Source organism: Aquarana catesbeiana, linkage group LG12 (genome assembly GCF_042186555.1).
Source record: "Aquarana catesbeiana isolate 2022-GZ linkage group LG12, ASM4218655v1, whole genome shotgun sequence".
Classification (NCBI taxonomy): domain Eukaryota; kingdom Metazoa; phylum Chordata; class Amphibia; order Anura; family Ranidae; genus Aquarana; species Aquarana catesbeiana.
The window spans coordinates 206,570,320-206,714,498 of NC_133335.1; the positions used below are offsets into that span (position 1 = coordinate 206,570,320).

A 144,179-nucleotide genomic window follows, 5' to 3' on the forward strand; every position below is an offset into this window, starting at 1 on the left:
CAAGTAAAATTACCATGATGCCGGTCATACAGCGCTTGACTGCTTTGAAACTGAGAATTGGGGTTTTCCAGGCTCTCACTATGGTAAGTTTGGTTGCTGCAAAAAGATGCAACGCTAGTTGCCGCTCTGGTGGGAGAAACTTCTCAATAGGCTTACAAAGGAAGCCTTTGTACGGATTTCTTTTGATGTCTGAATGGAAGCGTGTGCGTAGGAGCGCATAAACCGGAACCCATAGTCTGCACACCTTTGGACATGACCACTATATGTGTGCCAATGTCCCAGGTTGGAAACAACCATGGAAGCAGGTCAATGAATAAGATAGAATAAAACGACCCAAACGAGCCAAGGTATAATACCATGGCTATAGCCAAGGTCATAATCTGCCAATCTACTGGATCCAACTCCATCCCTAACTCACTCTCCCATTGATGAAGAAAAGACCACACTGGAAGTTTTTTAGAAGATACAATAGAGGGGTATATCAGGGCGATAAGGCCTTTGGAATGTGGGCGTGCTCTACAGATACTATCAAACAGTGTTAGCGCATAAGGGGGGACTGGGAGCGAAGGAGTTGTGAGACAAAATCATGAATTTGCATATAGCGGTAGTGTTCCCGCAAAGGAATCTCATGGGACAACCTGAGTGTGTCAAACGTCAGTATTCTAGTGGGAGTGAGAAGAGAATGGATGTCAGTAAACCCATGTTCAGTCCACCAGGCAAACTGTCCAGGTTTCTTGAGCCCTGGCGGGAACAGTGGACATTGCAGACCCGCTGAATATTTAACCGCATCCCAAAGTCGAAGGGTGTGAAGCAGGATTGGCCCCAGGGTCGATAGACTGGATGCATGAGGGAGCGAGGGCAAAGAAGATAAAGGTGTAGGGTAGAAATCAACTAAGTCCATAGTGGCTCAAAGCAGTAGATGATGCGACTCGTGGCGGTGAGACAGAGGAGCAATGTTGGCTGCAAAATAATATGCCTGAAGATTGAGGGCTGAGAGGCCACCATTGATCTTGCGGGTAAATAACCTCTGTTTTGTGATTCTAGGCCTTGAAGATGCTCTGTTAGGTTTCTAATACTGTCCATGGTTTCCTGTTCTGGTGACACCTGCTTTCCCTCACATATTATCGTGACGTCAGAAGGAGAGAAATCTTTACTAGGCTATGGAAATTTGTAATTGTTTTCTGTCTCCCTAATGGGAATATTTGCCTTTGTTCCCTGTCTCAGAGACTCCACAGAAAGACAGAGTAATCCCAAAGTAAAGGGAAATCCTATCTTTGACTGTTGTAGTTGGAATTTTGTCGTTCTGGTAACAGTAAAGTTTTAATCTCCTCTATTACCCCTCATCTCTGGTCCAGTAACAGAGAAAATTTCCCCAGTGGGGACAAAGACAGCTTACCAAACAAAGGTGGTAAAGTCCTAATCCAGACAATTATTTATTTATTTATATTTTTTTTTACGTTACTCTAAAGCTTAAAAGCAGGATGTGAAGCAGGACTGACTAAACAGGTGTACTAGCAGATGCAGGAGCCGTGTGACTGCAAGAATCGCAGGATCTAAGGAGCTGCCTGGTCTTCACCAGGGCCACTGGAGGTGTGGATGTTGTGCTACGAGGCAGCCCCCAGGTTGCGGCTCTCTAACACATACGTGTAGTCACAGTGCCAGCAAATAGCACACTGGAAGGATTCAGGGTACACACAGGATACAAGGTACCAAGGAAGACTACTGCAGCAACCTAAGAAGGGACACTAGGGGGAGGACGCAGGGAACAAGTGTGAAACACAAAAGAGTGGGGGAAGCTGGGAATAGCAGAGAGAGAGATAGACACAGCAATCTGTAATGAGGGGCAGGAGGCACAATGTCAAGAAACAGTGCTGTGGAGAACACTAAGAACAACAACAATACAGAACAACACACAGAAAAAAGGAATACAAACTGGTGTGGTAAGTTGAGCAAAGACTCCACCCTACTAGTTTCAACACAACTGACATCATCAGGTGTGTGGAGTCTATGCCAGGAACCACGCTTAATATAGGGCCCTAGACCCTATATTGAGTGTGGTTCCTGGCATAGATTCCATACCCCCGATGATGTCATTTATGATGAAACTAGTAGGGTGGAGTCTATGCTCATCTTACCACACCAGTTTGTGATCTGCAGAATCTTTTAACCCAGAACATTTTTTTACTCTTGTTGGACTTGTGGACTCATTCAATAAATACCACGGTTTTACACTATGTGGCGATCCCTCTCTTCTTTTATATCATCTGCATGAGAGAAAAAGGAAAAGGAAAAACCAGCAAGGCTGGTTTCAATGCCATCTTTGTCTGCTTTCCATGGATGGATCCTTAATGGGGTGTGTGAATCCATGCTTTGCTAGGCTCCTATAACGTGGAGTCTATCTATCCGGCACACCTTTTATACTTCACAGTGGAAGGTTCACTTTGGGTGTCTCTGTTATCCTTCATTCCAGGAATCATGAGAAACGTTTGGACACATATATGGACACTTTTTTGGATTTATTATCCAGTTTTTTTAGACACTAGCGTGGCAATCGTTTGTTGTTTTTAAACGCTTAATAATACCTAGGTTCAGGGTGGATTGACAGGAACCCAGAGCAATTCGGACAGGCGGCATAACCCAGCTCCGGATCGATGTACACAGAAACATCACATGAGTGAAGACAGGCTTTGAGTGCAGGACACCCTGAGGGGGCATCACCATGGCAAAAAGTGTTTGGTCATACATAGTATAGTAGTTCTAATAAGTGAGTAATATATCATCATTACACAGCTGGACACAGGGCTTAGTCCTTTTTGTTTTCCTATAAAACAACAGAAAACCTTTAGTTTCATTAAAGAGAACATTACATTATACAAGGATTAAACAAACACACACTACCACCAGGGCCATCTTTAAGGCAGGGCAAAAGGGGCAGCTGCCCTGGGACCTGTAAAGCATTGTTGCATTGTTGTGGGGCCCAAAGCAGCTGCCTCATACTTCCCAACTATAACGGTTTAAATTCCCTTGAGGTTTTAGTCCTGTGCTGTGTCCTGATTTCTCAGTGTGAAGTGCTGCTACTAATGCTGCCCAGCTCTGCCCTATTGTTGTGTACAGATGACTCATCTGCAGACCCTGTGTTTACATGTAAATAACCAGCATTAATATGTAAATAGCGGCTGCATTCTTATGTAGAGGCGGCATTCATATGTATATCATGCCCCCCTGAGGTTATATCCCCCATTACCGATACTGAATGCTGCCCACTGGGGAGATAAAGGGGCATGCTTGAAAGTCGTCCTGCCTGCAACTGTGGTTATTCAGCCTGTTCTGCAAAGGTAAGCAAATTGGGGGGGGGGGGTAGTGTGGGGTGTGAAGAGGTAGACAGAGAAGGAATTACAGTTTGGGTGCACAGGTGAGCAAGGAGGGGATGTATGAAGGTAAGGAAGGTGGGTGCAAAGATGAGCAGAGGAGGCAGGTAGAGTTAAAGGGGTGGAAGGTTGGAGTGGAGAGGATGGGGGAGGGTTGGGGTGCAGAGCTTAGCAGGGGTTTTAGGATGCAAAGGTGTACTGATAGTGGGGATAAAGATGTAGGTCACGTGTAGGGCAGCCCAATTATTTCAGTGGGCTGCTCTTTGCGCTAGAAAAGCGGAAGAAAGTCCCTAATGCTTTTTCAAAATCGCACGGTTGCACAGCACGTCAGCAGATGCGTGAGGGTGTCATTAACAATTAATGGCGCTGCTGTGTATCTGCTAAAGGGCAGCACGTTTCTGTGGTGTCAAGCGATTTTGCATGCATTCCCGACACACACAAATGTGAACGCAGACTAAATGTCTCAGCTACATCGGTGGTCAGTGTAAATCTTCTCATTACATTGAGGCTTGGTGTAGAATCTTTTCTTTCACACTAGTGGCCAATGTGAAGGTCCCCCTTACATTGGTGGTCAGTGTAAATGCTTCTATTACATTAGTGGTCAGTGTAAATCCCCTTCACATTGGTGGTCAGTGTAAATTTTCTCATTACATCGGGACTTGGTGTACAATCCTTTTATTCACACTAGTGGCTATTGTGAAGGTCCCCCTCCTTACATTGGTGGTTACTGTTATATTAGTGATCAGTGTAAACCCCTATTACATTGATGGCCAGTGTTGAAACTCCTCTTTATATTGGTAGTCAGGGAAAAAATTAGCAGTCCCAACAATATTAAAGACGGCCCAGACTACCACCTAATGCAGGGGTGGGCAATTAATTTTTCCAGGGGGTCATATGAGAAATTGGGATTGTTTTGGAGGGCCAGACTAGGCTGAACTTAATTCTGCTCAGTATTAATTGTATTGCTTTAAAAAAAGGAGTACAATATGCGTATAGGCCTTGATTAGCTGCTACTGGAAAGGATAAATGTTATGATAAGGCTATGAAAATGTGAAGTAGGCTAAATATGGCAGTGAAAAATTGTAAAAATGCCAATCATTATATCACACTTTCATTTTTTTATTATTTTTTTTTTAATACCATACTTTTCACCTTCCCAAAACAATATTGAAAATGTGTATGTTTTGCAGTATATTAAAGACCAGCAATAAAAGCTTTTGATGTTTTTCAGTTCTTTGTTCTAGTTCAGTGAGAAAAATGCAGCCTCATTTGCGCTTCAACAAGTGCATTGAAGTCTGGTTTAATATCTGAGGTGGATATGCTATTCAGCAAATTATATCATGGGTGTGTGGGACTAATGGCACCAAATACAGTGCAAAAACTATAGTTTAACTAGAGGATCATCGATCTCTAGAAAATACATAAATAAATAAATCTCAACAGCTACAAATACTGTAGCTGCCTATTTTTAATAAAAGGACACTTACCTGACCAGGGATCCAGTGCCGTCCTCACCCGGGCTGGTTGTTTACTGGTCTTCGGGTCCCGGCATTGACATGTTTAGCGTGGGAAGCCGGCTTTGACTTCATGTAACTTCACAGCCGGTATTCCACGTGAGTAGCACTGTGCTTTGTGATAGTCTGTATAGTCTGTATATGCAGTAAAGCATGCTTGTTATACTCACTGTGGAACCTAATGCCGCGTACACGCGATCGGACTTTACGGCATGCTTGGTCCGGCGTACCGTATTTCGTCGGACAATTCGATCGTGTGTGGGCTCCAGTGGACTTTGTTTTCTCAAAAGTTTGACGGACTTAGATTTGAAACATGTTTCAAATCTATCCGACGGACTCGAGTCCGGTCGAAAAGTCCGCTCGTCTGTATGCTAGTCCGACGGACAAAAACCGACGCTAGAGCAGCTATTGGCTACTGGCTATGAACTTCCTTGTTTTAGTCCAGTCATACGTCATCATGTACGAATCTGTCGGACTTTGGTTGATCATGTGTAGGCAAGCCCGTACATTCGGAAAGTCCGTCGTAAAGTCCATCGAAAAGTCCGCCGGGCAAAGTATGCCGTAAAGTCCGGTCGTGTGTACGCGGCATTAGGGTTTAGCCCTCTGCATTGTGTAAAAAAGCTGTTTGATCCTGTCTTCTCTGTTCCTCCTCTTCTTGCATTGTCTCCAAAACATGCCTGGATAAGACAGAGATAGTGGAGTCAGTCTGCACATGTTCAGTTTGGTGTGTATTGCTAGAGTTTTTTATAACCACACAAGGACCGGAAGGACTTGCCCCCTTAATGACCAGAGCACCTTTTACAATTTGGCACTGCGCTGCTTTAACTGGTAATTGCGTGGTTATGCAATGCTTTACCCAAACAAAACTTGCGTCCTTTTTTTCCCACAAATAGAGCTTTCTTTTGGTGGTATTTGATCACCTCTGTGATTTTTATTTTTTGCGATATAAACGAAAAAAGACTGCAAATTTTGAAAAAAAAAAGATTTTTCTATTTTTTGTTATAAAATAAATCCAATAAACTCAATTTTAGCCATACTTTTAGGCCAAAATGTATTCAGCCACATGTCTTGGGTAAAAAATATTAAAATAAGTGTATATTTATTGGTTTGCACAAAAGTTATCGTGTCTACAAACTAGGGTACATTTTCTGGAATTTACGCAGCTTTTAGTTTATGACTGCCTGTCATTTCTTGAGGTGCTAAAATGGCAGGACAGGACACCATAAGGAAATTGCTGAGAGGCATGTTGAGCCCATTGAATATTTTATTTTTTTGTTACAAGTGATTGAAAAATGACAAAAAAAAAAATTGCACAAAATTGTCACTGAAATTATATATTGCTCACACATACCATGGGTATATGTGGAATTACACCCTAATATACATTCTGCTGTTTCTCCTGAGTACGGAGATACCACATGTGTGAGATTTTTTGGGAGCCTAGCCGCGTACGGGACCCCGAAAACCAAGCACCGCCTTCAGGTTTTCTAAGGGGCGTAAATGTTTGATTTCACTACCTATCACAGTTTTGGAGGCCATGAAATGTCCAGAAAGCACAAACTCCCCCAAATTACCCCATTTTGGAAAGTAGACACCCCAAGCTATTTGCTGAGAGGTATGGTGAGTATTTTGCAGATCTTGCTTTTTGTCACAAAGTTTTGAAAATTGAAAAAAGAAAAAAAAATACATTTTCCTTTTCTTTCTTCATTTTCTAAAACAAATGAGAGCTGCAAAATACTCACCATGCCTCTTAACAAATACCTTCGGGTGTCTACTTTCCAAAATGGGGTCATTTGGGAGGGGGGGGTTGTGCTATGTGGACATTTCAGGGCCTCTGAAACTGTGATAGGTAGTGAGGATTCAAATCACCATTTTACGCCCTTAGAAAGCCCGAAGGCGGTGATTGGTTTTCAGGGTCCTGAATGCGGCTAGGCTCCCAAAAAGCCTCACACATGTGGTATCCCCGTACTCAGGAGAAACCGCAGAATGTATTTTGGGGTGCAATTCCACATATGCCCATGGCATGTTTGAGCAATATATCATTTAGTGACAAATTTGTGTAAAAAAAAATATTTATATTTTAATATTCCCGAAACTTGTGGCAAAATATAAAATATTACATGGACTCAACATGCCTATCAGCAAAAAGCTTGGGGTGTCCACTTTCCAAAAAGGGGTCATTTGGGGGGTTTTGAACCCCCCCAAGCTTATGCCACACATTACCCACTCTTCTAACCACTTGAAGACAAAGCCCTTTCTGAAACTTTTTCTTTACATAAAATTTTTTTAATTTTTTGCTATAAAATTACTTTGAACCCCCAAAAATTATATATATATATATATATATATATATATATATATATATATTTTTTTTTTTTTTTTTTAAGCAAAGGCTGACAGATTAAAACAGTGGGTGTTGCAATTTTTTCTTCACACAGTATTTGCGCAGCGATTTTTCAAATGCACTTTTTTGGGAAAAGACACTTTTTTGAATTTTAATGCACTAAAATACACTATATTGCCCAAAAGTTTGGTAAAATATAAAAGATGATCTCATGCCTAGTACATATAGACCAAACACGTCATGCTTTAAAATTATGCACAACCGTGCAGCGGCGACAAATACATACATTTTTAAAAGTCTTTACAGGTTACCACTTTAGATTTACAGAGGAGATCTACTGCTAGAAATCCTGCCGTCGATCTAACATTTGCAGTGATACTTCACATGCATGGTGCAATTGCTGTTTACATATGACACGAGACCGACGCTTGCGTTCGCCTTTGTGCGCGAACACGGGGGGATAGGGGTGCTTTAATTTTTTTGGGGTTTTTTTTTCTTTTTTTAATTTGTACACTGTTCCTTTTCATTTTTTTTTTTTTTTTTTATCATTCTTATTGTTATCACAGGGAATGTAAATATTGATAGCAATATGTAGTGACAGGTACTCTTTTTTGAAAATTTTGGGGTCTATTAGACTCTAGATCTCACTTCTGCCCTCAAAGCATCTGACCACACTAAGATCGATGTGATAGGATGCTTTCCAAATCTCCCAATAGAGCTGTTTATATCCGGCGAAACTGAAGTCATGAAATGCTTGTAGCTTCCCGTTTCTTAGGCCATAGGGATGATTAGAGCCATTCTGGTCTACGATCAGCTCTATGGTCAGCTGTCTGAACCACCAGCTGCATTCTTGGGTTCCATGAAAGATGGCGGGGGGGGCATTCCCTCCCACTGCTTGTAAAAGCAGTCTAGCTGCTAATTAGCTTCCAGGATTGCTTTTACTTGAAAGCCGACTGCCGGCTGAAAAAGACGATACCAAGATGATACCTAAAGCTGCAGGCATCATTCTGGTATGACCACTCAAAGACCAGCAACATACCAGTACGTCCTTGGTCCTTGTTGGGCATATATTGTAATGTTCTTTTCTTTCATGCAGCCTGTAGGCTAAATGAAAAAAGAGAACCTGAGGAAAGAAAAAAATCCTGGATGGCCGCACACCATAGAAGGCATCTTTATTGATATGAAGAAATAAAATCCAAATGCAGTCACCTCATGTACAGGGAGGAACAGGAAAGATGGCTAACATGTTTCACGCCCCATCATGGCGCTTATTCATAGCTCAAAAAAAGAGAACCTAACTGCTTTTTCCATTCAAATCGATTGATCGGAGGTATGCCCACCATTAGAATACTGCCCTGCATCCACCCACTTCTAATGATTGGTATACAATAAATATAAAGATATATGCCGAAGCATAGGGGCGATCTGCCCCTATGTCCACCCCTGCACCTATGTAGGCAGATCCAGATAGAACTAACATCTTCTTAGCATGCCTCCCCATGTGTGTAAAGTTCTCCTCATTAAAAGGAGAGTAAAAATCCAGCAGTGATTTACTTTGGGTACATTTAGGCATGCATCTTAATCTACCTTCAGACGTGCTTCAGAGCACGTCTGAATAGTCTGATAGGCAGTGCCTCCTCACCGCCTGTTTGAACCCCATTTTTGCTGACAAATGTGCCACAATCAGCAAGCCCGCCACTCTTTAGATTTAACTTTGCAAAGCATCACGACCATGACATGTACAAGCCCCTTCGCCTATTGCAGCTTATGGGGAGGGCCATTGGCGGGTGGCAGAAACGCAGCTCAACCACATCTAAATGAAGCCTTAAAGTGCCCTGCCAGTATTGTATCAAACTACAGGTCAAATAGTTCAAGCTAAACACTACGGTGTATTATCCACACTGCACGGAAGAAGAAATTATTATTACAGATACCTATATAGCTCCAACAATTTATGCAGCACTTTACATATATATTGTACATTCACTTCAGTCCCTGTCCTCAAAGAGCTTACAATCTAAGGTCCCTAACTAACATTCCTACATACACATACTAGGGCCAATTTAAAAATTATCTTACCTGCATGTCTGTGGAGTGTAGAAGAAAACCAGAGTACCCAGATGAAACTCATGCAGGCATGATGTTACATAAAATCCCAATAAAATACATTTACGTTTTTGGTTGTAACATGACAAAATGTGGAAAATTTCAAGGGGTATGAATACTTTTTCAAGGCACTGTAAGAAGCCCCATTTATTTTCTATAAACACTATAATCTCAGGTTCTCTTTAAGAGAAAACAGCATTGTAGGTGCATGATATGATTTCCGCAATGGCACCTTTTCAAACTACTCAGGAATACACTCATCACTATATTAAGACAACAGAACTCCAAGCATATGTTATATGTAGAGATGATCTAGTGACTTGTTGAAACAATGACACCGTTTTCATATATAATTATAGTGTATGCTTGGTACTTGTAAACTCACTCACGTGCATTTGGCATATATTTGAAACTATCTTCCAGGCTTAGCACAATAGCATTGCATGTAGATATGTGGCAACACCCATCAGTAGAGTGATCTTGCCATCCACTCCAATGAGTCATCAGGAATATGTAAGGAATTCCTATCCTGCACTTAGCATATTGAGATCACGAGTAGGGCACCGTGATTGCTGGTATGTCTACTACCCGAGACACTTACACGTACCTATGTCATAAACCAATGTTTAAATCTAAACACCTGAAGGCTCAAAGCATTTAAAAGAAATGTGTTGCCCTATGGCATACAATCATGTTTACTTTTATTTCATTTAATCCACATTTTAAAGTGAACTTTTGTTACATAAGACACCCCCCCCCCCAAAAAATAAAAAATAAAGTGTCACCGGAATGCACAGTAAAGCACTTAACTGACTATGGTGCATTTTGGTGCCATATACTATGCATGGTACTGCAACACACCTTGCCAGTGCACCACCATTAAAAATGTTCGCCCATCCCCCCTCCCACCCTACACGTCACTCGCCTAAATGAATGCCGTGCAATGTCCTCCCTTTGCCTCCTGGGATATGCAAGTCACATATCCCAGGAGACATATTGCTTCCTTCTGTAGGGAGGTGGGCCTAGAGCTGCATCATCAGGAGATGCGCCGGCTAAACCAGAAAAAGCCAGCGGGCGTCTTGATGATGTCACAAGCAACATGGTGGCATGGGACTGAAAGGCAGTACCGGAACAGGGTCGTCCAGCGCCCGGGGCAGGGATCCAGAATTGCATCCCCTCACCCACTGTTAATACATGTTGTAGAATGGGTGTGCCACCCTGCATCTATCCTTTGCCCCCTTGCTTCATTACACCCGGGGAAGCTGCCCTTCCTGCCCTACCCTTATCTCGGCCCTGACTGCAAGTCCCCATTAGTGCTGACCCCATGATCACAAACCAAATTGTTTGGTCACATGATCTCTGCTGAAGAGGTAGAGGAGTGAAGAACCAGCACCCGGGGTAAGGATCCAGAATTGCACCCCTCCCCCACTGTTTATACATGCTGTAAAATATGTGTAGCACCCTGCATCTAATCTTTGCTCCTTTGTTTCACAGTGCCTGGGGCAGCTGCCCTTCCTGCCCACCCCTTGTGTCCTGGCCCTGCCCAGAGGGGGCGGAATACAAGAAGATCTCAGTGGGACAACGCTGGATCCTCTGGGTGGGTATCAGAAATGTGCCACCTGGACCACTCGATAAGGTTTATTGGATTTTTAATTTAAATACTAGAAAGCCAGTGGGATTAAATTTTGAGTGGGATGTTTCCCACTTTTATGAGTAGGGCTGCGATTCCACTGTTACGACCCTAAACTCGCATGATTTAGAGTGCCACTTTAACTGCAGCTTTAATGCACCTCTGGATCAGGGTTGCATCAAAGGTCGCATCAGAGCAGTGTAGGCACCTATTTAACCACTTCAATACAGGGTTAAACAGAGCTAGGCCTTTCTGGCGCGGGTGGGCAGATGTTAGACCGCGTGGTAGGCCGCGACCTCTCTCTCCCTACAAGGAGAGGTCCGTCTCGTGTCAGGCCCAGGAGGAAGAGAGCGACGGGCGGGTCTCTGACTTCTTTTATAGCTCCTCCCAGCAATCCCTCTGATGGTAGCAAAGATCTCTGGGATATGTGGTCCAGATGCATGAACAGGCAGAACAGTTATCAGTCTGATAAACTACCCATCCCATAGTTCCTTTGACTGGACTCACAAATATGATGTCATTCAATAGTACTGGGCACTGAGGGACATGCGATGCATAAAGACACTGGAGGATTGCTGTACTTTGCAACTGTAGTCTGCAATGCTACATGTGCATACTGGATATTATTTTTTAATTAAAGGTGAACCTAGCCTTTAGGTATTTATATCTTAATCCTCTGCCCCTACAGTAAATGAGAATTTAACTCATGCAGTACGGGGGCCCTACTACAAGGGTGGATTTTTTTTCCCAGGAATTTAAACCTTTATTATGTACTATAATGTCAGAGAAGACACTTGGGTGAGGCAGGAACATAAATGGGTGGCTTTATGTATATATGTGAGTGTTTGTGTATACTGTATACATGAAATGCCTCATAGGGGATACTGCAGTGCACTAGGGTGTATACAGTATACTCATTATCTCTACACTATGTAGTTTACCCACTCTTGACTCCTGCACATTGTATATAACATAAATCATACCTCTACACTCTGTACTTTTATCTGCACCTGACTGCTGCAGTCTGTACATTATTTTTGCTCCTGACCTTCCTTTGCATTTTGTAATTGATCTAATCTTGATCTCTGCATGCTATATATAGGTATAATGATCAGATGTGGGTAAGATGATTGGTCATGCATAAAATGGGGTGGGTGGGGGCGCACCTTGGCATGTTCGACCTGGGCGCTGGAAGACCTTGTCCCTGCACTGGCTGTATGGATTGTGGTTTTTCTATTGTAGCGCCCTGCTCCTTAATAGCAGACACTATTCTTTTGAAATTTAAATTAGTTGAAGCTACAGTTTTGGCTAAACTTATTATTGCCTAAATTTAATGGTTTCTGTGCCAGATTGGCTGGACTGTGCAGATTTCCATCTAACCATGGGTGGTGCAGTCATCATTGGTGGATCAGGAAATACAGTCTGGTCAGACACATTGACTACTCATTGCTCAGAGGCTTTTCGGTGGGAGTGGTTCACACAGCGGATATTTCTGGGTAGGGGTATTTAAGGCACAGACGCCATCTTTAGGGGTGGCTTTTTGCTATCGGTTGGTCCGCGCTTCCTGACCCCCCAGGCTCAGGGGTGGGTTGGCGCTCCCCACCCCATGGCCCTCTTGGCCTGGGAGACTACGAATCCTTAAAGTTCTGCCTTGAGCTTGGCAGATCTAAGGCCTAGCTACTAAAGGAAGGATCAGAGTCTTGGTGGCCTAGGGGTCGGCATGATGGTCTCTTTGCTGTCAGGCCTGCGGGAAGAAGCAAGGGACTGCAGTGACCAGGGGAGGAATCTTCGGGAGAGGACCGAGCATAAGGCTGGTATCTTGAGAAGAGCCTGGGAAGTCAGTCGGAGACGCATTTTGGATTAGTACCAGAGTCGGTTCTCTCAAGACTGTACGATCTGTGGCAGAGACCGTTTAGATCATCCACAACTTGTTCATCCAGAACCGTAAGGTCTGTGGCAGAGACCGTGTTCGAGCATTGCATCGGCTGCTAGGTCAGTGAGAGGGGATTGCTGGATCCAGCTTTGGAAGTGTTATTCGCTGGATGTAGAAATTATCTCCCACCGCAACGTCCAAGGTACCTGAATCCCTTTTTCACCCTCTGTCTTTCAATTGCGTGTTTAATGTTACTGAATAAAACTTGGAAAGAGAAAAAAAGGACTAATGCCGCGTACACATGGTCGGACTTTTCGTCTACAAAAGTCCAACGGACGCCGACGGACTAAAGCTGGCTGGTAATCCGTTCGTGTGTGGGCTTCTCCGGACTTTCAGCAGACTTTTTCAGCCTCAAATCCGACGGACTTTAGATTTGAAACATGCTTCAAATCTTTACGTCGTAACTACGACGGACCCGAAATCCGCTCGTCTGTGTGCTAGTCCGACGGACAAAAACCCATGCTAGGGCAGCTATTGGCTACTGGCTATGAACTTCCTTATTTTAGTCCGGTGTACGTCATCACGTACGAATCCGTCGGACTTTTGTGTGGTCGTGTGTAGGCAAGTCCGTTCGTTAGAAAGTCTGCTGCAAGTCCGCCGAAAGTCCGCCGAAAGTCTGTCGGACAGGCTGTCGGACTTTTGTAGACGAAAAGTCCGACCGTGTGTACGCGGCATAAGTGTTGGAGTGATGAGTACCCCTAGGATGGACACTGGAAGTAAGGTAACTGTAAGCCCGAAAAAAATAATTAGCAATTGCTTTGGGGTGAACAGATTAAAGTAATAATCTGATACTTTAAACCACCCTAATGCCGCGTACACACGAGCGGACTTTCCGGCAGACTTGGTCCGACGGTCTTTCCGCCGGATTTTCCGGCGGACTACCTGGACGGACGGACTTGCCTACACACGATCGGACTTTCCGGCAGGCTAGGTCCGCCCGTCTTTCCGACAGAAATTTGAATTCCCTATGAAATTCAGGCTGGGTTCACACTATCTTTGCATGCGGCTCACAGTAGGGGTCCAGTGCGTCCCGGTTCACCGTTTCAGGTCCGATTTCAGCACAAATTTTTGGCTGGATTCGGACCTGAAATGGACCAAAAGACATGCAGGACTCCTGTACAAATTCGCACCGGAGCCGCACCGGAGATATGTGAACCAGATCTATATAGAGCCGGTCAAAATGTGAACCCAGCCTCACTGTCATAGATCCATAGAGGATCAACAGGAAGCTTCCTAAAGTTGTATAACTTTCTATCTTGTCTCTCCCTCCTTCCTGAATCACCAGCCATATTTGAACTTCTAAGGCAGGGGTTTCCAAGTTTTTTAAACAAATGGTAATTTTTTTGGTGTTCCAAACAAAAACAAGGGGTCAATTTACGATCTTTCAGACTTTAGGGGAGCGAAATATGGGAGTAAAACAATTACATGACACATGTGGGCAAGAGGAAGAGGAATAGTGCTCTATTATTGGTATTAGTGTAAGGAATATGGTTGGTTTCCGTGAGAGGAATAGTGCCACCTTATTGGTGTCGATAGAAGAGTGCCCCATGGTTGGTATCAGTGCGAGGAATAGTGTTCCATTGTTTATATCAGTGGGAAGAATAGTGCCTGCTTGTTTGTGTCAGCAGAGGGAATAGTGCTCCATCATTGATGTCAGTGGAAGGAATAGTGCCTTATTCTTGGTGTCAGTGAGAGGAATTTTTCCCCACTGTTGGTGTTAGTGAAAGGAATAGTGCCTCATCACTGGTGTCAGTAGAAGGAATAGTGTATCGTATCAGTGAGAATATTAGGGCGATAGGGGCGAAGTAAAGGCTAGCAAAGGATCACATATGGTCACTGTTTAAGGAAATGCCTATGCCTCATTGGTAGAATTTTCTTAATACTGTTTTTATATGTCAGGTGGAGTGTACCTTTAAGACATCTGTAAAAACACCAGTGCAGAAAACCCATACTGAGGTTTATCTGTCTTTAGTGAAAGCTTTATCTCTGGACAGATATTTTTCTTCTCACTCTGTGCTATCCTTTTCCATAAAACCACCTTCCTTAATCCCTTGTCAACGTAATCGCTGCCTCAGAATGGTGCTATGTAGGTATAAAAGAAGAAGCTGAATCATCGTGTTGAAAAGGTGACTTTCCTGCCATTTCCAGCACTAAGAAGTTTGATGAGAGGTGAGTTATGACAAGGCAGAGTGATGGGTGCGGTTGAATAATGCTTGCAACATGTTACAGCCTTTTTCAAAGATCTAGTTTCTTGATTTAATTGTACCAAATTTTATATAATGTCATGGCACACCAAAGACAATAATAATCTATGCTAATACTCTCAGTTGACCTGGTATATTGCCTTCCTCCCTAAGTTTTGGTCATACTGTATAGCTTGAATCCATTATACCCTGTATCTTTGTTGGCACGGCATATTTCTATATCTACCCCAGGTTTTTGTCCTATCCTGATTACAATAACCCTTGTTGAACTGTTCCCTTTTTTCTTTCTGCTGTCTACTTCCTAGTGTGCTTTATTATTATATTTGTACGTATATTTTTAACTATTTTATCATGATTTCATCTCAATATTAATTGATAAACCTGTTTGCCATTTTTTAGAAATATATCTCAACCAGGGTGCCGCAACAACTTGGGTTCTTGCCATTAGGGTTCCTTCAGGGTGCAGAAAGCATGAGACCCAGTTTCCCTGGATCAGAAATGAATGTGAGGACTCTGTGATGGGGAAAACTCTGATGTGATGGGAGGCTCTCATGTATAAGAAGGACTCTTATGTAATGGAAGGGGGGGGGTCATCTGACTCTGGGATAGGGTGCTTCTTATGTGTAGGGGGGCCTTTGATGTGATAAGGGATGAGGAAGGGGGATCTCTGATTCTCGTGTAAAGGGGGAGGAGCTCTGATGTCATATGTGATGAGGGGACCTCTGATAGAAAGAGGGCTTCACCAAGGTGGTTGTGTGCATCATTCCAGACTCTGGTTTCCCATCGATATTTAACAATTACATTTATGATTAATATTTATGGGGTTTTTTTAGATTGGGGTGCATTGACATTTTACATACTTTTAAAGATTGCCCCACGATTGAATATAGGTTGAGAAATGCTGCTGTAGAGGAATCCTTACAATAGTTCTAATATGTAAGCAAAGGAAAAGCGACAACATATATCTAAATGGTTAGTGACAACAGTGTTTGAGATCGGGGATCTGTTTGCACTGGGGACATTTAAAGTGGGTGTAAAGGCAGAAGCTTTTTTATCTTAATGCATTCTATGCATTAAGATAAAAAAACCTTCTGTGTGTAGCAGTCCCCCAGCCCCCCTAATACTTACCTGAGCCCCATCTCAATCCAGCAATGTCCACGAGTGCCTTGGCCATCATTGGCTCCTGCTACTGTCAATCAAACTCAGATAGCCAATCAGAAGAGACCAGGTCTCCGTGTCTGAACGGATACCCAGAAGAGGAGCAGGTAAGTATAACATGTTTGTTATTTTAATAGAAACAAAAAAGGACACTTGACAATCACTTTAAAATGTACATGAACTCTAACAATAGATGCCCGCTGGAGCTAGTGGATATGATGGGTTCTTTGTTCTACCAAGACTCTTTAAGCTGCTCTGTCCCCACTAACACAGCTGTATATGTTATACATTAGTGGTCTAAAAAGGATGTATTATGGCAATGCCGTTAAACAATGCATGAACTAATATACAGGTAATTGAACAGGCTTAAAGATGCTGTACTAGATAATGTAATAACTGACCCATAAGATGGCAATCAACTGAACTGTAGTGATGCTAAACCACATTATTTATAACTGGTGCAAACAGGGTTAACAGTATCAGTATTCATTAACCCTCCCAAATAAATAAAGGTCCTCTTGTGCATACTACACATACAGCCCCAAAAGCGGTTGGGTGAATGCATTCCTGGCAAAGGGATACCCCTGGAGATGACTATAAGGTACCTGGCTCCTAACTGTTAGTATTAGCCAGCTTTTGTTGGACCCTTCTGTAAGGTGGTGCACATAAAGCTGTCCTTTTAGGAGTGTGCAATGGGTGCCTGATGGGCTGCTAATTAAGGAGCAGTCTCTATTGCATTACCTGTGTGCTGCTAAAGGTTAAACTTTGTAGTTCCGCTCATCACTCCCAGCATGCAACAGGTCCGGTCCCATACACGCTTGGCAGTTAGTTGCCCGAGATGTCTTAGATGTCCTGATCAGGTGCTCATGATCAGGTCCACACTGACTTTCCCTGATTGTAGGGTCAAAGGGCAATAGGTCCCTCCAGCTTTGGGTCCCAGCACAGCAGGAGAACTTTCAGTGTCTCAATCCTTTGTCCTTGGTATGGGCACAGACATCCCAGCGATAAGTCTGCACTCTCTTGGTCCCCCATGCAGGGGCAGCCCATCCATTAAGGGTGCATGGGCACTGCCTCCCCTATCCATGCCGCTGCCACTCCCTAAACCTGCGTCCGGCCCCTTTCAGGACGCCAGGTGCATGAATTACAGTGGTAGGGGTGTTTTTTTGAAGCACCGATTAGAGCCAGAGGCTCTAATAGGCTTCAAAATAGGGTGGATTCCGGGCGCTCGGGCATTGTGCTCGGAGACCACCCAGGTGTTAGAATAGCGAATGAATATTCATTATTCTCACACTGAATTGCCTCTCCACCAATCAGGAAGCGCGGGTCTGAGACACGTTTCCCGATTGGCCGAAAGGAGAAGCGCTCTGATTGCGGAGGAGGAAGGAGATGTAAGCCGCTGAGCAGGGGAAGGAGAAACTGCTCATGATGCCCGTGGAGGGGAGCCGGGAAAGCTGCACGTGATTGCCCACCATGGATGAGGTAAGTGCACCGACCGACCGGCCGACTGACCAACCCAACCCGACTGTGGAGAAGGGGGGTGGCGGATCCACTGTTTGCTGCCCCCCAATAAAATTGCCACCAGCCACCACTGCCCCCTTGGCAAAGACTCCAATGGCCCCTAGTCTCTACACATTCCCAGCAGGGGCCACAGGTCTCACGGCTTGGCTTCCTATCGTATAAGACCCAGCTTTCTACTGAATTGCCTGGGAAAAAGTCTTGTCTCTTCTCCTCTGTTGTGCAAAGCTGTAAGCCCCTTGTGCCCATTCATCTCCCTTCACTTGCATTGCAGTATGCTCCTATAAGGACTATGGTTCCCAGAATCCAGGGTGACTGCATAGTAAATTCTCCTCCTCCCTGATTGGCTCGGGTCTGCTGCTGCCAGGAGGATGGGGGGAGGGGGGCAAGAACGAGTGGGGATCACAAACAAAGCCGCTCTGCTGCTGCCAGGGGGGAAGCAAGGGCTGAGAGGAACAGAGCCTGATCTTCCAGCTGCTCTGTATACGGTAGCCCAGTGGGGGGAAGAGAGAAACAGAAGAAGCGGGCAAGATCTCACACAACCCACTCTGTAGTAGGACAGCCGGCCAGGGGGTGAAGGAGGAGAGCAGTCACAAGAATACACAGCCTGCTCTTCACACACAGCTGGCAGCAGCACCTGGCTACACGTATTTGCTCCCTTTTGGTCTGTTAAATATACATTTGAAAGTGTGCATCTAGACAGCAATCTTGTGAGCTAATAACTTCTGGTACCTTCTGCTTCTGAACTGTTATCAGTTAGCTTTATTTCCTGCTATCTCTGTGGGCTACAAACCACCTGCCCTGTAATGGAGAAGAGAGGGAGTGTTATGTAATCCTAACCCAGTGGTATGTAGTCCCAACACACTCCCTTTCCTAGGGTTACAATGCTGTTCACTATGGTTGTCACCCTAAGACAGGAAATTAGTTATTGGCAGAATTACCAGGTTAAAATAAAAAAGTATGAATATAAAACAAAAGCAGCTACCATGTATGAGGACCAGTAAGTAAGCTGCAGTACGAAAGACATTTTATTTTTTTTATTTTTTTTAGCTTTGAATAGAGTGGTGACAGATTAGAACTTTTGTCAAATTTTATTGCTGTCTATGCCCCCATTAGGGATATTCACCCTCTCTATTTGTCCTGTTTACCATTATCATCAAAAGTGGAAGTAAAAGAAAATACCACATTTTGAATTGTTCCCAGAACAGTAATAGAGCGTACAACCAAACATTAAAAAGTGATCTATCCTTGTACTAGGTATACGTTAAGAAATCACATAAGAGACACAATAAAAGTGCATCAAATATATGATGAACTCATCCTAAATTCACATGTCTGTGCAAATAAAGTCCATATAAAATGTGCAAACACTGTGCAAAAAAAATTATAAAAAATATATATGTGGTGCAAAAATTTTCTAAACTTCAAAAGTCCCTCTTTCTGTGCCGTGAAGGAATAATGATAACGTGTACCACCGAAAAAAGAGTACTCCCAAAAGGAATCACCACAATTACATGAGCTCCTTACCAGCTGCTCTGATCCCACAAGCAGACCATCAGACGCCTTGCTGAATAGCAGCCATATACACCACGATCTTGCATGCAAAGGTTCCACGATCTCCCAATCCATGATAGACTCCATGGAGGAAGTTAAAGTACAGAGGAAAATCCACATAGTGTAGTATTTCACCAAGATTTTAATTTAATAAAATGATAAAATCGCTCTTACATTTTTAAAGGAATTACACAGCATGTGTTACAAACAACCAGCAGGTACAAGCGGTCAGGCCGACTTGTGGAATAACGTCACGTGTGAGGCCCCTCCCAACGCGTGCGTTTCTCTGTAACCAGCGTCGTATGGGCACGTGAGCCTCATATCTCTCTAAAAACACACACTACTCACTCTTTACGTTCTAAGACAACAGTAAAGTCAACCGGTTGGCATAGATCACAATAAGAGCACGTTGCCTCTGCTTTTTATTCAATATTAAATTATTATATGGATACGTTAAATAATGCTTCCAGGGCATGTGTTCATTATAGACATAAGTTCTCTGTCATGGAATGTTTTATTGGTCCTAATCACCCTCATGACCTTGAATTAAACATATCAAATGAGAACATATAATTGCTTTGAATAGTAATGACAATAATTACCTGTTACAGGAAGCGCATAATTAGGTCTGAGTTGGTTTCATTTGGTGTGATATCTTCAATGAAACATTTTTAAACCTGGCATTCACATGTTCCTTAAACGTAATTTGCCACAAATGTTATAAGTGTTTAATGTGTGGCCAATTAAAGACTGGAAAATATAAGCAACACACTAAAAACAGGACCACCGTCATTGGGCCCCATACAGCCCACAACATACAGAACCCCTTAAAAAACTTTCATTGGCTGAATTTTGATAGTGATGCTGATCTCCATTCATTCACCCCCATCACCAGCTCCTCCCATTTGTCAGTGTGCAGTGACTCTGCAGTAGTTGCTACATTAGATTGGTGCACTCCTCCCCTGGAACCATGCCCAGCTATATCCAAGTTGAGTAAACTATCTCCGGCTCCAACCTTAGCCAGTAGGGGTACACAAATCGATCCATGGATGCTTCACTGGGGCCGCCCAATGACCAAAAATTCCCTGCTGAACTGATTAGGCCCAGAACAGCAGAATTGCCTCTATCTCTCTATTGTTGGCCCTGACTGTAAGGTTACACTTTAACACTTACAAGCATAAGCCCTGGAAGGATTATTGTGTAAAGAGCTAGTGCTCTGAGATATGGTGCTACCTGAGTGACAGTTGACTGTTAGGTGGTAAGGTGGAGCTGCAGAGGCAGGAACTGCAGGACTGCTTAAAGTAGAACTATAGGGAAAACTTTTTTATTTTGGATAGAGCAAGGGAGGGTTGTAGCCAAACAGGAAGTGAGAGAAAATCCCTGCAACTTAAGGGAATTATTTGGGAACCAGTACTAGTGTCTCCATTGGAAGTTTTCCCCTCTATTACATTTCTCGGGACAACCAAAAATTTGGGATCTTCTTTTACTTTCACTTTCAATGATAATGGTAAACAGGAAAAATAGGGAGCTTGAATCTCCCTAATGGGGGCACAGACAGCTATAAAAACTGGCAGGTGTTCTAATCACTCTCTACTTTATCCAAACCTAAAAAAAAAAAGTTTTGCCTTTAATTATACTTTAAAGGTAATTCCTGGAAAGTCAAATGAGGAAAAAGTTGTCCTACCTTCCCATTCACCTTGAAATTGTACAAGCAAGACTGAGGGCAGAACAATCGTCACAGTAGCTTGGCTGGTCAGAGGGTCTTTGAGGGACTGTGGATGAGTTGAACTGGTTATGAAAAGGGGGCCCATCTGGTGGTATGGAGCTTTTCTTTGGTTAATTGTTGATTTTTCTTCCAAAAGTTTGGTCCCTTGGAGGAGGAATGGAATACTTCACTTGGAAATGTCCTTGAGTCGGTGGGGAGCAACTGGGAACAGGGGGGAAACCCAATCAACCATTAAGGCTAATAGACATCCAAAGACCCCTAACACTTGCCAGCAGTTTGTATACCGATCTGGTAATTTTTTGGAATTGTTACCTGTTGTGAATAAAGGGCTGCTGTGGCCAATTACAAACCACAATCCATTGAATGCATATTTTCACCAAAAAATACACCAAAGTTAATTTCAGGACACACAATATATTACCCAATTTTTTGGCATCAAGCAAATACCCACCATGTCAAGCCTAAAAATGTTTAGAGCTTGTGAAACTTTGATATCTCAAATTGCCCAAAGCCAATGCTTTAAAAGCCTTTGGAGGTTATCAGTTTAGACAAGGGTCTCAAACAGGCGGCCCTCCAGCTGTTGCGAAACTACAAGTCCCATGAGGCATTTAGTGGCTGACAGTTACAAGCATGACTATCACAGGCAGTAGCATTTTGGGACTTGTAGTTTCGCAACAGCTGGAGGGCCGCCAGTTTGAGACCCCTAGTTTAGAGTGAATGATGGCCCCAGAATTATTGGGGTTGTTTTACTAAAACTGGAGAGTGCAAAATCGGTTGCAATCAGCTTTCAGTTTTTTTGTAAATAGCTTAACCACTTGCCAGTTGTACTGCGGCAGGTTGGCTCAGCTGCGCAAAACGCTGTCATTGTACATCGGTATTTGTAACATTGGATTTGTAACAAAAGACTGGGTATGCCATGCTACTGTATAAATCTACTGGAACACAAATCCTGATTTTACAGCATTCAAGCTGGACTAACATTTGCTTGACACAAAGAAACAGTGTGTAGCAATGATATGAGACTTTGCTTGAAATAATGTTCATAATTTACTTTAAAGAAGTACTAATGCCTTACAATTGTAAACAGAATTGCATCTACAGTATATAGACCGACGGGGCAGAGAACAATAAAAGTTTGCTTAAAAAATGCATAGACACACTTATATTTTGTGGTGTCAACACGCCTTGGCTTCCTATACACCACTTCCTTGAACTTCCCGTCAGGGAGTGTGCACTCTTAACTTTAAGGAAAGTCTCCCTGATCCCCCAACTTGGGAATGCATGTCCCATAAATCGAATCTGTGTGCCGCATCTAGTCATCTCTGTCTGCCTTCTGGGAGCACTTATGAAAGGGTAGCTAAATAGGACCCTGCAGGAAACGTAGCCATCTAGGAACAGAAAACTTGGGGCAGCAATATTTGAAGGAGAAAGGTAAGCTTTTAAAAAAGAGGAAGCCTCAGACAAGGTAAGTGCTGAAGTCAACTGCTGTAATTGTTATTAAAATTTAGGTACTTTAAGTACTTCAGGTCTACAAAGACATCAATTGAAGAAGTTTGTTTTGTCTACACATCGGGTATATAAAGTATTAAGTCACGCTATACAAAATAACCAGGGCTGGTGCAAGGATTTTTGACACCCTAGGCCAGGGATATGCAATTAGTGGACCTCCAGCTGTTGCAAAACTACAAGTCCCATCATGCCTCTGGGTGTCATGCTTGTGGCTGTCAGAGTCTTGCTATGCCTCATGGGACTTGTAGTTCTGCAACAGCTGGAGGTCCGCTAATAGCATATCCCTGCCCTAGGCGAAACCTCATTTTGATGCCCCCACTTGGCTCCACCTCCTTTGCCCTGCCCATGTATACTCCACCTTTTTAATGAAGCGCCCATCAAATGCAGCCTCATCAGCGCCCATCAAATGCAGCCTCACCAGCGCCCATCAAATGCAGCCTCATCAGCGCCCATCAAATGCGGCCTACCAGCGCCCATCAATGCTGCCTACCAGTGCCCATCGATGAATGTTTGCTTGCTTCCATTCACTCAGGAGTCGGGACACAGACACAGTCCTCTGCCGCCGCTGCCCCTCTGACACTATGCGAATGGAGCGGCGGCTGCCTGCTGATGCTGATATTTAGTTGCTTGCTGGAGAGAGAAGAGAGTAGGAATGCCAGTGGCTGGGCACCCAAGGTGGCTGCCTAGTTTGCCTATTGGTAGCACCGGCCCTGAAAATAACAGTGTAGCTGTGCTGTATATGGCAGCTGTGAGGAGAAAAGGAAATAACCCCTCAAGAAATGGTGGGACTTTGAAGGCAACGGAGTAAAAATAAAAAGCAATTTTATTGGTACAAATATACAGGAATATACATATCAAGAAAAATCTACTACAATCATATAGAAAGGTCAATTAACAATAAAATCAAGATTATACTGGTGAGCGAACCAAATGTGTATTCATGTAGTCTTCCACCTAAGCCTACGCGTTTCGGGACTGCAGGAGTCCCTTCATCAAGGGCAAATTGTAGGAGGATTTGACACTACATAATGAAACATGAAATAGCGTAATTAGAAACAAATGCTTGAACATGTTTCCTGCATCTAACATCATTCTGAAAAAAAAAAACAACTGCACATACCCAAGTATAACCAGGAAGGGAGGCTGACTGTCGGAGTAATTCTCGGGGGCAAAAACACACACAGGACGCCAGGAATCCAAATGAGGAAACGGGCGTATATCTGGCCCCGCCTTCTCCACACTGGTCCCAATGTGCCACCCCAGGAAGGGAGTGACAACACTATCCCAAAGGGGCCCAAAAAGCGAAGAGCCAGAGGGGGGGGGGGGGAAATATCTGAAAACACAAAAGAAAGGGGCCTTATAGGCTGGGGTATTGTAAAAAGGCAAAAAGCACCCATAGGCTGAAAATGCATGGACACAACGCATCATGCGACCATGCTTACAGGCCGGGTGTAGAAAAACAGTCTAAGTGTTCATAACTTACCCCAATGCTGGAATATGAGGGATATGGTGATTTGGTGTGAATAAATGTCCCCAATGTGCGAGCAGGGGGAACGAATGTCCCTTGAGAGCAAGAGTTGTCAAAGATAGCAGCTTCGTACAGTGTAAAATCTGTAGGGTGATGCAAAAGAGGAAAAGGCTTACTAACCAGCAAGACAGAGGTGTTAGCTGTGTGTAGTGATACCTAATGTTATAAACGGGAAACGCCTCAGACAGGCACAATGAGAAGCATAACACAACTGGGGGTTGCCAAAAGAGAGACAGTGTTAACGGAGAGATGCGGGACAGTCTTACCTTGTCTCAAGTATTGTGTTGCAGTAAAATCAGTGGCTTTAAGCCGTCTCCAACCACCGCCGCCGAGTCGGACAATAACACCGACACGGCGTCCGGTGGTTGAATATAAAGGGGAAGAGGAAGTAAATGCGGCACTGATTGGTGTCTGAATTCCGCCAATCATACCGCCGCTCCAATCAAGGTGTAGGTGCCATGGGAACCTCACAGCGTCGATCCGCCTACGGACGCTGAGAGAGGGGATCCATGGTGACACTGAGACGCCGCTCCGTCAAACGGGGAGGGGAAAACAGAAGCCCTGACAACAGGAAGAAAAAGAGTCCTACGCGACGGCGTTCCGCCCCGTCTATTGATATTAAGACAGGGCATGCATCAACCCAAGTACTGCAACCCAATCCACAGAGGGGGCTGCTGAGGGAACATTACTACATGAGAATTAAAGGGGAAATAGGTAAATAGGAAAACACAACTACCTAAATGAATTTGCAAAGGAGTCACCAACCTCATATATTAGTACCCTCAGGTGGTCACTGAATGGGCACCGCAGGGGCAGTGGGACCCTGGGCGAGAACTGCACGGCACCCCCCCACAGCGGACTGTGTGAGGGGTCATGCAGAGATCGCCCACCGACGCATAGAGGGGCGCCAAGATCCGCAGGCATGGAAGGGCAGCCGTTGGCCGCCAATCACCCCGGGAGTATGTTCCGGGCACCCATAGGGAGGCCCCCCGAGGGACAAAAAATCCCGGGAGGCCCACGTGCGCCGGGCGGGACAAAGAGGGGCCAGAGCTGCGGTGAAAAGAGGTGTTCCCCGAGCAACGCCGACAGTGTGCCTCTAGTGATGATATGCCTGTATATAATGAGGAGAGAAAAAAAAAAAAAACCAAGGGACAAAAAATTATAAATAAATGTTAAAATGTGACATATGAAAAATATAAGAGGGCAACCAAGAGGGACATAACCGCACCCTACAAATCAGCACCCTATAAGTCTTTCTCACAAACCCCAGAGGAGAAACCCTCTAAAAAGGGTCTAAAGCTCAAATGATCATTCAAGCCGGGGGGTGAGGTGGCAGCAAGGTCTGCAATCCAGCGGGCTTCCCGCTGTAGCAAGACCTTGTTCCAGTCCCCACCTCTCGGGCTGGGGTGAACTCTGTCCAAAATTAAAAAATAAATATTGGGAAAGGTACCATGATGCACATTCGCCACATGTCTCCCCAGTGGGAGCTCAGGATTCGCTTTCCTCATGGCAGTGATGTGCCGTTAGGCTCGCAAGGAGAATTTTTGTTTGGTCTTGCCTACATAAAATTGAAGACATTGGCAAACTAAAAGGTATATCACACCTTCTGTCTTGCAATTTGCGAAGTGACGTGGTCTATAAGGATGCCCATTTGGGAGGGTCACATTCTGTTGTGTATTCATGAATCTGCATATGGAACATCCTCCACATGTGAATGTTCCAAACCTCCTACATGGGTCCCCACGTGATTCACTAACAAATTCACTGCGGACCAGGTGGTCACGCAGGGAACTAGTACGCCGATAGGTAATCGCTGGTCGTGCGGGTAAGTGTGGGCGTAGGGTGGAGTCAGAGTGTAAGAGGTGCCAATGTTTGTTGAGAATAGATTTGATCGATTCGTGTTGGTTTGTAAACCTCATAATAATCCTAGTGGTGGAATCCATCACAGCCTTTTTTTGAGGACCAAAGAGGAGTTCCCGCCGGGTATGTCTGTTTGCACGTTTGAACGCTTTTTTCAAAAGCGTAGAGGAGTAGCCCCTCAGACGGAGTCTGTCTCTAAGTGCGGCAGCTTCCGTCAGATATGTCTGTTGGTCAGAGCAATTTCGTCTCAGCCTTAAATATTGGCTGTAGGGAATCGCTCGGATCAACGGTTGGGGGTGAGAACTGGAGGCATGTAAGATGGTATTGCCAGCAGTAGGTTTCCGGAAGAGGCTGCTAGAGAGAGTTCCCTCGGAATTCTTGCTGATGGTCGTATCCAAAAATGTTATGCTGTGTGGACTGTGGGTCACAGTGAACTTTAAATTAAAAATGTTATGCTGCATCATTTCGATGCATTCATTTAGTTGGCTTTCGGAACCTTCCCACAACACCAAAATGTCGTCTATATAACGATACCACGCAGCTATGTGTTGAGTGTGCGATCTGAAAGCCTCGTCAGAGAGGAAAGACTGCTCCCACTCCCCCAGGTACAGGTTGGCGTAAGACGGGGCACAGGAGGTCCCCATCGCAACGCCCTGTACCTGGAGGAAGTGGGAGCCATCAAAAGAAAAGATGTTATGATGAAGGATAAATTCCAGGGCCATAATGACAAACTCACAGAGTTTTTTATCATCTCTGTGTGTTTGGGTGATAAAGTGTCTGACCACAGTCAACCCCAAATGGTGGGGAATTGAGCTATAGAGGGCCTCGACATCGATAGCTACCAGTAGTGACTGTGCTGAGACATGTAGACCTTCCAGGGATTGTAGTAAGTGAATAGTATCACGCACATATGAAGGCAGGTTTTCGACGAATGGTTTTAGGTGGGAGTCTACAAAGAGGCTCAGGTGTTCCGTAATAGCCCCATTTCCGGAGACTATAGGCCTACCTGGTGGTGTTATACAGTTTTTATGAACTTTGGGTAGACAATAGAAGGTTGGAATTTTGGGAAACTTTATTCGTAGAAATTCCCAGATGTCCTGATTGATGATACCATCTGAAAAGGCACCATCAACTAGGGCACAAAATTGGATCTCAAATTTGGCAATACTAGTCCTGGAAATAGGCCTGTACCAGTCCCGGTTGGACAGGACTTTATGGCACATGTTTTTATATTGCTCGTTCGACATGATCACAATGTTGCCACCCTTATCAGAAGGCTTAATGACAAGGGAGTGGCATTTTTTAAGGGTGTTTAAGGCGAGCAATTCAGAGGGAGATACATTCCCGGTCTTTTTGTGTGTTTTAAGTTTTTTGATTTCAGACATGACCGTGGTGACGAAAGATAACAAGTTGGGGTTAGAACCAAGGGAGAGGAATTTATCCGATTTATTCTTTAGCTTCTTATTAGCATAAGATGGAGTGGTAGGTTCAGTGGGTTTATCAAGAAGGAGGGAATCTAGATCAATTGTGTCGATAAGGTCAGAAGAGTCCTCATTCTCCAGTAACGACAAAAGGACATCTAAGTCCTTGTCATGTTGTTCATCGGTGGTTACAGGTTTAGTTTTGGCCTTGGAGTACATGCTCTTCAATAGCAGCTTGCGGGCAAACAAATTTAGGTCTTTAATAGCCTCAAAGATGTCAAGATTGGAGCTGGGACAGAAGCTCAGACCCTTTGACAAGAGAGATTTCTCTTCATCTGATAAAGTGTAATTGGATAAGTTGATGATGTTTCTATCATCAACATTGATGGTATTTAGTTGTATACTTTTTAAGTTTTTGGTTTGGGAATGGTGTCCTGAGGAAAAAATCGGCTTTGGCCCACCTCCCTCTTAGATGCTGAGCTCGCACTAGATTGCGAGAGCTGAACAGTCGTAAGTGAAGAGGAAGCAGTGTTACCACCCGAGATGTCTGTGGGGGGATAGGGATCCACGCCACATGCACCGTGATTGCCCGACATATGTGGGGTGGATGGGGCAATGGGAGTGGGATGTTCAGAAATGTGTTTCTTATGTGCATTTCCCTCTTCTCCGAATAGGGGACGTTTGGGTTTGTTGTGCCTGTTCCTATTACGATTACGAGAGGAGGAGGAAGCAGAAACGGAGGAATTGATAGATGAGTCTGACCCTCTTTCCAAGATAGATTTAGTTAAACCTTTATTTTTGGGATTTAAGGTATGGTTATTTTGGGTCCACTTGTATGCTTTCCCTTCCTGGAAGGACAATTTGTCACGCCAGAACTTTTTGTCTTTTTTTCGGAGAGTTTCAGTAGTAATTTGATCCAAGTGAATCTTAATTCTTTCCTCATGTTCCTTTAATGAGGGAAGACTTTTAAAGGTTTGTAATTTAGAGTATATATCGTCAATCTCTTTGTCGAGGGCCAGACTACGAATCTTATATTCCTCTATGAGCATCCTCATCATCCTGCGTGTACACGCCTGCAAGTTGTCCTCCCACTGTTTCTTAAACTCAGGGCTGATGTTATCAATCAGAGGGAAAATTTGAATACGCAATCCATAAGGATTGATGTCCTCTCTGATGTACCTTTCAAAATTATCAATATGCCAGAAAAAAGCTGCTTTTTTCTCCACATATTTGCTTAGTTGGTTGCAGAGGGAGGACAATTCTGACTGGACTGCCTCTCCTTCCTCATGGTTTTTGGAATAGTCTGCCATGAGAGCCGCCCAACTCGAACCTTGAAACATGCTGATATTGTCTCTTTAAGTTGCCAAAGGACAAAAAAGAAAAAAAAAAAAAACAAAAAAAACAAAAAAACAAAAAAACAAAAATACTCACACAGACAGATTTAGATTCCTAGATGCAATGAGAAAAACAGCATGTAAAACACAAAGCACATCGATTATACAAATAATAATGTGTGATTTATAAAGGGGGGATTTTGTGGCACAGGTGGATGGAAAGGAGGGGTATGGGTATTTGCTACCCTAAATCTAGAATCAAAAAAGGGGGTACCATCCAATTATGTCACAAGAGTTGCCGCCATCCCTGACGTAAGGAGAAAAGGAAATAACCCCTCAAGAAATGGTGGGACTTTGAAGGCAACGGAGTAAAAATAAAAAGCAATTTTATTGGTACAAATATACAGGAATATACATATCAAGAAAAATCTACTACAATCATATAGAAAGGTCAATTAACAATAAAATCAAGATTATACTGGTGAGCGAACCAAATGTGTATTCATGTAGTCTTCCACCTAAGCCTACGCGTTTCGGGACTGCAGGAGTCCCTTCATCAAGGGCAAATTGTAGGAGGATTTGACACTACATAATGAAACATGAAATAGCGTAATTAGAAACAAATGCATTGAACATGTTTCCTGCATCTAACATCATTCTGAAAAAAAAAAAACAACTGCACATACCCAAGTATAACCAGGAAGGGAGGCTGACTGTCGGAGTAATTCTCGGGGGCAAAAACACACACAGGACGCCAGGAATCCAAATGAGGAAATGGGCGTATATCTGGCCCCGCCTTCTCCACACTGGTCCCAATGTGCCACCCCAGGAAGGGAGTGACAACACTATCCCAAAGGGGCCCAAAAAGCGAAGAGCCAGGGGGGGGGGGGAATATCTGAAAACACAAAAGAAAGGGGCCTTATAGGCTGGGGTATTGTAAAAAGGCAAAAAGCACCCATATGCTGAAAATGCATGGACACAACGCATCATGCGACCATGCTTACAGGCCGGGTGTAGAAAAACAGTCTAAGTGTTCATAACTTACCCCAATGCTGGAATATGAGGGATATGGTAATTTGGTGTGAATAAATGTCCCCAATGTGCGAGCAGGGGGAACGAATGTCCCTTGAGAGCAAGAGTTGTCAAAGATAGCAGCTTCGTACAGTGTAAAATCTGTAGGGTGATGCAAAAGAGGAAAAGGCTTACTAACCAGCAAGACAGAGGTGTTAGCTGTGTGTAGTGATACCTAATGTTATAAACGGGAAACGCCTCAGACAGGCACAATGAGAAGCATAACACAACTGGGGGTTGCCAAAAGAGAGACAGTGTTAACGGAGAGATGCGGGACAGTCTTACCTTGTCTCAAGTATTGTGTTGCAGTAAAATCAGTGGCTTTAAGCCGTCTCCAACCACCGCCGCCGAGTCGGACAATAACACCGACACGGCGTCCGGTGGTTGAATATAAAGGGGAAGAGGAAGTAAATGCGGCACTGATTGGTGTCTGAATTCCGCCAATCATACCGCCACTCCAATCAAGGTGTAGGTGCCATGGGAACCTCACAGCGTCGATCCGCCTACGGACGCTGAGAGAGGGGATCCATGGTGACACTGAGACGCCGCTCCGTCAAACGGGGAGGGGAAAACAGAAGCCCTGACAACAGGAAGAAAAAGAGTCCTACGCGACGGCGTTCCGCCCCGTCTATTGATATTAAGACAGGGCATGCATCAACCCAAGTACTGCAACCCAATCCACAGAGGGGGCTGCTGAGGGAACATTACTACATGAGAATTAAAGGGGAAATAGGTAAATAGGAAAACACAACTACCTAAATGAATTTGGAAAGGAGTCACCAACCTCATATATTAGTACCCTCAGGTGGTCACTGAATGGGCACCGCAGGGGCAGTGGGACCCTGGGCGAGAACTGCACGGCACCCCCCCACAGCGGACTGTGTGAGGGGTCATGCAGAGATCGCCCACCGACACATAGAGGGGCGCCAAGATCCGCAGGCATGGAAGGGCAGCCGTTGGCCGCCAATCACCCCGGGAGTATGTTCCGGGCACCCATAGGGAGGCCCCCCGAGGGACAAAAAATCCCGGGAGGCCCACGTGCGCCGGGCGGGACAAAGAGGGGCCAGAGCTGCGGTGAAAAGAGGTGTTCCCCGAGCAACGCCGACAGTGTGCCTCTAGTGATGATATGCCTGTATATAATGAGGAGAGAAAAAAAAAAAAAAAAACCAAGGGACAAAAAATTATAAATAAATGTTAAAATGTGACATATGAAAAATATAAGAGGGCAACCAAGAGGGACATAACCGCACCCTACAAATCAGCACCCTATAAGTCTTTCTCACAAACCCCAGAGGAGAAACCCTCTAAAAAGGGTCTAAAGCTCAAATGATCATTCAAGCCGGGGGGTGAGGTGGCAGCAAGGTCTGCAATCCAGCGGGCTTCCCGCTGTAGCAAGACCTTGTTCCAGTCCCCACCTCTCGGGCTGGGGTGAACTCTGTCCAAAATTAAAAAATAAATATTGAGAAAGGTACCATGATGCACATTCGCCACATGTCTCCCCAGTGGGAGCTCAGGATTCGCTTTCCTCATGGCAGTGATGTGCCGTTAGGCTCGCAAGGAGAATTTTTGTTTGGTCTTGCCTACATAAAATTGAAGACATTGGCAAACTAAAAGGTATATCACACCTTCTGTCTTGCAATTTGCGAAGTGACGTGGTCTATAAGGATGCCCATTTGGGAGGGTCACATTCTGTTGTGTATTCATGAATCTGCATATGGAACATCCTCCACATGTGAATGTTTCAAACCTCCTACATGGGTCCCCACGTGATTCACTAACAAATTCACTGCGGACCAGGTGGTCACGCAGGGAACTAGTACGCCGATAGGTAATCGCTGGTCGTGCGGGTAAGTGTGGGCGTAGGGTGGAGTCAGAGTGTAAGAGGTGCCAATGTTTGTTGAGAATAGATTTGATCGATTCGTGTTGGTTTGTAAACCTCATAATAATCCTAGTGGTGGAATCCATCACAGCCTTTTTTTGAGGACCAAAGAGGAGTTCCCGCCGGGTATGTCTGTTTGCACGTTTGAACGCTTTTTTCAAAAGCGTAGAGGAGTAGCCCCTCAGACGGAGTCTGTCTCTAAGTGCGGCAGCTTCCGTCAGATATGTCTGTTGGTCAGAGCAATTTCGTCTCAGCCTTAAATATTGGCTGTAGGGAATCGCTCGGATCAACGGTTGGGGGTGAGAACTGGAGGCATGTAAGATGGTATTGCCAGCAGTAGGTTTCCGGAAGAGGCTGCTAGAGAGAGTTCCCTCGGAATTCTTGCTGATGGTCGTATCCAAAAATGTAATGCTGTGTGGACTGTGGGTCACAGTGAACTTTAAATTAAAAATGTTATGCTGCATCATTTCGATGCATTCATTTAGTTGGCTTTCGGAACCTTCCCACAACACCAAAATGTCGTCTATATAACGATACCACGCAGCTATGTGTTGAGTGTGCGATCTGAAAGCCTCGTCAGAGAGGAAAGACTGCTCCCACTCCCCCAGGTACAGGTTGGTGTAAGACGGGGCACAGGAGGTCCCCATCGCAACGCCCTGTACCTGGAGGAAGTGGAAGCCATCAAAAGAAAAGATGTTATGATGAAGGATAAATTCCAGGGCCATAATGACAAACTCACAGAGTTTTTTATCATCTCTGTGTGTTTGGGTGATAAAGTGTCTGACCACAGTCAACCCCAAATGGTGGGGAATTGAGCTATAGAGGGCCTCGACATCGATAGCTACCAGTAGTGACTGTGCTGAGACATGTAGACCTTCCAGGGATTGTAGTAAGTGAATAGTATCACGCACATATGAAGGCAGGTTTTCGACGAATGGTTTTAGGTGGGAGTCTACAAAGAGGCTCAGGTGTTCCGTAATAGCCCCATTTCCGGAGACTATAGGCCTACCTGGTGGTGTTATACAGTTTTTATGAACTTTGGGTAGACAATAGAAGGTTGGAATTTTGGGAAACTTTATTCGTAGAAATTCCCAGATGTCCTGATTGATGATACCCTGTGAAAAGGCACCATCAACTAGGGCATAAAATTGGATCTCAAATTTGGCAACACTAGTCCTGGAAATAGGCCTGTACCAGTCCCGGTTGGACAGGACTTTATGGCACATGTTTTTATATTGCTCGTTCGACATGATCACAATGTTGCCACCCTTATCAGAAGGCTTAATGACAAGGGAGTGGCATTTTTTAAGGGTGTTTAAGGCGAGCAATTCAGAGGGAGATACATTCCCGGTCTTTTTGTGTGTTTTAAGTTTTTTGATTTCAGACGTGACCGTGGTGACGAAAGATAACAAGTTGGGGTTAGAACCAAGGGAGGGGAATTTATCCGATTTATTCTTTAGCTTCTTATTAGCATAAGATGGAGTGGTAGGTTCAGTGGGTTTATCAAGAAGGAGGGAATCTAGATCAATTGTGTCGATAAGGTCAGAAGAGTCCTCATTCTCCAGTAACGACAAAAGGACATCTAAGTCCTTGTCATGTTGTTCATCGGTGGTTACAGGTTTAGTTTTGGCCTTGGAGTACATGCTCTTCAATAGCAGCTTGCGGGCAAACAAATTTAGGTCTTTAATAGCCTCAAAGATGTCAAGATTGGAGCTGGGACAGAAGCTCAGACCCTTTGACAAGAGAGATTTCTCTTCATCTGATAAAGTGTAATTGGATAAGTTGATGATGTTTCTATCATCAACATTGATGGTATTTAGTTGTATACTTTTTAAGTTTTTGGTTTGGGAATGGTGTCCTGAGGAAAAAATCGGCTTTGGCCCACCTCCCTCTTAGATGCTGAGCTCACACTAGATTGCGAGAGCTGAACAGTCGTAAGTGAGGAGGAAGCAGTGTTACCACCCGAGATGTCTGTGGGGGGATAGGGATCCACGCCACATGCACCGTTATTGCCCGACATATGTGGGGTGGATGGGGCAATGGGAGTGGGATGTTCAGAAATGTGTTTCTTATGTGCATTTCCCTCTTCTCCGAATAGGGGACATTTGGGTTTGTTGTGCCTGTTCCTATTACGATTACGAGAGGAGGAGGAAGCAGAAACGGAGGAATTGATAGATGAGTCTGACCCTCTTTCCAAGATAGATTTAGTTAAACCTTTATTTTTGGGATTTGAGGTATGGTTATTTTGGGTCCACTTGTATGCTTTCCCTTCCTGGAAGGACAATTTGTCACGCCAGAACTTTTTGTCTTTTTTTCGGAGAGTTTCAGTAGTAATTTGATCCAAGTGAATCTTAATTCTTTCCTCATGTTCCTTTAATGAGGGAAGACTTTTAAAGGTTTGTAATTTAGAGTATAAATCGTCAATCTCTTTGTCGAGGGCCAGACTACGAATCTTATATTCCTCTATGAGCATCCTCATCATCCTGCGTGTACACGCCTGCAAGTTGTCCTCCCACTGTTTCTTAAACTCAGGGCTGATGTTATCAATCAGAGGGAAAATTTGAATACGCAATCCATAAGGATTGATGTCCTCTCTGATGTACCTTTCAAAATTATCAATATGCCAGAAAAAAGCTGCTTTTTTCTCCACATATTTGCTTAGTTGGTTGCAGAGGGAGGACAATTCTGACTGGACTGCCTCTCCTTCCTCATGGTTTTTGGAATAGTCTGCCATGAGAGCCGCCCAACTCGAACCTTGAAACATGCTGATATTGTCTCTTTAAGTTGCCAAAGGACAAAAAAGAAAAAAAAAAAAAAACAAAAAAAACAAAAAAACAAAAATACTCACACAGACAGAATTAGATTCCTAGATGCAATGAGAAAAACAGCATGTAAAACACAAAGCACATCGATTATACAAATAATAATGTGTGATTTATAAAGGGGGGATTTTGTGGCACAGGTGGATGGAAAGGAGGGGTATGGGTATTTGCTACCCTAAATCTAGAATCAAAAAAGGGGGTACCATCCAATTATGTCACAAGAGTTGCCGCCATCCCTGACGTAAGGAGAAAAGGAAATAACCCCTGAAGAAATGGTGGGACTTTGAAGGCAACGGAGTAAAAATAAAAAGCAATTTTATTGGTACAAATATACAGGAATATACATATCAAGAAAAATCTACTACAATCATATAGAAAGGTCAATTAACAATAAAATCAAGATTATACTGGTGAGCGAACCAAATGTGTATTCATGTAGTCTTCCACCTAAGCCTACGCGTTTCGGGACTGCAGGAGTCCCTTCATCAAGGGCAAATTGTAGGAGGATTTGACACTACATAATGAAACATGAAATAGCGTAATTAGAAACAAATGCATTGAACATGTTTCCTGCATCTAACATCATTCTGAAAAAAAAAAAACAACTGCACATACCCAAGTATAACCAGGAAGGGAGGCTGACTGTCGGAGTAATTCTCGGGGGCAAAAACACACACAGGACGCCAGGAATCCAAATGAGGAAACGGGTGTATATCTGGCCCCGCCTTCTCCACACTGGTCCCAATGTGCCACCCCAGGAAGGGAGTGACAACACTATCCCAAAGGGGCCCAAAAAGCGAAGAGCCAGAGGGGGGGGGGGGGAATATCTGAAAACACAAAAGAAAGGGGCCTTATAGGCTGGGGTATTGTAAAAAGGCAAAAAGCACCCATATGCTGAAAATGCATGGACACAACGCATCATGCGACCATGCTTACAGGCCGGGTGTAGAAAAACAGTCTAAGTGTTCATAACTTACCCCAATGCTGGAATATGAGGGATATGGTAATTTGGTGTGAATAAATGTCCCCAATGTGCGAGCAGGGGGAACGAATGTCCCTTGAGAGCAAGAGTTGTCAAAGATAGCAGCTTCGTACAGTGTAAAATCTGTAGGGTGATGCAAAAGAGGAAAAGGCTTACTAACCAGCAAGACAGAGGTGTTAGCTGTGTGTAGTGATACCTAATGTTATAAACGGGAAACGCCTCAGACAGGCACAATGAGAAGCATAACACAACTGGGGGTTGCCAAAAGAGAGACAGTGTTAACGGAGAGATGCGGGACAGTCTTACCTTGTCTCAAGTATTGTGTTGCAGTAAAATCAGTGGCTTTAAGCCGTCTCCAACCACCGCCGCCGAGTCGGACAATAACACCGACACGGCGTCCGGTGGTTGAATATAAAGGGGAAGAGGAAGTAAATGCGGCACTGATTGGCGTCTGAATTCCGCCAATCATACCGCCGCTCCAATCAAGGTGTAGGTGCCATGGGAACCTCACAGCGTCGATCCGCCTACGGACGCTGAGAGAGGGGATCCATGGTGACACTGAGCCGCCGCTCCGTCAAACGGGGAGGGGAAAACAGAAGCCCTGACAACAGGAAGAAAAAGAGTCCTACGCGACGGCGTTCCGCCCCGTCTATTGATATTAAGACAGGGCATGCATCAACCCAAGTACTGCAACCCAATCCACAGAGGGGGCTGCTGAGGGAACATTACTACATGAGAATTAAAGGGGAAATAGGTAAATAGGAAAACACAACTACCTAAATGAATTTGCAAAGGAGTCACCAACCTCATATATTAGTACCCTCAGGTGGTCACTGAATGGGCACCGCAGGGGCAGTGGGACCCTGGGCGAGAACTGCACGGCACCCCCCCACAGCGGACTGTGTGAGGGGTCATGCAGAGATCGCCCACCGACGCATAGAGGGGCGCCAAGATCCGCAGGCATGGAAGAAGGTGTGATATACCTTTTAGTTTGCCAATGTCTTCAATTTTATGTAGGCAAGACCAAACAAAAATTCTCCTTGCGAGCCTCACGGCACATCACTGCCATGAGGAAAGCGAATCCTGAGCTCCCACTGGGGAGACATGTGGCGAATGTGCATCATGGTACCTTTCCCAATATTTATTTTTTAATTTTTGGCAGAGTTCACCCCAGCCCGAGAGGTGGGGACTGGAACAAGGTCTTGCTACAGCGGGAAGCCGCTGGATTGCAGACCTTGCTGCCACCTCACCCCCCGGCTTGAATGATCATTTGAGCTTTAGACCCTTTTTAGAGGGTTTCTCCTCTGGGGTTTGTGAGAAAGACTTATAGGGTGCTGATTTGTAGGGTGCGGTTATGTCCCTCTTGGTTGCCCTCTTATATTTTTCATATGTCACATTTTAACATTTATTTATAATTTTTTGTCCCTTGGTTTTTTTTTTTTTTTTTTTCTCTCCTCATTATATACAGGCATATCATCACTAGAGGCACACTGTCGGCGTTGCTCGGGGAACACCTCTTTTCACCGCAGCTCTGGCCCCTCTTTGTCCCGCCCGGCGCACGTGGGCCTCCCGGGATTTTTTGTCCCTCGGGGGGCCTCCCTATGGGTGCCCGGAACATACTCCCGGGGTGATGGGCGGCCGAGGGCTGCCCTTCCATGCCTGCGGATCTTGGCGCCCCTCTATGCGTCGGTGGGCGATCTCTGCATGACCCCTCCCACAGTCCGCTGTGGGGGGGGTGCCGTGCAGTTCTCGCCCAGGGTCCCACTGCCCCTGCGGTGCCCATTCAGTGACCACCTGAGGGTACTAATATATGAGGTTGGTGACTCCTTTGCAAATTCATTTAGGTAGTTGTGTTTTCCTATTTACCTATTTCCCCTTTAATTCTCATGTAGTAATGTTCCCTCAGCAGCCCCCTCTGTGGATTGGGTTGCAGTACTTGGGTTGATGCATGCCCTGTCTTAATATCAATAGACGGGGCGGAACGCCGTCGCGTAGGACTCTTTTTCTTCCTGTTGTCAGGGCTTCTGTTTTCCCCTCCCCGTTTGACGGAGCGGCGTCTCAGTGTCACCATGGATCCCCTCTCTCAGCGTCCGTAGGCGGATCGACGCTGTGAGGTTCCCATGGCACCTACACCTTGATTGGAGCGGCGGTATGATTGGCGTAATTCAGACGCCAATCAGTGCCGCATTTACTTCCTCTTCCCCTTTATATTCAACCACCGGACGCCGTGTCGGTGTTATTGTCCGACTCGGCAGCGGTGGTTGGAGACGGCTTAAAGCCACTGATTTTACTGCAACACAATACTTGAGACAAGGTAAGACTGTCCCGCATCTCTCCGTTAACACTGTCTCTCTTTTGGCAACCCCCAGTTGTGTTATGCTTCTCATTGTGCCTGTCTGAGGCGTTTCCCGTTTATAACATTAGGTATCACTACACACAGCTAACACCTCTGTCTTGCTGGTTAGTAAGCCTTTTCCTCTTTTGCATCACCCTACAGATTTTACACTGTACGAAGCTGCTATCTTTGACAACTCTTGCTCTCAAGGGACATTCGTTCCCCCTGCTCGCACATTGGGGACATTTATTCACACCAAATTACCATATCCCTCATATTCCAGCATTGGGGTAAGTTATGAACACTTAGACTGTTTTTCTACACCCGGCCTGTAAGCATGGTCGCATGATGCGTTGTGTCCATGCATTTTCAGCATATGGGTGCTTTTTGCCTTTTTACAATACCCCAGCCTATAAGGCCCCTTTCTTTTGTGTTTTCAGATATTCCCCCACCCCCCTCTGGCTCTTCGCTTTTTGGGCCCCTTTGGGATAGTGTTGTCACTCCCTTCCTGGGGTGGCACATTGGGACCAGTGTGGAGAAGGCGGGGCCAGATATACGCCCGTTTCCTCATTTGGCTTCCTGGCGTCCTGTGTGTGTTTTTGCCCCCGAGAATTACTCCGACAGTCAGCCTCCCTTCCTGGTTATACTTGGGTATGTGCAGTTGTTTTTTTTTTTTCAGAATGATGTTAGATGCAGGAAACATGTTCAATGCATTTGTTTCTAATTACGCTATTTCATGTTTCATTATGTAGTGTCAAATCCTCCTACAATTTGCCCTTGATGAAGGGACTCCTGCAGTCCCGAAACGCGTAGGCTTAGGTGGAAGACTACATGAATACACATTTGGTTCGCTCACCAGTATAATCTTGATTTTATTGTTAATTGACCTTTCTATATGATTGTAGTAGATTTTTCTTGATATGTATATTCCTGTATATTTGTACCAATAAAATTGCTTTTTATTTTTACTCCGTTGCCTTCAAAGTCCCACCATTTCTTGAGGGGTTATTTCCTTTTCTCCTTACGTCAGGGATGGCGGCAACTCTTGTGACATAATTGGATGGTACCCCCTTTTTTGATATATGGCAGCTGTGGGATTCAAGTGAAATATATGGATTCTAAATACTCATCCACCTAATTGAACCATAGTGCAGTAGTCTTTGCTTTGCAAGTCCACACTGTTGTACAATATATAGTGGCCCTTGAACTGTACATATGAGCTTTATAGAGCTGGGTGAGGATTATAAACTAACAATTACAATTATCATACACCTAAGAATACAATGTATTGTATATGGTAAGTCCTCTCTAGTCTATAGATTTTAATGTTTTTAACCCTCTGTTGGAAGTCTTTACGTAAATGTGATGGTGGTATAAATAAGAGCCTTTTCACACTGGTTCACTTCAAAACTGCCAGTAAAACGCTGAGAGCTCTTGAGGTGTTTGCAGTATGGTTTTTTTTAAAGGACATGTGACTAAAAAACTGCACCGTGGGGTGTTTTTGAGGTTCTTTTGCGGCGCATTCCATTCATTTCAATGGGGAGGAGCCCTTTTGGCGCACTTTTTTTTTAGCTCCCCAAACATGCTCCAAAGATGCTGCATGAAGGATTTTTTCATTGTCCCGTCAGTGGCATGTGAAAGCATTTATTGATTTTATTGGGAAGCATTTTTCTTGAGCTTTTCAGGCGCTTTTTTTTTAATAAAAGCGCTTGAAAAACTTCTCAGTGTGAAAGGGCTCTAATGCCCTGTACACACGACCGGTTTTGGCTTCGGAATAAACTCCGGTTTCTCAGACGGAACTCCGACGGAATTTCATTCAAGCGGTCTTGCCTACACACCAAACCAAAGTCCGACCAAAGTCCGACCGTCAAGAACGCGGTGACGTACAGCACGTAGAAAAAAAAAGGAAGTTCAATAGCCAGTAGCCAATAGCTTCCGTCTCGTAATTGCCTCAGTCAAATATTTAGAACATGTTCAATTTCTAAGTCCGTCAGAATAAAAAAAAAAAAAAGTCCAATGAGGCATAAACACGATCGGAATAGACGATGAAAAGCTTCCGTCGGACTTTTTCTGTCGGACATTCCGCTCGTGTGTACGCGGCATAAGATTCAATAGTATGTATTTGTCATTGGGAGAATATTCTCCTTTTTTAGAGTATATATAAAAAAGGTGTAATTTGTAATGGAGTAAATAACCTGCCATGGGAGTAATCTATATGTAATTGAGAGCTATACATATCTTCCCCTCTTTATTAGCAGTAGTAGAAATGTAAAAGTTTTAAAATTCTTGAAATATCCAACCCTCTTTTCAATCATTGATGTGTATTATCTTGTCTTGCAGAACAGAAGCAATGAAATTTGTGTGGTTTCTCTGGTGGAGTTGTCTATCTTTGCCTGCACACAGCAGTCCTGGTGTAGTAATGAGAGTCACTCAGAAATGGCTGGATTACAGTAAGTCAATTTCCAAGTTTGGTAGGTATTTTAGTATCTGCAAGATCTTTTCTCCAATATTAATACAATCTTGCTTCCCCAGTACTCTCTGAAGGAAAAGACGTGTTTCGTCACATTCTCCTCTATGATCATCTTCCAGATATAAATGGTTCTACACGTGCGTTTGGTCAAGTTGATTATGCAATTTCCAAGTAAGCAGTGCTTGAAAATTAAAATGTATGTAAATCCTAACCCTCTTATGCCCCGTAAACACGGTCGGACTTTGTTCGGACATTCCGACAACAAAATCCTAGGATTTTTTCCGACGGATGTTGGCTCAAACTTGTCTTGCATACACACGGTCACACAAAGTTGTCGGAAAATCCGATTGTTCTAAACGCGGTGACGTAAAACACGTACGTTGGGACTATAAACGGGGCAGTGGCCAATAGCTTTCATCTCTTTATTTATTCTGAGCATGCGTGGCACTTTGTCCGTCGGATTTGTGTACACACGATCGGAATTTCCGACAACGGATTTTGTTGTCGGAAAATTTTATAGCCAGTTCTCTAACTTTGTGTGTTGGAAAATCCGATGGAAAATGTGTGATGGAGCCTACACACGGTCGGAATTTCCGACAACAAGGTCCTATCACACATTTTCCATCGGACAATCCGTCCGTGTGTACGGGGCATTACTTGTTTCTTTCTGTTAAATATACAATTGAAAATGTAGCACCGTCCATGACCCCTAGAGGTGTGCAAGGGGATGCCAGTGGCAGCATGAGCTAGCATTTCAACTCAAGACCTAAAAATGGGGTATGGAGAAACCTTTGGTGCCAATCACTTTAAATGTCTTTAAACCACTTCAGCCCCAGAAGGATTTACCCCCTTCCTGACCAGCGCACTTTTTGCATTATGGCACTGCGTCGCTTTAACTGACAATTGCGCGGTCGTGCACATTAAACCAAAACAAAATTTCTTTTGGTGGTATTTGATCACCTCTGCATTTTTTTTTTTTTTGCACTATAAGCAAGAAAAGAGTGTCAATTTTGAAAAAAAAACAATATTTTGTACTTTTTGCAATAATAAATATACCCCCCCCAAAAAAAAAAATTTCCTCAGTTTATGCCGATATGTTTTCTTCTACATATTTTTGGTAAAAAAAACGCAATAAGCGTATATTGATCAAAAGTTATATTGCACAAAAGTTATAGCATCTATAAAATAGGGGATAGATTTATGAAATTTTTATTATTATTATTTTTTTTTGTAATGGCGGTGATCTGCAATTTTTATCGTGACTGTGACATTGTGGCGGACACATTGGACACTTTTGACACTATTTTGGGACTATTGTCATTTATACAGCGATCAGTGCTATAAAAAAGAAATGATTACTGTGTAAATGACACTGGCAGGGAAGGGGTTAAACACTAGGGGGCGATCAAGGGGTTAAGTGTGTCCTAGGGAGTGATTCTAACTGTAGGGGGGATGGGCTCACTACAACATGACAGAGATCACTGCTCCCGATGACAGGGAGCAGTAGATCTCTGTTATGTTGCTAGGCAGAACAGGGAAATGTCTTGTTTACATAGGCATCTCCCCGTTCTGCCGCTCCGTTACACAATTGTGGGACACCGGTGGACATCGAGTCTGTGGGACCCGCGGACACGGTCACAAATTAAAGGGGATATACCTGTACGCTCATTTGCCCATCGCTGCCATTGTGCCGATGTATATCGGCATGCAGCAGTCGGCAAGTGGTTAGGAGATTGCATTTACTCAACACACAAGGAAAGAGGGATAAAGATACCCTGAGCAACACTTACCGACTCCAGATTATTGTAAAGTGTAATGGAACAGTAAGCCAATACCAGCAACACTGCAGACAGCACCTCCAGCTGATTAGTAGATTTTTAAGTTTTTGTTCCTATGCCTCTGTGCATCCTCTTAGGCTTCCATGCATCCTCTAAAAACAGTCACCAGGTGCCTGCAAGAAAACCAGCCTCTTCCAGGCTCCATCCCCCAGCAGAATTTTGTTTCTTAATCCTGGTTCAACTTCCAATTGCCTAACTCCAGCTCCCAGCACAGAGAGCATGCTATTCCCCACAAGTGTTATGGGCCTAACAGAACAAACAATTCAACAGCACCTCCCCAGACCACAGCTTGGGGAAAGAGAGAGCTCCCAAGGACCATCTTAAATATGTATGCTCTCCCCAGCATCCACCAGTGGCAATAAACCTTCTGCTGATTGGTCAGGGGAAACATAAATATTAAAGAGAAACTGCAGTCTGCTCACATAATTTGTAATAAAAACATATTCGCCATTCTGAAGCTTCCCTCCAACCACTTTGCATATTATTTTATATATACTGCGATTCTGTACTTGCCAAATATGCTGCAGAAATCTCGATCCACTGATTCTGGCTGCAATCATTTTAAGCTGAAGCTGCTGCCTGTTCACTTCCTGGATTTACACAGACAAACAGAGGCACACCTCCAGCTCTGCAGCTCTCATTGGCCCTCTTATGACTCACCCCCCTCCCTTCCTGACAAACTTTCATGGGAGTGAGAGAGAGAGATGTGCATGTTGTCATAAGCCTAGGCTTTTTACCAGACAAGAAACAGGAAGTGGACTGTATAGGGTATTTACTGGCAAAAAAAAAAAAAATGTTCTACTATCCAAAGTTAAAACAAGAGCAGAGGATTTAATAGATGTGTAGCGCTGGTAGATTTGCGATCTACCATATGTTAGGTAAATTTAGTAACTTGTTTGTTAAATAGGTTAAGTTTGCCTCTGTTCCAGCTTGGCTGACGTTGTGTGTGTTTCCAGACTGGCCGGTGGGTGTCGCTGTTATTACTGACCAGTGTTGGAAAGGCAACGTGTCTAAGTGTATGGATGCTCTTCTGTCCCGGAGACAATTCGGTGGGGGTGGTCCTCCGAGTTGCATTCTGGGTGAGGGTATTTATGGGACAGACGCCAGATTAGGGGGTTTGTTTTACAGCCACCTGCTTGCCCTCCTGGCCGACAGGTATGCGTTAGAGAGCAATCTCGTAGTCCTCCGTTCTGGAGGCCCAAGCCGCTGCGGCGCAGGGGTGGGCCCAGAAGCTTGTCTGGGGCCTACCACAGCAGTAGGGATGAGCCGAACACCCCCCGGTTCGGTTCGCACCAGAACCTGCGAACGGACCGAAAGTTTGCACGAACGTTAGAACCCCATTGACGTCTATGGGACTCGAACGTTCGAAATCAAAAGTGCTCATTTTAAAAACTAATTTGCATGGTATTGTCCTAAAAAGGGTTTGGGGACCCGGGTCCTACCCCAGGGGACATGTATCAATGCAAAAAAAACTTTTAAAAACGGCCGTTTTTTCGGGAGCAGTGATTTTAATGATGCTTAAAGTAAAAAAAAAAAAAGTGAAATATTCCTTTAAATATCGTACCTGAGGGGTATCTATAGTATGCCTGTAAAGTGACGCGTGTTTCCCGTGTTTAGAACAGTCCCTGCACCAAATGTCATTTTTAAAGGAAAAAATCTCATTTAAAACTGCTTGCGGGTTTAATATAATGTCGGGTCCTGGCAATATGGATGAAAATCAGTGAGACAAACGGCATGGGTACCCCCCAGTCCATTACCAGGCCCTTTGGGTCTTGTATGGATATTAAGGGGAACCCCACACCCAAATTAAAATAAGGAAAGGTGTGGGGCCACCAGGCCCTATATACTCTGAACAGCAGTATACAGGCGATGCAAACAAGACAGGGACTGTAGGTTTGTTGTTAAGTAGAATCTCTTTGTAATTTTGAAAGGGTACATTTTTAACGTGTTTAGCTCCAGCCAAAAAATCTTTTTTAAGCTTTTTGGAAAACATAGGGAAGGGTTATCACCCCTGTGACATTTGTTTTGCTGTCTTTCCTCCTCTTCAGAAGATTTCACCTCACTTTTTGTCCCAATGGATTGGAAAGCATCAGTGGAAAGGAGAAATGTTTTTCCCATATTAACTCTTACAGGAAAGAATTTCCCTTCCTAGGGGTAGATTTCATCTCACTTCCTGTTGTCTCCTTCCGTTTGCAAGTAGGAGTCGTTTGTAAGTTAGTTGTTTGAAATTAGGGTCCTGCCCTATATACTCAGCAGAAATTTGGGCCTTAGGTGTTGCTGTGGCCACAACACTGTAAGCCCTCACAGGGCCCTGCTGTGAAATATTAGATCAAGAATTGTAATTACATGCCCCTGTTGAACAGGAGCTGAAAAATTAGGCCTTAGGCACTGGTGCTGGTGCCACAACACTGCAACCCCTCACAGACACTCTAGTTGGAACGCAGGAACGAGCCCTGCTGCAAAGTATTGCATCAAAAATTGTAATTACATGCCCCTGTTAAACAAGGGCTGAAAAATTGGGCCTTAGGCACTGGTGCTGGTGCCACAACACTGCAACCCCTCACAGACACTCTAGTTGGAACGCAGGAACGAGCCCTGCTGCAAAGTATTGCATCAAAAATTGTAATTACACGCCCCTGTTAAACAGGGGCAGAAAAAATGGGCCTTAGGCACTGGTGCTGGTGCCACAACACTTAACTCCTCACAGACACTCTAGTTGGAACGCAGGAACGAGCCCTGCTGCAAAGTATTGCATCAAAAATTGTAATTACACGCCCCTGTTAAACAGGGGCAGAAAAAATGGGCCTTAGGCACTGGTGCTGGTGCCACAACACTGCAACCCCTCACAGACACTCTAGTTGGAATGCAGGAATGAGCCCTGCTGCAAAGTATTACATCAAAAATTGTAATTACACGCCCCTGTTAAACAGGGGCTGAAAAATTGTGCCTTAGGCACTGGTGGTGGCGCCCAGAACCAAAAATGTTCTTACAAGCTATCAGCGTGATGATTGAGGAGGAAGAGGATAATTACTCAGGGATAGTCACTCAGCATCAGCATAGGCAGTCTTTGAAGGGATCTGAGATTTCAAAAAAAATTATTCGGTTACATCAGCATCAGGTGCTTGGTAGCTGGTGGTGATCCAAGACCGATTCATTTTTATGAAGGTCAGTCGATCGACCGAGTCAGTGGACAGACGCACCCTGTGATTGGTTACCACGCCTCCAGCAGCACTGAATGTGCGTTCCGAAAGAACGCTGGATGCAGGACAGGCCAGTAGCTCAATTGCATACTGTGCAAGCTCTGGCCAGTGATCCATCCTCAAGACCCAGTAACCCAGAGGATTTTCGGTGGGAAAGGTGTCCAAGTCTGATCTTGCCCCTAGGTATTCCTGCACCATGTAAAACAGATGCTGGCGATGGTTGCTGGAACCGATCATACCTTGGGGCTGCGGACCAAAAAATTGTCTGAACGCATCGGTCAGACGGCCACCTTCTCCACCGCTCCTTCTTTGACTGACCGAAGCCTCAGCAACACGTTGTCCAGAAACAGGAGTTTGTAACCTCCCAGTCTCTGGGAACGCGTTGCACAGACCTTTCTGCAAGGCCTCCCGAAGATGTTTCATCCTCTGCTCCCTCTGCGATGGCAAGATAAGGTCCGCAACCTTACCCTTGTAAAGTGGATCAAGGAGGGTTGCCAGCCAGTATTGGTCCTTCTCCTTGATACCACGAATACGTGGATCCTTACGCAGGCTTTGCAGGATCAGGGAGGCCATGCAGCGTAGGTTTGCTGAGGCATTCGGTCCGGAGTCCTCTGGGTCACTAAGGACGACATGGTCCGCAGCCACCTCCTCCCAGCCACGTACAAGTCCATGTGTTTCTTGGGACTGATCCCTTAAAGACTGCTGCTGATGCTGAGTGCCAGGCTCCACCTCCATACTGACACAATCTTCCTCCTCCTCCTCCTCCTCCTCCTCCTCGTCCTCTTCCTGTGTGATCGGCGGGCACGCAGGAACACTGTCTGGATAAAGGGGGCCTTGAGAGCTAAGGAAGTCCTCCTCTTCCTGCCTCTGTTCTGCCTCAAGTGCCCTGTCCATTATTCCATGCAGCGTGTGCTCCAACAGGTGGACAAGGGGGACAGTGTCACTGATGCATGCACTGTCACTGCTCACAATCCTCGTGGCCTCCTCAAATGGTGACAGGACAGTGCATGCATCCCTGATCATGGCCCACTGGCATGGGGAAAAAAAACAAGCTCCCATGACCCTGTCCTGGTGCCATAGTCGCACAGGTACTCATTGATGGCCCTCTGCTGCGTGTGCAGCCGCTGCAGCATGGCCAACGTTGAGTTCCACCTGGTGGGCATGTCACAGATTAGGCAGTTCTTGGGCAGGTTAAACTCCTTTTGGAGGTCTGTCAGCCGAGCACTGGCATTATATGACCGGCGGAAATGCACACAGACTTTCCTGGCCTGCCTCAGGACATCCTGTAAGCCCGGGTACCTGCCCAAGAACCGCTGCACCACCAAGTTAAGGACGTGAGCCAAACAGGGCACATGGGTCATTTGTCCCTGTCGGAGGGCAGAGAGGAGGTTGGTGCCATTGTCGCAAACCACCATTCCTGCCTTAAGTTGGCGTGGCGTCAACCACCTCTGAACCTGCCCCTGCAGAGCTGACAGAACCTCTGCCCCAGTGTGGCTCCTGTCCCCCAAGCACACCAGCTCAAGCACCGCATGGCATCTTTTGGACTGCGTGCTTGCGTAGCCCCTTGAACGACTACGGAGCACCGCTGGTTCCGAGGAAGAGGCCATGGAGGAAGAAGAAGAGGAGGGGGTGGAGGAGAGAGGTGTGTCACAATCATTAGCATTTTGGAGGCGTGGTGGCGGAACAACCTCCAACACTACTGCACCTTGTCCTGCATCCTTCCCAGCTGCCAGCAGAGTCACCCAATGCGCCGTGAAACTTAGGTAACGTCCCTGTTCATGCCTGCTGGACCATGAGTCAGCGGTAATATGCACCTTACCGCTGACCGCCCTGTCCAGCGAGGCATGGACATTGCCTTCCACATGCTGGTAGAGAGCCGGAATCGCCTTCCGTGAGAAAAAGTGGCGTTTGGGTACCTGCCACTGAGGAACCGCACATTCCACAAACTCACGGAAGGGGGCAGAGTCTACCAACTGAAAAGGCAGCAGTTGAAGTGCTAGCAATTTTGCCAAGCTAGCATTCAACCGCTGGGCATGTGGATGGCTGGGAGAAAACTTCTTTCGGCGGTGCAGCAGCTGGGGCAGGGAAATTTGCCTGGTACAATCTGATGTCGGTGTACCAAAATCAGATTGCCCACAAGTACTTGGCTGTGACACACCTAATTCTACACCTTCATTCCTCTCAGTGCAGGTCTCAGAGAGGACTGAAGGTCTAGTGGGGTTGGAAATCTCAGCTGATGAGGAGCAAGGAGAGGTCCTCTTTGTTCTTTGGTGTGGGTCTTTTAGATACGCTTGCCAACGAACTGCATGGCAGGTCAACATATGTCTGGTCAAGCATGTGGTACCCAAGCGGGAGATGTTTTGGCCACGCGAGATACGCTTGAGACATATGTTGCAAATAGCAGCGGTGCGATCTGATGCACTCGTCTCAAAAAAGGCCCACACCAAAGAACTTTTTGAATAACGCACAGAGACTGCAGCGCCCTGCACATGTGGAGCTTTGGGGTGTGATGCAGTCAATGTGCTGCCCTTAGGCTGGCCCCTGGAGGGCATCCTGCCTCGTTGGTGATGTGCCGCCTCCTCCTCCTCCTCCTCTCTCCTATCAGGCACCCACGTTGAGTCAGTGACCTCATCATCCCCTCCCTCCTCATCACTGGAGCAAACCTGGCAGTATGCTGCAGCAGGGCGAGCATGACTGCCAGATTGCTGTCCTTCTTGGACACCCCCTCTGTCCGTGCTCATGTTACTGCCTTCATCGAGCTCAGTATCATCATCAGAGCCTTCCAAACGCTGGGCATCCTCCTGGAGCATGTACCCAACACTGTGGTCAAACAGTTCGAGGGACTCCTCAGGAGGACATGGTGGGGCTAGGGAAGGAGTCACTGATGACATTGAGCCGAGGGAAGAGGCCGCTGCTTTGCCAGACAAAGTACCCTGGGCATGGGTGAGAGAGGATGAGGAGGATGAGGACGGCTTGGTCATCCACTCGACCAAGTCTTCCGCATGTTGCGGCTCAACATGGCCAGCTGCCGAAAAAAAGGCCAAGCGTGTCCCATGGCCACGTGCTGATGAGGATGCACCGTCTCCACGACCAGCACTAGACACAGAGCCTGCTTGCCCTCTCTTATTGGCTTGTGACTGTCTGCCTCTCCTTCTTGGCCTTCCAGACATACTAATGGCCTGTAGCTGCACTAAGCTGGGATATATATATATATATATATATATATGTACTGATACTGCAGCTAGCAAAATCAACTGCCTGCCTGTAGTATGAGAACACCACCAACCTTCTACAGGTAGCTTTAGCTGAACACTGTGAGGTGGACGCACCCCACTAACTTGTAGGTTTAGCTGAACACTGTGAGCAGGACGCACTGCACTAACTGTAAATAGTCTAGCTGCCTGACTGTGGTACTAATAGGATCAAAAGAACACCAGCAATTTTCTTCAGGTAGCTGTATTTACTGTAACAAGACAAGCCTTCCTGTCAGTAAGAAGATAACAGAAACGGATCTAGCTGAACACTGTGAGCAGGACGCACCCCACTAGCTTGTAGGTTTAGCTGAACACTGTGAGGTGGACGCACCCCACTAACTTGTAGGTTTAGCTGAACACTGTGAGCAGGACGCACCCCACTAACTTGTAGGTTTAGCAGAACACTGTGAGCAGGACACACTGCACTAACTGTAAATAGTCTAGCTGCCTGACTGTGGTACTAATAGGATCAAAAGAACACCAGCAATTTTCTTCAGGTAGCTGTATTTACTGTAACAAGACAAGCCTGCCTGTCAGTAAGAAGATAACAGAAACGGATCTAGCTGAACACTGTGAGCAGGACGCACCCCACTAGCTTGTAGGTTTAGCTGAACACTGTGAGGTGGACGCACCCCACTAACTTGTAGGTTTAGCTGAACACTGTGAGCAGGACGCACCCCACTAACTTGTAGGTTTAGCAGAACACTGTGAGCAGGACGCACTGCACTAACTGTAAATAGTCTAGCTGCCTGACTGTGGTACTAATAGGATCAAAAGAACACAAGCAATTTTCTTCAGGTAGCTGTATTTACTGTAACAAGACAAGCCTGCCTGTCAGTAAGAAGATAACAGAAACGGATCTAGCTGAACACTGTGAGCAGGACGCACCCCACTAACTTGTAGGTTTAGCAGAACACTGTGAGCAGAACGCACTGCACTAAATGTAAATAGTCTAGCTGCCTGACTGTGGTACTAATAGGATCAAAAGAACACCAGTAATTTTCTTCAGGTAGCTTTATATACTGTAACAAGACAAGCCTGCCTGTCAGTAAGAAGAGAACAGGAACGGATCTAGCTGAACACTGTGAGCAGGACGCACTGCACTAAATGTAAATAGTCTAGCTGCCTGACTGTGGTACTAATAGGATCAAAAGTACACCAGTAATTTTCTTCAAAATACTGTAACAAGACAAGCCGGCCTGTCAGTAAGAAGATAACAGGAACGGATCTAGCTGAACACTGTGAGCAGGACGCACTGCACTAAATGTAAATAGTCTAGCTGCCTGACTGTGGTACTAATAGGATCAAAAGAACACCAGTAATTTTCTTCAAAATACTGTAACAAGACAAGCCTGCCTGTCAGTAAGAAGATAACAGGAACGGAACTAGCTGAACACTGTGAGCAGGACGCACTGCACTAAATGTAAATAGTCTAGAAGATAACAGGAACGGATCTAGCTAAACTGAATACAGTGTATATATATATATATGCAACACCTGGGATGCATATATATATAGACAATACACTTTAAGTGCAGCTAACTGACTGACTGTCCTGCCTAATCTAGCTAACTCAAATGAAATGACACAGTCTCTCTCTCTCTCTATTTCTCAGCACACCGGAACACACTGCACAGGGCCGCCGTGCAGGCGGCCTTATATAGTGTGGGGCGTGTACTAAATCCCCTGAGCCATAATTGGCCAAAGCCTCCTTGGCTTTGGCCAATTACGGCTCTCTGTTAAGGCGGCGCTGTGATTGGCCAAGCATGCGGGTCATAGTGCATGCTTGGCCAATCATCAACAAGCAATGCACTGCGATGCCGCAGTGAATTATGGTCCGTGACGCGCCACACGAATTTGGCCCGAACGGCCCATATCGTTCGCAATTCAAAAAAACGATCGAACAGCCGATGTTCGAGTCGAACATGGGTTCGACTCGAACACGAAGCTCATCCCTACACAGCAGCAGAGGAATGGTCCTGAGCTGTCTATCCAGAAGGGAAGAAGCTGAACAACTGAGAAGATCTCAGGGGAGGACCCGTCATGGAAGGATCACGCAGGGTGCTGGTCTGGAGAGGGGCCTGGTGACTCGGTTGGAGGACGTATCCTAAAAAGTAACTATACAGCATAGTGCTGCTGGGTTGGCTTAAATGTTTAAGCACTGTGACTGATGTTCATCGCATAAAACCGATACATCCTGTGGCAGAGGATCGTACAGGTTTATCCCAAATAGGTCTGTGGCAGAGACTTTTGTTCGTGCTACGTACTGGCTGCTAGGCAAGTGAGAGAGGCCTATCCAGGCGAGCAAAGAGTGTGTCCCACCAACGGAGCGCATTCTATTGTAATATCCAAATTCTACCAGGACATTTGTCAAGAACCTTATGAGAAGATATTTGAGTTTCTTCTGCAGTTTCCCTTCTGCCTCTTTCCTGCTACTTCCTTAGTAAATCGTTCAATAAAGCATTGAAAACGTATTCAAGTGTTGGTGCGTGTATCGTCCAGAAGGTAAACTCAACGGAACCCTAGACCCGGTGCCGGTAAAACAGAGGGAAGGAGAGTGAATTTAACAAGCCCGCTTAAACCAGCAGCTCCACCGAGAGTTAGTGCTACAAATGGAAAAAAAAACGAAGGTCCACTGTAGCATCTCATATTATTGCTAAAGGCACGAATGACACCTTCTGGCAGCAGAGAGAAACAGCAATAACACTGTTGAAAGCTAAATGAACAAATAAACTGTAAATTAATTTGAGCTGACTATCAACCAGCAAGACTAAATTAAAATACTTCACCCCTGCATAGGGCAGGGTGGCTAAACAAGCGTTTTGTTATAACGTTTCAGTGAGTGCAAAAAATGCTTGTTGATTCTGCAAGTGTGCTGCTAACTTTCTGTAGTTAGCTGGCAATGGTACACTGGAATCTCCAACCATGTGATCAATCCAACCCTAAATTATCTCAGAACCACAGAACACCTCCAGCTACCATCTGGAGATGGGGGGGGGGGGGGGTCTGTAGTCATAACACTTCTCTTTCTGCCCTACGGTGACAATACTGCTCCGTCATAAATACAGTACAGTGAGTAATTGCTATCCCCTTAGAACAGAAAGTGCGTTACTGGCAGAATAACCCGGTAAAAATAAAGGGAAAAGCCTGAAATAAACGATATACATGGCATACACACTTTTGATAGGAATAATCAATCCATGGTTGACAACCCATTCAATTGATGTCAACAACTTAATGCCCCACGCCCTGGAGAATATTAACATCACAAATCACATATATGCTGCCACCATAACCTTGAAACAAAACCAAAAAAAGAGTAAATATGTTTTATCCTCGGGTAGCGCAATATAAACTCAAATTTTATTGAATTCAATAAAATATGTTTTTAAATATATTAGTGTTCTTAAAGCTAAACACCCAGCGAAAAAGGTGCCCACATAAGTGATATCCTCCTAAGAGTTCATGAATAATAATCCGTGCACAGAAAAGTGTCCAACTGGAGTTTGGAATTGCAGTTGGACACTTTTTTGTGCATGGATTATTACTCATGAATAGAGTTGGGCGAACAACTCAAGCCGAGCAAAAGTTCAACCCAAACATCGCCTGTTTGTCCATTCAGCAACACCAAAATTTGTGGGGCACTCGACAGGATGTTCAGGCGTTGATGTCACAAGAGGTGCAGTGTCACCAGGTGATGTCACCAAGTGGCCCCAGCCCTTACCTATTTAAGGGCTGTCAAACAGCAGAGCAGGTATTGGTTGGTTAACCACTGTCGTGGGCGGGTCATTATTTTTTCTGGGTCCGGCGGTGTGGCGGGTGTCATGATTGATGATGAATCATCGGGGACATTGTTTTTTAATTTTTTAAAATAAAGGAATTGTCAAAAACTACCTCCTGTCTATTTATTTTTGACACTTTTTTTGGTGAATGAGTAGGGGTACAATGTATCCCATACTCATTCTCATATAGTGGGCCGCGATCTGGGGGCCTCCTTGTTTAAGGGGGCTTCCAGATTGCGATAAGCCCCCTGCCTGTAGACCCCCACAACCACCACCCAGGGTTGTCAGAAAGAGGTCCTTGTCCTCATCAACATGGGGACAAGGTGCTTTAGGGTGGGGGGGGAAAGTACCCTCCCACAGTGAGGGCATGTGATCTGCTATGGTTCAGGGAGGGGAGTGCTCGCTCGCCCCCCCCCCTTTCCTGACCTGCCAGGCTGCTCGCTCGGATAAGGATCTGGTATGGATTTTGGGGGGACCCCACACCTTTTTTTTCTTTCTTAATTTTGGCATGGGTTGGATTGGGCCTGGTATGGATTGGGAGTAACCCCCATACTGATTTTTTAGACATTTTTGAATTGTCGGCAATTTGTATTTCATTTTTTTTCTTTACAAATTTAATTTTGACTGCAGCAGGTTCTATACATGGTACAGATGCGCCACTTTACAGACAGACTAATGGGAATCCCCAGGCACTATATCTAAAGGAATTTTTTATTTTTATTGATTCAATTTAAGCATCATTAAAATCACTGCTCCTTTAAAAACTTTTTTTTTTTAAATGTTTACATTGATACATGTCCCCCCAGTGGTGTATTTAGGTTTTGTGCTGCCCTAGGCCTGACTAAACGCATGCACCCCCCTAATTTAAATACGACCCACCCCATCCTGCCGAGGCCACACCCCTTCCTGTTTAAGACCCACCCTATCATCTGTAAACAACACCCCTTCCTCTTTAGGCTCATTTGGCACCTTTCAGGGGGGAACGGGTACCTGTTTCTGACAGGTACCCTTCCCCACTTCTGGAAAACTGCGCTGTCCCCTCTGAAGTTTGCCCCCCCTCCTCCTTCCTCCACTGGGCCATTCAGAAAGTGCAACGCGCTTCGCACATGTGCAGTAGGGAACCGGTCGGTTTCCCTTACCATGAATGATAGTGGCAAAACCCGAGAGCCAATCCGAAAATCGGCTGAGGTGTCGACATCGCTGAATCCCTGGACAGGTAAGTGTCCTAATATTAAAAGTCAGCAGCTACAGTATTTTTAGCTGCTGAGTTTTAATGCTATGACGGGGGGGGGGTCTCACTGTGCCCATCAAATGCAGCCACTGTGCCCATCAAATGCAGCCACTGTGCCCTCCAAACGCTGCCACTGTGCTATCAAATGCAGCCACTGTGCCCATCAAATGCTGCCACTGTGCTATCAAATGCAGCTACTGAGCCCATCAAATGCTGCCACTGTGCTATCAAACGTAGCCACTGTGCCATCAAACGCAGCCACTGTGCCCATCAATTGCAGCCACTGTGCCCCATCAAACGCAGCCACTGTGCCCCATCAAACGCAGCCACTGTGCCATCAAACGTAGCCACTGTGCCATCAAACGTAGCCACTGTGCCATCAAACGTAGCCACTGTGCCTATCAATTGCAGCCACTGTGCCCATCAGTTGCAGCCACTGTGCCCATCAATTGCAGCCACTGTGCCCATCAAATGCAGCCACTGTGCCCCATCAAACGCAGACACTGTGCCCTCAAACGCAGCCACTGTGCCCTCAAATGCAGCCACTGTGCCCTCAAACGCAGCCACTGTGCCCCATCAAACGCAGCCACTGTGCCCTCAAACGCAGCCACTGTGCCCTCAAACGCAGCCACTGTGCCCTCAAACGCAGCCACTGTGCCCTCAAACGTAGCCACTGTGCCCTCAAACGCAGCCACTGTGCCCATCAAATGCAGCCACTGTGCCCATCAAACGCAGCCACTGTGCCCATCAAATGCAGCCACCGCGCCATCAAATGCTGCCACCGTGCTATCAAACGCAGCCACTGTGCCCATCAAATTCTGCCAGTGCCCATCAAATGCTGCCAGTGCCCATAACACTGATATACTTTATTAAATCGTTGTACCTGCTGTCCTGGGGGTTTCCCTCATGCTCCTCTCTCTCCTGACGTCACAGCCCCAGGGCCGAGGAGAAGATTCACTGCAGCAAAGCAGTGCAGGGGAGGGTAGGCGGAGCTTAAGGCTCCACCTGTCACCTGTTGGTTATGGGGGCGCGAGTGACACACGGCGCCCCCCCCGCATGAGAGAAAGCCCCCCCGCATGAGAGAAAGCCCCCCCACCCGTCTTGCTGATTCCCGACTCCCGCTGCCGCCTCCCGCACACATGCAGCGCACGGCGGCCGGCTTTCTGTAGTGGCGCCGTGGTGTATGGGCGTGCTTGTCAGAGGGTGGAGGCGTGTATCTCATGCCCCCCTACTCTGACAAGCACGCCCATACACCACGGCGCCGCTACAGAAAGCCGGCCGCCGTGCGCTGCATGTGTGCGGGAGGCGGCAGCGGGAGCCGGGAATCAGCAAGACGGGTGGGGGGGCTTTCTCTCATGCGGGGGGGCTTTCTCTCATGCGGGGGGGGCGGCCCTTTTTGCCGCCCCCCGCAAAGTGCCGCCCTAGGCCTAGTTGGCCTAGGCCAAAACACAGCCCTGGTCCCCCCAGGGCAGCACCCGGCCCCCATACCCATTTTATGGCCAATAACTTGCATATAAGCCTTCAAAATGGGCACTTTTGATTTTTTAAGTTCGGGTTCCATAGACTTCAATGGGGTTCGGAGTTCAGGTCTGAATTTTTGCGCTGTTTGAGAGTCCTGGCACGAACCAAACCGGGGGGGGGTGTTCGGACCATCTCTATTCATGAACTCTTATCATTTACTTTTCACTGGGTGAAGAACACAGATATTTTATTTTATTTTATTCAAATTTAGTTTATATTGAACTACCAGAAGATGAAATTTATTTACTTTTTTTTTTTTGGTTTCATTCATTCAATGTGCCACACACTGAAAATTGAATTTAGTTTAATAGTTAAAATAAAGTTTGTAACTTATGATCATAAGGTATAGGTTTAGGTTGCATTTCTGTTCCACCATGTAATCTCATAATCTGATTGAAATACGGCGGACAAAGTATCTCACTGCTGGTCTTTGATGCAAAATGATTGTACATTTTACACTCTAGACAATCAACTCAGTTTGATCAAAACTGATCGAAATGTATAAGTGCAAATTGATTGGAAGGTAAATTGTGCCTATTTGATTGGTTGTGGATTTGATAATTTTGATCAAATTGGACATCGATCGGGTATAAAAAAACTGAAGTGTATGTGGCCACCATATGGACTGTTAACCACTTCAGCCCCGGAAGGATTTACCCCCTTCCTGACTAGAGCACTTTTTGCGATACAGCACTGCATCGCTTTAACTGACAATTGCGCGGTCGTGCAACGTTGCACCCAAACAAAATTGACATCTTTTTTTTTCTCACAAATAGAGCTTTCTTTTGGTGGTATATGATCATCTCTGCGGTTTTTATTTTTTGCGCTATAAACAAAAAAAGAGAGACAATTTTGAAAAAAAAACCCAATATTTTTTACTTTTTGCTATACTAAATATCCCCAAAAAATATATAAAAAAACAAATTTCTTTCTCAGTTTAGGCCGATATGTATTCTACATATTTTTGGTAAGAAAAAAAATTGCATTAAGCGTATATTGATTGGTTTCCCGCAAAAGTTATAGCGTCTACAAAATAGGGGATAAATTTATGGCATTTTTATTATAATTTTTTTTTAGTAGTGATGGCGACGATCTTGTGATTTTTATGGTGACTGCGGCATTATGGCGGACACAACCGACACTTTTGACACCATTTTGGGACCATTGTCATTTATACAGCGATCAGTGCTATAAAAATGCACTAATTACTGTGTAAATGACACTGGCAGGGAAGGGGTTAAACACTAGGGGGCGATCAAAGGGTTAAGTGTGTCTTAGGGAGGTGTTCTAACTGTGGGGGGGATGGGCTACCAATGACATGACAGCGATCACTGCTCCCAATCACAGGGAGCAGTAGATCCCTGCCATGTCACTAGGCAGAACGGGGAAATGCCTTGTTTACAAAGGCATCTCCCCATTCTTCCACTCCGTGACATGATTGCGGGCCCCCAGGGGACATCAAGTCCGCGGGACCCGCGGGCATGGTCACAGAGTACGCAGCGGGCCCGCGCACGAGCCCACAATGCCGTGATTTAAAGGGGATGTATCTGTACGCCGATTTGCCCAGCCGTGCCATTGTTCCGACGTACATCATCGTACACTGGTCGGCTAGTGGTTAAGCTGCAATATATAAAATTTTTCTTCTTTTGCAATCTACTATTTTCATATCCAGAGGTATGTAAAATACTTGTAAATACTGATTTGTCCTGCTCTTCTTTTCACAGAATAACTGTTGAAGAATTCAACATCCCCCATTGCACAGCTGTTCCAGTACCACTCACAGATGTTGATGTCACTGTTAAAGATGCGATGACCAAAGTCCATGGTGAATGGAAAGTACGGCACTGGTTGATGTAGGTTTTCTACAATCATGTAATCCAATTTTGTAAGCACAATGAACTGCTTCACAGCTTTTTCTGCTGGTACCTTTTGAAAAAGAATTTGTAAATTATACAAACAGATCTGTCATCTTATGCCGTGTACACACGGGCAGACTTTTTGACCGGACTGGTCCGATGGACCAAGTCCGGCGGACAATCCGACCGTGTGTGGGCTCCATCGGACCTGTAGCTGACTTTTTCGGTCAAAAATCTGACGGACTTTAGATTTGGAACATGTTTCAAATTTGTCCGACGGACTCGAGTCCAGGCGAAAAATCCGCTAGTCCGATGGACGAAAACCCATGCTACGGCAGCTATTGGCTACCGGCTATCAACTTCCTTATTTTAGTCCGGAAAGTCCATCGGACCAGTCCGGTCGAAAAGTCCGCCCGTGTGTACAGGGCATAAGGGATCATTTTTATGAGTAAGGGAAAATGGAAAAGTGGGGCTCATAGGTAAGCTTGATCAGAGGCTGTAATGGTGCAAGGTTAAAGTGGAACTTTAGTTAGAAAACTATGTCACTTCAGGCTGGTCCCTTTTGCATGTATAGTAAAACATTAAAAATAAGTGTCTATACTGTTTAAAATTCAGTAATACATTGTCTCATCCTGCTCTGCACATGCTCAGTTGTTCTCCATTTTTGCCACTGTGCCGAAAATCAGAGCCACTAGAGGGCGATATCCTGACAGCCTAAAGATTTACTGCTGTTCAGGGGCTCTGGGCTTCAGCAAAATGGCAGCCTTCAGAAAGAAGAAATTGGAGCAATACTGGAGGCAATTTACAGCACACACTAATTCTGGTAGCATAATTATTAATGTGGAATATAATCTATGTTCCTTGCTAAAGAACATTATTTTTTGTATCAAGTTGTTATGGGTAAAGTTCCCTTTTAAGAACATTGGGCAACAAGTGATGGAATCAAGTTACCAGTACAGGTGGCAAAAAACTGAGAGATCTAAATTTAGACCTAGAGCCAATACTAATCTAAAGAGAACCAATCAGCCATTTTAAATAAATCATTAAAATAAAAATATAAAAGTTCTGCCTTAATGCAGACACCACAAGATACCAGCAATGAATCCTGTTATTTAGCAAACCCTGCTCTGTGTGCCCCTCTGATACCAATTTCTCTTTGTTACCAGGGACCTCATTTCACAGATCAGCTTCATAAATTGTAATTTCCTTGTCTATGCCTGCCCTGCTTTAAAATTACAACCAGGATGTACCATGATCTCCCTACTACTTGCTACTATTGCATGCCAAGTAGTGGAATGGCTGTACACACACCATCTTTTTTCCCATTTAGGGTTCACTTGTAAGAAGACTTCCCCCACCCACCTACTGAGTCTCACCTTCACTGCGCTCCCATGTGGCTATGTCAGAGCCCTCATTAAATATCCAGTCTTTCTGGGGATGGAGGGTCATGTGACCATCTCTCAGGATGCAGTGTTTGGGTCCTAACACTTTCATGTGGGGAGATGGGGAAGAAGTTAGCCCTGTGTAAGCACTGACACCATCCAACACAAAAATTACAAAAGGTTTGGATTTCTGGCCCAAGTCTCCAGCCCCCCAGGGGCGGACTGACAACTCATGGGGCCCCCGGGCAATAGAAGATCATGGGGCCCCCTGTGTCTCCGCTCACATGCAAGCCGCACCTACACAAAGCCCCACTTACATGGGGCACACAGTAAGGCACATCACATGGCACACAGCAGAGCACGGGGCACATTATGGGGCACAGGGCATACAGTAGGGCACATCACAGGACACATAATGGGGCACCCAGCAGGGTTTATTATGCTGTACACAGCAGGGCACATTATTGAGCACAGCATGGTGCATCACAGAGGGTACAGGGCACATCAGTGGGTACACAGCGGGGCACATCACAGAGCACATCAGGAGATACACAGCAGGGAGCGTGCCGCACATCACAGGGCATGTGGCAAATAGTAGGGCACACAGCAGCGCACACAGTAGGGCACATCCTTGGGAACAGGACACAGGCGGTACACATCAGGGCACACATCCCAGGGCATGGGGCACACAGTAGAGCACATTACAGGGCACACAGTAGAGCACAACAGGCGGTACACAGCAGGGCACATCACAAGGCACATCACAGGGCAAGGGGCACAGAGTAGGGCACATAAGGGGGTACACTAGCAGGGCACATCACAGGCCATGGGGCACGCAGTAGGGCAAATAGCAGGGCACAAACCAAAACACAGGGCACACAGTACAGCACTGGGATCCTCCAGGCTTAACACAGTGTCTTTCAGGGTAGCCATCAGGGGGAAGGCGACACAGTGGGGGTGGAGGACACAGGGAGACACCATGGGGGGGGTTGGAGGGCACAGGGGGACACTGTAGGTGGGTGGAGGGCACAGGGGGACACTGTGTGAGTGGCACAGGGAGACACCATGGGGGGGATAGAAGACACAGGGGGACACTGTGGGGGGTGAAGGGCACAGGGGGATACTGTGGGGAGGTGGAGGGCACAGGGGGACACTGTGGGGAGGTGGGGGGCACAGGGGGACACTGTGGGGGGGGGTGGAGGGCACTGTGGGGGGGAGGTGGAGGGCACAGGGGGGCACTGTGGGGAGGTGGGGGGCACAGGGGGACACTGTGGGGAGGTGGGGGCACAGGGGGACACTGTGGGGAGGTGGAGGGCACAGGGGGACACTGGGGGGGGTGGAGGGCACTGTGGGGAGGTGGGGGGCACAGGGGGACACTGTGGGGGGGGGTGGAGGGCACAGGGGGGCACTGTGGGGAGGGGGGAGGTGGAGGGCACAGGGGGGCACTGTGGGGGGCACAGGGGGACACTGTGGGGAGGTGGGGGCACAGGGAGACACTGTGGGGGGGTGGAGAGCACAGGGAGCACTGTGGGGGGGGTGGAGGGCACAGGGGGACACTGTGGGGGGGTGGAGGGCACAGGGGGGCACTGTGGGGAGGTGGAGTGCACAGGGGGACACTGTGGGAAGGTGGGGGGCACAGGGGGACACTGTGGGAAGGTGGGGGGCACAGGGGGACACTGTAGGGAGGTGAGGGCACAGGGGGGCACTGTGGGGAGGGGGGAAGTGGGGGGCACAAGGGGGCACTGTGGGGAGGTGGGAGGCACATGGGGACACTGTGGGGAGGTGGGGGGGCACAGGGGGGCACTGTGGGGAGGTGAGGGCACAGGGGGACACTGTGGGGAGGTGGAGGGCACAGGGGGACACTGTGGGGAGGTGGAGGGCACAGGGGGGCACTGTGGGGAGGTGGGGGGCACATGGGGACACTGTGGGGAGGTGGGGCACTGTGGGGAGGTGGGGGCACAGGGGGACACTGTGGGGAGGTGGGGGGCATAGGGGATCACTGTGGGGAGGTGGGGGGCACAGGGGGTCACTGTGGGGAGGTTGGGGTCACTGTGGGGAGGTGGGGGGCACAGGGGGACACTGTGGGGAGGTGGAGGGCACAGGGGGACACTGTGGGGAGCACAGGGGGACACTGTGGGGAGCACAGGGGGACACTGTGGGGGGCACAGGGGGACACTGTGGGGGGCACAGGGGGACACTGTGGGGAGGTGGGGGGCACAGGGGGACACTGTAGGGAGGTGGGGGGTACAGGGGGACACTGTGGGGAGGTGGAGGGCACTGTGGGGAGCACAGGGGGGCACTGTGGGGAGGTGGGGGCACAGGGGGTCACTGTGGGGAGGTGGGGGGCACAGGGGGACACTGTGGGAGGTGGGGGTCACTGTGGGGAGGTGGGGGGCACAGGGGGTCACTGTGGGGGGTGGAGGGCACAGGGGGGCACTGTGGGGAGGTGGGGGGCACAGGGGGACACTGTGGGGAGGTGGGGGGCACAGGGGGACACTGTGGGGAGGTGGGGGTCACTGTGGGGAGGTGGGGGGCACAGGGGGACACTGTGGGGAGGTGGGGGGCACAGGGGGTCACTGTGGGGGTGGAGGGCACACAGGGGGGCACTGTGGGGAGGTGGGGGCCACAGGGGGACACTGTGGGGAGGTGGGGGGCACAGGGGGACACTGTGGGGAGGTGGGGGGCACAGGGGGACACTGTGGGGAGGTGGGGGTCACTGTGGGGAGGTGGGGGGCACAGGGGGTCACTGTGGGGGTGGAGGGCACACAGGGGGGCACTGTGGGGAGGTGGGGGGCACAGGGGAACACTGTGGGGAGGTGGGGGGCACAGGGGGACACTGTGGGGAGGTGGGGGGCACAGGGGGACACTGTGGGGAGGTGGGGGGCACAGGGGGTCACTGTGGGGGTGGAGGGCACACAGGGGGGCACTGTGGGGAGGTGGGGGGCACAGGGGGACACTGTGGGGAGGTGGGGGGCACAGGGGGACACTGCGGGGAGGTGGGGGCACAGGGGGACACTGCGGGGAGGTGGGGGCACAGGGGGGACACTGTGGGGAGGTGGGGGCACAGGGGGACACTGTGGGGAGGTGGGGGGCACAGGGGGACACTGTGGGGAGGTGGGGGGCACAGGGGGACACTGTGGGGAGGTGGGGGTCACTGTGGGGAGCACAGGGGGTCACTGTGGGGGTGGAGGGCACACAGGGGGGCACTGTGGGGAGGTGAGGGGCACAGGGGGACACTGTGGGGAGGTGGGGGGCACAGGGGGACACTGTGGGGAGGTGGGGGTCACTGTGGGGAGGTGGGGGCACAGGGGGTCACTGTGGGGAGGTTGGGGTCACTGTGGGGAGGTGGGGGGCACAGGGGGACACTGTGGGGAGGTGGAGGGCACAGGGGGACACTGTGGGGAGCACAGGGGGACACTGTGGGGGGCACAGGGGGACACTGTGGGGAGCACAGGGGGGACACTGTGGGGGGCACAGGGGGACACTGTGGGGAAGTGGGGGGCACAGGGGGACACTGTAGGGAGGTGGGGGGTACAGGGGGACACTGTGGGGAGGTGGGGGGCACAGGGGGACACTGTGGGGGGCACAGGGGGACACTGTGGGGAAGTGGGGGGCACAGGGGGACACTGTGGGGAGGTGGGGGGCACAGGGGGACACTGTGGGGAGGTGGGGGGCACAGGGGGACACTGTGGGGGGCACAGGGGGACACTGTGGGGAGGTGGGGGTCACTGTGGGGAGGTGGGGGGCACAGGGGGTCACTGTGGGGGTGGAGGGCACACAGGGGGGCACTGTGGGGAGGTGGGGGCCACAGGGGGACACTGTGGGGAGGTGGGGGGCACAGGGGGACACTGTGGGGAGGTGGGGGTCACTGTGGGGAGGTGGGGGGCACAGGGGGTCACTGTGGGGGTGGAGGGCACACAGGGGGGCACTGTGGGGAGGTGGGGGGCACAGGGGAACACTGTGGGGAGGTGGGGGGCACAGGGGGACACTGTGGGGAGGTGGGGGGCACAAGGGGACACTGTGGGGAGGTGGGGGCACAGGGGGACACTGTGGGGAGGTGGGGGGCACAGGGGGTCACTGTGGGGGTGGAGGGCACACAGGGGGGCACTGTGGGGAGGTGGGGGGCACAGGGGGACACTGTGGGGAGGTGGGGGGCACAGGGGGACACTGTGGGGAGGTGGGGGGCACAGGGGGACACTGTGGGGAGGTGGGGGGCACAGGGGGACACTGTGGGGAGGTGGGGGTCACTGTGGGGAGCACAGGGGGTCACTGTGGGGGTGGAGGGCACACAGGGGGGCACTGTGGGGAGGTGAGGGGCACAGGGGGACACTGTGGGGAGGTGGGGGGCACAGGGGGACACTGTGGGGAGGTGGGGGTCACTGTGGGGAGGTGGGGGCACAGGGGGACACTGTGGGGAGGTGGGGGGCACAGGGGGACACTGTGGGTGGGAAGCTGTGCAGCAACTTTCTAATAGCAGCACGTGGTACAAGCTGCTGCACTTTCCTTCCTAGATGCAGAGTAGCGCGGGAAGCGGCTGTATACAGACCTCTCGTGATGCGCTCCTCCTCCTCCTCCTCGCCGGCCCCTCCTCTTTTCTGTCCGTCCGAGGTGATGACAGATACAAGCACCTGGGGTGGACGGGAGGGAAGGAGGGGCCGGCGGGGAGGAGGAGGAGCGCATCACGAGGTGTTCTGTATACACTGCAGTCTCAGCAGTGAGCAGGGACCCGATCAGCCCGTCAATCACAGCTAGCTGACGGGTAGATCGGGTCCCGACTCCCAAAGTGGAAGCTGCCATGGGGCCCCCTACTGGCCACGGGCCCTCGGTCAGCGTCCGAACTGCCCGATGGTCAGTCCGCCCCTGCAGCCCCCCAACCCCCCCAACTCTCCCCCATAATAACGATCGGGGTCATTTTTTTCAGGGGCTTTTCAGGGTAGTTTTTTCACAGCCTGCTCTCGTCGTCATTCGTGCTCTGCTTCTGCAGCCCCCTGGGAAACCAATGTCACAAATCCCAGGAAACTGAAGAAGAAGAGTTCAGGAAGAGCTCCACTCACAGGGAGCTGACTTCCTGTCTACTTGGTCACAGTCAGGGCTTTTTTTCTCAGAGAATAGGTGCAGGAACTCCCCCTTTATGAGTCACCCTTCATCTCTGCCCCCATACCCACCTCCGAGCACTGTCTCTTGGCTCCACCCCCTAGCCACCTCCCAGTACCGCTCCTTTTAGTGAGTACAGAACCAAGTATCATTTTGTACTACTAAATTGTATGGAATTTGATAGACCCCAGCCAAGCAGCAACAGACCCCACCACAGCAACAATAGATCTCCCCACACACAACGACAGACCACCCCCCAGCAACAATGGAGTCCCCGCAACAAAATACCACCCCAGCAACAATAGACCACCACAAAAAAAAAAAGATCCCCAGTGACAATAGATCCAGCAGTCAACATCAATTGACCCTCCAGTACACCTTGCCATAGAATACATTCAGTGCTGGAGGTGCCGGAACTGCGTTCCCTCGCGTTCCCGCTGAAAAAAAGCCCTGGTCACAGGTATCAGCAACAGGAATGCCATACAGCGAGATGCAAAATATTCTTCCTTTTTTATAAATAGCCAGCAGGAATTAATTCTATTCGGCATGTTTTGCGCTAGGCACAGCGCTTTCCTAAAGAATCCTGAACTGCCGCTGTTGATGAGTGCAATTATTACAGACAGTCACTGGGGCACTAGTCAGAAGGAGAAAGCAGGCCTGGATCTCCTGAAGAGGTGGTTGGTTTTTATTTCTCTCCCTAATGCCCAATATTTCAGGAGCTGACAGAACTTCAAGTGGCTGGCAGGCCAAAAGATGCTGTGGGTGGTGGGCTGCATGTTGGGCACCACTGCTTTAGGGACACTACTGGCAAGATCTCTCCACTTGAGTTAAGGAGTCTACACTCTTGCTGTGGCTATTAAAACAGGTTCCCACTTCCACTGCTGGATTTTTTAATACCATTTTATAAATTTTTTAATGCAATATGAAAAGGAGGGACGGAACACCCTATCCTCCCAGATGGACAGAAACAGAGCCAGGAATTGGGACAGAGAGATATCACTGTTTGAAAATCCAAATATACAAGCCAGGGGCTGACAGGGCCCACAAGGGTTGTGTCTTCCTAATTAGGGTCAGTTTGAGCCAATCTATGGGCAAATAGAGTTTTAATGTGTTTCAGTGACCACCAGTAGGGCATTGCTTCTTTTGATAAAACACAACTATTGTAAATTAAAGTGTCTTTCTAGGCAAAACCTTTTTCTTCCTTAGTTTTGGACTGAGAGAGTGAGGAAGGGTTAGACACTCTATTTGTGCTGGTGACCATGGTCTCCAAGAATGTAATGGGCAATGCAAAATGTTTGTTGTTCCCAATAAGAGGTAAAGGATAATCTTCCAAAGAAGGCACCTGTTCTGGAGGCAACTGTCTAAAAATCAAACTCCCCCCGACTTCCCCGAGACCGAAAAAAAAAATGGCTACACATGCAAATGTTCTCCACATTTTAATGGATACATTTTTATCAAACAGAAAGGACCATGGGACATTTGACCTTACACTATCAGAAGTATCTTTAGTGACAAATCTAGCAACTCTCAAAGACTCGTCTGGACGCCCATCTTTGTCTCTTTCTGCTTGTCATTCAGAAATAACAAAGGCCAAGCTGCACCTGTCTGGAGGAGCAAGGTATGTGAGCATAATCTAGATAATTGTACTGTTACTTCCCCTTCTCAATGTCAGGAACATCTAGGTATCACCTTTCAGATAAGATAAAATCAGGATTTAATACATCTGAGTCTCACTCCATGCACACAATGAGACCTGTCATGGCAGGAAGACAATGTTTTATTCAAAAAACCTGTTTAGCAAGGATGAGTTATTCAACTCATAAACCTCTTCTTCTTATATTTATTAAACGTTTACCCCTGAGGTTACTAAACCTGTGTTTGATTTTTGCAGTTGGTTCTACAATCTCTTCACTTTTTTGCTAGAAAAGCCCATCAGGGATAAAATCAACCACAAGGTAATATTAGATGGCTTGACTAGATCTAGCTAAAGCAATACTTTACTGCTTACATTTTCTAGACATAAATCCTGCTTGCATGTATAAAATATCTAAAGATTGTACAGATTGTTCAAAGATTTTCCCTTCAATCGGCAAAATTGTATCTGATCAGCACACCTCCAAGTCCATGATAAAGTCTGATCTGGCTTGTTACACTTCTATGTTAGTCAAAGCCCAACTGAATCTTCAGTTTAAATCTGCTAAATACAATACATTGCTTATTCACCCAAACAAAAGACGTTCAATGTCTTTCCATTTTTATTATTTTCTAAAGAAGCTACAGCCTGATTAAAAAAGCCTGTCACCTGCCAGGCTTGCAGAGTTGGATCATTGCCCTCTGTTGGGAAGCAGCGGTCTCTTTGTAGAAGTCTGACATGCCCCCTGCTGAGTTAGAGCCAGAGGTGTCCAATCATGAACTTAAGTGGGACTCAGCAGGGGGCATATGGGCAGGTAAAGATAATGATAACTTCAAGCGCATATACAGTATACAATATTCAGGATTAATCGGATTGGCCAGGCATATAGTCCATGGCTAAAGAGTTAGCAGCCCAGGGGTTAATGAGGGTCTGGCAGTTAGAAGCATATGGATATGGGATTACATGTTTAAAAAGGGTTTGGCAGTCCAGGGGTTAAAAAGGTGTAGCAGTTCACAATGTGTGAAGTAGGTTGATGAAGCAATGGATCTAGAAGGCGGCTGCTATCCCCAGAGATGCTGGCTCTGTGATATGTAAAAGAGGGTAAAGAAGGGAAGCGCCACCTGAGTGCAGTATTAGTGAATACTTTTAATGACACAAAGTTTAAAAACACTTACAAAAGACATAATTAAAAAGGGCTCATCTGTAGATGGATGATCCTGGTAGGTTCCTGGTGGGGATGATCCTGGTGAGTTCCTCGAGCTCCAGTCTGGGTGTTGTATCAGCGATGTAAGGCTGTTAGAGAAGCTTTTCAGCAGATGGTTCGTCCTGTGGCCATCAGGGGGAGGCTGGGGCCGGCGTGGAGCGCACAGAAGGTGGCTCCACGCCGGCATATGGGCAGGGGACAGGCTTTTCTGCTCAGGCTGTGGCTGCTTTCTAAAGAAAAATAACTGTAAAACATTTCAAAACGTTTGTTTTAATGCACCTGGAGTGTATTTATCCTATTTTAGTAGAAGGTTTAGTAGGGCTTTAATGACAAACCTTGCTATACTTTACTCGCTTTTAAATTGTCCTTTTATTGGCCTTGTTCAAGACCCATGCTATTCCAATACCTACTCTGGACTGCGTGCTGATTTTATCTTCCCCTGCTAATTCTTCACCCCACTTTCTGCATTTTGCCAGCCTTGGCTTCTGTCCTGATTATGCATTGGTGATTAGTTTAATACTACACTGTTTGCCAATGATGACCTCAGCCTGATCCTGAATAGACATCTGCTGCTGGAAGCATCCATTAGACATTTGTTCCACTCCACTGCCTTTGAGCATTACCTTCACCATTTCCAGAAGTGCGTTGACTGGAGGTACCTGTCAAAAATATATATAGAAACTGAACAAATATTCTGGGTAGGCATAATTATTAATACATTTAAAAGATAAACACTTTACTGGTCCTAGTATTTGATTTTCATATACACATGTATCCAAGCTCAACTTGGTCTTAAAGCTGAACTCTAGATATGATCTGTATTGCATTCTTACATCGGTCCAACTTGGATCAGTGTAAGTATGCATATTTCATACCTGAGGGACCGGTGAGGAAGCTGATAATCATTGTAGTAGTTGGGCTTACTACAGTGATTGCTACTATCTTCCGGATACTATGCCGATTTTATTCCCCTATAGACACTGACCAGAGGGGGTCACTAGCATGGCCACCATTCATTTTTTTTCTAATAAATGCAAGGCATTCTCTGACTGGATGAGGTGGAGAGGAGAGGCATTAACATTAGAAGTTTCTTGTATATAATTTCAGATTTGTAATTATTGTTCCTTATTATTATATTCCTTATTTTAGCTCTGCCCACAAGTGAATGAAGTCATCACAATCTTGCAGAAGGAGTTGACAACATTTCAAGGTAATACCAATGCCCCGTACACACGATCGGATTTTCCGACGGAAAATGTGTGATAGGACCTTGTTGTCGGAAATTCCGACCGTGTGTGGGCTCCATCACACATTTTCCATCGGATTTTCCGACACACAAAGTTTGAGAGCAGGATATAAAATTTTCCGACAACAAAATTCCGATCGTGTGTACACAAATCCAACAGACAAAGTGCTACGCATGCTCAGAATAAATAAAGAGATGAAAGCTATTGGCCACTGCCCCGTTTATAGTCCCAACGTACGTGTTTTACGTCACCGCGTTTAGAACGATCGGATTTTCCGACAACTTTGTGTGACAGTGTGTATGCAAGACAAGTTTGAGCCAACATCCGTCGGAAAAAATCCTAGGATTTTGTTGTCGGAATGTCCGAACAAAGTCCGACCGTGTGTACGGGGCATTACAGTTTTAATACATATAATTGTAGTGCTACTATCACGTACCTGGTAGCAGGGCCTGATAGGATGAGGAAGGCCTCTCTTACACCTCTGACTTGGGGCCCCTGATAGTGTAGACAGGAGGTGCAGGAGTGCCAGAAAGTCTTGCTGGCAGCAGGGCAGATGTCCTTGCTGGGCAGGTGAAGTCGTCAGATGGCTTCAGCACGTAGACAGGTAGGCAGGCAGCTGGTGCTGGTGACAGCAGGCAGGGTAGCAGGGTCAGGCAGGCTGGGTCATGCACAGACTTGAAGAATCGGGTACAGGTCATAGACAGGAACTTAGTCAGGAAGCAAGCTGGGTCTGGAACCGATCAGTGGAACTGGAGCCAAAGGAGTAGACAGAAGAATGCTCACTGGACAAACCGAGGTCTATGCAGGTGGAGTTCAGGAAATAATCAAGACAAGCTGGGTTGATAACTGGAATCAGGATGTAGATTCACAGGATGCCAGATACACAGAAGGCTGAAGACTCAGGCTGAAGACTCAGGCTGAAGACAAAGTAGCATTGAATCTGGCTTGTGTTTGCGCGCAAGTTCGTGCATGCGCATATCTATTAGCCAATGCCCAATTCTTACAAGCATGAAAGGGAATCAGTTTTAGCTTTTGCCCAAAAGTCCTTCTAGAGGGATTATTCTGTTTGCTGGCATGTGCATCCTGACAGCTACCCTCATAGGAGGCGTTGATCAGTATGGGTCCTCAGTATGGGGTTGATATAGGTTCAATCTAGGTTTGGAATAAGTGTGGTATATGCTGTGGTATGGGTATGGATTGGGTGCACTTGGCGTCCTGCTCTCAGTGGCTCAGTCCCTGCTAGCAGTATCAGCAATGGGTGATTAATTACTCTTAGAACAGTTTTATAGATAAACACTACAAATCCCATCTCTGAACAAGCTGACCATCCACCTTACAACCTCATACGTCCCAACTTTCTGAGATGGCAAAGAGGGACACCTTTGAGCACAAAGGATGTAGACAAAAGACACACCTCTGCCATACTCCAAATGATGTACAGTTTTATGAATTTATAGGTAAAAAAATAATAAATCACCACTAATTTTGGTATTTACTGGCTTTTTAAATAGACAATACAATTATTTGAGCTTGAAAGTGGTTGTAAACCCACTTTTTGGACTTCTACCTATAGGTAAGCCTAGAATAAGGCTTACCTTTAGGTAGTGGAAATATCTCCTAAAGGTGCGCCGTTTAGGAGATATTTCACTTGTAGTCCGCCAAAAATTCCAATGGCGCATGTGCGGGGAAGAAACGAAACTAAGTGTCGTCTCTTGCCTAGCCTGTGTCATTAATCGCGGCTCCCGTGCGCATGCACGCGAGTGACGTCACACGGCTACGGCGAATCACAGAGCCGGAGTCCGCGGCCCAGAAGGAAGAGGGGCCAGAAGATGGACGCTGCCTACACAGGGGACATCGCTGGATTCTTTTGCAGGTAAGTTGCACATAATGGGCTAGGATGCGAAGCCCATTATGCCTTTCATTTGCAGGCTTTGCAACGAGCAAAAGAAGTAAAACCCATCAGAGTTTACTTCGTCTTTAATAATATGTTTAGTGCAGTATAACCATTCTTGAATGCTATATAGTTCTTTTCTTTATAGAGACCTGTATATCAGACCAAAAAGAGGGACAGTTTGAGGAGGAAAGAGGGATAGAGGGATTTTGTTCCAAAAGAGGGACAGTACTTCCAAATGAGGGACAATTGGGAGCTAAACAATTGTATTGTACAATCTCCTTTAGATCAACCAACTATTATACATTATGAGTCAGGATAAAAAAAAGGGAATATTTGGAGGCCCCCCGAGATATATCAAGTACCATAGCTCCCAACTGTTCCTGATTTGGAGGAATAGTCCCTTATTTGGAACCAAATCCCTTCATCCCTAATCTCTCCTCATTGGTCCCAGCGTATAAACCTCTATAAAGAAATATGCAATTTAGAAGTGTTATACTGCAGTAAACCACATATCCAACCATTAAATATTTGAATTTGTTACTTTTTTTTTTAACCATAATTCTTATTGAAAAGTTATAGTCAGGATAATACAGACATAACAAAGAAAGCAATAGCCGTTTGTAAACAGAGTATACAAAATTTCACACATTGCAGTAGGTACAAATATCATATACCGAAAATATCAAGGAAAATATCATATCGTGTATAGAAAATGTAAACGGAACCTCCGCCTGCTGACCCTTAAGGAATCTAACTGTGGACAGGCGTATGCTAGGTAAAGCAATCCAAAATAGAAAAGAAAAGGAAAACCAGACTCGAGTTAACTCAGTATTATGCTACATGGATCATCCCCGGTACCGTTTATTTAGAGCAGGCGGTCGGCTCTTCAGGGATAACAACCAATGGCGCTAAAAGCCGCTCAGCTGTTATCCCGGAGGAGCGAGAGGGGACGTTCCGCCGCCTTCCGCCACTCTTCCTGGGCCTCCCGTCACACCAGGAGACCCAATCCATGATCCGGCACTTCCGCCAGCTAGGGTAAGACTGGAACGAAGCTGGAAGTCTCCTTTGTGTAATCACGGACGCAACATCACAACATCACTTCCGGTTTACTCAGCTGCCAATGGCGCAGTTTTTAAAACAAATGACAGTATTCAGAATCGCCGTTTTTGGTGATCTGAATACTTTGAAATGCAAAGGAGGGATTTGGGATCTTTTAGACCCCCGATCCCTCCATAAAGAGTACTTGTCACCACCTAATACTGTCACAAGGAATGTTTACATTCCTTGTAACAGCAACAAAAGTGATCAAATTTTTTTTTTTAAAGGACCAATGTAAAAAATGTAAATAAATAAAATAAATAAGAAAATAAAATAAAATTTTTAAAGCGCCCCTGTCCTTGCAAGCTAGTGCAGCAAAGAAAACACACACGTAAGTCGCGCTCGCATATGTAAACGGTGTTCAAATCACACACGTGAGGTATCGCCGCAATCGTCAGAGTGAGAGCAATAATTCTAGCACTAGGCCTCCTCTGTAACTCTAACCTGGTAATGGTTATTTTTTTTAAAGCGCCACCTATGGAGATTTTTAGGTACCGTAGCTTGTCGCCATTCCACGAGTGTGCGCAATTTCAAAGCGTGACATGTTGGTTATCTATTTACTCGGTGTAACATCATCTTTCACATTATACAAAAAAATTGGGCTAACTTTACTGCTTTTGTTTTTTTTTTTTAATTCACGAACATGTCTTTTTTCCTAAAAAATTGCATTTGAAAGACCACTGCGCAAATACAGTGTGACATAAAATATTGCAACAATCGCCATTTTATTCTCTAGATTCTCTGCTATATATATATATATATATATATATATATATATATATATATATATAAAATGTTTGGGGGTTCTAAGTAATTTTTTAACAAAAAATACGGATTTTAACTTGCAAGCAGCAAATATCAGAGATAGGCTTAGTCATGAAATATATATAGTGCCCCTAGTGGGAGTGTTGAATATGGCACCTAATAATATTACAAACAACACAAATATAGTGTGTGTAATCAGTGACCTCTAGTGGACAAAAGAAATATAACACATGATATGTGTCAAAGAAAAGTCCATCTTCTGTAAACAGATTTCTATCCTTATATAATCCAGCAGTGAATATTAGAAAATGAGTGACTTGACACCAAGTGGACCCTTTACCAGTCACACTATGCGCTCACCTCCCAGAGCGGCCCCCAATTAGGCCAAGTAGCACTTTCCCCTTTGGGGTCTCAATCCAGTGTCTCTTAAGCAAAGGGGAAGGTGCTACTTGGCCTAATTGGGGGCCACTCTGGGAGGTGAGCGCATAGTGTGACTGGTGGAGGATCTACTTGGTGTCAAGTCACTCATTTTCTAGTATTCACTGCTAGATTGTATGTGGATAGCAATTTGTTTACAGAAGATATCACTGGATATTTGGACTTTTCTTTGACTCATATTATGTGTTATATTTCTTTTGTCCACTGGAGGTTACTGATTACACACACTATATTTGTGTTGTTTGTAATATTATTAGGTGCCATAATCAACACTCCCACTAGGGGCATTATATCTATCTATCTATCTATCTATCTATCTATCTATCTATCTATCTATCTATCTATCTATCTATCTATCTATTCATATTGCAAAGTAAGTTTATAATTTCTATAAAGATGTAGTGCTTCACATTTATTCTTTTTTATTTTGGTCTGCTAATAACAGTTGGTATTAAGCAGCAACCTCCTACATCTAAAATATACACGTTTATTTTAACACTTATTTATTTATAACACTTATTTTAATTTTATTAGTAGCGCAGAATTACATTTCTTTTCACGTTACAGAGGCTGAGGATGAGCTAACCAATTTTGAATTTGTTACTTTGAAAAATCAGTATAAAGAAAAAGTAGCGGTGAAATTTTTTTTTTTTTAAATAGTGTATTAAATATTAATGATCCACGTAACTGAAAAATCACAGGAATGTATCCTTTGCCTACATACAGTACTTTACACAAAGGCACTCTTCTTTCTCCTCTCGGAAAGTTGGAAGTTGGTACAGTATGTATTATTTCTCTAGGGATGAGAGCCATCTGCCCCGATACTCTAACTAAAAACTACAATCTGCCTGCATCACAATGAATATACCATCTAAAAATAAATAACATTAAAAAGTACATGCATTTTTCAAGTTAATTAGACCCTTGAGATAAGGTAGATCTAAAGAAGATAGCGCAGAGATTAAAGTGCAGATTTTTACATTTGAACATTGAAGTTACACAACATCTTGTTCTATGGGATTATAACTGGGCTTTGGGAAGGGAAGACGGAAACCTGGCAAATGCTAAGAAACAAAACTATGTAAAGTTTTATTATACAGAAAATTAAATGAATCCACTGCTTCTGTGTTGGATCTGCTTATCTCCCCATACAAGTCAGTGAGAATGCAAAACCAGCTCCCTGATGTTAGAAGGTTAGAAATACATCCCATAGGCTGTAGCTGTTTGTAGCGGCTTAATTTCATTTTGAAAGGCACAGCACCATCTAGTGGTGAAAATTGGCAACAGTTAGACGCCTTTCACACTCGGGCAGTTTTCAGGCGTTTTAGCGCTAGAAATAGCGCCTGTAAAGCGCCTGAAAACTGCCTCCCATGCCGCCCGAATATGAAAGCCTGAGTACTTTCACAGCGGTGTGCTTGCGGGACGTTAGAAAAAGTCCCGCAAGCAGCATCTTTGGGACGGTTTGGGAGCGCTGTATACAGCACTCCCAAACTGCCTCTGCCCATTGCAATGAATGGGCAGCACTTCTGAAGCACCTGAAAAGCGATTTGAAAGCGCCGCAACATGGGTGTTTTTAATCCCCTCTTTGGCCGCTAGCAGGGGGTTCAAAAGCGCCCCACTAGCAGACGAAAAGCGCCGCTTAGACAGCGGTAAAACGCAGCTAAGATGAGCACCGCTTTACTGCTAATGCACGAGCGGCTCCAGTGTGAAAGGGGTCTAAGGGCTCATTCTCACATGTTACCTCCTCACCACCTGTTTAATTCTAAAAAAAAAAGCTGAATCACTGTGTGTCAACTGTATGCATTGCCCGCGATTGCAGGGCAGTAGCAGTGCATCCCTATGACCTAAATGGGTCATGGGTGGTGCCGCCAGCTGAATGTGACATGTGGTTTAATTTTTGCCAGTGTAGTGAAGCAAAGCACCAAGCAAAGCACCAAGATTGTTGCATGCATACAGCCCCGAGCAACTGCATGCCCTTCTTCAGGTGGGTGGTTGAGAGGCAGTAATACCGTGGCTTAACCACTTGCTTTTACCGCCCCCTGGCCACCCATGTGAACAAGCCCTAAGAGACCAGTCATTCACACTTTTGTGTACATTGCAAACATTTTTAGCACACGCATTTGTATTTTTTGTACTTGTACTTGTACTTATTCGCTCTTTTGGTGAAGTAAGTTGCAGAGGTGTATTTTCATATTTACCATGGGTTTTTCTTTATGCCCAACTGGATTTTTAGTTTAGCAAATGCATCAACACAAAAGGTGTGCAAAATCTAACAGTTTGTTTTCTTTAGAAAGGAGACAGTCTAGGTAGAAAAGCCTATCCCCTGTACAGAAGGACCTTTGGTCTCTGCGTGGAAGCAGTGGTCTCTCTGCATAAATCTGACATGCCCCCTGCTGAGTCACATCTATACCTCTGCAATCAGCAAAACCTATGCCTCCTGATGTTTGGAGAGTTCTAGCTTTGACTTAGCATTAAACATGTGCACTGGCGAAATTTTTTTTTTTTTGTTTTTCGTTTCATTCGTTATGATCAATATTCGATATTTCAAATAAATTTTTAACATCAGATCAATTCAAATTTATTCCATTCCATTTGTTTAGATGCGGTATTCGTTATTTCGATAATTTGTAATAATTCAAAAGAACGAATATCCAAAAATTCCAAAATCCGAAAATTCAAAAGAACAAAAATCTGAAAATAAGAACGAAAATCCGAAAATTTGAAAATGTAAAAGAACAAAAAACATGATATTATAATTAAATTATTACTTTTATTAACCATTATTATAGTTCTTTTTATTATTATTAATATTTATTATTAATAAATAATAATAAAAGACTATAATAATAGTTCTAAACTATTAAATTATAGGTATTGGAATTTCCTTTCAAATTTGGCTGTTAGTGAACATAACGAATACAAACGTAACCGAAGCTATGAATTATCCGGCATTATCCGGCATTTCGGATAATTCGCAACTTTGGATAAATTCATTACATTCACTAACAGCCAAATTTGAAACGAAATTCCAATACCTATAATTTAATGGTTTATAACTATTATTATAGTTGTTATTATTATTATTATTATTATTATTAATTAATAATAAAAAATAATAATAATAAAAATTAAAACTATAATAATAGTTAATAAACTTAATATTTTAGTTATGATAGAAATTATCCGAATATTTTTTGTTCTTTTGGATTTTCCAATTTTCAGATCTCCATTTTTATTTTCAGATTTTCTTTCTTATTTTTTGGATTTTCAAATTTTCGTTCTTTAGAATTTTCAGATTTTCGGATCTTCGTTCTTTCGAATTTTCAAATTTCGGATTTTCGTTTTTTTAGAAAACTTGTTTTCGAAAAAATTTGATAATGGTCTTTCGTTAATTTGGATGTTTCCAAATTAACGAAATGTGCCGAATGTTGACGAAAAAGAAATTCGGAATGAAATTGGACATGTCTGCTCAGCATGGGGTGTGCCAGACCTCAGCGGAAAGACCACTGCTTCCCCACATAAACAAACTATAACACTTTGCACACCTTTCATTTTGATGTACCTGGAATCTATTTAAACTGGGAGTTCAGCCTGGCTGCCCTTGGCTTCATTAATTGCAGGTCCCAAGATTCAGAACACGTATGAAGCTCAGGAAAAGTAGATTAAAGTCAGAAATTGCATACTTGTTCTTTTCTCCGAAAGCCATTGGGTCCACTCAGTAGCCATAGAGCTGGTATTTTCAAAAATCAAGTCAGCAATTGCAGTTACAGTTGCTCATTACTGGTTCCCTTAAAAGTGTAAGAGAATTAAAAGACTGCAGTAAAAGGACATACTATATAATGTTTTTTATTTGATACTGTTTAACCACTTAAGGACCAGCCTCGTTTTGGATTTTAGATGTTTACATGTTTAAAACGGTTTTTTGACATGACATTGACAATGACATGACAATGACATTGAAAAATGTGACTTTAAGACGTATTGTCATGGAGACGAGTGGGCGCCATCTTAGCCTCACTCATCTCCAGGCACAGAAGGGAGACAGACACGATCGCCTCCGCCGCTACCAATGGCTCCGGTAAGCGGCGCAGTGCACCGGATCGCGGCGGGAGGGAGGGGGCACCCTCTCCCGCCACCGATAAAAGTGATCTCGCGGCAGATTCCGCAGAGACCACTTTTATCTGAAAGCCGACCGCCGCACGAAAACGGGGATACTGGGGTTATGGCAGCTAGCTGCTGCCATAACAACGATATCCGCCGCCAAAGTTTGGACGTACATCGGCGTGCGGCGGTTGGAAAGTGGTTAAATAAAAGGAAGCTCTATTTTTATTTTAGGCTGACAAATGTGCAAAAATATTGTTTTTTTTTTTAAATAAATGTTTTCTATTTTTTAATTCATTTAATATTTTTAACAGTGCAGTAACTGCATCTTACTGTTACACTATTAAGTCTATGATGCTGAAGATGAACACTGCAGCCTGAAGGTGGCAGTGTTCATCTGAAGGCTGAAAGGTCTCATTTTAGTCAATGGATCCTCCTGCTTGCATGTGATTACTATGTCAGAGCTGACATATTGATCATTATTGGGAACCAATCTGATTGTTTGCCAATCGTCAGTGAGAAATTTGGCTATCGTTGGCAGCTCGAATTGAGAGCTAGGGGTAACACAAAGTAGCTTCTACTGAAAATGGCCACCTGTCTAGCTATCATGCTAACCCTTTATCTCCATTAGTTTTTGAGTCCCTGACCCAAAGCAATTATGCAGATTGAGTAAGTTTAGATAAAATCAGAACTCCTTATCTGTATACCTGTTCTAAGTTGGAGATTCAATATCAGAGGGTCAGCAGGATAACAAGGCAACAAACATTTGTACACTGTTAGATGTGCTATTTGTAGGGTAGGGACATGGATGTGCCTGGTGTAGTTCTCCCTTCTAGTCACAATATGGCCCCAGAGTCAATAGAATAGAATAGGTCCAAGATCACTTGATAGGCAGTGTAGGTGCCTTAAGAGCCACTGGAGGTCCCCACAGGTAGGGTGTCAGTGATAGGCAGGGGGCACTTAGAGCTAATGTCAGCAGTGGGGTACCCTAGATAGGAGGTTAGCATATACAGTGCCTTGAAAAAGCATTCATACCCCTTGACATTTTTCATATTTTGTTATGTTACAACCAAAAACGTAAATATATTTTATTGGGATTGTATGTGATAGACCAACACAAGGTGGCACATAATTGTGAAGTGGAAGGAAAATGATAAATGGTTTTCAATTTTTTTTACAAATAGTTATCTGAAAAGTGTGCCGTGCATTTGTATTCAGCCACCCTGAGTCAATACTTAGTGAACCACCTTTCGCTGCAATTACAGTTGCAAGTCTTTTTGGGGATGTCTCTACCAGATTTGCACATTTAGAGAGTGACATTTTTGCCCATTCTTCTTTGCAAAATATCTCAAGCTCTGTCAGATTGGATGGAGAGCTTCTGTGAACAGCAATTTTCAAGTCTTGCCACAGATTCTCAATTGGATTTATTTTTAGACTTTGGGTCATTCTAACACATGAATATGCTTTGATCTAAACCGTTCCATTGTAGCTCTGGCTCTATGTTTTTTTTGTCCTGCTGGAAGGTGAACCTCTGCCCCAGTCTCAAGTCGTTTGCAGACTCCAACAAGTTTTCTTCTAAGATTGCCCTGTATTTGGCTCCATCCATCTTCCCATCAACTCTGACCAGCTTTCCTGTCCCTGCTGAAGAAAAGCATCCCACAACATGATTCTGCCACCACCATGTTTCACGGTGGGGATGGTGTGTTCAGGGTGATGTGCAGTGTTAGTTTTCTGCCACACATAGCGTTTTGCTTTTAGGACAAAAAGTTCAATTTTGGTCCCATCTGACCAGGGCACCTTCTTCCACATATTTGCTGTGCCCTCCACATGGCTTCTTGCAAACTGCAAACAGGACTTCTTATGGCTTTCTTTCAACAATGGCTTTCTTCTTGCCACTCTTCCAAAAAGGCCAGATTTGTGGAGTGCACTACTAATAGTTGTCCTGTGGACAGATTCTCCCACCTGACCGGTGGATCTCTGCAGCTCCTCCAGAGTTGCCATGGGCCTCTTGGCTGCTTCTCTGATTAATGCTTTCCTTGCCTGACCTGTCAGTTTAGGTGGACGGCCATATCTTGGTAGGTTTGTAGTTGTACCCAGGCCCGGACTGGGACAAAAAATAGGCCCAGGCATTTTGGACTGAGCAGCCCATGACATGTTAACCGGTCCCTTCCCCACTTTCCACCCTGAAGGAGATGGGGGAGGGGGAACCCAGCAGAGGTGCAGGGGGGCGGGAGAGAGCATGGAGGGGCGGAAAGCACAGGGAGGAACCTTGAGAACACAGGGTGGGGCGAGAGCACAGAGGAGGGAGGCAGAGAGAATGGGGGGGCAGAGAGCACAGAGGAGAGGCAGAGAACACAGAGCAAGAGGAGCACACAGGGGGGCCGGAGAGCATGGTGGACTAAAAAGCACAGGGGGTTGGAGAGCACAGCTTAAAGCAAAAACACAAGGTGGATAGGAGAGCATAGGGAGGACAGGAGAGCACAGAGGGTGGAGAGCATGAGGGGGGGGCTGGAGAGCACTGGGGCAGAGGTAGAGTGCAAAGGGGGAAGGCGGAGAGCACAGGGGGAGGTGGAGAGCATGGGGGGAGGCTGAGAGCACTGGGGGAGGCAGAGAGCCAGGGAGGAGTTGGAGAGCATGGGGGAGGCTGAGAGCACTGGAAGAGGCAGAAAGCACAGGGGCACTCAGAGAGCCAGGGGGAGGTGGAGAACACGGGGGAGGCTGAGAGCACTGAGGGAGGCGGAGAACACAGGGGGTGGTGGAGAGCCAGGGGGGAGGTGGAGGGCACAGGAGGGGCTGGAGAGCATAGGGGGGCTGGAGAGCACCGGGGGTTGGAGAGCACAGGGGAAGCAAGGGTAAGGCGGAATGCATGGGGGGCTGGAGGTGTAGAGCACGGGGGGAGGCGGAGAGCACTGGAGGGCTGAAGAGCACTGGGGGGAAGGCAGAGAGCACGGGGGGGCTGGAGAGCACTGGGGGAGAGGCAAAAAACACAGGGGATAGGGGGAGCGCACGGGAGAGGTGGAGAGCATGGGGGAGGTGGAGAGCACAGGGAAGAGGTGGAGAGCACGGGGGAGGTGGAGAGCACAGGGGAGAGGTGAAGAGCACGGGGGAGGTGGAGAGCACGGGGGAGGTGGAGAGCACAGGGGAGAGGTGGAGAGCACAGGGGAGAGGTGAAGGGCATGATGGTAGTTGGAGATCACGATTGGAGGTGGAGAGCACCGGGGATAGGTGTTGAGCACAGGGGGGAGGTGGAGAGCACAGGGGAGAGGTGAAAAGCACGGGGAAGGTGGAGAGCACAGGGGGGAGGTGGAGAGCACAGGAGGGGCTGGAGAGCATAGGGGGGCTGGAGAGCACCGGGGGTTGGAGAGCACAGGGGAAGCAAGGGTAAGGCGGAAAGCATGGGGGGCTGGAGGTGTAGAGCACGGGGGGAGGCGGAGAGCACTGGAGGGCTGAAGAGCACTGGGGGGAAGGCAGAGAGCACTGGGGGGCTGGAGAGCACTGGGGGAGAGGCAAAAAACACAGGGGATAGCATGGGGGAGGTGGAGAGCACAGGGAAGAGGTGGAGAGCATGGGGGAGGTGGAGAGCACAGGGGAGAGGTGAAGAGCACGGGGGAGGTGGAGAGCACGGGGGAGGTGGAGAGCACAGAGGAGAGGTGGAGAGCACAGGGGAGAGGTGAAGGGCACGATGGTAGTTGGAGATCACGTTTGGAGGTGGAGAGCACCGGGGATAGGTGTTGAGCACAGGGGGGAGGTGGAGAGCACAGGGGAGAGGTGAAAAGCACGGGGAAGGTAGAGAGCACAGGGGAGAGGTGGAGAGGTGGGAGGTGGAGAGCACAGGGTAGAGGTGGAGAGTACAGGGGAGAGATTGGAGAGCATGGGCGGGTGGAGAGCACAGGGGGGAGGTGGAGAGCACAGGGGAGAGGTGGAAAGCATGGGGGGCTGGAGGCGTAGAGCACGGGAGAGGCGGGGAGCACTGGAGGGCTGAAGAGCACTGGGTGTAAGGCAGAGAGCACTGAGGGGGCTGGAGAGCACTTGGGGAGAGGCGAAAAGCACAGGGGGAGGTGGGGAGCATGGGGAGGTGGAGAGCACAGGAGGAGGTGGAGAGCATGGGGGGGGAGTTGAAGAGCACAGGGGAGAGGTGGAGAGCACAGGGGAGGAGGTGGAGAGCATGGGGGGAGGTGGAGAGCACAGGGGAGAGGTGGAGAGCATGGCGGAGGTGGGAAGCACAGGGGAGAGGTGGAGAGCACAGGGGAGAGGGGGAGAACACAGGGGAGAGGTGGAGAGTACAGGGGAGAGGTGAAGAGCATGGGGAGGGGCGGAGAGCACAGGGGAGAGGTAGAGAGCATGGGGGAGGTGGAGAGCACAGGGGGATTTGGAGAGCAGGGGGGCTGGAGGGCACAGCGAGGCCAGAGAGCACAGGGGGGTCAAGAGCATGAGGGGCAGAGAGCATGGGGGGCTGGAGAGCACAGATGGGGCTGAAGAGCATGAGGGGCAAAGAGCATGGGAGGAGGGGAGAGTACAGGTTTGGCAGCAGAAAGAAGCAGGATAGGAGGAGCGGTGGGGGTGGCTGCATATAGAAGAAACATTCTCTCCATTTCCTCCTGCAGCCTCTGAAAGCCTGCAAGAGGGAGAGGAGGAGAAGAGGCTGCAGGAGGAAATGGAGAGAATGTTTCTTCTATATGCAGCAGCCCCCACTGTTCCTCCTATCCATGTTACTTGGGGGCTGCACTCACGTTCTCTCTGATGCGGCTCCATGGTGTCTGCAGCAGGTGTCTCCTCTAGCTCCTCCCTCCTTCGTGGCCACGCCCACCGGAACCGACAGCTGAACTATACTGGCGGTTGTGCAGCCGCAGAGAGGCCTAAGGTGTCTCCTCTAGCTCCTCCCCCTTTAGGTTTCCGTCCCCCTGGTGCTGCTGGGCTAAACTGGCAGTCGGGCGGCCGCAGAGAGGCCTGGTGAGCGTCGCGGTCTCAAAGAGCAGCCCAGCTGCCTTGGACCCTGCAAAGACTTGCGGCACGGCAGCCCCGACCCACCGGGCAAGTGCCCGGTTTGTCTATGGCCAATACGGGCCTGGTTGTGCCATACTCTTTCCATTTTCAGATGATGGATTGAACAGTGCTTCGTGGGATGTTCAAAGCTTGGGATGTTTTTTATAACCCAACCCTGCTTTAAACTTCTCCACAACTTTATCCCTGACCTGTTTGCTGTGTTCCTTGGCCTTCATGATGCAGGCTTCGTAGAACAGCTGCATTTATTCTGAGATTAAATTACACACAGGTGGACTCTATTTACTAAGTAGGTGACTTCTGAAGGCAATGAGTTCCACTACATTTTGAAAACCATTTTTAATTTTCCTTCCACTTCACAATTATGTGACACTTTGGGGGTTATTTACTTAAGGCAAATCTACTTTGCACTGCAAGTGCACTTGAAAGTGCACTGAAAGTGCACTTGGAAGTAAAGTCACTGTAGATCCGAGGGGGATATGCAAGGAAGATAAAAAACAGCATTTTAGCTTGCACATGATTGGATGATAAAATCAGCAGAGCTTCCACTCATTTCAGATCTACCCCATAGATTTAGAACGACTGCACTTCCAAGTGCACTTTCAGTGCACTTTCAAGTGCACTTTCAGTGCAAAATGGATTTACCTTTCCTAAATAACCCCCCTAGTGTTGGTCTATCACATAAAATCCTAATAAAATATATTTACATTTTTGGTTGTGAAATAAATATTGGGTGGTTATGGATTCCCCCTATTTATTATGATTATGTATTAACTTGTCTATTTCTATAATTAGCTAGCCTAGCAGAGCTCTAATAAAGTAAATGGTGATGGTACAATAACAAGGTTAGCTACAAAAAATAAATACACTGTTTAAATAAACAAGAGTCTCATTTATTTCCCAAGAAAATAGGAATGCTAACACAAAACACTAAAAGAAAATATTAAAGAGCATATGAAACAAAAGAACATCAATGATACTTTAGGTAAGGTCATCCTCTGTGGTCAGTATCTTCAGCTGGACTCAATGGCAAGAGGAGGATCCTCCAGCCGGTCAGTACTTTTAACGCCCACTCAGACACCACCTACACAACATCCACTGCCAGCCTATCTAGGATTCTGACAAATCAAAATCGATAAGAGACAGTCCTTCTTACTATTTTTTATTCTTCTGTCCGTCCTCCAGGAAGCATGCTGTAGTGTCCACTAGGGGCAGCAAATAGTCCATGAATCACTGATTCTGACCCGGGTCATCTTTCAGTAACAGCTGGCTTTTGATGTTCTATAACAGAACATTTGAATTCGCACCCCTCCAGGAGGTCTTATTCTACCCCCATACCTCACATCAGAAGGCCTGCGAGAACATCCTGTTGGCTAGGTATGCAGGGCTCTGGGCAAAAGTAGAGGGATGTTGACCCAGTAGAAGGACTTGGCAGTCTTGAAGAGCCCCTTGAAATCTTAGTTGCTCAGGGAAGGTGACTGGCTCACTTTAGGAGAGTTGCAAATTCATATTTGCCTGCTGGTTGAGGGGAAAGAGAATGAATTGCCTCAGTTGTCCTAGCTTTAACACTTCCTAAATCATCATTTAGTGCTTGAGTATGCTTAGGATATTCTCTCTCTAACCAAGGAGTTGTTAGACTGGATTAAGGAAGAACCCAACAGGTTATATGAGGGAACTGTCATGAAATACCTAGGTGTTCCTGGGGTGCAATACACCCAGAGTGAGGAAAACCAAAAGTTTTACTATGGGCAGCATGTTAATAAGGACCTAATAGTGCTTACCAGGCCTTTATGGAGGATGCTGTGTGGACCATCACAAGGAGAGACCCTTATGCCGCGTACACACGGTCGGACTTTTCGTCTACCAAAGTCCGACAGCCGTCCGACAGACTTTCGACGGACTTTTAGGGGACTTTTGGCGGACTTGCGGCAGACTTTCTAACAAACGGACTTGCCTACATACGATCACACAAAAGTCCGACGGATTCGTACGTGATGACGTACACCGGACTAAAATAAGGAAGTTGATAACCAGTAGCCAATAGCTGCCCTAGCGTGGGTTTTTGTCCGTCGGACTAGCATACAGACGAGCGGATTTCTGGGTCCGGTGTAGTTACAACGTAAAGATTTGAAGCATGTTTCAGATTTGTGGCTGGAAAAGTCAGCTGAAAGTCCGGGGAAGCCCACACACGATCGGATTGTCAGCTGTATTTTGTCCGTCAGCGTCCGTCGGACTTTTGTAGACGAAAAGTCCGACCGTGTGTACGCGGCATTAGACAGAGTAGGTGACATGCTGCCCTGATTTCCGCTGTTATGGATAGCTGTGTTCCTTCTGTCTTTTTTGTTTTTGCTAGACTGGTTTTAATGTTTGAAAAATGTTAACAAATCTTTAAGTAATAATTGGCTGTATATTAATATGTTGTTGCTGCACATTGTTGCCTAAATAAAAAAGAAGATGGAAGAAATTGGGAAGAAATATGGAAAGATTGGGTATGCTATTGCCCAAAACAAATGTCATAATGTTTATTGCGCACATACTTGCTGACTTGCAAAAATACTTCTATGTGTCACGCTTACCCGTAGCGCAGTTGGTCAGATACTATAGCTGGCTTCTGTTTTTTTTCACCTATAGCAGCCCCCTTTCCCATAAGGCAAGCAGGCCCACCAGTACTCGGTTGCCCCCAGGACTTATACACAATGCTATAGTGCCTGGCTACCATACCAGGGCAGGCACAAACTGAGCAAAGCAAACAGGTACTTGCGGTTGGCAGACAGGCAGAGTGGTTCAATGACAGTCCAGGTACAAGGCAGGCAAGGTTAAGAGAAGTCAGGGTCCAATCCATAGTCAAAAGGAAGGCAGAATTCAGAGAATAGTCGATATCCGGTCTGAGGTCATAAACAGGGAAATTCAATTAGCAGAGAAGACAAACAGGGAGCACATATTACACACGCTAGCACAAGCATGAGACTGCAGGCTTGGCTGGCTTAAATCAGGTTTGGTCACCACCCAGAGACTGGCCACATCAATCTCCTTGCACGTGAACAGTCAAACAGGGGATACATCGTAGCCAAAACTAGGATGCTGGAATGAGACCAGCAGTTGTCAAAGAACAGGAGTATTTACATGCTCCTGACACCATGTTTGTGTTCAGTAAAAGGAATTTATACTGAAAATGTACGAATTTGGATATGAATCAACAAAAAAATATAAACTGTATATATTGTTGCTGATTCATAAACACGGGGGGATGTTATTTTCTAGCAGCTGTGACTGAGAGAGGAAGAACTGTTCTTTTTTTAGTGCAGGGATTCATTTTATTTATAAATTTAGATATGTTCATGCGCATTTGATTTACATTATGCCTAAGAGGCTTTTTAATAAGGCAGTAAATGGAACATTCACCAAACATTCACTGGTGGTGAATCAATCACTGTCATTTAAAAAACATGAATCTAGAAAATTCACCTGAAATTAATGTCTGGTGAATGTCAGATTTACTGCTTTCTAAATATGCCCCTAAGAAATTTGTTATTTGTTACACATATTTTCCTGAATTTGCTCTCCCATGTCTTTCAGTCACCGCAAATCTTGAAGAAAATAGTATAATTGACTACTCTCTTCTAGCCCCTCCACATGTGCAGAAAACCTGTATTGATTTAAATTTAAAGGTAACTCTTCTGTTTAAAGCAAATATTTTTTTAAATATGTATTTTCTTTATTAATTAGGTTTAGTACAAGAATTGTGTTATTTCAGTGCACATTTATGATATTAAAAAACAAAATTATTAAAAGCAAAGAACAGTCCTGAGTTGCCTAACCTCAACCCAACACCTAATTCTAATGCTTGAGCTCAACCTAACTGTAAATGCCAAAAAGTAAGAGTCTTCTTCAAAACACAGCTAGTCTGCCAAATCTCTAGTGATCCACCGGATATGCTCTCAGTGAGTGGCTAAAACTTTACTGCAATCTAAACAGTGGTGGCTGGTGGTTTTTTTGGGGGGGTCCAGGACTTACCCCATCGAGGCAGGTAGCAGGTGGCGGGCAGCGGCTCCATGTCCTCTCCTCCATTGGCAGCTTCCAGCGTGCGGCTCCTCCCCTCCTCCTAGACATCCAAAAATATCGCCTATCCTTTCAGCCAATTGGGTGACGGGTGTCAAAACCCGCTTCCTGATTGGCTGGAACAGGATCAGTGTTACAATAGCGAGTATTCATTTGCTGTTGTAACACACCTGGGTGTATTCTCTGCACCCCGAGCCCACCCTATTTTGAAGCCTATTAGAACAGGGGTCTCAAACTGGCGGCCCTCCAGCTGTTGCAGAATTACAAGTCCCATGAGGCATTGCAAGGCTGACAGTTAGAAGCGTGACTCCTACAGGCAGAGGCATGATGGGACTTGTAGTTCCGCAACAGCTGGAGGGCCGCCAGTTTGAGATCCCTGTATTAGAGCCTCTGGCTCTAATCAGTGCTTCAAAAAAAACAAGCACCCCGCATTGGTATCCATGCATCCGGCGTCTTGAAAGGGGCCAGAAGCATAGATAGGGGGAGGCGGCGATGGATGGGGGGTGGCGCCCATGCGCCCTTAATGGACCTCCTGAATTTAAAGGTTCAATCTTTAGTAAAGTATAAAATGTCAGAAGATGGCAAGAGTACAGATGTGGAACTAATAAATGTCTGGATAAGTAATAAACTGAAAGGGTACTGATAAAAACAAAGTAGAAACAAGCATTACACAACAGTCTTTCTTTAAAGGGATTTTTTTCCATTTTTTTTCGGATGGGGATTTGGTGCTCAACACTATCAAGCATAGAGATAGAATACACGTTTTCCATTATTTTACAGGAGAAACATAACCTTTCATAATACTTTACGTGAAATGAGCATTACCATTTGAGAGTACTTTTGCTTATATACCGTAATTAGATGGTTAAAGTAGCAATGCTTGTTATTTACCTAAAAACAATTTTCTTGCATACAGGGAACCATCCAACACTCTTGGGCTTTGGTAGAACAAGTTCCCAACACAGCACCTATCACATTACCTGATACAAGTTTGGCTATGGTTTTGGTTGGACTGTCTGAATATTTTTTTAATAATTTAGGAAAGTTTTACTTCATGTCTGATACTCTCAAACTGACACTCGACCAACAGCAGGTAAGTACATGAGAACATTATCATAATCAGTATTGAAATAGCTCCAAGCTAGTTTCAGAGTGGCATTTGTCTTCCATGCTCTTCCTTCTGGTCACAAATTTTCAAAAAATGTAAATAGTGATGTTAAATTCGGTAACTAGTTCAGGAAAGTGATACATAAGCCAAATTGGAACTAAAGGTCATTTTTTATGTAAACACTCTAAAATTGCAAGTTAAAAATTGTGCATAGGCATACATGCAAATCTGTTTTATTTCTTTCATTCTCTGTATTTAATATTTTATATATATATATATATATATATATATATATATATATATATATATATATATATATATATATATGCCGTCTTGCCCAATCTGGTCTTCAGCACAAACAGGAGAAGATGAAGGCGTTGCTACCATCTGAAGTGATGTAAATAACCCCCTTACAGGAAATTCTCTGTAGAAAGTATTTTGTCAGGAACCGGCATGTAAGAAAGAAGAACACAGAACAGGACCGGGAGGGGCCACATTGTTCTGTGCATTAACGGTTTCTGCCCTTCTGCATAATAACATACTAATTGGGTAGAGTGGAAAGCCTATGACATCTGAGCTATGCAGCCAGAGAAGCTGAAACCAAGAATCAAACAGACTTAAGTCCTGCTAATATACCTCCACGTTATTTATGAACAAGCCATAAGACACCCATTATTGCAAGTGTGCATGGCAACACAATTCCTATCATGCAATTTTAAAGTGTTTGCACAAATAAAAACATTAGTTCTGCTTTTAGCAAATTGTCTCTGTAAATCAGGACTGTAAAGATAGGTTACATTTTATTTATTCACACATTTTTTTAACACAAAATTATTTTACTCCAATGCTAAACGGAGTCCCCTAAAGTTAAACCAGTCTCCTATATAGAGCCATCACCCAACAGGCACTAAGATAGCCTGGCCAATAGTGTGGTGCAGTGAATGGGTTGCTGCCAGGTTCTTGACCAGGAAGGTTAACATTTGCATATCGGGATTCATGGTACCTGATGTTCAGGCAATATAAAGCATCTGCTATGTCATAGTAGTGGAAGTTAAGAAATGCTGGTATTGCATCAAGTCCACTTTATTATACTGATAAAAACTACACAAAAAACAATACTATAAAACATTTTATCCTGCTCTTTTCTATTTCACATAGCACCAGATTGGTGGTAACCCCCACTAGGAATATTTTACAGGTAGAGCTTTAAGTCACTGTCATTCATCTAGATTGGTTCATCCATCCGTACAATCTATTACTATTGAAAACAAGTCTATCCTCACTTTCTACACTGATGTCTCTCTTTGTATTGCAAGATTTTTTTTCCTCCCACCTCCATCAATTGTATCAGTATTTTAAAAAATGACATTAATTGCCTAGAGTTTGATTGTAACATTAAATCTGCATCTTGACTGATAATGCTATCTTCTCATCATGGCTGCTCAGAAGCTTAGGCTGTTTTTATGACCATCTAATAAATCAATACTTTGCCCCTCCAAAAAGACATGAAGGCTGGTTAAGATGAAAAATAGGGCAAGGCCACAGCTTTATTGAACTTTCCAAATGAAACAAATGGCCGCAGCCGGACAACTACATCAAAATGGGACCCCATAATTTTCATTTGGCTCTTGTGACAGAATGAGGATTGCACAGGCTATTTAAGAGGGCTGATTCATGACGTAGTCTCACTAGTGTCCCCTGAAGACATGCATTGACATGAAACCCGTTGTGGCAGAGCCACATGTTGTGGTCATGGTGCCACTTCCGGTTTCGAATCTGGCGCCCATCTAAGAAAGTGCACTGTTGCTGTTTTTAATATACAAGCATCTAGATGTGGTTTGATTGAGAGCAGCGGGACTCAATGGCGCCGCTGCTGTGTCTCAGCCAATCAGGAGGGAGAGTCCCGGATGGCTGAGACACTCGTGGACATCGGTGGACAGAGAGGGGGCTCAGGTAAGTATTAGAGGGGCTGAGGGGAGCTGCTGCACACAGAAGGCTGTTTATCTTAATGCATAGACTGCATTAAGATAAAAAAACCTTCTGACTTTACAACCCCTTTAAGCATAGTACTAATAAAAAGTTTTCTCAGTAGATTCAGGAAAATAGAACATTGTTATTACATCGGAGAAAGATTGATATACTTTTCTAATACCAAAAACAATCAATGCAACCAAAACCCAAGAGTTCTGTCCTTACCACCAGTGCAAGACAGGCATTAGACTGACCCCAGAATTTAACTTGAGGGCATAGTCCATAAAGCACCATCAATTGCTGCCAAGGTCAAAACCAACAATAAAGTGACAAATCACAATGGGCAGGTGGCTGGGCAGCTCTTCTGATCTCTGGCTCTCCTCAGATCAGTGGGAAAAGCCCCAGCGTAGCCTTTTTCTAGATCCCAGGCTCCTCCCAGTCAGCTCAGGTCTTTGTAGTCAATCATAATGGAACCACTTAACACCAACTGTGATGCCATGCTTCCCTAAAAGGGGTTCAAGGGGCCTTCATTATGCTCAATGTCTGAACCTGAACAACTCACGTCAAAGGCTATGCCAGAGATTGCTGCATTCCCATGCCACCCTCTCTTATCAGGTCTGATTTTTTATTGTATTTTTTATTTTATAGTTTCCAGATTCTTACTGGCTTAGAACTGGTGACTATGGGTCCATTATACCTAAGGTAGGTGAGTTTTGTATTCTATGTTTCTACACTAAACATCCATAACTGTTGTTCATTTAGTAATCAACATCTTACTGGCTATTGATATTAATATAAAGTAAAGTGCTTCATCACCAGGCTCTGAGAGGCGGAATATGTGTATATATGTATACAGTGCCTTGAAAAAGTATTCATACCCCTTGAAATTTTCCACATTTTGTCATGTTACAACCAAAAACGTAAATGTATTTTATTGGTATTTTATGTGATAGACAAACACAAAGTGGCACATAATTGTGAAGTGGAAGGAAAATGATAAATGGTTTTCAATTTGTTTTACAAATAAATATGTGAAAAGTGTATCGTGCATTTGTAATCAGCCCCCCTGAGTGCAATTACAGCTGCAAGTCTTTTTGTGGATGTCTCTACCAGCTTTGCACACCTAGAGAGTGTCCCATTCTTCTTTGCAAAATAGCTCAAGCTCTGTCAGATTGGATGGAGAGCATCTGTGAACAACAATTTTCAAGTCTTGCCACAGATTCTCAATTGGATTTAGGTTTGAACTTTGACTGGGCCATTCTAACACATGAATATGCTTTGATCTAAACCATTCCATTGTAGCTCTGGCTGTATGTTTTGGGTCGTTGTCCTGCTGGAAGGTGAACCTCCGCCTCAGTCTCAAGTCTTTTGCAGACTCTAAAATGTTTTCTTCTAAGATTACCCTGTATATGGCTCCATTCATCTTCCCATTAACTCTGAGCAGTTTCCCTGTCCCTTCTGAAGAAAAGCATCCCCACAACATGATGCCGCCGCCACCATGTTTCACGGTGAGGATGGTGTGGTCAGGGTGATGTGCAGTGTTAGTTTTCTGCCACACATAGCGTTTTTTTTTAGGCCAAAAAGTTAAATATTGGTTTCATCTGACCAGAGCACCTTCTTCCACATGTTTACTGTGTCCCCCACATGGATTCTCACAAACTGTAACGGTACTTCTTATGGCTTTCTTTCAACAATGGCTTTCTTCTTGCCACTCCTCCATAAAGACCAGATTTGTGGAGTGCATGACTAATAGTTGTCCTGTGGACAGATTCTCCCACCTGAGCTGTGGATCTCTGCAGCTCCTCCAGAGTTACCATGGACCTCTTAGCTGCTTCTCTGATGAATGCTCTCCTTGCCCGGCCTGTCAGTTTAGGTGGACAGCCATGTCTTGGTAGGTTTGCAGTTGTGCCACACTCTTTCCATTTTCGGATGATGAATTGAACAATGCTCTGTGAGATGTTCAAAGCTTGGGATTTTTTTTATAACCTAACCCTCCTGTAAATTTCTCCACAACTTTATCCCTGACCTGTTTGGTGTGTTCCTTGGCTTTCATGATGCTGTTTGTACACTAAGGTTCTCTAACAAACCCCTGAGGGCTTCACAGAACAACTGTATTTATTCAGAGAATAAATTACACACAGGTGGGCTCTATTTACTAACTAGGTGACTTCTGAAGGCGATCGGTTCCACTAGATTTTAGTTAGGGGTATAAGAGTAAAGGGGGCTGAATACAAATGCACGCCACACTTATATTTATTTGAAAAAAAATGTAAAAACCATTAATCATTTTCCTTCCACTTCACAATTATGTGTTGGTCTATCACATAAAATCCCAATAAAATACATTTTTGTTTTTGGTTGTAACATGACAAAATGTGAAAAATTTAATGGGGTACGAATACTTTTTCAAGGCACTGTATGTCATAGCAGCCAGTAGCTGTAGCTGCTGACTTTAAATAAGTAGACTTACCTGTCCTTGGTGCCCGCGATGTCGGCCACCCGAGGCCGACCCGTCCCTCGGCTCTCGGGTCCTGGCACCGCCATCCTAACTAAGGGAAACAGGCAGTGGAGCCTTGCGGCTTCACTGCCAGTTTTCTACTGCGCACGCGCGAGCGCTCTGTGAATGGCCCCATGGTTTTCTGGGAACACACACAGTTCCCAGAAGGCAACGGGGCCGCTTACCGAGGAGCAGAACACGCTGCGGAATAGGAAGAGGCAGATTAGGAAGACTGCCTAGCAACAAGGGTTCAGGTAAGTTTAAAATTTTTATTTTTTTCAAATTTTTTTTTTACATTTTTTAAAGATTTTTCATGCTATTTTTTATTTCAGGGTGGCCCAACACTTTAAAACCCTTGAACAAACTCTCCCCATTATCCTCACACTAACCCCCATTCTCACCTTAAAACTAACCATTCCTCTATTGTTAACACTTTCCCAGTGTTAATTTTCAGTGTAGAGGTTCTGCACCTGGGAGAGGGGCTCTACCTTAATCCCAGTGGCAGCTAAGTAAGTAATCCCAGCTGCCAGCTTAAGACAATAGTGAATATTAAATCCCTATTGTCACACAACTGGATTGGCTCACTGCACCTGAGCCCACCCTTTTTTGAAGCCAATTGAAGCCTCAGGCTCTAATCATGTGCTTCTAAAAAACAAAACAAAAAAAACCCCATTGGAATCCATGCGTCTGGCACCCTGCATGTAGATTAGGGTCCGGGCACATGGATTGGGCGGGTGGCACCCCTGTAGCCCATATGGACGGGCCGCCACTACCTAATCTCCTCCCCTGTAACCTTCACATTAATAGTATCTGTAACACTAACCCTTACACTAAAACTTCCTGTAACTTCAAATCTATCACATTCTTTACCTAATGTAAACTTAACCTCTTGTGTAACCTCTTGTGTAAATACTCTGCTCTTCTAGGCCAAACTCCTCTGGACTGATAACCAGTCTTTCTGCATTGAAAAATACCAGTGTTTGGCTGCTGGTGTCACTGGATTATGGATAATACACTTTTTTTTTCAAATAACAATAATTTTTATTATTGTTTGCATTTGCAATACAAGAGTGCACAGATTCAAAGGTACAGATCATATTGTGCATCAATCCTTTTAGACATTTACTCATAACTCCTTGCACTATGCACTAGTTACATATCTAGTGTTGTATATGTATCGTGGTGTCATTTAATAACATGTAGCAACTTGTATAAAGCATTAAGAGTCACAAGAATACTCAAAGTGAGGGGAAAGGAAAGGGAAAAGAAAAGAAGAAACTAAGAAGTCATCGTAGTAGCCTTTTTTACCTGATCATGGTGGGTCCTCCCGAAGGTGCCACAGCTCTCAGACCTTATTGTGAGCCTCTGTCCTGCATCCTAGCCGTCTTTTTCTCCATCAATTCCACATCTTTAATTCTGGTGAATAAGGCCTCAGGGGAAGGGGGGGGGGGGGCGTCTTTTCCAGTTTAGGGCTATGAGACAGTGTGCAACTGTGAGTATGTGGCGTACTCGTTTTTTATAGGGTGTGGGGATCTTCAGTGGTGATAAGCATAGTAGAAAAAATTTGGGAGTTGCATGGACCGGTATCTCGAGAAGACGGGCCAACATCCAGAAAAAGGTGATTAGCGAGCAGTAGAGCTGCACGATTCTGGCCAAAATGAGAATCACAATTTTTTTGCTTAGAATAAAAAGATCACGATTCTCTCACGATTCTCGCGATGTAAAATCTTTCACATTATACAAACAAAAATTGGGCTAACTTTACTGGTTAGTTTTTTTTTTATTTTTTCATTCATTAAAGTAATTTTTTCCATTGCATTTGAAAGACCACTGCGCAAATACAGTGTGACATAAAATATTGCAACAACCCCCATTTTATTCTCTAGGGTCTCTACTAAAATATATATTTTATATATATATATATATATATATATATATATATATATATATATATATATATATATATATATATATATATATTTTAGTAGAGACCCTAGAGAATAAAATGGGATTGTTGCAATATTTTATGTCACACTGTATTTGCGCAGTGGTCTTTCAAATGCAATGGAAAAAATTACTTTAATGAATGAAAAAATAAAAAATGTCTGGGGGTTCTAAGTAATTTTCTAGCAAAAAAAAAAATGATTTTAACTTGAAACCAACAAATGTCAGAAAAAGGTTTAGTGTTTAAGTTGTTAAACTTTCCTCATTTACACACCAAAGTGTATTCCTTTGACAAATTGTTACAATGTTTATACTTAAGTTCCACTGCTAAAGAATGTTATGATTCTTGGCAGACTGCCCATTTTTTTTTCTTCCTTTCTTTTGACGGCTGTCGGCTTTAGCAGAGCAGAGAGAATTCTCTGCATAGAAAGAATGGGGAAACACTTTTGTCAAGATCGCAACGGCGGAAAAAAACGCGATAACGATTCTTGACGATTAATTGTGCAGCTCTAGAGGGCAGCTCCAGTAAATATGGAGGAGGGTACCTTTATCTCACTGACAGCGCCAACAACGATCGGAACTAGTAGGGTAGATGGCGTGAAGCACATCTGGGGGCATGTACCAGAAAAGGAGGATTTTATATGTGTTTTCCTTATACAGTGTGCAGAGTGAGCTCTTTGCTGCTTGGGACCAGATCACCTGCCACTGTTCTATAGGAATTTCCTCATTGAGAGCTTTCTCCCATCTGGTCATATAGGTGTGCTTGCCCTGTACTCCTAAGGGGTAGGTATTCAGTAGCTTGTAGATATCGGAAATTAGGCCCTTCTGGGCAGAGCCTGCCAGAATTATATTTTCAAAAGGGGTTGGGGGGGGGGGGGGAGAATTGCAGGTTAGATGCTATAGTTGGAGCGTAGTGGTGGATTTGCAAACACCCATAAAACACCTGGCGAGGCAGATCAAATTTGGTCTGAAGTTCGGCAAAGGGTAACAATTTGCGTGATCTAGGGTCCACTAGGTTCCCAAAGTGAAATAGGTTCTGCGATGTCCATGGAGATGACATCTAGTAGCTGAGGCTAATGATACACTTTTTTAATTTCATGAAGCGTATCTATACTTTTTTTTTTTTTTCTTTTAACAGATAAAAGACTATTACCCTGTCTCAGAGGCTATGATGATTACCATAAGAGCGACAAAGCCTCCAGTCATACACCTGACATCCCAGCTGGCTATGGAAATGGAAGGACATATCGAAGGCTTAGTTGTCCTTCCTTATTTCATCACAAAGCGAATCTATTCTGCCAGTGTGGTAAGTCCTCTCTGTTACCAAAGATGAAGCTGCTTCTGAGACCTCTTCAAACCTCAGCTCCATAACTCACCAACGATCTGGAGCCACACACATCTTCCAAAGAGTAAAGTCAACTTTATTATTCAGAACAAGCACAGACAATCCTTCCAGAATCCTCCCACTAACATGTTTGCCCCTTACTGGGGCCTAACCATAGAGCAATGATTGGTCCTTATTTGGGGGCGAAACATGAATCTTGGGTGGAGTGTCTGTGCTTGTGCTAAACAGTAAAGTTGATTTTACCCTTTGGGATTGGTATACAGCTCCAGATCTTAGCTGAAGTCCTCTCTATTGCTGGACCAGCAATAAATAACTGGGAAAAAGAGCTAATTCCAAAACATTTTAGGGACCCCCAAATACAAACATTATTATAATGTTTCCAAACCTAAATACTAAAGTTGTATTAATAGCGCCCTTTTGCCTAATAAATGCAGTTCTGAACAATTTTTTTATATAGATGTGAGTATATACGTATTTAATACATGTCTGTTGATCCAGTTTCCATTGTCTTTGAGCCCTTCTTTGAAGTATTGCTAAAGGCAAAACTTTTTTTATTTTTTATTTTATTCGGTGAGGGGTTAGGTCTTTTAGGTCTTTATTGCTGTCTGTGTCCCTGTAATGCCCCGTACACACGGTCGGACTTTGTTCGGACATTCCGACAACAAAATCCTAGGATTTTTTCCGACGGATGTTGGCTCAAACTTGTCTTGCATACACATGATCACACAAAGTTGTCGAAAAATCCGATCGTTCTAAACGCGGTGACGTAAAACACGTACGTCGGGACTATAAACGGGGCAGTGGCCAATAGCTTTCATCCCTTTATTTATTCTGAGCATGCGTAGCACTTTGTCCGTCGGATTTGTGTACACACGATCGGAAATTCCGACAACGAATTTTGTTGTCGGAAAATTTTATATCCTGCTCTCAAACTTTGTGTGTCGGAAAATCCGATGGAAAATGTGTGATGGAGCCCACACACGGTCGGAATTTCCGACAACAAGGTCCTATCACACATTTTCCATCGGAAAATCCAACCGTGTGTATGGGGCATTAGGGTGATTCACCATCTCTAATGCCATGCACACAGGACCGAACTTTTCGACCAGACTGGTCCGACTGAATGAATCAGTCGGACAATCCGACCGCGTGTGGGCTTCATCGGACCTTCAGCAGACTTTTTCTGTCGGAAATCAGACGGACTTTAGATTTGGAACATGTTTCAAATCTTTCCAACGGACTCGAGTTCGGTCGAAAAATCCGTTCGTCTGTATGCTAGTCCAACGGACAAAAATGGATGCAAGGGCAGCTATTGGCTACTGGCTATGAACTGCCTTATTCTAGTCCCTTTGTATGTCATCGCGTTCAAACCAACGGACTTTCGAACTGACTTTAGTCCGTTCCTGTGTGGGCAAGTCCGGTCGTCCGAATGTCCGTCGTAACTCTGTTAAAAGTCCGTTGGAAAGATCGTCGGACCTTTGATGTTGAAAAGTCCGCCCGTGTGTACGCGGCTTTATAGTCCTAATCACCAACATCACTGGGACTGAAAGTGAGGGTAAACATCAAGCTTCTGAGTTGTCACCTGAACAGAAATAGAAGGCAAATCTTGTAATTTTTTCCAATGACAACTGTCTGTGAGACCTCTGCCTAGTAGATTCGAATCCCAACCATGACACTACCTGCGTGGAGTTTGCATGTTCTCCCTGTGCCTATGTGGGTTTCCTCTGGGTACTCTGGTTTCCTCCCACACTCCAAAGACATGCCGGTAAGGTTAATTGGTTTCTGTCTAAACTGGCACTAGTATGTGTATGTATGGATGTGAATCAGGGACCTTAGATTGTAAGCTCCTTTAAGGACTGATGGGAATTTAAAATATATACAGTATATGTAATGAGTTGCGTAAATTGTTGGCGCTATATACAGTAAGTACCTGTAATGATATCAGAACAATGTACTCTCACTACCTGTTGGGTCCACAGGACAGTAATCGAAGGGAAGCCTCCCTAATAAGACATAGGTGGTGATAAACAAATAATGTGCTTTTAACCCTCCTCTACTCTATCAAAAAAGGTTTTCCTTTAGATATATTTTAGTAATATGAGCACTTGCTCCTGTGTGCACTATGGGCATCTGTGCTTACTTTGAATCTATTGCAGTCAGTGTCCCCTGTGGTTTGGTTGATTGATTATTTAGCAGCTGAATCTGAGACTTCCCGACAGATTGGCCTGTCACAAGAAATAAAAATATCGTTGATATACTGAAAAATAGACAAGTAATAAAAATATGTTATGGGAAGGCTCAAATAAACAAACTCTGTTGTGTTAAATCTATGGACAGATTGCATCATATGTGTCATTTTCTATTTCGCTCATAGTTACATTTTAAATCTAGATTATGCAATATGAATACAATTTAATTTTTTATCACTTTTTTTTCATCTTTTTTTTCCATTCTGTTAATTGAACCTATAGTAGACAAAAAAGCATTTAAATCTTACCTATTTTCATTAGGCATTAATAACCAACTACTTACGTAAGACATGAATGAGTCCAGTTTATATTTTCCACCTGTGTCATGTGGCATTTAGTTATGCCTTTCTATAAAGCCATATAACAAATATGACATTTTTGTTAAGACTACTAAGTTATTATGGGCTATAAACAGGACATCAACATGATTTATTCATCTGATGAGATCAGGTTAAAGGGGTTGTAAAGGTAATTTTTTTATTTTTTAAAAATAACAAACATGTTATACTTACCTTCACTGTGCAGCTCATTCTGCACAGAGTGGCCCCGAACCTGCTTTTCTGGGGTCCCTCGGTGGCTGTTTCAGCTCCTCCCCGTAAGAACTAACCACCTCAATGTGAGCTCCCTCGCATGGTGGTTAGTTGTTGCGGGCGCGCTCCCGTGATACAGCCGGCGGCTATAGCCGCTCGCTGTATCACTCGGCCCCGCCCCCCAGCGCGTCGCGTCATTGGATGTGATTGACAGCAGCGCGAGCCAATGGCTGCGCTGCTTCCAATCCATCCACTGTAGCCAATCAGCGGCCAGGCTGAGCAGCGGAATGGATGTCGGGAACGAGCAGCCGACTTTCGAGGGGTCAGGTAAGTAAAACGGGGGGGCTGGGGGCGGCGATATTGTCAGTAGTTTTTTCACCTTAATGCATAGAATGCATTAAGGTGAAAAAAATTTTACCTTTACAACCCCTTTAAATAATGCCAAAAACTGAACCTTTATTTTGATCATGGAATTACAGTAAGTTTTTAAAGATTAAAAGATGTTTTTTCTTTAAAAATAACAAACATGTTATACTTACCTGCTCTATGCAGTGGTTTTGCAAAGAGAAGCCCGGATCCTCCCCCTTTCAGGTCCCTCTTCGGTGCTCCTGGCCCCTCCTTCCTGTTCAGTACCCCGACAGCAAGTAGCTTGCTATGGGGGTACCTGAGCCGAGCCACAACTCCGTGTGTCCATTCAGACACGGAGCCGCGGTTCGGCAATGCCCCCTTTCTTTTTTTTTTTAAAGTACTGTATACTTCTTTAGTCTAAAGATTTTTCCATTTATAACAAAACATCTACATAATAAGAAAAAAGGAAATAAGCCCATTTTAAAATGAAAAATAAATCGAAACCAACCTCACAAAACAAATATAACAGATAAACCAGCAGCGACACATATTAAATTCATGGACAAAGATGAAGAATAATACAAATTATAAAGTACTACGATAATAATAATAATATTCCACCCTAATAAAAATTCATGATCAAATCTAATAGGGGCCTATAGCCTCATTGTATAGCTAAAATATAATATTTACCTCAACTATTAATCTATAATACATTATATTTATATCACTGCTTAATATCTTCCTTTATTATTCCTTGGCTTATCTACTTTTAGGATAAGAAAAGAAACTTTCCTCCAGACCTCAACAATAGGGATCTGGTGACAAAATCTCCTAAAAAGAAAACTAATAAACAAACAAAACAGAACAAAACAACGCAAAACAAAACAAAAAAAAAGAAAAAAAATAAGGGCGAGCTGACTAGCTCAGACTCAGAACTTCATGGCTTCCGACCCCCCCCCCCCCCAGACTTAACTCGACGAACCCAGCCTACCGTGAGTGCAGGTTCACACAGGGGCGGCACGACTCGCCTTGGTGAGTCAACCTGCACACGACATCAGCGGCGACTTGCAAAACGACTTCTGTATAGAAGTCAATGCAAGTCGCCTGAAGTCGCTCCAAAAATACTACAGGAACCTTTTTCTAAGTCAGAGCGACTTGCGTCGCTCCTATTAGAACGGTTCCGTAGTACAGAACGGGATGCGACTTGTCAGGCGGCTAGGTCGCCTGACAAGTCGCCCCTGTGTGAACCGGGGCTTATAGATCTTCATGCCTGTCCTAGACAGGGAGGCCATCAACATACTGGGCTGTGCAAACAAAGGTCATCCATGACCGCCAGGTATCTCTACATCTACCGATGCCCCTTTTCTCTCATAATTGGCTAACTGACTTTGATTTGTCAATGGTGCCCACTTCTGTGTCTCAGCCAATCAAGAGGGAGAGTCCCAGACGGCCGAGGCACTCGTGCAACATTGCTGGATAGAGATGGGGCTCAGGTAAATATCAGCGGGACTGGGGGGGCTGCTACACACAGAAGGTTTTTTAGCTTGATGCATAGAATGCATTAAGATAAAAAAACCTTCTGCCTTTACAACCACTTGAGGCTAGGTTCACCCTGCCGTGCGGAGCAGCTCTCAGCAGGGGTCCGGTGTGTCCCTGTACACCATTTCAGGTCCAATATTAGTCAGAATTTTTTGCCCAATTTGGACCTGAAAGGGACCAGAAGAGGCACAGGACTTCTGTGCATTTCTCTCCGCAGCCGTCCCAGAGCTGTGCGAACCGGCTCCATTGAGAGGCGGTCACAGACTCCTGACATGCGAATTGAATGCGGGAAAAGCGAACCCACCCTTAAAGTAATCTAAACCCAATCACTAAAATTTCATATACTGTGTGCTTGCACATGGCATATCAAAAGTTGTTTTCAATATTTCTAAATGTGCATCTTTTATACAAAAAAAAATGCTCGGTAATCCTACCATGAGGCATTTCCTGTTATGGGGTGACAACTGACCATATTATTAGAATAATTCCTAAAAAACACATCATCAAAAGCAGTCTGGGGATCCAGCAGCATCAAAACCTGACAACCCTGGCCAGTGGAGGGGCTAAGAGATGGAAGTATAAACCACAATTGTGCAGTGTTATGCCCCGTACACACGGTCAGATTTTCCGACAGATAATGTGTGATAGGACCTTGTTGTCGGAAATTCCGACCGTGTGTAGGCTCCATCACACATTTTCCATCGGATTTTCCGACACACAAAGTTTGAGAGCAGGCTATAAAATTTTCCGACAACAAAATCCGTTGTCGGAATTTCCGATCGTGTGTACACAAATCCGACGGACAAAGTGCTACGCATGCTCAGAATAAATAAAGGGATGAAAGCTATTGGCCACTGCCCCGTTTATAGTCCCGACGTACGTGTTTTACGTCACCGCGTTTAGAACGATCGGATTTTTCGACAACTTTGTGTGATCATGTGTATGCAAGACAAGTTTGAGCCAACATCCGTCGGAAAAAATCCTAGGATTTTGTTGTCGGAATGTCCGATCAATGTCCGACCGTGTGTACGGGGCATTAGAAGTGAAACTACATAACCCAAAAATGTATTCCAATCAATAAACATGACATAAAAAAATGAATACAGTGAAAAATAAAGGGAAAATGGTGATATGAAAGTTTACAAAGAACTCTTCACTTGAAACAATAAAAAACAATATCAATGGTGCATATAAATCCCAGAAAGCCATCTTCCATTTACTTCACACCCCATGCCTTGACACAGATATATACAGTATGTGCTCACCACTCCATAGACCTCCACGTTATAAGAGGTCTAAAGTGTGCCTGTTGTACAACCACTTTCTGTCACATCCAGGGGTTCCCCACCAGGCTATTCTGCTAAAGCTCTGTACATACGATCGGATTTTCCTACGGGAAATGTTGAAATGTTGGATGTGAGGTTGTTGGCGGTAAGTCTGACCGTGTGTATGCTCCATCGGACAATTGTTGTCGAGCTTTCCGCCAACAGATGTTGGCTAGCATGTTCTCAAATTTTCCGCCAACAAATGTGTGTTGTCGGACTTTCCGATCGTGTGTACACGAGTCCATCGGACAAAAGTCCAAAGTACAAACACACATGCTCGGAAGCAGAAGCGATCGGTCTTGTAAACTAGCGTTTGTAATGGAGAATTAACATTCGTGACGTGGCAAATTATGAAATCTCCAAATGCAGCGCACAATTCTCTTCTTCTTTAATGGGATAATAATGAAGCTGCTTTGCTGGTGATACTGATGGAGTAATTACAAACACATTTTCAAAGGCTTTTTTTTCTAGTGATATCAAGATTAATATTGTTGTTTTTTTTTTTTATTTTATTTGGGCAAGTTACCACAACACCATTATCCCGTAGTTTTTAAGATCAAAGATACAACTATGTTGGCGTCCCTTGTTAATTTTACATTGTATTTTTTTAAATGTAACTGCCTACTCCCAAACTATCATTTGAAGTAAAACACATAGCCAAGTATTATTCTCCACAATTTTTTTATTGTGCATTAAAAAAAGAAAACAAATAAAATTAGACATGCTATCTGCCAATAGAACTTAACCAAAAAGTGTATTCTATGCATCCGAAAATATAGAAAATATACCAAATCAAATCATTATTCAACCAAAAAAATAATGCAATAACTCCAAGTCCAATAATAAATAACACGTTATCTCCTCCGATTCCGCAACATGGTTGACGAACGACTGTTCAGAAACAAACCGAAAAGCTCTTAATGAAAAACGTGACAAAAAAAAGTGCGAATCAACACTCACCAAACTTCTACTAACACGAAATTAACAGAAGGAGCCCAAAGGGTGGCGCTAAAGAGCTGAAAAAGTACGCCTAGTACGTCACTACTTTCGTAATTGTTGGCCAACATTTGTGTGACTGTGTGTATGCAAGACAAGTTTGAGCCAACGTCCTTCGGACAAAATTCCACAGCTTTGTTGTCGGAAAGTCCGATCGTGTGTACGAGGCATTAGACTTAAAAAATTCTCTTCCTCCTTTGCTCCTCTAGCAGAGACAAAGAATAGACACTTCTAGTGCTCTCTGTTTGAAAATTTCATTCAAACAAATGCATATAATATACCTATGTTAAAAGTGTGGCATACAGCTTACAATGTTCACTTAGCTGGCAAACTAATGTACGTCCTTCACACAGGCATTACAGTGGTGGCTCTCGTTCTTTTCTGGAGGGTGTGATAATGTGAAGTGCTGCTATGCGTTACGCCCACCAGGCGGGGCTTCATCAAAGGTTGAAGAACCTTTGATGAAGTCCCGCCTTGTGGGTGAACCAGTAGGATCCCTTTAATCAGAGCGGGTAAGGGCCATTTCACACCGGGAATTCACATGCAGTTCTGTGCATATTCATTATGAATGGGCTGAAATCCTTCTGCACTGCACCAAAAGTAGTGCATATACTACTTTTGGAAACTCACTGCAACAGCATTGCATAGTACTTGGGTTTGCGACCTGTGTTTGGGGTGTCATTAACTGCAGTGAATTTCGAACACGGTGCGGGAAACGCTCATTTTACGCACAACATTCCGGTGCGAACCGGCGGCCCTGATATATTCTTTAAAAATCTATGTTATCCTGTTAAGACTGATTGAACACTTTGCACATTCCTAAACATTCTTGCATATTTGTAGCAAACTTTTCAAAGAAAACAGAGATTCTTGGTTCCCTTGTATTGCAATTGATTTTAGATAAGACGTAGTTAGTTTGTTTCTTTTTTTTTTTTTTTTTTAATAAGAGATGATAAAAATACATCTTTTATTTAAATATAACATAAAAATAAGCTGTCTAGGTAGACAACATTTTTTCTCTTTTGGCATCTTTATAAAATGTGTCCATCAGCATAATTACAGCTTGTGTCAAAACGTGTGTTGTTGCAGTCTGCCATTGCCTCCTGTGGTTCTTTTACATTATTACATCTGGCATTTTTCTGATGCTTGTGTCCACACATAGTGGCATTAAAGTGATTGTAAAGACAGAATTTTTTTTATTTTAATGCATTCTGTGCATTAAAATAAAAAAACCTTCCGTGTGCAGGAGCCCCCCCTCAGACCCCTAATATTTACTTGACGTCCATCTAGATCCAGCTGTGTTGCAGGAGTGTCTCGGCTGCCCGGGACTCCTCTACTCATTGGCTCCTGCTGCTGTCAATCAAAGTTTGTCAGCCAATAAGAAGAAGAAAGGGGGTGGGGCCGAGCCACAACTCTTTGTCTGAATGAACACAGGGAGCTGTGGCTCGGCTCAGGTGCCCCCATAGCAAGCTGCTTGCTGTGGGGGTACTCAACAGGAGGGAAGAGCCAGGAGCACCGAAGAGGGACCCAAGAAGAGGAGGATCGGGGCTGCTCTGTGCAAAACCACCGCAGGTAAGTTTAACATGTTTGTTAATTTAAAAAGAAAAAAAATGAGACTTTATTATCACTTTAAGGTTAGATATTGGTAATATGTCCTCCCAACTAGCGCTTCTTATACATATTTATAACAGAACAATCAAAGCCATTAAAGGACAGCAGGCTTATATTTAATGCTGGTGCATCTAAAATAGCCCCATTCATTTTTTTTTTCTTCTAGTGTAGATTAAAGACAAATAAATGTATGTAAGAAATTCATAATGTATAACAAACATTTTGAGTATATCTAACACAGTACATATACAGTATACATTTTTTAATGATGATGCCGATTATATAACACCTGGAGGTCACAAATTATATACAGTATATATATTTGCATTGCACATTAGAATGAAATATATGTTTAAATAATGACTGCATTTATGATCATGTGGAATCAATTAATGTTTCTATATAAAGGTGTGTGGGTATTGGCTTTGTCATTCTTTAGGAATGCGACGTGCCTAGTGCAAAACATCAAGTTTGGGTGGGAGAGTGGCAAAGCATGTCAGACTAGAACTTGTTCCTGCTGGCATTTTGAATAAAATAAGAATATTATTTTGCATCTCAGTGTGTATTGATGGTGCAATTGATGAGCATTAGCAAAGTAATGAATATTGAAAGTCATTTTCAGTATTTTTAAATATGCTAATTTTAATAAAATAATACCTGGTGACCCTGTTATGAGGTCCTTGTTCATGCAATAGCCTGTCACTATATCCGGATTACGGATTGTGTTTCTGTGTTGTCACCCTGTCACATGTTACTTTGATGGAGACTATAATTATTCCTTTCCACTGAAATCATTTACAGTAAAACCTTGGTTTGAGCGTAACTTGGTTTGAGAGCGTTTTGCAAGACAAGCAAAATTTTTTCATACATTTTGGCTTGATATGCAAGTGATGTCTTAATATACAAGTAGTGTCAAGTCACAACAAATGAGAAGAGAGGCGCCTCTAAGTGTGGTAATATGGTTACATTTAATGAAGGTACAACATTTAGCAACTCACATCCTCCCAACTCATCATCCTCCGCACCGCCATCGATGTCATCCCTTCCACGCTGCGCTCCATGAGCTCTTCAAGTCTCGCTTTCAGATCGCTCTACTGCAGAGTAGTCTTCCCGATCACAATTGCAGACTGACAGCGGTGAGAGCCGGCGGTGTGGAGGATGGTCTATGTGGTCATCTTTGCCCCGGATGCCTGCTTACTTAGATGTGCCTCTTTTAATCATCAACCATGTGAGTTGCTAAATGTTGTACCTCCATTAAATGTAACCATATTACTACACTTAAAGGCACCTCTCTTCTCTTTTATACTCTGTAGCTCCTGCTGGATTTTGCTTCTAATCTGCTTGTGGAGGCTTCCATAAATGGTTACACAACCTATCACATTGCTAAGATCTTTTTATATGGACTATAAACTGAAAGACCTATGAATAAATGGTTGTGGAAGGAATCATCTGAGTTTTCATTTTTTCTTATGGGGAAATTTGCTGTGATATACAAGTGCTTTGGATTACAAGCATGTTTCCGGAACGAATTATGCTCACAATCCAAGGTTTTGCTGTACTAAGGTGCACTGAAAAATAATAGCTACTTGCTGAGTGGTACAGACAGTTGCCCAATTTCAGACTCAGCCCCCCACCAGCTGATTGCTCCTCCTCTGCCCCTGAGGTTCCCACTTCTTTTCCAGAAGTTTTCAGGCTGATCAAATGACATACAGGGTGCTATTCCTATTTTACATTGCTGGGTGGTCCTAAATGATACATCATTACACTGTGAGGGCAGGGGGATGTGATGACACCCACTCAAGGGTAGGCCCTGCCACCCTGCACTCAAATGCAGCTTTATGCAGCGACATACCTCCTCATTCTGTGCAGACAGCATGGTCACCTACTAACGTGGTACCATCCACAGACAGCTTAACTTTTCAATAAGGTACAGAAGTTGAATCCAACTCAATTTTACAGCTAATTTCAGTACAAAGGATGTTTTTCAAGTCCTTTGAATTCTAAGGAAACAATGACTTTCCTAAGACCTGTCTCTGCAAAGTACTAACATGAATGCCCCGTACACACGATAGGATTTTCCGACAACAAAATCCATGGGATTTTTTCCGACTGATGTTGGCTCAAACTTGTCTTACATACACACGGTCACACAAAGTTGGTCGAAAATTCCGAACGTCAAGAACGCGGTGATGTACAACGCGTACGACAGGCCGAGAAAAATGAAATGAAATAACCAGTGCTGCTCTTCTGCTTGATTCCGAGCATGCATGGCACTTTGTGTGTCGGAATTGTGTACACACGATCGGAATTACCGACAACGGATTTTGTTGTCGAAAAATTTTATAGCAAGCTCTCAAACTTTGTGTGTCGGAAATTCCTATGGAAAATGTGTGATGGAGCCTACACATGGTCGGAATTTCCGACAACAAGGTCCTATCACACATTTTCCATCGGAAAATCCGACCGTGTGTACGGGGCATAACTGAAGGAACATGGAAGAAACAGAGAGGGTCTAGATAGGACTGAACTAATTAGCTTTAAACAGGACACCACCAAATTAAATAAAAGTGATAGGTTTTAAAATACCTTTTAACCCAATTACTCAATTGACAAAAATCTTGTAGGAGATTTGGCATGTTAGTGTAATGTTAATTGTCTTTTTTATTAAATTGTAATCTGCAGTTTTCCTAAAAAATACCTGGTGACATTGCCATTACATTGTTTAGGCACCTCCTGTTATTCAGTGAAATGTAAAAATATTATTTTGAAAAAGTCCTGTTTGGGTATTTAAAGTCAGGGTGAAATGATCAGAAAATAATGTTTTCTCCAAACTAGACAGTTTTTTGCACGTTTATGTTAACAGTTGTCTATTTTAACAAAAGGGTGCAACTGGCACAAAGCCTTGTACAACCTGCTGACACTTCTTTTTCCTTGCAGAAAGCAACGCTCATTGCAACCTCACTGCAAATCATTGACCTAAAACTGGTGGTTTCTTTTGCCCTGGATAGGTAAACATAAATGATTCCTTATTAATTGAATTCAATCCAACAGCCAAATGGTTGTGAAAGGATGGAATGCCGCACTCATAGTGGGCCCTATGACTAATCCCAGTGGGCGGGGCGAAAAAGCGTAGAGATGTGTCCTGGAAAGAGTTGGGCTAAAGCCGCTTACATATTGTCTTTTCTGGTCTGTTTCTTCAGAGTGTGACGTTTCATATTTCCTTCTCTAAGTGTGTATATAGAGCTGGGACAGGCTCTCTTAACGTCTGCATCCAATGTGAGTTACCAGAGCATTACGGAATGACTGCTTGGAGTGGCACCCGAAATGTATATGGTTTTTAGCCAAATGGTTGTGGTTTAATAGTCATGACCAGATGGATGTGGTTTAAAGGGACATGGTTCTGTTTTCTAATGTCTACGTGTGGTTGCACCTAATCAATAGACAGTGCTGTCCTATAAAAAAAAAAAACTTAAGGACCCAGCCTTTTTCGGACATTTATTGTTTACAAGTAAAAACCTGTATTTTTTGCTAGAAAATTACTTAGAACCCACAAATATTATTATTTTTTTTTTTTTTTAGAAGAGACCCTAGAGAATAAAATGGCAGTTGTTGCAATTTTTTATGTCACACAGTTTTTGTGCAGCGGTTTTTTAAACACAATTTTTGGGGAAAAAATACGCTTTAATGAATTGAAAAAAAACATAATATACCATATTTATCGGCGTATAACACACGCTGGCGTAAAGCATGCACCCCAAGTTTAGGAGGGAAGGTTAAGGAAAAAAACTTTTAGGAGGGAAGTTTAAGGAAGCCGTATCAGTGTTCATCTGCAGCCTTGCCCAGTGTACATCTGCAGCCTTGCCCAGTGTCCATCTGCAGCCTTGCCCAGTATCCATCTGCAGCCTTCTCCAGTGTCCATCTGCAGCCTTCCCCAGTGTCCATCTGCAGCCTTGCCCAGTATCCATCTGCAGCCTTGCCCAGTATCCATCTACAGCCTTCCCCAGTGTCCATCTGCAGCCTTCTCCAGTGTCCATCTGCAGCCTTCCCCAGTATCCATCTGCAGCCTTCTCCAGTGTCCATCTGCAGCCTTCCCCAGTGTCCATCTGCAGCTTTCTCCAGTGTCCATCTGCAGCCTTCCCCAGTGTCCATCTGCAGCCTTCCCCAGTGTCCATCTGCAGCCTTCTCCAGTGTCCATCTGCAGCCTTCTCCAGTGTCCATCTGCAGCCTTCTCCAGTGTCCATCTGCAGCCTTGCCCAGTGTCCATCTGCAGCCTTGCCCAGTGTCCATCTGCAGCCTTGCCCAGTGTCCATCTGCAGCCTTGCCCAGTGTCCATCTGCAGCCTTCCCCAGTGTCCATCTGCAGCCTTCCCCAATGTCCATCTTCAGCCTTGCCCAAAATTGCACCATGATGGGTCTTTAAATTTTAGTGCCCCCGAGATACACAGAGATGGATGTCCTGTGGATTCGGCTCTTCTCGGCTAGTCTCGCAGTCCCGCCCAGTCCCGCCCCTTGGCCCAGCTTTTATGATGGACACAACACCGGTCCAATGGCGGGACGTAAAGGCTAGGAGGCGGGACTGGGCGTGACTGCGAGCGGAGCCGAGACTAGCCGAGTACACAGTACACTCGGCTCGGTCTATTTTGGCGGCCCTCACTCCACTTCCCCACAGAGACAGCGGGGATCGGCGTATAACACGCACCCACGTTTTTCCTCTGATTTTAAGGGGAAAAAAGTGCGTGATATACGCTGATAAATACGGTATACCCTGATTTTTTGTATAATATGAAAGATAATGTTATGCCAAGTAAATAGATACCTAACATGTCATACTTTTTGAAATTGCGTGTGCTCGTGGAATGGCGCCAAACTACGGTACTTGAAAAAACCCATAGGCCTATGCTTTAAAATTTCTGCAGGTTATCAGTTTGAATTTTTTTTTTTTTTATAAAATTTTTACACTGTCCCTTTAAAAAATCCTATCTTTCTTTATGAAGAGATATGGGGTCTAAAAGGCCCCAAATCTCTCCTTTACTCTTAGATGCAAAAGATTAAGAAAAAAAATATCTTTTGCTTTAAGAAAAAAAACACCATGTTTACATGGTCCAAGAACCAGAAGTGACATCATGAAATTACTCCGGTCCTCCAAGGGCACAGAGATGATGAGTGGTGGCCATCTTGCCATCGCTCATCTTTATGGGAAATGACTGCCAACGCCAGATGGTTTCCAAGTAAACTGGAAGTGATGTTATGTCATTGCTTCCACTTTACTGTTATGAACAGCTGACAGACACTGGAATGGGAAAGCCCGGGAAAGCCGCGGAAAACGTCAGGAAGGGGGGGACGTCCCCTCCCGCTGCTTGTTATAGCAGAAAAAAAGGGGGGATTATGGACTTTAAATTAGGTGTGTGTTTCACAATTGGTATATAGTGTTGCACATGAACATATTCTTAATCCATATACACAAAAATAATAATAAAACCAATATTTTATTCAATGGCCTCATCAGCAAGTTGTAAAAATGTACATCATAACTGCAACAATTCATAAAGTAAGAAACATACATCAAAAGTACAATTTGAGCCATGACACACTAATGTGTAATTATAAGGTTTAGAGCTGATGCCATGTAAGATCACAGTAGGATAGTGGTAACAAATGGGCAATAGTAAACTTAAAACCTAGTATCCAAATACATGAGTGTAGAAAAATGAATTGCATCCTATATTGTTCGATGCGTTTCGTGAAAAAGGTATATAAGCAACAATATAATTGAATAAATGGTAAAAGTAAACAGGGTCACTTATCCAGCGCTCAAGATGATAGAATATATCGGACTAAGCAGCTGCTATATAAAAATATAACATTTAAAAAGAAGGCAAAAAAGTTCCAAAAGAGTAGGTTCTTTCTAGCTTAAGCAGCTCATAAAATTGTAAATAAAAATTAGATAAAAGAACGTATGAGCAAAAACAAACTATTTAAAATTATAAAAATTATGACAGTCCTGGTGTTGGGTAATTTTTCATATTAGAAAGCAGTTCATATCACTGAAGAGATGTTCCACCGTCACCACACCATGTGAATCCACTCCCTATAGGAATTGCACTGACCAAACTCCTAAAAAACGATCGCCTTAATGGATAAATCCAGATTTAAGCTTAGCAACTACAGGACATCAGCATGGAAATTCAGTAACGATCAACCCGACAGATGAATGACATCCTGATCTTGAACCATCCAGACTGAACACACCCGCAATCCTCTTAATCACTCAGGCATAGAGGAGGAAAGGAATCCACATAGTGTGATACTGTAAAACTTTTATTGTCCCAAAAAACACCCGACCCTTAAGATATTGCACTTACACAAAGTTCAATATAAAACAGCATTCAGGTATCTTATACTGCAAAGGTCATAGCAGTTCCGATAATCTCACCACCTCAGAGAAGAGCAGATTGTTCGTGGTGGTTCACAGGAGAGACTCAGAACAAACCCCAAATGCAGCAAGCCATGTGGTCTCCCCTAGACGCGTTTCAATATTGACAAAGACAGAATGTTAAAACGCATCTAGGGGAGACCACACGGCTTGCTGCATCTGGGATTTGAGTTTCTCGATTTGAGTTTCTCTCCCGGGAACCACCACGAACGATCTGCTCTTCTCTGAGGTGGTGAGATTATGGGAACTGCTATGACCATTGCTGTATGAGTTACCTGAATGCTCTTTTATATTGAACTTTGTGTAAGTGCAATATCTTAAGGGTCGGGTGTTTTTTGGGACAATAAAAGTTTTACAGTATCACACTATGTGGATTCCTTTCCTCCTATATGCCTGAGTGATTAAGAGGATTGCGGGCGTGTTCAGTCTGAATGGTTCAGGATCAGGACGTCATTCATCTGTCGGGTTGATCGTTACTGAATTCCCATGCTGATGTCCTGGACTTATCCATTAAGGCGATCGTTTTTTAGGAGTTCGGTGAGTGCAATTCCTATGGGGAGTGGATTCACATGGTGTGTGGTGACGGTGGAACATCTCTTCAGTGATATGAACTGCTTTCTAATATGAGAAATTACCCAACACCAGGACTGTCACAATTTTTATAATTTTAAATACTTTGTTTTTGCTCATACGTTCTTTTATCTAATTGTTATTTACAATTTTATGAGTTTTTGTTTTTTGCGCGCTGCTTAAGCTAGAAAGAATATAATTGGATAGTCGATTTTCATTGACTATCCATTTTATATTGTTGTTTATATACCTTTTTTAGCTTTACTAACTGCTCCTGGTCCTGAGGAAGTGAAGTATTTCATGAAACGTGTCTATTAAAAGAGTGACAATATCATTGTCTATTATTTTCTCGCATTGTAGAGGCAACCACTCTGCAGAAGAGACTTATCCACACAATCAGTGTGGCCATCCATTGGGTAGTTGCTACACATTGGAGAACTCCCTAAGTTCCACTCTCCCAAGTTAAACAGAGTTGATTCCATTAATAGAGTATAAAAACTTTTTCACACCTTATATCACGCTTTGCCTTATTACAATCATAAATGGACTCCTTGGTTTGATAATTTCAATATTTTTGAATGAAGTATTCTTGATGATTAGCACTATATGTGTCTCACTATTAATGTTGATGTCTTTTCTACTATCCTCTCAAGAAGTAATTGTATTATCAGCACTATTTTCTGCTATTATGTCTCGCTAATTGCACAATTTTATAGATTATGCCGCTTTTGTCATGATTTTGTACTATTTGCTATTTCCTTTACAAATGTGCTTTGATGTGATTTTCAAATGCCACTATCTCTGTACTACTTTTTGAAACGTTCTAATAAAAGTTTTTGAACAAAAAATAAAATGGATGGTGTGGTTAGTACTCCAGAGTTGTTACTCCATGTTAGATCACATGACAGTAATTTCTACTTCTTTTTCTTTTCAGGCTTCAGATCTCAGAGTTCAAAAGTGAAGTTGGTTATGTTAATGTAAGTATATGGTAATTTGCCTATAAACCATTGTACCACTATTAACCTCTGGTTCAGAATGGATAACTATCAGGCAGCCTTAAATATCTTAATTACCTATCTCAGGGATGCCAAAGGCTTTAAATCTTCCACAATTTTTAATGAATTAACTTGAGAGGTAGAGCAATAAAGATAATACCCAAACACAAAACTCATGGCAGGTGTTTCAGGTTACTGCTGGGTGGTCTCATTTCACCTACTTGGTACAGCCAACCGAAGAAGTAGATCCCAGCTGCAGAGGCTCTTCTCTGAACCAGACCATGAACAATACAGAATGCTATTGGGGATTCCAATGTCACTCTAGCTTTAACTTACCAGAGAAAGTGAAACAGGATTGTAGCTGCTACAAAGTTGCTACTACAAAGTTTCTAGCATATCATTGCTGTAATGGGCAGGTGTCAATATAACCTAGGGTCCATGTCAGCAGGCTTTGTTCTACTGCATGTGATGTGTGTATAGTCAGTATTGTGCTGTCAAAACCACTTCTTCAAGACCAAGGCCTATTGCCTATACTGAAATCCCCCACAAGAAGTGTAATTGAAGTATTGCACTGAGCTCTATACATTGTCTAGTCCTCAGGACCAAGGAACCCTGCCAAGGTTAAAATATATTATGAGATGTGTGAAGGAAAAATTCCATTGAGCTTCATGCATTGTGCAGTTATTAAACGGCTTCTTCAGGACCGAGGAACCCTGCCTTTGCTGAAAACCCCCATGAAAGATGCATTGGGAGGACAGAGCTCTATATGTTCACTTTGCTCAAACTAAGAAGGTCACTTAATATTACCATGGGTGTGATTGGGTGTTCTTCTACCTCTATGCTGTCATCATTTTTTTTTTTTTTTTTACTTCTTTTTCCCCCAACATTTATGTTCTTACGGTGAATGTGATTTGGTGTTTTCTAGCAGTCTTCCACCTCTGCGCTGCAATCTATTTTTTCTGTTCTTTTTTCCCAATATTTATGTTCTTTAGGTACAGTTACTGTTATACAGTATTTGGAAAATAAATGACAGAGTAATGACTCTTTTTTATGTCAAATTTAATTTATTTTCTATGCATTTATTATAACATAGCCAACTACAACTGCCTGGAAATACTGTATATAAACAAATCGCTGAATAAGAGAATAATGAAAAAAAATGAAAGATAACCAAAAACAGCAGGCAGATACTGTACACATACTGTATGTAAAATATAAGTGTGCAACATTATTGTCATATATTCATAAATTGCATTAATTATCAAACAATACCAGTGAAAAAAATTAAAAAAAACAATCAAAATATATTCAGTCCACAGTGAAAAATTAAAACACAAAAGAAGAGAGCGCAAAGCTGCCCTAGTGTAACGCGGCTTTAATATGGTAAAGATAAAAACACTACAATGGTCAAACTCACATTGTGTGAAGATAAATGCAGCATAAGGATTCCACTGTGGTTGCACTCCTATAACCACCTCAAGATCTCAACAGGGGAAGAGGGAACCGTGGATGTTCAACCTAGCTGCCCAGATCCTGGTAGCACATCCGAGGCTATCCACCACCACACTCGAAGAGACGATCTTAATGCGCTTGAAGACGTCACACAGTTGCCATGACAATGCATTTCGGAGGCCTCCTTCCTCAGGTCTAGGTGAAAAATTTGTCCAATAATTTGTGCTCAATAAGTGAAAAGTGATTCACAAAAAAGGGTGCTTCAGCAAGGTGCCTTCCCCACATAAACACATGCCTCTTACCAGTTGGACTGGATTTCAAGTTATAGAGATTGAGTGAGACTAGTGACGTCACACAAATCGGTGGAGCCAATTTGTGTGACGTCACTATGCACCAAACTGCAGCCGAGGTCCACGGCTGTGTGGAACATTTGTCTTCTTTGCTTCTTAATGTTTTTCTACGTGTAAGTGAAGCAATACTTTTAAATAAAAGTTGTTTTAAAGTACTGCACAATGAAGCCTCTTCCATCTATTACCCTCCATGTATGAGAGAATCTGCAACGGCACGCTTTGCATGGATCCAGCAGACATACAAGACACATGATAACAGGTGGAAGAGTAATCTTACACAGATGGAGTGCCCAGATTAGAGCTGATGTGTGGAATATCTCTGGTGGCTGAAATCTGTGAGAGGGAGTTTGATCTCTATAACTTGAGATCCAATCCTTCTGGTAAGAGGCATGTGTTTATGTGGGGAAGGCACCTTGCTGAAGCCCCCTTTTTGTGAATCACTTTTCACTGATTGAGCATGAATTATTGGACAAATTTTTCACTGTGGACTGGATATATTTTGATTGATTTCTTTTAATTTTTTCACTGGTATTGTTTGATATTTAATGTAACTTATGAATATATGACAATAATGTTATGGACTTATATTTAAATATATATAGATTTGTTATGTATTCAAGCTTACATAAGTAGCAGCACCATTTTATAGTATATTTCAACTGTTTAATTTTCTGCATAGTTTGGGTAAGCGCAGAATAGTTTTTATATATTTATATATACACACCACTAGGGCAGTCTTCACATGCCAATTTTGGAATTAAAAAGTAAACTGTTTCATGACAAATAGGATTTGTAAAACATCCCAAAGATATATTTTATAAATATGCACTTTTTTATAGTTTGTTTTGAAGTTTTTATATATTTTAATATTTTAAAGTTAAAGTGATACTAAATTAACACTGTCCCTTCTATTTCTGTATGTGGATGATGGCACTGTAATTATTTTAATTTAAAAATATATATATATAAGTACCTTTTTCCTAATTAATATATAGCTGTCAAATTACCCAGCTCTTTCCCAGCCTGCCTGCAGGGAAACATAAGCAGGAGGAGCTTCTAGTCCTCTGCTGCTGCTCACATGTTCAAAAAAAAACAGCCTATGGAATACAGAGTTAAAATAAATAAATAATATCAATAAACTGTTTTAAATTGTCATAAAAATATATATTTGAAATCAAATCTTTATTATTTTGTGGCAATAACATGGTGTGGGCTGATTTCTGCTAGTCACAGCCTGTGTCAAGCCCCTCCAGCCTGTGTCCTAGAGTAACAGGGAGGTGAAGCCTTTATCAATCTACATGTAATATTCCGCCCCCTATGTGTTTAGCTGGTTAGTGGGCATGGAGGAGGAGGAAGGGAAGGGAGTGGGCTGTCATTTACCACTGTGCATACGCCCACATGTGTGATTCTATATTCACATGGGCTGCTCAGTTGTGATGGGGAGGAAATGCTCCGCATAGAAACTCACTAAAAACTGAGCATGTGCAGAGTTTCCCCCCACAGCTGCAAAATCCCTAGCTGAATTGGGGACATGAACAGAAGGGGGAGATAGGGAACAGCACGATTAACCAGGTTTTTTGAGGAATACAGAAAACAAATCTCATAGTGAGCATGAACAGCATGTAATACACGATGTATTGAAAGTTTTTTATGATGTGGGTTTAGTGACACTTTAAAAGAAAGTTGGTTCCGCATTAACACTTCCTATCTCCACAAGCAGAATTGCAAGATTTTTTTCCCTTTTCCCTTTCCTTCCCTATCTATTTTTTTATTCACTTTTAGACCCACCCTCCACTGCCCATCTGGCCAAGGCCAGAATGACATGTACCTGGTCTTGTTCAGCTGCTCAGGCCAAAGCAACATCATGACCGGTAGAGAAATAGCATTATCAAAAAGGAGTATTTAGCAATGGCAGCCTGTATAATCTCTTATAGCATAGTCTCTTTAATAGTGTACAAGTAAGCATATGCTCATTTAACCCCATTTTTATTTATCTGACTAATTTTCAAAGTGTACCCAAAGTTTGAGTTTAGGCGTGCTTGATATAAATCTCTATCAAATTCCTATGATAGATGAATTATGGTTTACTGGTCTTTTAAAGCATTTCATTTTATTGTGCAGGTTTTGGAACTGGAAGAGTTATTGAGACACAGTTTAAGAGACTCTGCACTCATAGCAATAAACAGTAAGGCATCCGTATTGTTTTTATTTCTCTTCCATCAGCATACCTTTGTCCTAAACCCAATAAAGTCTATATATCTAATATGTAATTTTTCACACCCAGATGGATTACATGGAGGCATTCCTATGCCAGCACTGGATAACATAACTCTTCAGGATTACACACTACAAATCACCCCTGTAAGGCTGTTTTTTTATTTAATTAAAAATACTTTTCCTACTTTCTTCTTTGTTCTTTGTTGCTTTGTTAGGACTGTCATCAGTAATGAATGGACCAAGAAGAGAAACCTAATATTAGACAGTGCTGCCACCTTTTGCCATAGAACTATAATTTTTTACTTTTGGTTCATACCCTTATAAAGCTGCATGTTCCGCCTAAATCCAAAAATGTATCTTTTTAATTGATGGATACAGCAGAGAAGAACCACAAAGCCTTCTGTGTGCAGCAGCCCCCCTAATACTTACCTAAACCCCACCTCTGTCCAGCGATGTTTATGAGTGTCTCGGCCGTCCGATACTCTCCCTCCTTATTGGCTGAGACACAGCAGCAGCGCCATTGGCTCCCGCTGCTGTCAATCAAAGTTGGCTAGCCAATCAGGAGAGAGAGGGGGCAGGACCGAGCCACGGCCCCATGTCTGAATAGACACAGGGAGCTGTGACTTGGCTCGGGTGCCCCCATAGCAAGCTGCTTGCTGTGGGGGCACTCAACAGGAGGGAGGGGCCAGGAGCACTAAAGAGAGACCCGAGAAGAGGAAGATCTGGGCTGCTCTGTGCAAAACCACTGCACAGGGCAGGTATGTACGACATGTTTATTATTTTTATAGGAAAAAAAAACAAGACTTTACAATCACTTTAAGCATAATGATAGACAATCCTGCATGAGGAATTTATGGAATCTCAGTAAAGATTTGCTAGCTGAGGTCACCAAATTTAGAAGTTGGAAGGAGATTCAAATGTGTTGGAATCCACTCATGGATGAATGGTCTCACACTGCAGATGAATGCATAGCATTTTGTATAGGAGATTGTTAACTATAAAAACAAACTTGCAATAAATGTGACTTCATTTTCAGGGATGTTTATTGGCATCAATGGACATGTACTACATACCATGGAGAAAATTATTAGACATTCTACCCGAGCACCAGTCTCCAGACCATCACATGCTGTGAAGATTTATGAACAGTAACAAGATGGCTGTCCAACAGGCTACATGGCTGTTCATGGTTTAGATACGTCACAACGCCATGTCATTTTAATAAAGTATAGTTTCACCAATACTGTTTTTATCCTTTGTATAACAGCAGAAAATAATACTGTTAGCCTCCAATGAAAACAGCAAGCTTAGAATGAATGCACTGGCAAAGGAAATATTAGTTAGGGTAGAACTCCGACAACTGCAAACAAATAGCAAAACATAAAATTGAAATAGATATATGATTATAGATTTACCTGCCAAAAGGTTTTGTAATTCTGTACAGCTAGTCTTGTTATTTCATTTTTAACTTTTATTGAGTGCCAGGCAGTGGAAAAACTATTTTCCTGGTTCAAAAATCCAATTGACTGTGTCACCTTCCCAACTCCTCTGTTGCTAATTCCATGTTCAAAATTGATTACTTTAATAGATGTACTGCACCCCAGCATAAAGTTAAGATGATGTAGGCATTATACCTTACAAGACACATGTACTAACTATTCTTAACCAATCAGAATTGATAAAAACAAGTTTTATTAAAGCGTATGTTAGTGTTATTTTTAGAAAAAGGTTAAAACCCCAATAATATTATTTTTACTGCTCCCACTGGAGACACAACAGGAAATGAGATGAAACCTCACCAAAATTAAGGGTTTTCTCAGGAACATTTGCCCCCACTGGATGATTTTCTCTAACCTCTTGGTCTTGTGACCACTCAAAATTTGTGGATTAAACCTCACTTTATGTGTAGTTGACAGTAGCCTCGAGAAAAAATAGAAAGGGTGAATCTTCCTAGCAGGGACACAGACAACTATAAAAACCTGACAAGAATCTAATCATTCCCTACTCTATCCAAAACTAAAAAAAGCTTAAAGCAATCAAAATTGGTAACAACCCATGGTTGTGTGACATATACTTCATAATGCATGAAAAAGTTTATCAACAATACTCCTGCGCATGAGTGAAATAACCAGATAGTGACGGTACCATCATTGTAGATATGGATAATTCCTTTGAAGCCTTGCTGCCCTCTAGGACTGGGGTTGTCCTCAAAGCACTGCAAAAATGGATACAAGAAAGAGGGTGCACTGGCCTAGTACTTTATCCCACAAAGATTTATTAAAACTGAATAAACAAACAATAACTACTCCCAAACAAAGGTGATAAAAACGCTCATTAGGCCACACCTTGTGGCCAAACTCTCCCAGACCGGCTGGAACCTCTAGCATAGGGGGGACCGGTCTTGGGTCCCTGCTGGCTGACGTGACATGGCTCTGAAGAAGAAGGACTTTCCTTCGAAGAGCGTCAGCAGCAGGGACCCAAGTCGGTTCCCCCCGAAGTAGAATAATAACGTATTGAACCAGGCAGGACCTCAGTGATGCAGGTTTATTAACAACAGCTGGGTACATAAAGGTTTATGTTCAAAGTATTACAAGATGCAGGTCTAATTTATACAGTTTCTTACAATGCAAGCATATTAGGTACAACATGACTGGTTGCTAAGATCTATGTTAATGTAACTAACCATAAATCTGACACCTGTCATACAACCAGACAAACTTATTCATTCCCAGAATTCCTATATGTTTATTAAAATTATTTATAACTGGTTTGTCTTTGGTTTTACCCATTAAAATACTTGTGTAGAGGCAGTATGGCACCCAGTCATGTTAAATCAAACCCTCCTTGTCATGATAAGACTTTGGCAACTCACGACTTTGGGAAAATGAACTTGCAACAACACCACCTTTATGTGTTCTTAATGTACATACCTTTCCCATATTCCACATAATTACTTTTAAACCACTAGTATAAGAAGTTTTATAACTTATTCTTGACAATGTTTATGTAGTACCCTCAAGGAATATTATCTTATCAGGCTGTAGTTCAACTGCTGTCAAAGTGTTTCTCTTCTAAGTGGTAGACTTAAAAACCTAAAAATGAACTATCCTAATAACCTTTCACTCAGTAAACTTGTGACTATCTTATTAAAAATACCAGCATGAAGCAGAGAGGTCATCTAACGTTCAACATTTAAAAATGAAGACTTTCTATATTTATGGGATAACATAGTATACATTAATAAAGATTAATAACTATTGCTTTACAATTGAATAATAATATTGATAAGACCACTACAATATAATAATAATATGAATAATAATATGAATAATAATTATATTATCAATAAAACAAATGCACATTAATATGAATAAAATAAAATATATTAGTTAATATGAAATTCTACTACATCTCTACGCATGAAAAAGTTTACCCTATATGTGTGCCCTTTGTTTGGTCAAGCCATTATGGGCTTTAGCAGCATTCCCCTTCATTTCCAGACAATGGATAAATATTGCAGGGTAGCATTAAAGGGTTAATTCACCTTTTTAGAAAACATAAAAAAGTGAACGAACACTGTACACCTTATCTAAATTCCCCTTTTAATCCATGGTCATGTGTCATTCCAGGCCCAAGTATTCCTTCTTCTGTGTACAGGTGGCCGGTCCTTCTTCAGGAGTCCATTTTTTTTTATGTTCCAGTGGGCAGTATCCACTGGTCACCGAATTTTATGTTCACATTTTGGGTTTTGTTTTATTCCAGCACTACATTTATATTATAGTCCATGTTACTGTCTGTAAATTTTAGTCTATTTTTTATCAAACTATCATATAGGAGTATAATATAATGTAATTTAATATAGGAATATTATTGAGTATTTGTGACATGATAGAACTTCTGCTAATGAGAGAGTCTTGTAATTAGTGACCAAATGCTCATCATCTGGTATAAGGAGTATGGCAGGAATGCATAATCATACCCTGCTCCAATGAATTGGGTAATGGATTCTTTCATTCATATATCATTAATTGTACAGTATTCAGTTTATTTGAAAAAGTAATTATCCCAGATGTTATGGTCATCCATGCAAATAGCTTTCATTTGATAAACTGCAAGCATTTTAATTACTTGGTAATGGCACCTATGGCATAGAACCTGGAATCTAAAAGATCACAGGTACAACTAGTCCATTACATCTAAACATGCCTAAGAAGTGTGGTTGGGTTCCTGAGCCTGAACCTGTAAAAAGCCTAGATTAAAGGGAATATCAGTTTGGAGCATTTGCTTATCTTTAGACCCCTACACCTGTCTGGTTGACATGAACTTCCTGCTGCTATCCTATTGCTGACACTTAAGTTGTCACATATTCAGTGTTACTACCTGGTTTATTTATGTTGTGCACATGGGTGTTCCAAGTGCTTAAAGTGATTTTAAAGGCAATTAAAAAAAAACAAAAAAAACCAAACATGCTATGTTTAACCGCTCTGTGCAATGGTTCCTCTTTCAGGGCGCCCTCAGAGCAAGCAGCTTGCTATGGGTGCACCGAGGGTATTGGTGCTGCCACATACCTAGTGGTGAGCCTGACGTGTAGAGGAAGGCCTCTCGTACAGCTCCGGCTAGTGAGCCGCTGATAGTGGGACAGCAGACTCAGGAGCGCGGTGAGGTAAGAGTGCCTATAATCAGTCCAGGAATCTGTACAAGTAGAAGCCAGGAACCCACGAACTGGAACCCGGGATCAGCAGGCAGCAGGCAAGCGGGATGGTAGATAGGCTGGCAGACTTGGCAATAGGCAAGCAGAGGTGCACCACAGCAAGCAGGAACTGTAGCAGGCTGAATAGCAAGGAGCAGGGTCAGACGAGCCGGGTTGACGACAAACAGGCAGATCAGGCAAAAGCAGCAGGCAGAAGCATAGTCAGGTCATAGGCAGGTTTCTGGCAACAGATGGGCAAATTAGGCAAAAGCAGCAGGCAGAAGCGTAGTCAGGTCACAGGCAAGTTTTGGCAACAGACGAGCAGATCAGACATAAACAGCAGGCAGAATTGTAGTCCGGAACAAGCCAGATTGGTAGCAGAAGTCAGCACACACAGGAATCAGGATTCAGGTAAACGCTGTAGACCAAGCAGCAATTACGCATGCGCGTTTACTGATGTGTCAGTGGCTGTTCTGTATATTCCTTGTTGGGACCGGCGCAGGTGTGCGCCTGAGAGCAGCAGTTGTGCTCCGCAGACGACTTCCCTGACAGGTGCACTGAGTCACTGCTCTGCATGTCCATTAACCCAGAGCTGCTGCTCAGCTCCACCCATTTTCTCTCATCAATGGCTCCCGCTGCTGTCTCAGCCAATGAGGAGGAGAGTCATCAGAGAGCTGAGGCTCTCATGCACATCTCTGAATTGTGATGGGGCTCAGGTAAGTATTAATGGGGCTGCTGCACACAGAAGTTTTTTTTACCTTCATGCATAAAATGCATGAAGGTAAAAAACCTTGAGCCTTTACAACCACTTTAAAATGTATGTAGTCCTTAAAAACATATTTAAAATGTATGTAATCCCTAAATCTATATGTTTTTATGTTTGTCACCATGGCTCACTCATTTGCCCATTGGGTTGCTTATCAGGTCCTCATGAGACATGCTCAGACCTGACAGATAATGCTCAACTGAACAAGCAAACCTGCCAAGCCGACAGCACACTGCTGATTTCAAGGCAGTGGCTTAGCCTTGTAAGCTTGCAAAAGCTAGGAATTTTCTGGCAGAATCTTCAGGTCAGAAACTTTGCAATTTATTCACAAAAAAAATAGCTTATAACAACTATGAAAACACAGATGCATGTTGTCGAACATATTGAAAATAGATTTACTTACACTATGCCTGACAAAAATTGGTTGTGACAATAATGAGGTCTGACAAACCCTAAACTGTGTGGAGAGAGTGGGTAGGTGGGGCTAAACACAATGCAGTCCCCCAAAAATTAAAAGTCGGTAACAATACAGTCAGATTAAAATCTGCTGTCTGTGCTAAGCAGTCATTGAAGTTGACACATTTGTCAAAGAGCAGTCAGCTTAGAAGAAATGTAGGGGCTTCATAAACCTTACTTAGCCCAAGATCTTCAAAAGGCTTCTAATATGGCCTGATCATAAACGGTCCTTTTGTAAATATTCTAGTATGCAGTTTCAGTATACACATCTTGGAGGCTGGGTTATAACTGATCTCCCCATAGTTAAACTTCACAAAAATTCTATAACTCATACTGTAATAGAGTTACTTTCCTAAAAATTGTTTACACTATTGTAGGAGAAGTTATTATTTATTTGGACTCCAGAAACAACTATATTACAAGATCCAGAATGCAAATAAGACACAGTAGATTCCCTAGGAAGAATATACATCAGATGCATATCATGTTTGGCCTCTAACAATTCATAATTTCATTCCCATTTGCTGATTTTTGGAGCATTAGGCCTAATCCTATGGAAATAAATGGATAGTTGGCTTAAGAGATGGTTCACTGGGCAATATAAAACACTCCAGCACCTCTACAACGCAACCCTTAAACCTTTTAAATGGGTCAGGTTAGCTCTGCAACACCTTGTAAATACATCTTCACTAGTAGCTAGCAGCTGTTTTACCTTTGGAACTTTTAAAAATGACTGAGAGTCGTGTTAGAAGGCCAGCGACTCTTGCATCATCAGATTGAACCTAATGTACCATGATTGGAATTTTCTTTTTCATTAAAAAGATATTTAAAAAATGTTAAAGGATCACTAAAGATAATTTTTAAAAAAAAATAACAAACATGTTATACTTATGTCCACTGTGCAGCTTATTTTGCACAGAGTGGCCCCGAACCTGGTCTTCTGGGGTCCCTCGGCGGCTGTCTCGGGTCCCCCTCCCCGCAAGGACTCAACACCTTCATGCGAGTTCCCTCGCATGGTATTGAGTGCTTGCGGGTGCGCTCCCATGATACAGCCGGCGGCCATAGCCGCTCACTGTATCACTCGGCCCCATCCCCCGGCGCACCGCGTCTTCGCATGTGATTGACAGCAGCGCGAGCCAATGGCTGCGCTGCTTTCAATCCATCCACTGTAACCAATCAACGGCCAGGCTGAGCGGCGAAGAGGATGTTGGGGGCGAGCGCGGGACTTTCGAGGGGTCAGGTAAGTAAAACGGGGGGGCTGGGGGGGCCGGTATTGTTGAATTTTTTTTCACCTTAATGCATAGAATGCATTATGGTGAAAAAACTTTTACCTTTACAACCCCTTTAAGCAGGGTTCTTAATTCCCAGTATTTTAACAAAAAATACCTTACTAAAATCTGTTACATTCCTGTCTGGGCATGACACCAAGGGGTTGATTTACTAAAACTGGAGAGTACAAAATCTAGTGCAGCTCTATATAAAAGCCAATTAACGTCCATTTTTTTTGTCAACGTTTAACTGAACAAGCTGGATGTTAGAAGCCAGTTGGCTACCATGCACAACTGCACCAGATTTTGTACTCTCCAGTTTTAGTAAATCAACCCCTAAGTGATACAAACATTTTTAAAAGGTCCAGCAGCGGTGATACAAACATTTGTAAAGGATAAAAACACAACAGCGGGCGCTGTGAATGGTACATGTTTCCATTAAAACTAGCGATGGTGTCTACTGTGTGCATGTAATCCTGCATTCACAACTGAGCAGAGCATGAGCAGAGTGTATTTCTGGCAATTATGAAGCTTTTATTGTGTGCTCTTCCATGCGTAAATGCGTGTTTTGCAGTTCACAAATTTGTGCAGGCAATTTTGCAGGTGTATCAAGCTTCAGGTGCTTGGTTGGGAAAGGTTAAGAGAGCAGTTTTTCAAGTGCAAAAATGTATGCAAAAAGACATGTTGCGCCTCTACAGGCACTTCTGTTTAAGCCTATTGGGCCACAAAAGCCTAATTACGCTAAAAAAAAAAAATGTATGTACTTCTGTGAGCGTGGGACATTGAGCTACAAGCAACTGAACATTAAAATAGGAACAGTCATAATTACAAACAATGGGTTGGGTGTAGTCAGGCGAAGGGAAATACACTGAAGTACACATCACTCAAGTGTGGATGGGGGCTAAAGGGTTAATCCCAGTGATGGCCACTCTCGGTCTGCTAGCACTTACATTGTTGTTCTGGAGGCTGGAAAATTTCTGTTCAGGATGAGTCTGAGAGTGTGTAATCGTTACATTAATGTCTTAACTCCTTTTCCATATGTCAAGCAATTTAAAATAAAATGAAAAAACAGGTATATAAATTAAATATATATATATATGTGTGATAATACTCTGGATATCTGCCTTAGCAAAATAAATAATATTAAAGCAGTGTTAGAAGCTAAATCAATATACTATATACAAGGTACAGTTGGGATTTTTTTCTATGATCTGTGGAACATGTACAGTGTGGCATGAACAACCAATAACATACACCAATTCATCACTACTTTACATGATGTGGTCACTTACAATTGGTTGTCCAGAGGTAGTGTTCTTTTAGGATCCAGAAGAGGAGTCTTCAAGGTGACGTCAGGGGACCGTTTGGATAGCAAAAGAGAAGAGAAACAGGGGCGCACCAGCCTTGTGCATTACCCGCACAGGCATCACAATCAGCTTTTCGAAGGGAGCGTCCCCTCTTCATCAGAGCTAGCTGAGGGGACGCTCCCTTCGAAACGCGTTAGCTGATTGTGATGCCTGTGCGTTCCTCCACGATCCCTGGAAGATTTCGCTCATCCTAAGTCGCATGCTGATTGTCGGTGCACTTTCATGTTGTGCCTCCTTTACCAATTGCTTGTGAGTTGTTTCTTTTTACTATCTGTATTCAATAAATGTTTTTTAAAAGGTACTGCACAAGGCTGGTGCGCCCCTGTTTCTCTTCTCTTTTGGTCTCTACTAGGATTCCCCATCCTTGAGGGCAGCAAGGCCTGTGTTTACATATAAGCTATGTGGTGATCCACCTGTGCGCAGGAGTCGTTTTTCTGTTTTGACCGTTTGGATAGGTAGGATCGATCTGCAGCTCTCAATTACTGGTCCCCCACACTCAGAATGGGCAACAGCTAAGAACCCGGGTGATGGATTTGGTGAGTATAACTTGGTTTAGAAGGTTAGAAAAAAAGCACATGTGACAGGGTTAGAGGGGGTGGAAGGGGCTTAACCACTTGCTGACCGCGCTTTAGCTGAAAGATGGCTACAGGGCAGCAGGCTAGTTTTGGGACAACGTCATATGACGGCGCGCCGTGATCGCGGGCGACGCGCTCTGAGGACACTGCTGATCACAGATTGAGGTAAATAGCCAATACGCGGCTCTTTACCACGTGATCAGCTGTGTCCAGTGCTGCCAATCTGTGCCCACCAGTGCTGAAAATCAGTGCCCATCAGTGCCGACAATCAGTGCCCATTAGTGCCTCCCCATCAGTGTCACCTATCAGTGCCGCCTAACAGTGCCCATCAGTGCCGCCTATCAGTGCAGCCTCATCAGTGCCTCCTCATCAGTGCCTACCAGGGCCACCTCATCATTGCCCATCAGTGCAGCCTATCAGTGCCCATAAATGTTCATCAGTGCAACTTATCAGTGCCCATCAGTGCATCCTCATCAGCACACATCAGTGAAGGAGAAAATTTACCTGTTTGCAAAATTTTATAACAAACTATGGAAACTTTTTTTTTTTATCTTCAGTCTTTATTTGTTTATTTAACAAAAAATAAAAATCTCGGTGATTAATTACCACCAAAAGAAAGCTGTATTTGTGTGAAAACAATGATAAAAACTTTGGGTACAGTGCTGCATGACCGTGCAATGGTCATTCAAAGTGCGACAGCGCTGAAAGTTGAAAATTGGCCTGGGCAGGAAGGGGGTATAAGTGCCCAGTAGGAAAGTGGTTAATAGAGTATTTCCACCAACCAAGTTTCAGAATCCCCACTATATGTTTGTTATGTGTTCCTATTCACACAGCATATCTAAAAATAATTTTCAAATAACTTACTATTGTATTTGTTTTTTGGAGCAGGTTTACACATAGAACTCTATAGGCAACTTGTATTGTTCAGAATAGTTTGAAATGTGCAATTAGGGGACAGAGTTTATGGACATACTGTATTTGTTCCAAAGTTAATAGCATAAAATATACCACCAGAGCCTTGAGATATTTAATCCTTTTTTAGGACAAAGTGTACATAGTTTTCTGGTATTAAAAGTCTGCCAGAACAGTATCATACCTCCCAACTTTCTGAGATGGGAATTAGGGACACCTATTAGCAAAAGTATGTAGGCATAAGACACACCCCTTGCCACGCCCCCTTAAAGGAGAATTGTACAAAAAATATTTGGTTAACCCCACTTTTTTTTATCAGTACTACTCCTTTAGATTGGCTTTTGGAATTTACAACTGCAGCAATTTAAACATTGGATGAAAGGTTTATCACTGGGAAACACTTTTTTGATATATAAATAGTGCATTTTCTATACAACTTTATAGATCAGACCAAAATGAGGGACAAATGAGGAGGAAAGAGGGACAGAGGGACTTTGTTTCAAATCAGGGACAGTCCCTCCAAATCAGGGACAGTTGGGAAGTATGCAGTATGGAAAAGGTTAATAATGGTAAACATATCTCCCTTAGACCCCTCCTTAACATTACATAGAAGGTAAAAGCTAGGTAGAATTTGTCAGCAAGTAAAATACAAATAAAAAGGTAAGTAGCAATTTTTTTTAGTTATGCTATGTGAATGGACCACATAACATACACTGTAGGTGTTTTCCCAATTTGGTTGTAAAACTGGAAATACACTTTAACCCAGCCTGTATTAAAAAAAAATAAAAGTCAGCAGCTACAAATACTGTAGTTGCTGACTTTTAATATGAGTACACTTACCTGTCCAGGGAGCTCATGATGACGGCACAAGAAGCCGACCCGTCCGGGTGCAGGTGCCGGCATCCTTACTAAGGGAAACAGGAAGTGAAGCCTTGCGGCTTTACAGTCTGTTTCCTGCTGTGCATGCGTGAGTCGTGCTGCGCTTTCTTAATTGTCCCGCTGTCTTCTGGGACCTTCGTGTCTCCCAGAAGGTAGTGGGGGGGGGGGTAGGAGGAGGGCTGTAAATGACGTAGGTTGGTCGCAGTGACCTTACACAGAAGTGAGAGTGGGTACCTGTTTTTCACAGTTATCTGCTACGCCCCCCCCCCCCCGAAAGGTGCCAAATGTGGCACCAGAGGGGGAGGAAGAAAATAAGTAAGCGGAGTTTCCACTTTTGGGTGGAACTCTGCTTTAAGAACTCTGACATTTTTACTGTATACATATTTCAATATGAAGAAGATGTAATTGCCAATTCAGTCTATTTTTAATCAAACTATATATAAATTATGAAGACAAAAGTAGTCTCGCTAATAAATAGTGCAAACAGATTATGAATCAAAAAAGCAAAAAAGAACTCAATAAATTGATATATAACTCCTGTGTGATAATAAATACAATAGTGACACATATAACTCAAGAGTCTTTTGTAAAATAAAAAATGCGAATAAAAGTGACTTTAAAGAATATAGTCTCTCTAAAGATGGTAGGTATATCAAATTCTGCAATGATGCAACTGTGAAGAGAGATGAAGAATTCTTGAAGTTTCCAACCGCCACCAAGAGAAAAGGTAGAATCCCTCCGTGGTGCGAGGGGCAAATAAAATGAGTACTCTTATGCCCTGTACACACGGTCGGACATTGATCGGACATTCCAACAACAAAATCCATGGATTTTTTCCGACGGATGTTGGCTCAAACTTGTTTTGCATATACACGGTCGCACAAAGTTGTCGGAAAATCCGATCGTTCTGAACGCGGTGACGTAAAACACGTACGTCGGGACTATAAACGGGGCAGTAGCCAATAGCTTTCGTCTCTATTCTGAGCATGCGTGGCACTTTGTGCGTTGAAATTGTCCACACACGGTCGGAATTTACGCGAACGGATTTTGTTGTCGGAAAATTTTATAGCTGACTCTCAAACTATGTGTGTCCTAAATTCCGATGGAAAAAGTCCGATGGAGCCCACACAAGGTCGGAATTTGCGACAACAAGCTCCGATCGCACATATTCCGTCGGAAAGTCCGACCGTGTGTACAGGGCATTACCGGAAGATGTGGAACTCCTATAATAGCAAGGTCATATACGTCAGCAGATATAGCTCTCTGCAGGGTCTGAGATGGGTCCTGGACCAAGATGTATGGATCAGCCACGGACATCCTCCTAACTCACTGGCCACCATCCGCCCGCTTACTTCCAAAAAGGTCAGTCTCCCAAAATGTGCGCGGAGCAGGAAAGAAAAATAGGCTCCGATGGTGCATTATCGTTTAAAAACACTGCTCATTTATTTATAAAAGGTATCCATAAAATTGTAGAAGCACTTGCCGGAAATAAAAATTTCAAAACGAACGCCCGTGGTTCCGGGGTCACGTGAGGCATGATGACGTCAACGCGTAATTTATATATAAATTATACTATTGAGTATTTGTGGCATGCTAGCACTGTAGTCAATTACGAGTCTCGTAATTGGTAAACAACTGCTTGTCAGTCTGGTTTAAAGGAGTATGGCAGGAATGCATAATGATGTCCTCTCCTAATGAATTGGGTAATGGATTTTTTAATTTATATCTCATTAATTGTGCAGTATTCAAAGCTGTCGAAAAAGACATTGTCTCCCAAATGTTATGGTCACCAATGCCAATCGCTTTCATTATATATATCGTGAGCATTTTTAATGAGGTGGTATTGGCACTAGTGACATAGAACCAGGAATCTAAGAGGTCACAGCTGCAACCAGACCCCTACATCTATATGGTTGACAAACTTGCTGTTGCTATCCTATTGCTATTGCTAAGGGTAAAATAAATCTAAATGCCTAAGCACAATTTAGCAATTTTGGCACGTGTTAGTAAAACTGTACATATCATCACAACTATTTTGTGCATTCAGGTGGATTATACCTTGTTTTTTTCAGGACAAATTGGGCTTACATTTGGTAGTAAATAGTTATGAATATCTCCTGATATTTTTTTTATTATCAGAAGAAAACTGGCCCAATATAGTAAAAAAAAAAAATTTAGCTGTATATTTCTTGTTACTATCATAACCTACCACCAAAGAATAACCCCAAAATGGCTCCTGTTGCTGTATCTAAACCAATAAGGAGAGAGAGAGCCTCAGCTCTCGTGCACTGCGCTGGATAAGTACTGGGTTCAAGTATGTATTTTATTTTATGTATTCTGTAAGGTAAAACATGATGTGAAACATACTAAAAATAGCTGTACAAACAATATGGGTGACAAAAATTGATGATGTAACCACATACAGTATATCATGCAAAACAAAATAAATGAACACTCAACAGGTATATGTGTAATAACCTTCCAGATATCTTCCCAGCCAAAATATGGTATATTGGAGCAGTGTTGACTGTACCAAAAGCAATGCAAACGTGGGCATAACTTTTTTTTTTTTATTAACTTACATAGGTCATTAAAATATTACATGTTGGGGGAATAACTTTTCCTCTATCTTCTTTTTTCTTTCATTGCAAGTAAAAAATAAATTCCAAGCAGAAGCAGTATGCCGTCATTGAATTCTTGACAAAAGAGGGAGGCAGGCTGTCCGACATTGATGGTCTCCCATTGTGTCTTCAATGCCAATTTCCCTTCTATAAACACCTTTGTCAATCTGTGCCCATTGCTCTTGTCAATTAGTCATCTCTGTAAACATTCTGTAGCCTTCTGTGGACGTTGGACAGCCTGCACCCCTCCTTTTGTCAAGAACTCGATGTTGGCATATTGCTTCTGCTTGGAATTCATTTTTCCTTTAAAGAAAAAGGAGAGTTGCCATTGAGGAAGAGTTATGCCACGTACACACGGTCGGACTTTTCGACCGGACTGATCCGACGGATGCCGACAGACCAAAGCTGGCGCACAATCCGATCGTGTGCGCGCTTCACCGGACCTTCAGCGGACTTTTCCAGTCGCAAATCTGATGGACTTTAGATTTGGAACTTGCTTCAAATCTTTACATCGTATCTACGCCGGACCCAAAAATCCATCTCATCTGTATGCTAGTCCGACGGACAAAAACAGACGCTAGGGCAGCTATTGGCTACTGGCTATCAACTTCCTTATTTTAGTCCGGTGTACGTCATCACGTACGAATCCATTGGACTTTGGTGTGATCGTGTGTAGGCAAGTCCGTTCGTTAGAAAGTCCGTCAGAAGTCCGTCAAAAGTACGCTAGAAAGTCTGTCGGACCAGTCCGGTCGAAAAGTCCGACCGTATGTACGCGGCATTACTCTAATAAAATGTAAACTTTGAAGGATCTATGTGAGTTCATAAAACGTTATGCCCACTTTTGTATTACTTTCAGTACAGCCCTTGTATTATATACAGTACATGGAAGGATTGGGATTTTTTTCATGCTCTGTAACGTGTATATTGCAACCTGGATGCATAAAAACATACACCAGAGGCTAACTTGTCATGTTTGGATTCATTACTTATAAAGCTGCCGATGAAGATGGAGTATGAAAATGGTCTTGGAGTTTTTCAAGTGCAAAAAACTTGACCACACTTTGGCATAAAATATAGTTACATAGTTACATAGTAGGTGAGGTTGAAAAAAGACACAAGTCCATCAAGTCCAACCTATGTGTGTGATTATGTGTCAGTATTACATTGTATATTCCTGTATGTTGCGGTCATTCAGGTGATTATCTAATAGTTTCTTGAAGCTATCAATGCTCCCCGCTGAGACCACCGCCTGTGGAAGGGAATTCCACATCCTTGCCGCTCTTACAGCAAAGAACCCTCTACGTAGTTTAAGGTTAAACCTCTTTTCTTCTAATTGTAATGAGTGGCCACGAGTCTTATTAAACTCTCTTCTGCGAAAAAGTTTTATCCCTATTGTGGGGTCACCAGTACGGTATTTGTAAATTGAAATCATATCCCCTCTCAAGCGTCTCTTCTCCAGAGAGAATAAGTTCAGTGCTCGCAACCTTTCCTCATAACTAAGATCCTCCAGACCCTTTATTAGCTTTGTTGCCCTTCTTTGTACTCGCTCCATTTCCAGTACGTCCCTCCTGAGGACTGGTGCCCAGAACTGGACAGCATACTCCAGGTGCGGCCGGACCAGAGTCTTGTAGAGCGGGAGAATTATCGTTTTATCTCTGGAGTTGATCCCCCTTTTAATGCATGCCAATATTCTGTTTGCTTTATTAGCAGCATATATATGCAATATATATGCAATATAGCAATATATATATGAATTTTGGAAGTAAAGGAACATTGACTATATAGAAGATGTTTGATGGACATCAGAGATACATTATTCTGGTACTGATTATTTGCATTTAAATAGAAATTAGACATCAATTATAAGTTTATTGAACAGAGCGGTCCAATAAGTACTCCAATCATTAGAGAGCATGAGCTTTGCCCTTGGGAACTAAGTGTGGAATTACTGTGATATGCCTCAAATTAGTGGAGTATTCAAACTCATACCAGATAGATGAACATCGTTTTCACTTGCTTTCTTTGATTTTTGAATCGCTACTTTGAGCGTATCTTGCATTTAAACAAAGGCATCCAATTTGCAATAGCAGGAGATTTTGACCTGCTCTGTATGGAGCCGGTTCATATATCTCCACTGCAGCTCTGGTGCGAATTTGCACAGGAGCCCTGTGTGTCTTTTGGTCTGTTTCAGGTACGAATTCAGCCAAAAATTGTTTTTTTTGCCAAAGCTTAATTGAACAAGCTGAAGTTAGAAGCTGATTGGCTACCATGCACAGCTGCACCAGATTTTGAACGCTCCAGTTTTAGTAAATCAACCTCAACATTACAATGTACTCACGCGAAGAGTAGATCAAGGGACTTTCTTTTGAATTGCACACAATGGGGTTGATTTACTAAAGGCGACTATTGTGCACTTCGCAAGTGTAGTTGCACTGATTTTCTCCGGAGCTTAGTACATTTGGTGAGGCTCTGGTGATTTCTATCATCCAATCATGTGCAAGCAAGCATGCATTTTTTTGTTTTTTTTTTCCTTGCACCTGATTGGCTATCCTTTACAAAGTGAAACTTTACTACATTACATTTACTAAGAAAAAAAGAATGCAACTGCATTTGCAAAGGTCACAGAATATTTGCCTTTAGTAAATCAATCCCAATATTGGTAAAACAACATCACAATTTGAAAAAAAAAAAGCTTTCTTTCATAAAACAAAATGTCTCTTCCCTTCCTATTCTCTTCAAAGGAACCTGTACACAAACTATTTACAGATTTTTAACAAGCAGTAAAAGCTTGTTAAAACAAGCTATCACTCACCTCTTTATGCTTTTAACGTGAAGTTGTTCATTCAGGGCCGGCCCGTCCATTAGGGGTGCCCGAGCGCCGCACCTTCTCTCACCCCCCCCCATATGCAATGGATAGATCCATGGTCGCCGCGGCCACCCCCTATTCATGCGCTTTCAGGCCACTGGGCGCATGAATTACAGCAGCCAGGGTTTTTTGAAGCACCTGATTAAAGCCAGAGGCTCAAATAGGCCCAGGACTCTGAGGATGCGTCCGGAGCCCACCCAGGTGTGGGCTCCGGACGCAGCAGCGAATGAATACTCACTGTTGCAACACTGATCCTCCTAATGGCCAATCAGGAAGCGGGTCTGATACCCGTCACCCAATTGGCTGAAAGGACAGGCGATCCTATTGGACGCCTAGAAGGAGGGGAGGAGACGCACAGTGGAAGCGAGGAGGAGAAGAGCCACCCGGTCACTGCCAATGCCTGGATGCCCGATCCTGCCACCACTCCATGGATGCCCGATTCCCACCGTCGCTCCACGGATGCCCGATCCCCGCCTAAGCTCCATGGATGCCCAATCCCCGGCGCTTAGATGGGGTAAGTGCCGGTGGACCTACTGGCGGACAGTGGGGCAGGCTATTTAGGGGAATTTTAGTTGCCGCTGGGGGGGGGGGGGGGTTGGTTGTTTGCCACCCCCCCCCCCCAAACAAAAAAATACCAGCTGCCTGTTCATTCTCTATCCTCAATAATCACAACTAGAACTCTTAGCTCAGTTTCAGTCATTTTTAAAATCTGCTGCTTCCATGCTTTAGAGAGCTGGCAAGATCTGCCTTAAAGAATAAAAGCTTCCAAAGCCTGGGTTGAAAATTTGGAAAATACATTTCTCCAAAATGCCTATAAATGAGGAATGAGTGCTTTTTCTAAAGTGCTTTTACTGCTTTTCAAGAATCCATAAATCCTTTAAGCAATTTTAACTTTTTATGTTTCTTTTATTTACCTTTCAAATTAAGTATTTTTTATTTTTTTTTGTTAATTTTTGTTGCCTTGCATTAAAAAAATAAATAATAATAATAGTTTGTAAATAACTCTGTAATGCTTTGTACAAGACAAATTAAATTATAAGGCTTGTTTTAAAGTGGACTTCCAGGCTAAAATGCAACTAGGTCTTGAACAATAGATTTTTGGTGCGAGGTACGTCATTTTCACGTTTGCATCTGCCTCTCCTCCTTCCCCCGCTGCCTTCTGGGACCTGTGTGTGTCCCAGAATATGACAAGGACCATTCACAAAGCGCAGCACAACTCGTGCATGCGCAGTAGAAAACCGGCAGTGAAGCCTGAAGTCTTCACTGCCAGCTTCCCTTACTTGCAATGCCATCACCTTCACCCGAAGCTGAAGCCAATGGACGAATCAGCTTTGGGGGGGGGGGGGGGGGGGGGGGGCGACATCGCAGGATCCCTGGACAGGTGAGTGCCCTTATATTAAACATTAGCAGCTACAGTATTTGCAGCTGCTGACTTTTAGTTTTTTTTTAGAGGCTGGAACTCCACTTGAAATATTTAAGGTAAAAGCTGCCGAATCATAGGTCCACGTCAGTGGTTTAGAAACAGGCTTTACTCATAGAATAGATTTCTCACCTTTTCTAATTCCAACCAAATTTAATTCCAGCTACATAACAATTATGCTGTATAATGAATGCGATGTTGTCTAGACTAGCCCTATGTCAAAAGTTTGAGTTCTGTCTGATTCATGCCGGCATAACATCCCCACCTCCAAACCCTGAGCTATTTAACAAGGCTGGGTCACCAGCATCGATCTTGGCACTGGCGTGTTAGAGGCGTTGTTCAGCATGGTAGTGCAGCACTTACTCAGCCATTACAGCAAACACACAATAATAAAATCAATACTCAGCCAAGAGTTGTTCCCAGCATGGAATTCTGACTGTGCATTTTTAACAAGCTATTTCATCAAAGCCATTCCAGCACATGATGTAGAAATGCTCTACACCCAAAACAACTTACGGCAAGGAAACACATTATAAGCTTGTTAAATTTTTAGCCTGATTGTGTAGAGAAGACATTCAGCTGATTCAGATGGGTGTCTTCTTTTGTGGGAGATCTCATAACTTTCCGTTTTAGCTATTAAATGTCAGATTAATTGCAGCTCTACTCATATTACTAAGTCAATTACATAAATGACCGTGTAAATGTTTTATCGCTGCATCAGCTGCTGGAAAACTATAGTTAGAAAATGGATAATGGAAAAAGTTTAAGAGATATTCATAGTACAGTAAAACCTGGGATTGTGAGCATAATTTGTTCCGGAAACATGCTTTAATCCAAAGCACTCTTGTATCAAAGTTAATTTCCTCATAAGAAATAATGGAAACTCAGATGATTCGTTCCACAAACATATATTCATAAGTCCTTCAGTTTATAGTCCATATAAAAAGATTAGAGCAATGTGATAGGTTGTGTAACCATAAGATGTCCATCCACAAATGGAAGCCCCCACAAGGGGATAAGAAGCAAAATCCAGCAGGAGCTACAGAGTATAAAAAGAGAAGAGAGGCGCCTCTAAGTGTAGCAATATGGTTACATTAAATGAAGGAAAAACATTTAGCAACTCACATGGTTGATGGTTAAAAGAGGCACATGTAAGTATGCAGGGATCCGGGGTAAAGCTGTCCATATAGACCATCCTCCACACCGCCGGCTCTCACCGTTGTCAGTCTGCAATTGTGACCAGGAAGACTACCCTGCAGTAAAGCGATCTGAAATCGAGGCTTGAAGCGCTCATGGAACACAGCATTGAAGAGATGATGTCGATGGCGGTGCGGAGGATGGTCTATGTGCTCAGTATTCAGGATGGCTGAATACTTAGATGTGCCTCTTTTATATTTCAATAGTTTTTTATTGAGTTTTATCAAGAGAAAAAATGAACATGAGATATCGATTGTCATACATTATGATATGTTGACAAGGATCATCTAGTGTATATATATATGACAGGTTAGACATAAATCAAACGTAAATTAATGTACAATAAACTACGGAGTTACTACTAAGTTCTGTCAAGAAGTATGATGATAGGTATTGTCCACTCTCCTGGACACCCCATTGGGGACAAACTGTGCCCTGGGGGGGGGGGACAACACCATCTACTGTAGTTCTCCTTTAACCATAACAGTGTTGTAAGATTTCTGTTTTTCTAAGATGTTTCTAAGCAGGGAATGGTTCAGACGGGCTTTAATACATTTGAGTGTACCAGTCCATCCAGAGTGCCCACTGTTTATTTACACGTTGCATGTGGCCTTCAGATATAAAAGCAAGGAAGTAGTTGGGTAGTCCCCAATGATATACGACACCTCATCCCAAGATTTGCAAAAATCGTATAAGAAGAGGGGGAAATATGGGGATTATAGCGGTGCCAAGAACAACAACCATATTTAGATAAAAAACATGTATTTTTATTAACAAAATATTAAAAAACAATTTATAGAGATTACAAAAGTAAGGTTAGCATCAAAATATAGAACATTTAAAACAGTTTGTAGCAAATTTTAACGAGATTCGGCCTGAGGATGTGACGGCCAGTCCCGTGAATAGGTATTTGAGAGTCCTACATGTTTCGCCAGAGGTGGCTTCCTCAGGGACAGATGGTTATACCTATAACGCTACTATATAATCTATGAAAAGAAATTGACAATCAGAAACTGTGTATGCAACATTACAAATACAGTAACATGAAAAGTACATTGAGAACGATTAATAAGATAGTTATACTATGTTTGCGAGCCGTCATACATGAACCTAACCACCATCAACCCAGAAGTGTAGCCAGAGATGTCACATCGCACACTCGTTTCCCAGCCCACCCCTCGCCCATCCACCCGAGCCAGGCCACCCACCAGAAGGAAAAATTGTGACTACCTTGAGGTCACCAGGGACAGGCACGGAGAGCCTCAGAAGCCACACCGCGAGCACCAGGTACAGTAAGTGGCTGCAGGGGGCAGAGAAAAGTGAACCTGGCAGAGAAATATCTATAAATAATGTATATAGGATAGGTACAACGAGTTAAGTGGAACCCCAAACATAATAGGGTCCACAACTCTACACATAGAAAATTGGACTAACATAGTCTCTAGCTCATACTTATAATATTTATATAGAAGGCTTATATACAGGTCACCGGATTATACTCAATCATTGGCATTAGGCCGGCCACATATAAAGTGATGAAATCTGGATATATAGTATCTAAAGTGATCTATCTTGTACCTGGTGCTCACAGTGTGGCTTCTGAGGCTCTCCGTGCCTGTCCCCGGTGACCTCAAGGTAGTCACAATTTCTCCTTCTGATGGGTGGCCTGGCTCGGGCGGATGGGCGAGGGGTGGGCTGGGCAACGAGTGTGCGATGTGACATCTCTGGCTACACTTCTGGGTTGATGGTGGTTAGGTTCATGTATGACAGCTCGCAAACATAGTATAACTATCTTATTATTCGTTCTCAATGTACTTTTCATGTTACTGTATTTGTAATGTTGCATACACAGTTTCTGATTGTCAATTTCTTTTCATAGATTATATAGTAGCGTTATAGGTATAGCCATCTGTCCCTGAGGAAGCCACCTCTGGCGAAACATGTAGGACTCTCAAATACCTATTCATGGGACTGGCCGTCACATCCTCAGGCCAAATCTCGTTAAAATTCGCTACAAACGGTTTTAAATGTTCTATATTTTGATGCACACCTTACTTTTGTAATCTCTGTAAATTGTTTTTTAATATTTTGTTAATAAAAATACATGTTTTTTATCTAAATATGGTTGTTGTTCTTGGCACCACTATAATCCCCATATTCCCCCCTCGCCTTCAGATATAGCAAACATACGTTCATATGTACTGTGGGTATGCATCAAGTGGATCACTTCACTCAAGGGTATGTGGTCTGGGGATCTCCAGTGGCGACTAAGGCAAGTTTAGCGGTTACTATTGTGTAACATAGGCAAAAGGGTAGTCATCAATTCCGATGTTGAGGAGCGCTAGTTCTGATGAAGGAGGAATCAAGGTGTTAATTACATCAGATATCAGTTGGAAGGTAGCCCTCCAGAATATTGCGATCTTTTTGCATGCCCACAGTAGGTGGAATAGGTTTCCTGGCATTCCACAATCTCTCCAGCACCAGTGGAAGGTGCAAAGGTGTGGATTTGTGTGGGGGTGATGTACCATCTTAGGTTGTATTTGAACATGAGATCCCACAAATTGGAAGATCGTGTAATTCGAAGGCAAGATGAAATGGCTGCTTTCCATTGTTGGTTACTAAATGTAAGGTGTATGTCTTTTTCCCATTTGATCATAGGGGGCAATTTTTTGAAGGTTACTTTGTCTTGTAGGAGGTTATAGAAGAGAGTTATTCCTTTGGTAGTCTGGGCATTGTATGTGAGGTATGTGTAAACTTGTTTGTACACAGATTTGTGGAGGAGGGGTTATTTAGATGTATTTGAAGTATTCTTTGTTGGATAGGGAGAATTATTTGGATGTATTTGAAGTATTCTTTGTTGGATAGGGTGAAGGATTTTTGTAGTGAGGGAAATGGGATAAGGAGATCATCTGTGTAGAGGTCCGATATTAGCGATATGCCTTTTTCTTCCCATGTCTTCATGGATAGGTGAGGGATTATCAGTGACAGTGCGGATTATGGTAAACAGAGTTTGCTGGGATTGGACCCTGTGGGGGCGTTTGAGATATAATAATCAAATGCTTTTTTGATGGCAAGAATCGTAGGGAAGAGGGTTGTGTTCTTTTGTTTAGGAATAGGGGTGCTCAGGAGCCAATTTTTTAAGCAGTGTCCCGGAACTTGCATGAATTCCATATTACTCCATAGAGAGGATGGGTTGAGAATGAACCACAATTTTAGTTGTGCTAGAATGGAGGCTTTGTAGTAGTCTTTGAAGCAAATATATCCTATTCCACCTATCATTCTATGTTCGATCAGGTGAATTTGGGGTATCCTATGTCTTTTTTTTGTGCCATACTAATCGACCCAGTATAGACTGAAGGGAGGTAAAGAATGATTGTGGAATTGGGATAGGTAGGGTTCTAAATAGATATAGAAGCTGTGGGAGGTGTAACATTTTAAATGCTGCGAGTTTGCCCGACCATGAAATTGTAAGTTTAGAGAGCTTTTCTAGGTCCTTGGGTAGATTGTCTAAGAAAAGGATATAGTTGGTTCTGTATAAGGATGATACAGATGTGCCTCTTTTAATCATCAACCATGTGAGTTGCTAAATGTTGTACCTTCATTAAATGTAACCATATTGCTACACTTATGCCGTGTACACGCGGGCGGACTTTTCGACCAGACTGGTCCAACGGACCGAATCCGGTGGACAATCCGACCATGTGTGGGCTCCATCGGACCTGCAGCAGACTTTTTCGGTCAAAAATCTGAAAGACTTTAGATTTGAAACATGTTTCAAATCTTTCCGACGGACTCGAGTCCGGTCGAAAAGTCCGCTCGTCCGTATGCTAGTCCGACGGACAAAAACCGACCCTAGGGCAGCTATTGGCTACTGGCTATGAACTTCCTTATTTTAGTCCAGTCGTACGTCATCACGTACGAATCCATCGGACTTTGGTGTGATCGTGTGTAGGCAAGTCCGTTCGTTGGGAAAGTCTGTCGGAAGTCCGCCGAAAGTCCGTCGGATAGACCGTCGGACCAGTCCGGTCGAAAAGTCCGCCCGTGTGTACGCTGCATTAGAGGCGCCTCTCTTCCTTTAATGCTCAGTTGTGACAAGACGCTACTTCTATATTAAGACGTCACTTGTATATCAAGTAAAAAAAATTTTCAAAAAATTGCTTGTCTTGTAAAACACTCTCAAACCAAGTTACTCTCAATCCAAGGTTTTACTGTAAATTGCAATTGTCAGATGCATGGTATGGCTTACAAAATGGGAGCATCTATTTCAGTAAATGTTCTTCAATTAAATCATGTGGAAGCAAGCAATGGAAAAACTCAGAACATATACAGTAGTTGGAATGGATGAAGCTTGGTGAGATAACTCGTAAAGCATTAGATTGTGTTGAAGAGCAGGTTTGAAATTGAACTCCGGGCTTATATAAAATACACAAATTCAAGCAGCTTTCTATTGGTAATCGATATTTGATGCATTTTTTAATATTAGCAGTAAAAGTGCCCCAATAAGACCTGGTAATATCCTTTGGTAATGCCCTGTATTCAGCAGAGCTCAGACTGGGACAGGGTGAAGCAGAACAAGGAGCCAGTCAGTCATGTTTTATTGCTCAGGTAAAACAAGTAGTTTGCTAATAGGAAGAGAGAGCTAAGTGATGAATGAACTCGTCAGACTACTGCTTCTGCTTTCACTGTCCAGGCACAGGTTTGGAAATGTAACCTAACTAGGGCTGAAAAAAACAGCTGGACAGGGCTGTCTACATGCATGCACTTCAGTGTTGGCTGCACACCATTGCTCTCCACTGGCTTCCTGATAGTGACAACAGTAGATCATGCTTGCTTGCATTCCGCTCCAAGGACACATATGACACTATAGAGGAGTGTTATTTTTCACTATATTAAAATGCAGACACAGACCCCCTTTGACTCCTTTTCCCACAACTCCCTGGTTCACTGGACGGTAAGTGGAAGATAAAATTTTCAGTTTCCCTCAGCAGCCCCACACCTGATGAATTGGAGGTAGCTGGGAAAGGGATCTGCAGCCAGGTGAGAGGCTCTCCACTGTCAGCACCTGCCCAGTGCATAGAGCACCACCCCAATTGCTACCAGGGTACTTTAATTTCAATGGGGTGGGCCCTCTGTGTCCCTAGGCCCTTGGATCCCTCCAGCTGTTCCCCTGTGTTACCAGAGTTACCACAGACTTTACTGTGGGAAACACAAGCTATTAGATTTATCACAAGCAGATGTACTCTGTACTGTTTTACTGAAGTCTTACAGAGACTATGATATGCAGCTACATGCTACTCTGATTGATTTAAAGAGGCATGGCTGTGAAGAGCCCATGCTTGTGAAGTAGAGAGCCGATAACCGGCTTGTGTTAAAGTGGAGGTCCGCTGAAAAAAAAATATTAAAAGCCAGCAGCTACAAATACTGCAGCTGCTGACTTCTAATATATGGATACTTACCTGTCCAGGGAGCCCGCGATGGTGGCAGCCGAAGCCGATCCGTCCTTCGGCTCTCGGCTGCTGCCTCAGTAAGGGAATAGGGAAGTGAAGCCGTGCGGCTTCACTTCCTGGTTCCCTACTGCACATGCGCGAGTTGCGCTGCGCGTCCTCTCAGGTCCCTGCTATGTTCTGGGTCTCACAGCGGGGGAGGACGGGGTAGGCGCCGGAAGTGCCATAGGTCACCGCAAGCGCCGCGGTGAGCTATGCCAGGAAGTGGGAGCAAACACCTGTTATTAGACAGGTATCTGCTCCCTCATCCCCCCTGAAAGGTGCCAAATGTGACACCGGAAGGGGGGAGGAATCCAAAAAGTGGAAGTTCAATTTTTGGGTGGAATTCACTTTAAAGTGATATAGGCACTGATAATCGGGACACTTATTATCAGTGTCCTGATTATCAATGCAGTCCTGACACTGCCCACCAGTGCTGCCAATCAGTGCCCACCAGTGCTGCCAATCAGTGTCGACCAGTGCTTCCTATCAGTGCTGCCCATAAGTGCCTATCAGTGCCTCCTCATCAGTGTCACCTATCAGTGCTGCCTATCAGTGCCACCTATCAGTGCTGCCTATCAGTGCCACATATCAGTGCCGCCTGTCAGTGCAGCCACATATCAGTGCCTTCTCATCAGTGCCCATCAGTACAACCTCATCAGTGCCCATCAGTGCTACCTATCAGTGCTGCCTTATCAGTGCACATCAGTGAAGGAGAAAAATTACCAGTTTGCAAAACTTGACAAACTATGAAAAAAATTTCGTTTTTTCTTTCTAAAATTTCTGTCTTTTTTAATTTGTTTAGCAAAAAATAAAAACCCAGTGGTAAATAAATACCACCAAAAGAAAGCTCTATCTGTGTGAAAAAAAATGATAAAAATGTCATATGGGTACAGTGTTGCATGACCGTGCAATTGTCATTCAAAATGCGACAGCACTGAAAGCTGCAAATTGGCCTGGGCGGGAATGGGGTAAAAGTGGCCAGTAGGCAAGCTGTTAAAGTAGAACTATAGGCAGAACAGTTTTTTATCATTTTGGATAGAAAAATGGAGGGTTATAATCCCTGTTGGTTTATTTTTTGCCATCTGTGCCCCATTTGGGAGATTTACCTTCACTTCCTGTCCCATAGCCAAAACAGGAAGTGAGAGAAAATCCCTTCAAATTAAGGCAATCCCTTGGGGACCCCAGGCCACCAAAGCTAGTGTCTCTATTGGAAGATTTACCTCTTATTACTTTTTTGGGGACAACCCAAAATTTTGGATTTTCATTTACTTTCATTTTCAGTGATAATGGTAAACAAAACAAATAGAGAGGGTGAATCTCCCTAATAGAGACATAGACAGTAATAACTGACAGGGGTTCTAATCCCATTCCACTCTGTCCAAAATTAGAAAAAAAATAAGTTTTGCCTTTAGGTATATTTTAACATCTCAAAATATTTACTCCATAAAACAATTTGTTTATCTTTAATGGCTGTATGCGGATATGAAATTCATTTACAAGGTTGCTATAAATGAAACAGATTGGTAAACATTGCTTTAATTACTTATGTATTGTAGCTATTAAAGCAAAAGCGTTGACAGATCTAATAAGCTGCCATTCAACCCAGCTATGTATTTAGTAAAAAAAAAAAATCTCTGATCACTTCATCTCTTACTCTTTATTGTTTTATAAGGACAAACATGGCTTTTTGTTCATGATATTGTCTTACAACAATGACTTTTTTTTTCTCGCAATCTTTACAAAACACACTTTTTGAGCAGTGTAAGGCTGGATTCACACCTATGCATTTTTAGTGCTTTTTGCATGTTGCATATTTGCACTACAGAACATGTTCCATAGGAAACCATGGTAAATGGACTGTAGTGCAAATCTGCAAAATGCAAAAAGCACTAAAAATGCATAGGTGTGAATCCAGCCTTAGTGTTACTACATATAAGATGTGGACATTTTATTCAGCAATTTGCCCTTTTTAAATTACTAAAATTATGATTCTGGTATAAATCATTGCAAAGTTATTTCCAAAGTTATTTTTTTCTCAATTGTGCTTTTTAAATGGATACATGTGTAAATATATTTTAAATGTGTAAAAATATTAACAAACAAAACAAAAAGGTTGAAATATTAGTAGTTACAAATTTGGAAACAAATTTAAAAAACAAACACATGCAGGAAAATAATAGTTAAAGAGAGAAGGAGACTAATAAGTTAATTAGAGCTGATTAAAGTAAACTAAAGAGTTAATAAGGGGTTAAACAGGGGAACATTTTATTTAAAAAAAACAAAAACAAAAAAAATATTTATTTATTTTTATTTTTTTTTTACTTGTTGGGTTGTTTTAACTGACATCATCTACAGATCTAAGTCCATTCCTTTGATCTGCAGATGAATGGACAGAAAGATACAAATGGAAAATATGTTACTTTGTATCTTTGTATAATCGAGGTCTGTAGCAGTGTTGTGTATAAACATTGATTCAGACTGCTTTTTTGACAGTAAAAGCTGCCAACTTCTTCTCTGAGTATACTGTAATGCTGGCTATGATTAATTACAGCCAACAATTATGGTATACTGGGGGGTCCCAGATTCCCAGTGTACAATGATGACTTTTTTTGGGCATGTGTAGGTAAATGAGGGCAGGTGGACTGAAGGGCAGCCCATCCCTTCTTAAAGGTACAGGAGCACACCAGACACCCAGCAAATAGCACAATGGCTGCAAAGGTGCTGGTGCGTTGCTGGACCAATACACACACCAAGGTGATCTCAAAAAACTTGCCACCACCCTCATTTATAGCTGGCTATCGCAGTAAGCGGCATTGGAGGGCTACAAACAGATATAAACAAGGCACGGGGAATGCCCAGGAAAAAATTCCAAGCCTACTTACCACCAGCTTGCAGACAACCAAATTAACCTGTATAACAGTATGCATTAAAAACAGGGGTTTAGTCCGCATGCATTTGCAAATGCCTTGAGATCACCTTGGTGTGTGTATTGGTCCAGCAATGCACCAGCACCTTTGCAGCCATTGTGCTATTTGCTGGGTGTCTGGTGTGCTCCTATACCTTTAAGAAGGGATGGGCTGCCCTTCAGTCCACCTGCTCTCATTTATCCATCAGAATGCATGTGCCACCACTGTGGGGACACTCATATTTTAGTGTTAGGACCACAGATATCAGGGTGCCGTGACGAGGCTCTGCGGCTTACGCATGCGTTTGCAAATGCGAGCGGACTAAACCCCTGTTTTTAACTCATACTGTTAGACAGGTTAGTTTGGTTGTCTGCGAGCTGGTGGTAAGTAGGCTTGGAATTTTTTCCTGGGCATTCCCCAGGCCTTGTTTATACGTTTGGGTAGCCCTACCCTGGCTCCCTCCCCACAGGACCCCACTTCCATAAATTTTCAGGCTGAGCCAGAGGCCGTGTTCCTTTTTTGTCCTCCTTACTCTAGGACCATTTTGTATGAAGTTTCTTACCTTCTGGAAGTCGTAGTGACTGGGGTCTGCACAGACAGCCGTGCGGATATTGGGAGTGTCCTGTGGTGTCCAGAAGTTTCCAGGATGGCTCCAGTAGTCACTGAGTCCCCAGCTTACAGTGAATGGCACACATGCGCAGAAGATTGACACCTGTAGTAGTGGAAGCTCTGCCAATGGCGAGCAGTTGTGCCAGGTCAGATGCGCTGCTAACAGCGGGTGACCTCTAAAGTGTGCCCAGCATGATGGTGTGTTCTGCTCTGGGATCCGGGTCACGCTGCGGATGCATCGATTGCTCTGTGAAAGAGGTCCAGGATATGTGAGTATGTTTGACTTGAGGTCAGTAGGAAGGACCAGATGCCATGCGGGCTGCTAGGGAGTAACTCCACTTATGTTAAAAAAGAAAAATTAATTGATAGCCAAAATGAAAACATATGGAGATGTCTATACTCTGATATGCATTGTAGCATTTTTATCAATGTTTGGTGCAGTTGCTTTCTGTCCTGAACAGATATCTGTATGTAATGAAGCTCTGATGTGAGAAGTCTGCAGTGGTAGTATTCCTTTAGCAGTGGTTAACTCCTTAGAGCCCATTCACACAGGGGCAACACGACTTCCAGCACGACTTTGGGAGGCAACTTGGACACGACTTGAGTATGAATCACAGCATGACTTGGGGCAACTTACAACACAACTTGAAGTCGCCTCCAGGACAGGGAACTTTACAAGTGGCCAATCAGAGCTTATCAGCTGTGTGTGAGAAGGAGGGGGATGGCTGTTTAGTGGAGGAAATTACTTTCTGTTTCTTTTCTGCTTCCTGTAAAGTTGCCTCAGTATGAACAGTGATCAGACTTGGAGGCAACTTCCATTGAAATCAATGGGTACAAGTTGCCTTCAAGTCGGATTGAAGTAGTACAGGAACCTTTTCTGAAGTCGGAGCGACTGCAGTAGTGTGCATTAAGATAGATCCATTCACTTACTTTTTCGTGTAGTGCGACTTGAGGCGACTAGGGGCGACTTGGGGCGACTTGAAGTCGGATCCAAAGTTGCCCCTGTGTGAATGGGCTCTTAGGAGCTTTCTCCTAGCAAACAACTGTTACATTGTCTCTCTTAAGAAGCTTCAGCAGCTGCAGTTTGAATTGGGAAGGTTATTTAATAAATGACTGCATGGCTCAAGTAGCCATTGTACATGTTATAATATTTATTTTCTTAACTATGTGGAGTTCTCCCTTAAACTTGCAAGGATTTGTTTATTTCTGCAACAAGTCCTTGTGCTGCTGCAGCCTAACACCTCTATACCTTGCCTGCTCTATGCAGGTTATAGCTGGAGGGGGGCAGTGTCTTCCTTACTGATACTGTTCCTGGATTGTCAGCCCTTCTGTAGGCCTCTTAAAGCTAGTGGATGGAAAGCTGACTGACGGACAGTTGGTATTAAGCCTCTCCAGATCTACACGTATTATGCACATCTAGAACTGGGCCTTTGCTGCTCATGGATTGGCTGGTAAAACCCTGTATGAATTTCCTGCCTTGTTCAGGCATCCAGGAAGCAAGATGACAGTGACCAGCAGATTGCCACGGGTAGACAAGACACTCTAAAAGAGTCTGTTACAACTCTCCCTGTACAAGCAGAGGCGGCCCATCCATAGGGGGCGCACGGACGCCGCCCCCCCCCCCCCCCCTCCAGGCAGTCACAAAAAAACATTTTCAAAATGGCCCTTTAAAACAAAAATAGAAGAAAAGGTCCTTAAGTGCACTGTGTTCGGGCGCCGGACACAGTGCACTATGGAAAGCGCCACGTCTATGCAATCATGAGCGGATGCTTTGTTGTTCAAGTTACTCCCTGCTTCCCTGTTCCAGAGACCAGATGG

At 44.0% G+C, this 144,179-nt stretch overlaps 1 protein-coding gene across 1 annotated transcript; it reads left to right on the forward strand.

Annotated features, from left to right (window-relative positions):
- The first annotated feature begins 14,863 nt into the window (after positions 1 to 14,863).
- Positions 14,864 to 115,584, forward strand: LOC141114272 (bactericidal permeability-increasing protein-like). Its single transcript, XM_073607860.1, has 16 exons — positions 14,864 to 15,064; positions 40,134 to 40,243; positions 40,326 to 40,434; positions 56,814 to 56,942; positions 64,884 to 65,039; positions 65,313 to 65,376; positions 67,408 to 67,468; positions 84,379 to 84,470; positions 85,778 to 85,954; positions 88,589 to 88,642; positions 93,520 to 93,687; positions 105,265 to 105,335; positions 110,264 to 110,306; positions 114,248 to 114,311; positions 114,411 to 114,487; positions 115,380 to 115,584. Exons 2-16 carry the CDS (start codon positions 40,144 to 40,146, stop codon positions 115,476 to 115,478), a joined length of 1,464 nt encoding a protein of 487 aa, XP_073463961.1. The 5' UTR covers positions 14,864 to 15,064; positions 40,134 to 40,143; the 3' UTR covers positions 115,479 to 115,584.
- Positions 115,585 to 144,179: the final 28,595 nt, after the last annotated feature.

Excerpts from the sequence above, each read along its gene's own strand:
- LOC141114272 (XM_073607860.1), top strand. The coding sequence starts at position 40,144 with ATGAAATTTGTGTGGTTTCTCTGGTGGAGTTGTCTATCTTTGCCTGCA. Across the intron at positions 40,435-56,813 it reads GTTGATTATGCAATTTCCAA|AATAACTGTTGAAGAATTCA; the intron begins GTAAGCAGTGCT and ends TTCTTTTCACAG. Across the intron at positions 105,336-110,263 it reads GTTTCTTTTGCCCTGGATAG|GCTTCAGATCTCAGAGTTCA; the intron begins GTAAACATAAAT and ends TTTTCTTTTCAG.